At 40.9% G+C, this 144,179-nt stretch overlaps 1 protein-coding gene across 5 annotated transcripts; it reads left to right on the top strand.

Moving 5' to 3' along the window:
- The first annotated feature begins 29,277 nt into the window (after positions 1–29,277).
- On the top strand, positions 29,278–135,657 carry ZNF827 (zinc finger protein 827). 5 transcript variants are annotated; one of them, XR_008732482.1, is made up of 15 exons: positions 29,278–29,733; positions 55,203–56,213; positions 61,026–61,198; positions 71,539–72,022; positions 84,060–84,293; positions 96,371–96,619; positions 97,315–97,372; positions 101,806–101,909; positions 121,819–121,956; positions 123,455–123,626; positions 125,098–125,264; positions 128,158–128,349; positions 128,441–128,618; positions 129,606–130,092; positions 131,029–131,612. XR_008732482.1 is itself a non-coding variant. In XM_055712071.1 (14 exons), exons 1-14 carry the CDS (start codon positions 29,691–29,693, stop codon positions 129,637–129,639), a joined length of 3,237 nt encoding a protein of 1,078 aa, XP_055568046.1. In that variant the 5' UTR covers positions 29,278–29,690; the 3' UTR covers positions 129,640–132,965. The 5 variants fall into 5 exon arrangements, 2 of the variants coding, with proteins under 2 accessions (XP_055568046.1, XP_027663528.2); XR_008732485.1 differs by having other exon boundaries at positions 129,606–131,375; positions 131,478–131,574; XR_008732486.1 differs by having other exon boundaries at positions 129,606–131,194; positions 131,478–131,565.
- The last annotated feature ends 8,522 nt before the right edge of the window (positions 135,658–144,179 follow it).

The raw sequence follows: 144,179 nt of genomic DNA, 5'->3' as shown, positions 1-144,179 counted from the left end.
ATGAGATAATTTTTTTCACCTAATTTCTCTGTGTTTTGTTTGTTTGTTTCTTTAACTTTTTCCCCACTGGAGAAGTATGAAAAGGCTGCTTTTCTGAATAAAAACAAATTTAAGTAGAAGAAAGTATCACTATTTTTTGTTTTCTTCAGTTATCCCTCCTGCCCAATTTTGGAAAAATAAGAGAAAGTTTTCATTTTACAGAAAGTTTACAGGAAATTATAGTGGTTTTTCTTCTGCTCCATCCACTGCTTTCCTTCCCTTTTCAATGTTTTTCACAGAAGACTCTATATGTGACATTGCACATTCTTAGGAGGTGAAATAAATGTAGAGATTAAGTGTTAGACATGTGGGAGGCTTAACAGGGGGCAACAGATGAGAGTAGAAATAGAAGAAAAGAAAATCACTGGTGGAAAGAGCTAAAGATATGACTGTTTGTTAATGCTTGACATGTCTTGGAAAGCAATTGAGACAAAAAATAATGTAGGTTAAAATTAAATGAAAATTTATGCTAAATCAAAAAAAAAAGGTATTTTTTATAAATAGACACCTCCTAGTGTAAAAACTATGCCTTTTCCTGCAGGAGGCTATGAGCTGGCCATTGGGCATTGACCAGTCCCATGCCAACTGCACCCACTTCCCCCAGAATCTAACAGAAGACAGAGATTAGACCAGCTTGGAACTGGGGAGCCTGACTTTGGAATTAACTTACTTTGTGGCTGCCTACACAGGGATCCTATCAACTATCCCCTGCAGCCTCATGGCCTTCCAGACCACCTCTGGGTGCCAAGCTCTCTGTAGCAGCTCTTGCTGTCTACCACCACAGCTGTGGGTCTCTCCCACCAGACCTCGCTGCTGGCCTGCTTGCTCTTCTCCTCCCAGGGGTTTAGGCATCTCCAGCTTCACAGCTTTAGCCTGGCTATTGCTTGCTGCCTTAATTGCGTATTCTTTGACCAGCTTCATTTCTTGACACTGCCTGAAGCAGACAGTGACGTCTAATCCTGGCCCACATTTCCAACACCTTGAGATTCATTACTTCTCACAGGGAAGTATTACTGTTACCTCCTCAGCTTTTGAAATTTTCCTTGAGCAAAGGCAAATTGTAGGTCTTGTATGCTGCACACATGCCAGCATTAAAAACAAGACTTTGTCATTAAAAGTTTAGTATTGTACAAGTTTTGATAATGAATTATAATCAGAGACAAGCAAGGTAATTATTCTGTTTGACAGTCCTGTGCAAGCCTCATTTGCAAGGTTTAGTTCAGTTGTGGGCGCCAGGTTTGAAAATTACCTCAGAATGTTGGAAAGAGTTCAGTTGACAGTAACAAAAATACCAAAAAGTTGAAAAATGGAACCTATAAAGAGAGGCTAAGAAATTTTGGCATGGTCCAGCTAGAAAAAAAAAAGCTGAAGGGAGACATAATCATTTTAAAAATAACTAAAAAGGGATGTTATAAGGAAAAGAGGGCTCAGTCTTACCATTGAAGAAGAACAGGACAAGTCCAGTCTAAACTGTAGATTTAGGAGAAATGTAGCTGGTATGTTAAGGCTAGCTCACTCTAAGGGTTGTGCCAGAGGAAAAAAACAGGTAGAAGGCTGGATGTTGGGGTAAGGACTTTGCAGTGGCAGACAGTCACCTTCTGTTTTTCAGCTGAAGTTGGCGAAGGAGGGCACCAGGAGGTTCATCTTAGGAGGGCAGGAGGAGAACAACACTCAGGCCATGAGGGATTTGGGCTGGTAGCCCAATGTTGTCCCTAGCCAGCAAAATCTAATTACCTAGTTTTCCTTCTTCTGAATCCACAGGAGGCTGAGGCAGTTTTCACCAGAGCTGGCAGGTACAGTTTGACTCTGGCCCCATTTTATGTCTGTAGAACTAGAAGAGACTGTCAAGGGAGTGCAGAAATGGTTGTCTTAGGTATGGTTGAGATGACATTTGGTATGTCTCTAGTATGAGGAGTTTAGGAGTAATGAAATCAACTGTGTTCCTTGCAGAAGAATGAAAGTAACCTACTAACCACCCTGTGTCACAGTACTGATTCTGTTCTTATATTTTCGGTGCTTTGAAGCTGCTATGGTCTGTTGGTTTGTTAAGTCACATTTACAGGTTGTCCCTAAACACTGGCTTTTACATAGCCTGCATTTTAACACTCTTTAAGTGCATATCAGTATGTTCTGTCCTCTGTGCAAACCACAGTCAAAGAAATCCCATTTCTGCAATGGCTAATGAGGTACCAGAGTGGTAAAATAAATAGAGGAAGGAATTGCATAGTGTCACAAAACTCAACCAAAGAAGTGTCACCTTCAGAGAAGCAGCAACGGAGAAATGACCTTTCACTTTATTACAGTGTGCCAAATTTGTCTGTATTTAGACAAGAACCTACGATTACTGAATATTTAAAAGTGTATACTCTTGTTCATGAGGAGGCTGAATAGAGTTGGGGGGCTTATGTCATAGAAGCATATATTATGAAAGATGTGTTTGACACACTGACAAGTACCATGACTGAAATTACCGTTGAATTATGCAATTAGATTTTATTAACTATACATATTATTAAGGATTTTTTATTACAGAGGAAAGGATGTCAGGGTCTTGGTGATAGTACTGACCTCTTGTGCTACTGGGAAAGATGTAGAAAGGCTTCCAAAAGAGCAATATAGTTCCTATTTAATATTTAAGAAAAAAGGTCAAGGAACCATTGCTGCTATTTTATTTCTCTCAAGTCCTCACCAAGAAATCACCCCATTTTAATGTGCATTGCCTTAAATTTATACATATTAGTAAAATATAAATCACTGAAACATTACATACTTTAGAATGAACTTTGCACTGTATTTATAGCAGAACTTACAAAGTGTAGTATGTGCATGTATATGAATCCTCAGAATTATGTAACTAACCTCTGGAGGTTTCTCGCTTTCATTTACTTCATTTCTGATACAAAAATTACAAAGATAAAAGAAAACCCTCCAACAGATTACTTAAGATCTTTGTAAGGATGTCATATCCACACAGCTATTTATTTATCATGCCAAAGGAAGAAAAAAAAAAAAAGGTGGCAATTTGTATTTATAATGCAGTTTTATTTAAAAATCAAATTAATAATTAAAGATAAGTAAATGAAGGTGAGCATGCAGATAACAGTTGGCTCAAGACAGGTAGGGAAAAAAACCCAAACAAGATTGCAAGCATTGGTGTAATTACAAGGTTTTCCTCTCTCCTTCTTGAAGTCCACTAGTTATGCTGCAACTTTGACAAGAAGCCTAAATGTTCCTTAAAATTTTCACTTCCTTTCCAACCTGGGAGTGACCCTTTCAGAGCAGGTGCAGCCCAGTTCCTCAAATGATAGATTGCTCAACAGCAACCATACCAGAGCTGGTCATTTATCATAACCATACCAGCTTGGCCTAGCTCATTTCAGTAGGTAGAGCAGTACAACCTTACCCTTCTTCAGCCTCTACTTCTGCAACACACAGAAAGCTATATTAAAAGCATGTTCAATTAGACCCTGGAATTAAGCCTTCAGGATTTAGGAAGTGGCAGTACCAATGCTGCAAAGCAACCTTATCTCAGTTCTTGAGCATGTATGTCTTATGATAATTTTCAATTATATGATCGTTATTTTTGCAGTGGGATGCAGCAAAGGAACACTCATATTTCAATGGAAACCAGTGGAAACTCAAGTTCAACTCTGGACAGTGGTCAGCAGCATACCAAAGTGCCCACAGGTACTCTTGCCTCTCTTTAACAAACTTCAGCCCCTACATGTCTCATCCTCTCTAAGTTGCCCCTGTCCCAATCTTGTCACTTTTCCATTCATGGCCTCCTTTCCAGTTCCTTCCGCTTAACTTTAACTCCTGAGGCTTCTCATCCTAATCCCAGCCTCTTCATCAAGCTAGACCTAATTTGCATTACGGATATGCTTTCAGTCTGCCCCATTCACTCACTTTCCACAACCAGGCATATTTCTCCCAATCCATTCCCCATCTTTCCTTGGATGTAGTTTTTGTTCTGTGTTTTAATTAGACTAATTTCTCTCCTCTACTGCATGGATTCCTACAAATCACTGATGTGACTGAGACCCTGTTTTCACTCCTGGTGTTCAGCAAGATGAGAGTGGCCATTACAAAGAATGTCCTCTTGAGCTGCTAGGTGTTGGGGCTGCACTGTGATCATATACTTCACAGTATGAGTTGTCTGGTCAGCCCTCTAAGTTCAAGTATGCAATGAGGTTGGAATTTTCTGAGGCTTTAGGTGTTTTAAGTTCCAACAGTTCTCCCTTGCAAATAATGATTTTTCTATTCCAGAGCCAGTAGATATAGAATATTTCAAAACAAAAGTCTCAAACATATTTTGTAATATATTTTTTGCAAGTCTCATTCTCAGAAAGAGCTGAATGAGGTAGTCATCTGACATGGAAAATTTCAGCTCAATCACTTAATGTTTGGTCAAGTTATAAGAAGCTGAATATAAAATAATAGAGCAGAAAGCAATGAAAAGAAGCTATTCAGGATTTGGTCTTGAATATATGCAACACCTCATTCATGAAATAATAGTGGGATAGCTGCAGCCACAATACAATCAAACTTAAAATTATAGTGGGAGAGAGTAAGTAAATAAATTCATTACACAGATTTTCACTTTAAGGACAGGGAACTACATAAAAATGGGGCACATTCTCAAAAAAGACCCTTACAAGGAGCAATCTGAAACACAAGAAACCTAATAGCACCCTAAAGGCTGTTAAAAGTTACTGTGTTAGAAGCCTAGGTAAAAATTGTGCTACAATTCAAAAAGAAAACAAAACAGTCCAAAAGTCCCCTGCATGGCTCAATATGAAAATTATGTAGACCACCAAAAGAAAAAGGAAGGCTTTTAAGAAATTGAAATCTTGCTCCAATGAGAACAGGAAAGCCCATTAAAATGGCAAGTCATTTTCAAACAAGGAATTAAGAAAGCTAAAAAGGATTTGAAGACAGCCTTGCAGAGAATGCTGAAGCTGATAGTAGAGAATTCTGTAAATACACCAAAAGCAGGAAGCCAGCTGAGGATTAGTGGGGCCACACAATGGCCAAGGTATAGAAGGGGCTGCAGCAGATGAAGGAAGCTCAATGAACTCTTTGAGGTGTTTTTTAAAGCAGGCACTGTCTGATTCCCAATTCTGACGCATTCTTTGTAGCAGATAAATCAGAAAAAATAGATCAATTTGAAGTAAGTACACAGGATGTATTGGCCCAAATAGACAAGTCAGATGTCAGTAAGTCACCAGGACTGGATAACATCCACCCAAGAGTCCTGAAGGAACTCAAATATGAAATTGCAGAACTGGTGGCTGTGATGTGTAATATAATAACAAAGAGCTACTGTGCTGGAGGGTGGGTGCATGGCCATCTACAAAATTCCATCTACAAAAGCTTCCATCTACCAAAAGGGCTCTGGCTGGGATCTTAAGAACTACAGACAGTGAGCCTTACTGTCATTTCTAGCATAATGGTAGAATACCACCTCTAATAATAATAATAAGGAAAAAGATCAGGGAGCACGTAGATAAACTTCACTTGTTGAGGAGTCAGGCTGGCCTGACTCCTGGAAATCCTGCCTCACTAGGCTGAAGTTCTTTGATAGTGACAATAAAAAATGGATTAAAAGGATATATTGGATATAATGGATTTGGATTGTCAAAATGCCTTTGCCAAGATTCCAAATAATAGAATAGAATTAGAACAGAATAGAATATAGAATAGAACAGGACAGAACAGTTCCCATTGCAAAGGGACCTGCATCATCTAGTCCAGCTGCTTAAAGTTACTAAAGAAAGTAAATTGTACTAAGATTGGAGGAAAGGACCCCGTATGAACTGAAAACTGGACGAAGGATGGGAAGGCAAGAGTAAGAATTAATGGGCATTTCTCAGGATGGAGAAGAGCCAGCAGTAAGGTCTCCCAAGAACTGGTCCTATGACCAATTTCATTTGGTGTCTTCATCCAAGAGCTGGAGAAGGGAATGAACAATGAAATCTTCAGGTTTGCAGGTGATATTAACTGATTTTGCATCACAGGTTTCAGTGTAGACAAATGTGATCTAATGAAAAATTATCTAATCCCTACCTACATGATGTTGAACTCAGAACTGAGGTGCTGAACTACTGAATTCAGGAAAGAGATCTTAGAGTCATTACTGTCACCTCTCTGAAATCATGAGCTCAAGGTGCTGTGGCAACCAAAAAAAAACCCCACCCCCCAAAAAAACCCCACCAACCAAACCGAAGCAAAGACCCCAAGGGAAGTACTGAGTACAAAAGAGAGATGACATTTTGTCACCATACAAAGCTGTGTGCACTCACATATTCAGTAGTGTGTGCAGTGCTGGTTTCCACATCTTAAGAAAGGGGCAGTGGAATTAAAGAAGATAAGAGAAGGTCAGTCAAAACGCTTGTGATGATGGAGCAACAGCCTTGCGAGGAGAGACTAAGAAAGCTGATATTCTTCAGTTTGGAGGGAAGAGTGAGGTGAAATGTGGTGAAGGTTCACAACATCGCAGACATGATGTATTAGCTAAATCTTACTAGTATCAGAAAGCTCAGAAAGGAATTAGACAACTTCATGGACAGGATGTACATAAAAGGATAATAGAATGACTATGTGGGAAGGTAATCTTTAAAATCTCTGCAACAACAATGGATGCTGGACCGGTACAAAGGAAACATATTGCCAACAGTTGCCAAATTCACATGCTTTCCCTAAATAGCTTTTCCTTCTGTTGTTATCCCCACTGCCATCTCCCTTGTGGGCCAGGCATTAGCCAAACCCCATAATGCTTCCCAGGGAGAAAAACCTGAGGGAAAAGTAAATAAAGGAGAAAAAAAGCCAAAACTGTTTGAGGATGCAAAAACAAGTCATGGTGCAACAGGAAAAAAAAAAAAAAAAGGAAGAGGTATGAGGGTCAGAGTATCAATAATATATAGATAGGAAAGTGGAGGGAAACACAGAAGAAAGCACCCAGGTGTGCTACTACTGCCTGAAGAGCTCCAGGGATGAAATAATGGAAATGGTTGCCAGAATATCCGCGCCCCCCCCCCCCCCCCCCTTCTTTTTCCTGCTGTCAGAGACATAATAACAGACTGGATGGATCATTGGTCTTACTCCAGAGGGTGTTTCTTATGTTTGAATGGTCTTTTATTGGAGGCATTCTTGGCCATCCTGGAATTCAGGGAAAAAGTTGTGATAGGTTCTACAGAGACTTACTGCATAATTTGTTTCTGTGTTAAAAAAAACAACTTTAAAGCACAGCCTCAATTTCCAACTGAAAGAAAAGTATAGGGTATTGGATAGAAGACAAGTAATACGTGGAAGAAACTGCTAAGGGAAATATTTAGGATGGATATAATAATGTAAAGCTGTAGCTCACATAAATCAGTGTTTTTTAATCCTTTCTGATTTCCAGTGTAAGTGTGTGGCAAATTTAACCTACTTAGAATAAGTTTGCTGCTTTGAATTTCCTTTTGCAGATCCCTTAGTTCTCTGTGAGTTCTGCAGACCACAGGTTGATAACCGCTATCTTGGAAGTTACCTGTTTCTAGATTCTTTCTGCAAAGTAAGAGCAAATCTGCATGAAGACCGACCAGATTATAATACTAATGATCACACCTTAGTAATATTTCTTTTGTAGAGCTGAGTAATTGTACAATGCATAGCTGACTTTGGGGCTTAAGTTTTTAGGTAGATGCTCATCTGTTTAGAAAGCAGAGGGAAGGCTCCAAATATTACATATGACCTCCCCCCATGGTGCATCTGTTCAGCTTAGACTTGCAAGACATTGGGTTGTCATCATTTGTGAAAGCGGGTCACAAACCAAAACAAAATCCTAGACAGTGAGGCCTACATGTCAGGAAGTAGGTTTGTAATTTTTGTTTCTCCAGGGCCTATTAAGGATAACTGCTTATTCTTCTTTGTGATTCCCAGGTGCTACTGTACCAAAATAATGAATGCATCTGTTTGCCTTTCTCTGTTACCAATCAAATGCCACATTGTGAAACAGATCTTCAGCTACAATAAATCAACATAGGTCCATTAAAGGTAATTTCATTTACAGGGAGTGAGAATTTGGTGCTGTATTTTGCATGTGATAAATAAATGAACTTGATTTAAAAAAACAAAATAACAAAAAACCAACCCTGTATCTTTTGCTAACAGTTATGCAAATATTTCTGATAAAATAATAGAAGATTGCTGCAGAGCACTTGGCAAAGAGAAGAATTATATAATAAATTGTCTGTAAAGCTAAATTATATGAAGACATGCCACACTATTTTACATCACCCACTTTCCCCCGACTACAGCATGTAAGCCTGATATAGTCCCGTCACATATCAGTCCTATTGAAAGACAGACAGACAGATCTGGTTAGGCTGTTTTTTCATCTTAATACCACTGCCTTATCACTTTAGAATTTTGAAATTAAAACCTTTGAAGAGAAACAATACCACACTACTAGAATAAAGCTATCCAAAACTTCATGATTCTGATTTCCATCTGCCTCAACCCTTCTGTAGTCATTTTGGCCCTGCAAAACTTTATGATGTTATTCTGGTAAATGGTAAAATCAGGTCCAGTGAGCCCATTTCCTTCTATTATACATTGAAAAGCATACGTGTGTGTGTGTGCATGTGCATGTGTATGCCTATAACCAATATAGTACAAATTTTGAATACTGAAGTCAACATTATAAACTGGGGAAGGAATTCTGCCCTTTTTTTTATCTATCCTTGCCAACTCTTCCCTTAGCTCTTTTGTCTCCTTTCTTTCCACCACTTTTATTTTTATTCTCCATGCTTATTTTTCTCCTCTTTTTTTCTTCCTCCATAGCTGTCCTGCTCTCATCCCTTAGTATTCCAGTTCTTCAGAGTTAATTTCGAAAATGGCCAATATACTCACTATTACATCTCGAATCAATTTCATTTAGGACCCAACTATGATCACCACTGAATCTGAACATTCACTTGCCTTATGGGGGCTAAGGAATACAGCACAACTCTACATCACTACAGGTATTGTAATCTGGACCTTTGTGTTTAAACAATTATTTTAAATAAGTTTCTAATTAATTCATTTATAATTTTAATTATAATTTGTGTGAGAAATTTTATGGACTGAAAATGGGTAAAACACAAAGGATGACTACTTCAGAGGACTCACAAAGGACAACTGCTTCAGAGGTTCACAGTCCTCGCCTTTGTTTCATACATCAGCATGCCCCTTTTGTAATTAAATATGTGAAATTCCTCTGAAATAACATGAGGCAGAGAGTATACCCCTGCACTGCCTGCCCAGATACACATCCTGGTAAGTGAGATAACGTGGGACTTCTGGAATACAGGGAGAGGTTTTGTAAATGCTAATAACTGAACTGCTACAATTTAGCTTCCTGAACCTTTTTTCAAAGCACATATTCTTTTATTTGACTCACCCCAAAAAGCACCTTGGTTTTACAAAAGTTTGAATGCTATTCATTGGCTGTGGGAAGTCTTGAGGCAGGCTGATACACAGAGGTTGGAACAGAACTGGCCAATCTGTGCCTCTTGAGCTGTGTGTGGCTTTCTAACTATTTAAGTACAATTCCTGTGCTGGCTGGCACAGGGACTGTGGCATAATCCCTGCTTGCAGAAGCAGTGAGTCAGCAGGAGCCTCCGAGGTCAGTATTAGTGGATTTCCCTGGCCTCTGCCCGTTTGTCTAGTTGAGCCCCATTCCTTGGGTGAACTCTGCAAGGCCGTGTCATCACCAACCTCACTGAACTGTTCCCATAGCCTCATTGCTCCAGAACAGGATAGGCTTCTTGAGGCATTCAACACAGTGAGGTTTTTGATGAGGTGTTTGTAGGGCTGAGGAGATCAGACGTTATGGGAAAAGACTGCAAAATAGTCTGATAGGTGGATATCTTTTCCTCAACCACAGTAAATTTTTTCCAAGCCATATGATCTTCAAATTACCAATACAAATGGGAATACAATTAATAGTGGTGCCATATCTTTATAGGGAGCATCACATTTTCATGCCAGGAAGGCATACCTTTTATTCTATTAAACTGAGCAAAAGTCTTCTCCTGGGCCTCATCTTCTCTGTATGGTGCCATCTTTTTAGGAATATATCATCATCAGAGTGCTTTGTCCCAGTGATGTATTACACTAATACATCTGTTGCTTTAATGATATATTAGTGTAATACCTTATCAGAGTGATGCATACCAATGATCTATTACCCAAAAGGTGGTGCCATTCAGGAATGAAAGAATTCATGGACATATTCAGTATAATTACACAGATAAAAGCCGACGTCCTGGAAGCTGCTTTCATGGAACCAAGAACGCCAGTATGAAGCTAGCCTGTTCGGTGCCATTTTCTAGTGCCATTGCACTAGATTTGTAATGCTGAGGTTGTTACATCTCTTTTAAACCTTTTAAATATACTAAGAGCAACTACCATTAACCTTGGGTCACTGTGAAGCAGACTGTATCCAGTTACATTATTTTTACTATATAGTAGTACAGTACTTACTTACCCGTAACCATATGAAACCAAGTAACATTAACCTCCAAATAGTCTGAAGAACATATCATATCTCATTATAATAATCTGGGCTTCATCCTTTGCTTGACTTTAATTATTGTCCATTCTCAAACATTTCCGATTACATGACAGTTGAACTTCAGCCTGTCATTAACTGTAGGCCTCTTTAATCTCAACCTTCATTTTCTTTACCATCACATTTTTTTCATTACTTTAGCCACTGAAAAACAGATTAACTCAGTCTGATTTACATTGCTTTGTATAGTAAGTTAATTAAACATTTCAAAACACAAAGATTGTGGCAAAAAGCAAGCTTTACTTTCTAAACTTTCACTGTAAAGAAGGGAAAAAACATAAGCCAATAATATAAAAAAATCAAAGCTCAAAACTTTTTCCCCTCTGTCTTAATTTTCTCACTAATTGTGTCCAAGCTAAATGAGAAAGAGAATTAGAACCACATTTTGGCTTGTGGTAATTTAACTGAGGTATGAGGTATTGATTTGTTTCTTTATGTTTCCTCTAAATATGTTTTACACCAAAGTATGAAGAATGTTGCTTAGTAGAACACTAAGGCCTCCAGCTTCTTTCAGTTCATCAGAGCAGGGAAAACGTGTAGGTACCTCTAGAATTTTTGCCAAATAATCCAACCCCAAACAAATAGTAACACAAATGAAGGAAAAAAAGGACAGGTGAAGTATTTATAGTATGTAAATAATGGATTTTTTCCTTCCTAAAGAGGAAATAAAGGAGGAAATAAAAAAATAACTTTCTCTTCTGTTATCTTCAGCTTCATTGCTAGTGACAGGTATCATTTTAATTTGCAGAGAGCGTTGCTAAAGCAACTTTCAGGAACATATTTAGGTAAACTGAATTCACATAAGCTGTAAATAGGGATACAGTATGATGGATGCAGAACATCCTACTCTCCACTTTCCTACTCCTCCAAGGTCAATCAGCTGACATGTGACCTTCCAGTTTGGAAACTACTGACCTGCCCCACGGGGAGATGAAGGAGCAGAAGCTGTCTTTTTAAGAGTCAGATGCAAGAAGTAAACTGCTTTCATCGGTAGAACAAGACTAAGTAGAATAGATCATGTAAGTGTTATGGAACAGCTAAAGCAGAAGGTGGCGTAACAGGTTATAGTAGAGGGCGAGGTCTGTGGCTGTGCAAATGAGGCAGCAAGATACAGATCAGTGCAGAACTTCTGGAGCAGCAAGTGGCAGTGACAGTGGCCTTTGTGGGGGCCTTTCTGTCAGAAGGCTTATCACAGTCAAACTAAGCCTTGGTTCATAAAGTCAGGGTCTGAAAGGGGGTTGCTATAGTGGCCCAGTCACCATCCTGTGAAACACTTTGTTGGATTTTTTTCTTTTTATACTGTAATCTCATTTATAATCTGGGAATTTATGGGTGGGGCTATGCTACCTGATCTCTCAGAGGTGAAAGCAGCCTGCTAGTATAGCAATGCAGGAAATAATGGCTGCAGTGAAAAGAGGGTCCTTCAGCAAGAGACAGTGACGGATTTATTTAGATCAAGTAACCTGCAAGTTACCTAACTGCACCTTAGGGGAGAGGTGGGGGTTCGGAGATGGAGGGGGAAAGCATCCTCTTTATCTAACCTAAGAAACCCTTAACCTCAGTAGGACTGATCTCTAGGGCCAGGCTAGAAATCAGTATTTTACCTAAAAGTATAATTGATCAAGTCACTGTACTAGGATATTTGCAACCTTTCCTGCTCTTCTTATCTGAGGAAACTGGTTGTTTCACTGAGTATTTACCAGGCTTCATCAGTCCTGAAAATCTACTGGATCTGGCAGCTAAAGTTTCTGTAGCGTTGGCCTCCTGGTTGTGATGGGTCTGGTATGTTCCTCGTAGAAGTCTGATCTATGACAGAAGCCTTCCAAAGCACTATTAGCAAACATGGTAACTGTTAATTTTGATAAACTGCAGGTGAGCAAACAGACCTTTGTGTAACTTGCTGTGTGTGCTGAGCGATTGGAAGGGGCAGATTTGGTATGTGGGGAGACACTAGCATGTGGGCTTCTCATACTCTGGCTCTTCTTATATACATACTTACAAAACTTATACAATAACATACACATTAACAGCTCATTATATGTCGTATATTTAGGGTCACAACAGCCTAGTAATGTAGCAGGGTGTTAGTCTTTTCTTACGAGGTGGGGATCTGCAATAGAGAAAGAGAATAAAGTGCTTAACAGTGTACAACAGCCTAGGGGACTGCAGGCAAAGTGTGTGGTCTTACCCAGCATGGCTTTAATGGCCATTCAGTCATAGGCAGCTCTTGTTTTCTACTTTAGAGGTGCAGTTTGTGGGGTCTTTGGGAACCCATCTGAATGATGCGTGACTTCAGGTTTTTGTTTTTCTGAGTTAATTTTGGCAACATCTGTTGTCCAATCTTGTTCACTGTGTGTTACACAAATGCTTTTGCTAGTGTGGTACAGAAAAGCAGGAATGATAGACAAGGTGGGTGGCAGTTTACATTTGCTCAAACTGTACTGCCACTGAATGTCAAACCGCACCATGTTACAAGGCTGTGTTAGATTCTGTGTGATGGCTTAGAACACAGCACTCCAGTTAGTTTTAAATGGCATTCCTTTTAGTTAAATGAATGATGGAATGATAATTGATTTTTGAGAGTTGGAGTTTGCCTTTGAGCTAGGATTATGTACCTACAAATTTGATGTTTTGTGTTGAACTAGTCTTTCAGTTCCCTCTGTAGTCCATGGAGAGAGAGCAAGGCTTCTCCAGAGAAATTCATCCTACCTTCCACAGGATAGGGAACAATTGCCAACTGGTACTGCTTAACTCTCTCTCTTGACAACAGGTAGCCTAGAAATCTAGGTTACATTAAATGACTGTCCCTCTATCATAGTGAAGACTAGCAGAATTTGCATTTGCTATCTACTGCCTAAAACTCCCCAAGGCTGGTATCTTCCATTAATTTCAAAAAGCTTTGAAACAAAATCTGACACTACTGCATGTCCGAAACTGTGAACAACAAAGTGGCTAGGTTAGCTGGAATTGGCTTGAGATGGGAGAACTGTGAGGTGACACACAACCTCTTGACAGTTTACCTGTCTTCCTGGTACAGGCTCCTATCTACACAGCATAGTCCCTGGCAAAAGCTTACTGTATCACCCTATGTTTTGTGTTTCTTAAAATAGAAAAAAAAAACCCCACCCTGAAACAATAAGATTGAAAATCTGAACTGGAAAATGGTAAGGCAGAAAGTGAAATCAACAGAACAAAAGCAGGGGGAGGGGGTGCCAGGGCATCAGAAATGGGTCAGCAACCACTTAATCTGGATCAGGAGCAGCTAGCAGAGTTTGTCTGACTGTGTCTTAACACCTGGACTGCAAAACACAGTGGCTGAGGGTAAGGTATATGATTAATTCTGCTGACCCTGTTATGGGAAAATTGACTTCTGGCAAAGGGATGGAAAGAGCATTTGGGGGCAATGAAGTAGCTTGAGCCTTGAAACAATTTGCTTTGGTGCATGAGAGCTAGAATCATTAGCCTCTACAGACAAAACCCCAGCTATGAGCAGATCAGTGAGGATTTTGCCATTGATTGAATTGGGATCAGGATTTCACTGTAATTACTAATTATGAAAAATGTGCAACAGTTGTGCTGCTGCTTAGAGCAAACTGTTTACTTCTGGGGGTTTTTTTGGTCAATGTTAGAAACTGGTTCCTTCCCTCTCCCAGCTTCTTAACATGGGAAGCAGGACTCATAAATCCCTGTGCTACTTGCTTTTAAAATGTGTGATTTTAAAAGTAGGATTTGGCTGATAAGGATTGATGCATTGAAGGACCATTCAAGCAAATGAATGGTGAGTGTTTCCTTCTTCAGGCCCTCAGGCACTGCTTGCTGACCTAAGTGCATTAAATAACTGCATAAAATATTTGTGGGTACTCAGGTACAGTAGAAAAACCTGATTTAAAGAAAAAAAAAAAAGGGAACTTGTAGCGGAAAAGGGTCTTTCTCTAAAATGCTGGTACTATGTCAGTGGTAATTCGAGTATTCTCATCTCATGTTGACATGACAGTGATTTCTGTTTATAGATACTTATTGGGGAGATTTTTATTTGCAGAATAGCTCTCTTCTGTTTCCATTCCAGCTGGTCTACAGAGACCTGTGATAGTCAGTAAAAGATATATAAGCCTAGAAAACAAGTTCACAGAACTGGTGGCTTCATCAGGACAATTGAAAAGAAACTGTTAAAATTTCAGATCATGCTTATTAAGAAGTCTGAGGACAAGCTGTTTTTCATTTGGGAAAAGTGTGCAAAGGACTCTTGATTTATCAGAAGTCAGTTTTCTCTAGCAGTGTTGACATAGTTGACCAGCAGAATACCTCAGATGAAGTTATGTATCTACTGGCTAGTAGGCCCATCCTCTAAAGCAGAACAGGAACATATTTGACAGGATTTCAACATCAGGACTTAATACACTCTTTCCCTAACACCCACTCCTTGGGGCGGGGGGAAGGGTGGGAAGTTGAGGTGTTCCACAAAAGGAGAGGAAAAACCATACTTTGATCAGCTGCACCTGTAAGTCTGGGTCACTGGATAAGCAGCCTGGTTGCCATCTGAGTCTGTGTTGGAATGACAGCTGGTGTGCATTGTTTTCTGGCCTGCCTGGTTTCACTCAGAAGGAAACTAACGCATGGAGGGGCAGAGAGACTGGTGAGCAGGAGAATTTCTCTGCAGTGAAGGTACAGTTTGTGACAGGCTGACAAAAAGGTAGCTTAAGACTAACAGTGCAATCCTGTTATTTTAGCTCCTTAGCATTTGTCCTATATCTTTCCTGTGTGTCTGATAGAAACATCCTGTAAAGGTTACTACTATTTCTCTCCTATGGAAATAAACTGAACGATTGAAGGGGGGGGGCAAGATACAATGAGTTACCCCACACTTCTATCTGCCCAGAACATGTTCAGGGGCTAGTGTTCAACAGTTGTTAAAAAAACCCCAAAAAATAATAAAAAGAAGTGCCCAAACCTACCCAGCCTTCTTCCCCCAAAAACTAATCCTTACTTACACCTGAGACTGCAATTAGGGAAAAAAGACTCAGCTGCTGTTCAGCTCTGGCAGCACCTAAATTTAGCTTTCTTTGTTAAAAGTTTTCCAGATTCAAATTGAGACTGAACCATAGTACACAGTTTGACCAGTGATTGTAGTTTAGCCTGATCTGAATCAAGAACATGCCTACCAGCCTCCACTGATGGAGGCAGTGCTAAGCAATTGGGCTGCTCAGAAAAGTCATTGGTTGCTACCATTTTCTTCCAGATCGAAGAAGTGGAGGAGAAGGGAAGAAGCTAAAAAAAAAAAAGAGTGGATGACACACAGTCTCATACTGCAGACCACCGGCTAATGAACTCCAGTACACAGGTAAGTTAACTTCAGTTTCTTTCTCAAGGGAACTGTTTCTGGTCCATGACTTAGTCTGTATAAATTGCACCCATATTACCTGATATTTGGCTATGTAGGATGAGGAAACTTCCTGAGGAAAATGTAAGATTTTACCAAGAGTAAAATCCATTTTCTACTGGCCCTAGGCAGCTTCTCAGCATGGGGTTTGTCACAGATCCGGTTCTGCAGCACCTACTGTCATGAGCTATGTAGGGACCTCAGCAGCCTAACCTTACTCTAGATTCTGCCCTAGAGGTAAGACTACAAAAAGGCCCTTTTTTAAATGTATTTTATATTTTTTCTGTATTTATGCATTATGTGATGCTTTTTCTCACATTCAAACATGACTGCATCAGCAATGCTATTGCTGTGATCAACTTAATAACATCAAACGAATGAGTAGAAGGTGCAGACTTGAGGAAATCACTCTCTGTTTTCAGTGGTAAAAGCAGCAATTTTCTAGATGCTCAGTAAATGAAATGGCCATCAAAAAGATAGTGAAAATGGTAGAAGTAAAGGTTAATAGCAACAACTGAAAACTTGGGTTTTGGATCCAGGATGAGTTGGTGCATTCAGAGTGCCTCCTTCATTTCCAGTATGTGTCCTCCAGTTCAGAACTTTGAAAACCCACTGGTTGAGAATTGTACTGACTTTTGCAGGCTATTGAGTTACAGTGGCATAATGAGGTAGCTGACTGTGTGCTTTTATCATCTTTGACACATTTGAAGTGAAACAAAAGTATTTTAATCTAACACATTGTACTTGCCATTTTAACAGTCTAAGAGGGTGCGCAAGAGCAGTTAGGGAAGCTCACCTGATGAGCAGCAACTTATTAAACCACAGTAATTTATCATCCAGGATTATCTATATCGTAAATTTTTGTCCAACTCTCTCTGACACTGCTGCAGAGTGTTCATTTTAGCAGCAGCTGTTTTCTGTGCTTTCCTGGTGGCAGTAACATTCACAAATACCTTGTGAAGTAAGGTCTGGGATAGAAATTGCAGTCCCAGAAAACTTTTTTGGCAGTTGAATGGTTAACAGCATTAGCATTTACACGTTTGAGTTGAATGGGTGAAATTGATAACCCCTCTAGAGTCTCATTCACAACTTCTGCATCAATAGCGAGCAGTTCCACAGCTAAACCCACATGAAAATAGCCCAAGTGAAAGCTACTGCTCAAGTCCAGTGACAGACCTTACATGATATGGGACCGTGGAAACTCTTGAGGTGGGGAGGTGGTGAGGGACAGACAACAGCTTTGGTTCACCAAGGATCTAGCAGAGTATGTGGGGAGACTTTAAAAGCGCAAGTGGACGTGCTGTGTCATTTTCTTTAAAACCTTGCTGCTCATGTTGTAGTTTTAATTAAGCAAAAGGAAAAAGCTGGCTGCAAAACAGAACATCTTTGAGCACACAGTGAGGCACAAATTGAGCCACACAAACTAACAGCCAGTTTGGGTTATTTTTAAGATGGCATTGATGAATTCTTCTAGGCTGTTGTTTGGTGTGGTTTTTTTCTCCACCTAGCTTCTGTATTAATTTACTGAAAAGCTGACATTACTACACTTTCCACAACATGGTAGCTACAGGCCTGCCTGAAATTTTGCTTTAATCATCTAAGTTTTAGTGATTCAGCATATTTAACTTTAAGAAGCAGAAATACTAACATAACAGACTGTTGCATGTATTTCCAGAGGACTTTCTCTTTTTTTGAATGATACTTTTTTTGTTTGGTTGGTTTTTTTAAACACAAAGGAAACTAAACATAAAACCACGTTAAGAATCACTCTGTATGAATCGGAGATAAAAACACAAGCCAGGAAAGCTGAAGTTAGGGCCGGAATCGCCCCACCGGCCTCTGACATCGCCACACAACGGGGCACAGCCGTAACGCCCTTGTAAACGCGCTGCCTGCAGCGCACGCTAAGGAGATGGCTGGCTGCCCCCTGCACCTCACCCAGACGCCCCCGCCCACCCGCGGCTCCGGTTCAGCTTTGCCGTCCCGGGAGGGCACACGGCGCTGCGCCTGCCGGCTGCGCTCAGCCAGCGCCCGCAACGATGCCCCGCCGCCGGCCCGCACCGGCCACCGCCCCTCGACCCCCGCCCCGCAGCGAGGCCCGCGGGCAGGGCAGGGCAGCGGCGGCCGGCAGCGCCCCGGTGCGGCCCGGCGGCCGCCCCGCCGAGCATGCCCAGAGCGCGCCCGCCGGGCAGGGCAGGGGAGCGGGCCCCGCCGCCGCCCCGCGCCTGAGGGCCAAGGCAGGAGCCCCCCACCGGGGCGGCCTGCTGCCAGGGGCTGCCGTGCCAGGAGGGCTGCCCGCAGGCCTCGGGAAGGGACCCTCAGAGCCGAAGGGGCGCTTTGGAAGGGTCGGTGCTGCGGCAGATGGGCTGTCTCTTCTCACCTGATAGCCGTTTCCTTCTGTTAAAACGTGTGAAAAAGGTGTGGGGGGTTTCAAAAGGTAGCTGCGTCTTGGGATGATTGAATGATGAGCTTGTCCTTGCTTAGTAAGATGTAAAAAAATCACTTAAATTCATGCAGGATTTTTATTCCTGCACCCATAAGTAAGTGGCTACCTTATCTTCAGTATTCTTAACCTTATCACTAGGAAACAAGTATTGGCCTGTAACCTAATCTTCCTGCATTTGTGACTTTGCCATCCTCTGTAAATTGACGCAGCCTTTCCCTCAGTAGCCTTTCTGCCTTTTGTGAAAAGTATTTCAAGTACAGGAGGTAGGATGTTGCCTGTCTTAAAGGATGGGTGAGCAAGGCCTGAAGAGTTGCCTGCCTCTTGGATGTGGGCCAAGGAAGAAGCAGCTTCATTCCAAGTGTCTGCTAGCATAGCTGCCTCAGTCTGGAGTCTGAGGAGAGTACCTTAGGACAGAGCTTTAAAGGCCCTTAAGGTTTCTTTAATATTTTTTTTCCTCCTAACTATGTGGCAAAATCACGTTACCACTTTGTATGTTAGATGGCTTTACTGTGCCAGTAAAAACCCAAGGCTTGGTTGTACAAGGAGCAGCTAAAAAGAGTAAGATGCTCAGTAGTATGGGAAGCCTCACTGGGGACAGTGTCACTGAGGTAATGGGAGACTTCAACAGAGCCTGGAGATGAGCAATTTGTCAGAGCAGGTCTGTGTGAAAAGTATAGGCAGACCAATTTTGAAAGACACTGGACAGAGAACTCTTCATAGTACAGGAAGCTGTTGAAGGCCGTGCAGTTTGGAAATGGGAAAGAGTTTGGTAAGGACAGTTGATTTTTAGCAAGAAATTAAGCTAGAAGCTTGTAATCAGATAGGATGGTTGATTAGAGGAAGAATATAAAGTTTAGGTGTTTGTGTAGGTTAGAAGAGTGTTCTGGGTCAGGATGAAGGAGAGCGATGTGCCTCAGTTGTAAAGATAAAAGGGGGAGAAACAGGGAGGGGTAGAGAACTGGATGAAGTGACAGTTCAGAGGTAACTCGGGGAAGAGAAAGGGCCCCTAAACTTCAAAGGTTTGAAAGTTAGATAGTCTCATTACATGACGGGATAACAGTTTCAGTCAGCTGAAATGTTTGAGCTGTCAAGCCAGAAACTGTTAAGACTTCCCTTGCAACTTAAAATGTCTTCATCTTTTTAGCATCTTCGGGGTGGGGTGTTGGGTGGTTTGTGGGTGATGTTTTAACTTTGTTTTTCTTTGTGTTGTATTTTGGAACCTGGAGTTTCTAGCTCCAGGTAATTTGTTGGGCTTTATTCTTTTTAATAATATATAGTCACTGAGAACATAAAGCAGGACCTTTGGCAAAATACTGTGTGCTGTGAAGATCTCTAACAATGTCAGCGATGGAGGATGACAGTCTTCATATTGTTATATCATCCAGTGATGGGTGTGATGAGCTCTCAACATTTTTAGTAAGTTGATTAAAAGCTTTGGAAGGGAGGGAAGTAGGTGGGGGTCAGACTTGACCCAGCTACCTTGATTAGCATACCCAGTTGGGCAGCGGAAATAATTATGTCTGACATGGTATCACAGCTGTGGGGACTGGAGGGTTGTATGATCATATAAACTTGATAAGCCCTGTGCAGAAGAGTTCCTGTCACATTTTCTGCATTACTGTTCTCTGCTGAGCAGACTTTTTTTTTTTTTTTTTGGTGCTGGAAGATCAGAAAGACATTCCACACTCTTTCTTCCTAATCTCAGCTCACTGCAGTACCTTCTCCAATGCTGTTTTCTCTTGGAAAGCTGCACTTGAGTACCTTCTTGGCCCTCTTCCCAATTGTTTTGCTACTCGGCTGATGATTTAAAAGCCACTAATTTTTCTTTTTTTCTCTAATGTAAATGAAAGCATCCCAGTACCTCCCTTCTGACTTGACTTGATACAGCTCTTGTAGGGTTCACGAGGCAGCCAAAATGTTTTGTTTCTGATGGCCACTGTTCTTGGAACTTTGAGGTAGAGGCCACCTAACTTAATGGTTACTGAGACCAAGGAGGCTTACTTTTTTTCTCATTAGTTGCCATTCAACACATTGGAATGAAGCAAACATCTCAAATATAATAAAGATTTCCAAGAAAACCCAACAAAACCATCTTCAATCTGGTATGCCTTGACAAGACAGCTGCCTCTCTGGACCTCTTCTCTAATAGCCATTCACTTCAACTTTTTATCTTCTGCTTGATGACCTTCACAAGACTAAGCAGGAGATCCACACCTTCTCTGGCCAGGTGGGGAACACTTAGTGGTCAGGCTCCTACAAGCTTCCATCCATTTGGCTCGTGCAAAATCCTCCCCGTGTAGGAAATATGGAAAATTTACTCCTCCCGTTTACTTTAAGAACACTTCAGCTTCTCCTCTTCCCTGCTTATCTTCTTTAATACAAGAATGTGGAGGGGTTTGTGGGGCATAATCAAAGGGAGAAGCACATTCACTCAAATGCTTTCTAGCATATTCTTTCATTTGAAAATGGACCCTCAAATTCTTCATTCATGCATTTCGAGGAGGGAAGCGTACAGAAGAGCAGCCCCCCGGCCCACAGCCCCTTCGTGTTGTTTGCTGGGTGGTGAGGTGCTCGGTCGGGGGCAGCGCGGTGCGGGGCGCGGGGCCGTTACTCCCCCTGCAGGCAGGAGCGCGCTGCGCGCCCCGGGAGCCGCCGCGACCTCCGCGCAGCGCCGTGCGCCGCGGTGGGTAACGCCGCTGGAATCGGCGAGTGGTTCTCTCTATAGCAGTATCCGTCCCAGAACCTACGTGCGAGTAAGAGTAACAAGAAGTCAAATTATATGAGCATCTCATGAATTTTACTTCCATGACATGGGAACCTTTAGGGCAAGCAGCCAGCATATGTGAGGGGATATATGGGTAAGTTGTATGCTTACTGCTAAGAGAAGAGAATTGCACAAAGAAAGCATGGGGCGCTGGTTAGCGATAAAAGCAATTAAATCTTGTGGCCACATCACCTACACATCAGGTATGTGTTGGTGGCAATGGTTTGATGGGAACAGCAGCCTTAAAATGCTATATCTAGCTTTGTTAGTGAACTACCATGGGCTGTTGTTGGAGGCAGAATGCATATCACCAGCTGAAAGGTGGAGGTAATGATGCTTTGCAAATGTCTAAGAAAAGTCTTAAGTCTAAGAAAGAAGACAGCAAACTTCCAATGCATATATTTTAGAGGGGTTAAAAATACAGGCACTCTTCTACCTGCTCTGCAGTTGTCTTATAGCTTCATTTAGTTTGTAAAATCTTCAGGGTAGGATCCACACTGAGGGAAGAAGAGTGAGGGAGTAAAACACCAACCGTGGTTTTGGAATGATTAGTCAATGTTTTCTGTTAGGAAGTAGCTCATAAACCAGTAGGAATTTTTCAAATATTTAGACATTAAAGAATTCTGGATATTGTCAGTGAAGAGTCCTGGTGGCTAAAAAAGCAGAGTAGAATATTTGTATTCTGTAAACTACTCCCATAAAATTAGACATGCACACCATGTTGAGGACACAGTAAACCCTCATGCTACAATACTTTCACAGGATCGTTTAGGTTGGAAGGGTCCTCTAGAGATCGTCTAGTCCAACCTCATTGCTCAAACAGGGTCAACTGGAGCGGGTTATTCAGGCAACCTATGCAAGTGTTTGAGCATCCTAACAGTAAAAAATTGTTTTCTTGTGTTCAGATGGAATTTTCTGGTTTGTTTTGTTGGTTTGTTTTGCAGGTTTGTTTGTTTTTCTCCAATTTGTGCCGGTTGACTCTTATCCTGTCAGTGGGTGCTGCTGAGAAGAGTCTGGCTCCTACAACTTCATTCCTGCCCATCAGACATTTGTACAAATGGATAAGATCCCCCCAGCCCAAGCCTTCTCTTCTCTGGGCTATGCGGTTAGCTCTTTCAGACTCTCCTCATATGACAGATGTTCCAGTCCCCTAATAATCTTTGTGGCCTTGTGCTGGACTTGCTCAGCAAGTCCAGATCTTTCTTGTACCAAGGAGCCCTGAATGAGGCACAGCACTCCAGATGTAGCCTCACCAGGGCTAAGCAGAGGTGTAGGATCAGCCACTTAGGCCTGCTAGCAGCAGTCTTCTGATGGCTGGCCTTCTTGGCTGCAAGGGATCTACCAGGATCCCAATGTCCTTCTTGGCAAAGCTGCTTTTCAGCTGGTAGGCACCCAGGATGTGATGGTGCCTGGGGCTATTCCTCCCTAGATGCAGGACTTTGCATTTCCTGTTTTGAACGTCATGAGATTCCTCTCTGCCCACTTCTCCCGACTGTCAAGGTAGTACTTCTGAAAGGTGGCACAACTGTCTGGTGTATCAGCCAGTCCTTCCAGTATTATATCATCTGCAAACTTGTTGAGAGTGCATTCCTCAGCTTTTTTTGTGTGGAAACATAAGCTGCTTCCCTCCAGGCATTACCTCTTCTCCTTTCTTCACATTCAGGAAGTTTTGTGCTACTCTGTGTAATTTTTCACTGTTGTTAGGCTACTTCTTATGGACAAATAATTTACTTACTGTAAACTACAAACTTGAAAACACTGGGTGGCCTTAATGTTCCTGAGAAGTAGGGACTAGAAACAGTATTTTCATCAGTGTCAGCAGGGGCTGAGGAAGCTAGACTTTATTCCTAGTATCTCAAAAGGCAAATAACCTTTTCTTCTGTGCTGCCTGGTACAATGGGGAAGTGCCAATGCAAGAAGATATTCCTTACAGGAGGGGACTGGCCACATGACTTCATGCTCAGCAGGCAGTGGTGACAGCAGGCTGACTTGTAGCCCAGACCCTTCTGCTTGCCAGTAGGTGAGGGCTGATTATTGAGGACATGCAGCATGGTGAAGCATAGCTGAATGCCACGTGAAATTCATTGCACCAGGCAGGTGAAGTCTGCTAGAAGCTTGATCTCCACATACTCCTCCTCTCCCTTACCTTTATGAGTTTCGTTTCCCTGGCAATGTAAAATCTCAGCAACACCATGTTTTGTTGTGTCCCAATTGCCCTTCTATTCTAACTTACCCTTCTCTAAGATGTTAAAGTATTGTGAAGAGGGCATAGTTGGCATCAGTACTGCTAACACCTGCTTCTGTGCCTGCCTTCTTCCTGCTGTATTTCTGGTAAGGTGCTATGTCAGAGAGATGAGTTGGGAAAATGCACAGTCCTAGATGGTAGATGAGCTCCTTGGGATCCTGTAGTTCTTCTGGTCCAAAGCAGTTTCAAGTAGTACTCTAGTGTTTTAACAGAAAACTAGCTAGTTAATTGAGAAACCAGAATTGATTTCCCTGAGGAATTTGCCACCTCGCTGGTGCAGCAGAGACTCTGCCTCTCAACGTGTATGTAACAAGGTGTTTAAGAACTTAGACACACTTTCATTTAGCAGACAGCTGTGGCTTAAAATGCTATTGCCTTGCTACTTTACTAAACTGAAAGACTTCACAGTGAAGCAGATGAGGAGGCCAAATGTATTCTGTTTTGCCAGTTTGGGGGCAGAAGCAGTTAACTTCTCCAGGAGGACAGTAATGTCTTAAACCTTGGCAGATGTTTGCTAATGAGTATGTGCCTAAACCTTCAATTAACCAGTGACTAACAAAATGTTAAGCGGAAGCAAAATGATGGAGGGACTGCTCTGGGTCTTACTCTGATTTAACTTAAATCAGTCTTAGGATGGGGTAAAGTTACTGATTTCAGTGCATTGAAATGGATAATGGAAAATGGTGCAAAAAGGTCAGGATGGGAGCAGATATTTATCCTTTTTTATTTCCACATTTGTAACTGTAATAGCCCTGAGCTAAGTCTTCCAGTCCTCAGTCGACTAAACAGATTTTTTCTCATCAGTTCAGAAATTGCTTAGGATTTTATGTTGTAAAATATTAATTTATTTTTTCTATATTTAATCTGTGCTGGGTAGGATGTTGCTGGCTGAGATTTGGGGGAGAAATTTTGCCTGTCAAGTATCTGTAGACTTGAGTCTAATAGTCATAGGCTCAAGTGAGTGTTTTTTCAAAACGTGCTTATGGAAAAGGGATGTGAAAGAGATGGTATAGTGAATTACAGAACTGAAAAGCCAGCTGCACATACGGTAAGATAAGAATCACAGGACATCCTTGGTAAACCTGAAAAAACATCCCATAGGATTTGAGTAGTGACAAAAAGATGTGGACTCTAATGTATTTCCTCTCCAGACCTGTAGACAGTGCATTTCTGGCCTACAATATCTAGGATTATATATCAGCATGGGTTTAAGGCTAGCAGCCTTTTTAATTGAAATTAGCAGCTATATCACCTTTCCTAGGTAGTACACTGTGCTAACAGTGGGAAGATACAAACATCATGGTTCTTCTGAGGAAGTATTAACGTGTTAAATTTGCATTTCAACTAGAAGCATCTTGTCTTTAAATTACTATAAAATGATTATGGCTAGTTTGTTTGCCAGGATTTAGACAAGGTTCTTAGAAAAGCAGTTGTGGTTTAGCTAAGAGATGCAGGATATATTGAACTCCTGTTTCTTGATGCCTTTGCACTCTGAGGCTGCAAGATTGTATTGGAGTTCACAAGAATCTTGGTCTTGAAGAATATTCCCGATTCAATCTGCTCTCTGTTCACAAGCATGGCATAGGCAGCTAAAGAGTTGGGAGAGCACTGCCAGTGATTTGCAAAAGAAGTTCTCATCTAGGTTGCTGGGTAGTTCACTGACTGTGGTCATTTCATTTTCCTTTCATTTTAAGAAGGAAGAGGTTAAGGACTTTGGGGAAGGAGAACTTGGTTGCCTTTTACAAAAGCTAAAGCCTGTCTGTCATTTAGGATCCACTAGTTGTGCAACTCCACCTCCCACTTTCTAATTGTTATCTGTCCCAAGATAATAATTGTCAGATAGTAATGACTTCTGATCATTGTTTATTGGCCTTTGTGAAACTGGTTGGTCGCTTTGCCAGTCACTAACTTGTCGTTATTTATTTATATTACAAATCCATTACTTAATGTTATATGCTTACAGAGCATTTGCAAACATGGATGGAGGTATCCATGAGCTTTTATCCTATGGATTTGTTCATCCCCTTGTATCTGCCTCTTAAATGCTTTAGAACAAAGATAAGTTTGTATTCAAAACTTGTTTACATGATTGATTCATAGTTACTGCTGAGCATAGAGGTATTGACATCCATTAAAATAGAAAAGAGGAGTTTAGGCCATTAAGGGTATCCCTCCAAGAGATGTGAGAAGGAGAGCATAATTTTGATGAAAAAGTGTGCCTTGTATTAGATACTGAAGATACAGAGGCTATAGGCAAGTGTCTTCTATGTTCAACAGAAAACTAATCTGAAGATAGTACCATTAAAGAGAGCCCATGGAGCCTGAGTAGCTCTTCTCTGTGTGCTCACAGGCACACAGCTGACCTGACCATCATTTTGGTAGGCTGTATTTAAGCAGAGGTGGCCTAATAACGTAGTTTGGTTTGATGCCCAAGAACTGGTTAAAATGGTCCTGTTTGTCCACTCAGTATGCTTTTTTTAAAAAAATCTGAGCCTGGGAACGGAACTCTTTAAAATTTCAAAGAATAGTGCAAGGATGTCAGCTAATTTTTAAGTTTCTGTTTAGCAACCTTTTCAAGTATTTGCTACATTACATAAAGATAGTTTGGATGCTAGACATCCTGCAAAGGTTTTAAGAATGTTACATCATTTATTACTGTGTAAAATCTTATTTACTCAACTTGTTTCATTTTTCTCATGTGTAAGTGAAAAAAATATTTACTTTGTTCAAAAGCAGTTTCTGAGGCTGAACTTAATTCATATGTGTAACTAGGTTTGGTGTTTGGAAGGTGCCATACAATCATTACTTATTAATAGCGAGACCTGCAGAAGCAATGCATTATTTATATTATGTTATCTCTGGAAGACCCGCAACTATTTTCTTGTGTTTGGACTAGAAATGTTCAAAAGTATGGTCAGCTGACTTCATTCTTTTTTGTACTATACCATGAAACATATAATGGAAGATTATTTAAAAAATGGCATTATACCCTTAGTCATCTTCCTTAAACCAATCTATAAAAACATGTAAAGTTAGGGCTGATGTGTCTTTGATTTTGATGTGATGGCTGGATACGATCTGCTGATGAGGACAGTATGTGGAGTAATGCAATTAGTCAGGATAGGTATGAGGAATCAAGTTCTTCCCATATAGTGCGTTTTCAGGCGTGAGATTAGAAACTTTTCAAAACCACAGTATATAAAGTTTCTCCCTGGTAATTCATTCAGCCATTGGGATTTCTTTCACTGCAGAAAAGGCTTAAGTCTTGGCCCACTAAACTCTTAGGCAAACTGTTGGGATGTCTATCTAAGCCAAGGTCACCCTCGGAGAGATTTAGTGCTGCTCTATTGCTTGCCAGTCCCCATGGCCTTTTCAAAGAGCTGTGTTCCTGTAGTGTCTTTGCTGCAGCCACCTCAACTCCCCTAAAGACGGTTTCAAATGATGGAGGGGGGAAAAAACGACACAGCATGTTGTAAATTAATGCTGACAGTGTCAACATTAATTTATGCCAGAAATGCATGAGGAATAGAGGGTGGAAAGAATGATGATGCAGAACACTATTTCCTACAACCCATTCTCCTGGAGCACCTGAAGGAGGGCTGCCACAGCAGCGGTGGATCAGAGCACAGAGCCAGTATTCTTTCCCTTTCTGAAGTGGCTACTTTGCGGCCACCTGCACAGATAGGATCATTCTGACAGGCAGAAAGCTACTGCTCACAAAGCTGGCTTAGTTCAACACAATTGCCATTAAACCGTATTTAAAAAATAATTAAGGGGTTTAGCACTGCAACTCTTACTAGGGAACGAAGTTCTGTTGCTAGTCCCAGGCATGCCAAAAATTGAGGTTTGTGAGCAACAGTAGAGAATGCCTCTGATACTTTTGTTTATAGTTATTAATGCTATACAAATCTCTAAACCCAACATAATCTGGAGAACTCAAGGAAAAGGCTGGACCTAAATATACTGAGGGAATTCTGACTCTAGTCTTCTTGATCATCAGTAAGAGTAAGCTGTTTGGATACATCTCCACCCCCAAAAATCTCCAGCCCTGTTTCTGTCCATTATACGCTTTGATTTTTACTTCTGGATTAAACGTAAGTAAACCTCTCCATGAAAATGAATTATTTTACCTGTGTTGTGAGATGATAGACTAGCTGAAGTCAGAGGGAGTCTGTCTCAGCAGAAGTGTACTTTGTACACATGGTTTTAAAACTCAGACTTGCACATGCATGCTTGTGAACCTGAGATTCTCATATATGTAATCTTTTAAATCTTATTTATGATTTTTGCACACATCCCCTCCCCCCCTAAAATATAGTCGTGGCTGTAAAATGGTTATCATATTATTTGAAAACATTGTAACTTGAGGTGATTAATAGTATAAGTTGACTCTTTTAAAGATTTTAGGTTGTAAATCTGCAGTTTTGTGTTTTCCTAGACAGTTGGTTTTTTTGGTTTTGTGATTGTTTTTTTTTTAAAGTATTTTGAAGTTAGGATAAAAAATTATGTGATAAAATGATCAGCCAGGCTGTCAAAAGCAAAAAAAAAAAAAAAAAATTCTAACAGGTATACATGCTAGAATAATGCATTTTTTTATTATTGCAACATCTGACTGATGATTTAGATTATGTATTCTGCTAAGTTCAAAGTTTCCTTACACAAAGAGAGAGCTATATGAAACAACCATGCTTCAAACCATTTTACTTCAATTGTAATAACAGGTTTTAGAGTTTAAATCATTAACAACCTCTGTGTGAACTTTTATCCAAATGACTGCAAGTCACAAAGAGAGCACTTCTCTCTCACGAAGTACCTTTTGTGCTTTAGTGAGACCCAATCCCTCTTTTTCTTTTTTTCCCCCACCTTCATGTCTGTCTTTGAAGAAAGATGTGTGATTTGTGAAGTAATGGAAGTGTGTATCAGTTAATGAAAACTGCTATCCTGGCTTCATAATGCACGCCAGAATTGCTTCAGGATAAAGCTTCATATACCTGCATTACAGCAGGAAAAAAGTAAATTTCAGAAGTCCAGATTGCTGTGTGCACTGTAGAAGTATCATGTAGCAGTTAAATCAACCATTAGGGGTGACCTAATCTTGATTTCCTCCCCCCTTCCACACACACACACACTTCTCAAGGAGTTGTGATGTTCATACTGCTTGCATTCTTTCCACTTTTTAAAACCTACGCTAGAAATTGTCAGAACCTGGTACTGAAACAGCCTATCCACATCCTGACTTGCCCACCTTCCCTTCTGGCTTATTTTGTACACTGAATCTGACAGGAGGGAGTTGTGTATGACCACCCTCGCCCCCCCATACTGAAGTTCAGTTCCAGTAAGCCCCCCGGCCCCTGTGCTTTGTGAAGAAATAGCTGAACACATGCAAGAAATTCTATGGGGTTAGCTTTGCGCTGCTGGTACAATTTATCTTTTCTTTCTAACACAGGATGACAAAACGTCTTAATTTAAAAAAAAAAAAAGCTTCTTGTTATTATTTTCTTTCCCACCAGAAATAAGGCAGTTACGCTGCGAATGGTCGAGACAACACCCCCACCCCCCTTTTTTTTTTTAAGAGCGAATTAGGAGCGGGTGCAGGACTGGGGCAGCGCATCCTCCGCCCGCACCCCGCCGGCGCGCAGCGGGGGCACCTTCCCCTTTGCTCTGCCCGGCCGCGCGTGTGTGTGTGCGTGTGTGCGCGTGTGCCCGTGCCCGCCCGCCGGGGTGTGTGTGTGTGCCCGTGTCCCTGCCTGCCTCCCGCCGCCTGCCTGCCTGCCGCCCGCGGGCGAGCCGTGAGCGCCGCCGCCCTTTGATCCCGCCGTTAGTGTTAGTTAGGGGCCGGGAGGCGCGCGGGGCGCAGCCCTCGGCACCGCCGCGCCAGCCCTCGCCCCGGCACGGCGCCCGGCGCCCGCCCGCCCGCCGGGAACACATCCCCGGCCGCTGAGGGATACTGCGACCGGGGACAAGCCAGGTGCACGACCGGGTTGGGGGGGGGGGGGAGGGGGGGGGGAGAGAGAGGAAAAAGAAAGAGGGGGAGAGGGAGCCCTTCGCGGTGGCTCCGGGAAAGCTGGCTTCAGCCCCCTTTACCCCGGCGAAGAGGGAAAACCCGCCCCGGTTAGCAGCTCCCCCGGGGGGCCCGGCTTTGTGCCTGTCTGTGCCCCCCCCCTCCCGGTCTTATTTGATCTCCCGTTAAACCAAGGAGGAGAATGTGAAAAAAGGGGGAAAATGCCCAGGAGGAAGCAGGAGCAGCCCAAGCGCCTCTCTTCACGTAAGTGCCCCCTCTTTTTGCCATTTTCTCCTTCCTCCTCTCCCCGTCTCCTTCCCCTCTGCAGCCGCCTCCGTCGTTTCGTGCATTAGTTTAGGGTTACAGAGGTGAAACTGACAAAGACACAGCCTGGGTTATTCCCTTTTAGGTCTGAGCTAAGGCAGCCATGTTGGTGATGAACAGCCTTGTGCCCTTTTAATTTTTCCTCTCTCTCCTTTCCCCCCTTCTTTCTTCGCGTCTCTCGCCCTTTCCTCCCTCTCCCTCCCCTCGCCCGTGATTGTGCATTTGTGTTGGGGGGGCGGTGTGGGGGGGGGGGGGGCGGTGTGGGTTTCTCTTTGGGGCCGGAGGGGGGGGGTGTCTGTTTTATTGGGGTGGGGAGGGGGGCTAGCACCGGAGGGGAGGGCGGCGAGAGGGGAAGCGGCTGCTGGCGTCTTGTGCGGAACCAGCCGAGAGGTCCGTCCCCGGCTAAAGGTTGCGGCGGGGCTGGGCGGCCCGGGAGCGGGGGGAGGCGGGCAGCAGCCGCGGCGGGGGCCGGCAGCGGCGGGGGCGCCCCACACCGACCCCACGGCCACCCCGCAGGGGGCTGGGGCCGCCGGCGGCGGCGGGGGAGGGGGCGGCGGGGAGGCAGACCGTGGCAGGCGAGGTCCCTGCAGAGCAGGGAGAGGCGGCGGCGGGCTCCGGGCTCCTCCTGGCCGCAGTGAAATGAAGGGTCAGGCGAGCCAGGCGAGACTCGGGCTTCGGCGGCGCTGCCCCAGACGAGAGCAGCAGAGCACAGGGCTAAAGTGCATCCCGATCCTCCGCCTGCGGGCACCCCGTGCGCACACGCACACATCCCCTGACACAGCTCACCCTGCCCTGCTCCTTCGCGCTCCCTCCCCCCTCCCTGCCTATTTTCTCCCCTCTTTGCAAAACAGTTAACTTTTCTCCCGCTCGCCCCCCCGCCCCCCCCCCCCCCCCCCTTGTATTAAGTGCGAGGCAGCTGTTGAGAGGGAGGCGGAGGGGAGGGGTAGGGACCTAAAAATACCCTGCCCCTGCTTGGCCCCAGGGTTGGTTTAAGGAGAGCGGGGGGTGGATGGAGGGGTCATTTGTCTGCCTCCGGCACATCTGCTCCGAGCGTGCCTGCAGCCCCTCCGCGCTGGGCTCGGGGCAGGGCGAGAGCTGAGCCGCCGGTGCCGGAGCCGTGCTCGGTCACCGGGAGTTCACCAGGGCAGCCCCGGCCTCTGCCCCCGCGGGGGGGGGGGGGGGGGGGGGGGGACACCACCGCTGCAGGCGGAGCGCAGCCCGGCTCCCCCCCCGCTCCGCTATGCGGGCGAAGGGGCTGAGGCAGCGCTCCCCCCCGCCCTTCCAGCACCGCCACACGGGCCGGGGATGGGGGGACGGCGCGGGGGGGCGGCACTTGCAGACCCGCAGATATTTCTCTCTCCTTTTCCTTTCCGCCGGAGTCAAGGGCCTGAGTTGCGGTGGGGTTTGGGGGGGGGTGTGTGTGTGTCGATGGTGGGTTTTTTGGTTTGTTTTTTGCCCGCCTTCCCCCCCCCCCCCCCTTCCCCTTTCCTTTGCTCTCGCCGTTTGCCCCCGCTCAGCCCTTTCGCAGTCCGCCCGCTAGAGGAGACGAGCCGGCCGCCCCGGCGCTCCTTCCCCGCGCAGGGCGCCGGCCGGGGCGGCTGGCACAGGGAAGGCGGCGGGAGCGCGGCGGCCGCCTCTGCAGCGCCCCGGCCCCGGCGCGGCGGGCGGGGGCAGGGGCCAAGCCCGGGCGCGCAGGGCCTTGCGTGGCCGTGGAGGGGCGCTTCGGGGCGGGAGGGGGGGCGAGCGCCGCCGCCCCGGTTTGGCAGGAGCCCTGCGGGAGCGGGGAGGCGAAAAGGGGCTGGCGGGGCGGGAGGAGGCGGTGGGGCGGGCGCTGCGGCCGGCCCGGCGGCTGACCTTGCCCTCGCCCCCGCCCCGGTGCGGCTGCCCTCCGCCTGCCTCTCGGGCTGACATCAAACCTGGGTTCCATTTTAGCTCGGTCGGGCGTGCCGCTCCGGGCTGGGCTCCGGGGGCTCGGCTCCGGGGGCTCGGCTCCGGCGCCGGGCTCCCGCCTGCCCCTGCCTCCGGGTTGCGGCCGAGGCTCCCCTCGGCCCCGACCTCCTGACCGCCCGCGCCGGGGGAAGTCACGGCTTCTCCTGGGCCAAGGAACAATTGCCTTCATTGTGCAAATGGAGTTGTGCATGTGCTGGTGGGGGGTGTTGTTTTGGGGTTTTTTGTTTGTTTGGTTTTCGTGGGTTTTTTTTCTTTTTTTTTTTTCCTTTTTTTTTTTTTTAATTTTTAAACGCACGGCCTAATTTGCAGTTCTTTTGGATAATTTTTAAGTTCAATTCATGGGATTGTTTTTCCCTGATGTGCAAAACATGCACATGCTATATGTCCCACACGAATGCTACTTTTTAATGGGATTTGTTTATTTTAATTTCTTGTACAACTAGATTGCACTAGATCAAAAAAGCTATTATTTGACAACAATAATATATTAAATAATTCAGGAAGAATTGCAGGAATAGTGTTCTAGTCTGCAGTCCTGCAGATTCAGAAAATGCCTTGGAATCCATTGTATTCAGTGTACAAACGCTATAAATAGTGATTTGGATTTTTTTTAGCGACATGTTGCTTTAATGGGTACTCAGTATCAAATACATTTTTATTCTACGGTTCTTGCTGATTTTAGCAGTACGTTTCTTAGAGGCACAGTGTGTGTATTTTTTTTTTTTGTATTAATGATGGCAGAAGAATGTAAAGTGCACCATACGCAACTGGGAAGAAGATGGCTAATACTGTATTCACCTTTAACTCTGCCCTGTTGTGGGTATGGCGCTGTGCTTTGCCCCTAAGTTACACTACAGGTTGCTGCTGGTGCCTGGATGCTCTCCAGTACACCTAAATGATGTAGCATCTTCCTGAACCACCCTGTGATATTTTGGATTCTGTTGCAATTGTTTGGGAAATAAGTAGCAAGATGTTGATATACAGAATCATTTACCAGTGTTACATTGTAACTGAGCAAACTTAAGTTAGTCTGGCAAGTCCCGTGGAGCCTAGCATAGCTTAGGCAGGAAGCTGTGTTCTCAGGATCACTAGGCCTTAATTAGTTTCTTCTAAATTGTTACATACCCTGAAACACACCTGAAGAACACTGTCATGCTATTTGACGCAACAGTATGCAGCTGCTGCTTGGCACCCTGATTTTATACTTCTGTTTGTTGACTTCATTGGATAAGCCCTAGTGTAAATTTAGAGATCATTTCAGAAGAGAAGACTGTGCCACCAAAATGCATGCTGTGGTGAAGAAGTTATTTGTCCAAGAGTTTGCTAGAGATATATCAGGCTGTTGCAACACTTCAGTTTCAAGGGAGTTGCTAGATACTGATACTTCAGCGACTGAAGAAAGAAAGGCTTGATATTATTAGATGCAACAATACTGTGTTTTGGTGGCATCTGCTTAAAAGGGCAGAGCTAAGGTTGAGCTTTTAGTCGTTGGATTTGTTTACAACATAATATGGTTTGGAAGGGTCCTTTGGAGGTCCACTGGCCTGGCCCCCTGCTCAAAACAGGATGAACTTCAGGACTGAGTCAGATGGATGGGCCCTTGAGACTCCAGCGTTAACATGTATTGTAAATGGAGTTTCTGTGTAAAGAAGTTAGGTTTTGAGAACTGTTTAGCACAGATGTCAGTAGAATGTCTTCTTTCACACTTGGTGAAATACAAGAGAAAGTGCGTTCTTTTAAATTTAAGATATGAGTGAATGAGGAAAGGCCTTCAGGAGTTCCTGGATAGACAGTGGGTAATCCATATCCAGACTAAATACTGTGGCAGTGTAGACTCAGTTTACGATGACAGAGTTAGGTCCATAAGTTAAAAAATTGGCCAGTGCACATGTGACTTATGACTACTTTTGGATGTGACTGACTCAGACAAATCAATTCATTTTCACTGGAATGTTTAAAGGAATTTTGCTAATTCCTTAGCGTGTGTGTGTGTTAGGGGTTTTTTTCCCCCTTCCAGCTACTTAAAAATTTCATTTTTTTCCCTCATCTATTCAGTTATCATCAGAATCTTTAAAAATACATGTATAAATACAGTTTTACTCTGTTTTTCTTCTTGTTGTTGCCTTACTTTCTATCCCACTTCACACTATTATTTTCTTTTCTGAGAATTCCTGAAAGTCTGTTTCCTCTGAACTGCACAAATGTGACTTGGAAGAGTTCAGCCTGAAAAGTAAAGGTTTTGGGGAGTTTTGAGGCATTTAAATAGAAGTTTAAAACTTAGACCACTGCATTGCCTTAAGTGTAGCAATCAATACTACTTGGGGTTTGATTCTGTCTCAGAGGCTTGTAAGCAATGCAGTTTGTGAATGAATGCCACAATACCATTTATACAAAGCTTGCATTTGTTATAGAGTATCAGGCAGAATTAGATGCTACACTGAGAAGTTTGAACTACTACCGCTTTCTGAAGAATGTGTTTAATGCAGGACAAACTGCAGTGGTTTTTTCTGTTGGATTTATTTTGTTAAAGGAGATGCAGAATTGATAGAATATTAGTTTCAGTATCAAAAACTAGATATGTGATAATGAGGAGGGCGTAACTCTTCTTGCTTTCATGGTCAGGTATAGGGTTAGAAATTCCAGATACTGTGTTGGCATGTTTAGCTGTTTCTATACAGTAAAAAAACCAAACCACACACCAACAAAAAACCACCACCACAAAAAAAAAAATCACCCTTAAACTTTGTGACTCTTTTTATTATTTTGGGTTTTATTGCTGGATTATATCATCAGAGTGTAAAGAAAATAATGTCAAACAGGTAAATTAACAGTGATTCAGAGCTTCCTTCTTTTTTTTTATTTTTGCAGCTTGCTTCATTTGATACTTTCTGATAGGAAGACAGGATGTGTTGGATGGTTTTTCCAAAAATTTTCCCAATGTTAGAAAGCCCTTTACTATCATTTGGTATTGAAGAGTTGCCTTCAAGACAAAAGGCTTTTGCCAGGAACAGGAATCTTTCTCTTTTAGTAGAGTTTATTACCTTACTAGCAGACATTGCATGTACAAGGGGAAGCTTTTAACATATTTTCTATTTACTATTTTTAACCTCTTACCACTGCAGGGATCATGATATAGCTCACTGTAGACAAGAGGATCCACGTAGGGAAAATGACTATTCTTAGTATGATTAGGTTAATAATTTCATTGCTATCATCATGGTTGTCCTGGTGGTTCTGTAATGTACTCTCAAACGAACAGCAGCCTTTTGGTGGATGGAGTAACATCCACATTATTCCACCTGAAAACACTGTTCTTATTTTGTCCCTCTCATGATAGTGAGTCCTCGTAGGCTTTTCAGAGACACCTTCTCCCTTGCTGGGGATTCTCACTGACATGTAAAGTCTCTGTCTCTTTAATATTCCAAACCCCCTTATATAGACTAAGTCACTTGTATAAAATCATTTAATGATCAACGTCTAAAGCTATTCAACGGTAGGCTAAGTCTTAGTGTTGTCTGGTAGTACAAAATATGAATAAATCACAATGGGGTATAAATTGGACTACTGAAGAGTCAGTGTTGTGCTCATTAAGCTATTTAAGTCTTTAGGATCTTATGAATTAGATTTTAGAGGGGGTGGGGGTACAAAAGAATATAGAGCAAACCCACAAACTTTTTAGCTGGCCAAACAGGAAAACCTGCAGGTAGAGCAATGGAATGGGTAATGTGAGAACATGCAGACAGAATGCATTTTTACTTTTAAATTTTAAAATGGATGAAGAAAGAGTATGATTTAATCTTTGTAACAGAGTAGTTGTTGTCTTTTTCATATGTAAGAAGGCAGGAGGAGGAGGAATTAAGTTTGGGGAAGAAAAAAAAAGAAAAGCCAGGAGGAGCTGGCTGTTCAAAGTGAAGTATTAGTAATTTCCTATAATTTAATCAGACCAGATCCCAGAGCAAGATAATGAGAGCATGACCTACAAAAGAGGACTTTTTGGAAGTTAAAAGGATTTCTAACATGTAGCTTCACAAGGCATGTGATTTGTCATGAAGCACCATATAGAGAGGACTTTTTTTTTTTTTTCTTTCAAATTGCTAAGAAATCATAATACAGGCATTAGTTCAGATGGTTAGGGAGAGCTAATGTGGCTTGTGCCTGGAATCCTGTTACTGTTACAGCTGTTAAAGTACTCCAGGGTCGTGCTTGAAGAGTGTATCTTCTAAAGAATATTTTGTCCTGGTTTGTAGTATACCATTTTTTGTTGGTTAGTTTGCCTGCAGGATGTATGGAGGCTGAAGTATTGTGTGTTTTACAAAAAAATAATATGCAAAAAATCTGGACCACAAAGTAGCTAGCAGTATGTAATAGAATCCAGTTTTCAAGGGGGTTGGGGGAATTCTCTTCCTCTCTCTTTCTGCCCCCCCAAAGTAAAACTTTATTTTTATTCTACTTAAAAAAAAATATTTTCTATGAAGAATAATAAATTATATGGGCTGATATAGGCTTGAAGAATAATAAGTGATATTGGGTTGAATGAAAAAAAAACCCACAACCTTCAGAAAGGTGGATAATATCCCTTTCTTTAAGCATTATTATTTTTTTTAATGTAGGTAAATAATAAAAACTGTGACTTGACCCATACTTCAGTTGAAACGATCAATGCCTCAGGGTGCAGTCAGCATTGGTTCTACACATATACACTGCATTGTGGCTACTTTAACGAAGGATTCAGCAACATGTATCCATAAGCTCACATGAGAGCTTGTCTTTCAGTTTTTCTTTTTTACAGACTAACTTAGGGTCACAATTATGGAAGGCTATGGTCCCAAAGACAATTTCTCTTTTCCTCACACACCTTCAGTAGCGTTTACAGGCTGGTATACTCTTTGGTCTAGACTCCAAATATTTTGACTGTTCGGTCTGAACCTGTTGGCTTAGTAGTTAGTTATTCCTTAAAGTTTCTCCTGCCTTTCAAGGGATTTCCTGCTTGTGGTGTAATTACACTGAGTAGTAGAATCCCAAGTTAAGCCTAACAGTAAGACAAGCCTGTTCCGTTTTGCAAGTGAAGAATTTGCACAGCACCCAAGTTTCATTAATTTGGAATCATGAAAGAGTTACGAGGGACATTTTTTCAGAGGCGTGCAGTAAGGAGAGAAAAACTGGACTGCAGAAATAGTCCTTTCCTTCATTCTTTTCAGTCCTTTCCTTCATTCTTTAGGCAGCAGAGATGGAAGCTAGGGGGAAAGAATGACTAGTACTGATGGTACAGTAGACCAAGAGAGAGAAGTTTTTATACAAGACTGATGATTTAGCTGCTGTTTAGAACAAATTGTGTTAAAAATGAAAGGGTTACCAAGTGGTCTTGTAATGAATAGTTTAATCAGCCATTTCAGAAAGTGAAATTAAGTTCCAAACATCTGCACTGTTTGGTTTCTTTTATATGGGACGCTCTCTCACTAGGGCAGAAATAACATTTTTTAAGCAACTCAAAGCGAGCTATTGTCATCATCCCTTTGAATTCTGCGTGGTCCTACCTCTAGGGATTCCTTTCCTCAAGGAAGGTTTATAGCTCTGCTGGCCCTCATCTGGGGTTTGCTGCTTGGATGTGTTTTTCCTCTGTTGGGGAGCTTTCTATGCAGGTACGAAGAATTCTTCCCTGCATGTTCTTAAGTTTTTTTCTGAAAGATTCTGTAAGGAAGGAGATTTGGCACAAGCTTACTTTAAAATTACAACTTCCTATTTTAAGTGAAAGTTTTGGACGTATCCTGAATCTTGGTGCCTGTTAGAATTTGTAAGATGCTGTATCGGGGCAAAAAGGAGAATTCTGGTAAATTCTTAAAAATAAATGGCAAGTAGCTTTTAGAAAAACACAGTAAAAAAAATCAATGGCTTTAACAAGTATGTATTTAGCTTAATGAGTGATCCCCATGTGTGACTTCATTAATGAACACAGATGCTTTGGAAGATACTTCTAGACTTCACTTTGACTTGTGTAGTAGTACAAATAATTACTTATCAAAAAAAAATAAAAATAAACCACCCTCAAAAGTTAAGATAAGAACAGATCTTCAGATAATCATGTAGTGAAAAGTAGGTAAGGAATAGAGGTGGTGGCAGGCAAGCGGATTTAGATAGCAGTTGGTGGTCGTGGCTGTTTGTTTGCTTACTTTCCTGAAGCACAGCCAGAGTCTCTCCCCTTATAGACCACTGTGCCAAATCAAGACCTGGCAACTAATGACTAAGGATGCGTTTCTTTATCTGTGTTTGGAGCAGAACTTCCCCTTATCTACCTCTATATTTCTAGCACTTTGAGTCCATGAAGAGCCCTTCTCAGGTACCAGTGTAAGCGTAACAGCCTAGAGCTGCTCTAATTTCTGCTGTCTCTAGGCTCTCACCCTGCTCCTTGTTCTGGAAAGGAAGGGCTGACATAATCCTTTTGTCAATTCTGCATTGCCAAAGGGAGTTCTTTGTACAGCGAATAACTCTGAAGGGAGCTCTTCTGCCCACCTTGAGGTACTTTTACATTGCCCATAAGGTCTAAATAGACTTCACCATAATTGCTTATATTGTCTTCCTGCACAGTGCTGGGCCACGTTGAGATAACAAAGCAAGCTCTAAATAAGCTACCTTGTGTACAGGAGGCAGTTATCACAGCAGTCTACCCAGGTTAATTCAGCTATAATACTTGTGGGTATACTCAAACTGGCTCAGATATCACTACATAGCATTGCGTTATTTAGTATAGACATAATCTCATGAGAATCAGAGTTGTTGTCTTTGAAAGCATTTACTGGCCTGCATAAAAAGTGTTGGTAAAGCCCAGAGTTTTCAGCCAGGAAATGCACTTTGGAAAAATAAAATCAAATCCTACTGCCATTGGCACACTTTGTTTGTTCAGCAGAAAAGCCAGCAATGGACATGAACACAAAACTTCCTCTTAGTGTCTAGCTATTTCTCTGCATCTGGATTTTAGGTGAATTTTTAGGCAGAATGTAGAAATAGGTTGCTGCCATTTATGCTGTGTCTGTGCCCTAAGTAGCCATAGCATTAGTTTCTTGTACCAGGAGCTTGGCACAGAATCCTAAATCTCTTTAAAATAAGATAAGGTTTGAGGAATGTCCACTTTTTATTCAGTACTTGCACATTAATTATATGACCTCTGACTTTCCTCAAGGTTGAAAGCTGAGGCAGTGCCTTAAGCAGTGTGTCTAGGAGAGAGGAGTGCCTGTTCCACATGGAAAGGTCTGCTTCTGTGTGTTCACCTACCACTACGAGTAGCTTCCTAATCCTCTCTCATTTGGCTTTGCTTGTTAACCCCAAGCAATCCTCTCAGGGACAGAGAAAGCTGCTGTCTTTGGTAGCAAACACAGCATGACAAAACAAACACTTCTTGAAGCTTCCCTTAGATGCGTTACTGTAATATCGTCCTTGTGGGAGAAATTAGAAACACAGAGAATATAATTTGCCATGTTTTAATCTGACTTTGGGAGAGAAAAAAAATACATTATAGGGAACTAGATTCCTGTGACACAGGAAGGAATAATTTCAGTATCTGAAACCTAAACCTTTTGTTTCTGAACCAGTCGGGAAGCTAATGTGCATAAAGCACCTCAGGTGAGTAACAGGGCATGGTAAATCAAGAGCACATTATTTACCAAAAATAGAACAGGAGAAGCTGCATGTAGCAAAAATAAATAGAAAGTAGTAAAAAACAAAGGAGACCTTTGTTAAAGCAGGTATGTTGGTCTGATGTCACTTGCTATGGTTGAATATTGTCCCACATAAGGTTTGTGAGCTCTTCCCTTCACTTTGTGACCCCTTGATAGAGGTTGTAAACACAGTTGGGATAATTAAAGGCACCGTAGCGGCTTGATCTGAGGCTTCCTATGTTTTGTTTATTGCATCCTACAAACTAAGGCAACAGGAATTTCTGGTTGATTTTGTGGTTTCTTTTGCTTTATTGATCACTGGAACAACCTTCATAAATGTGTTCTAAAGTGGCAATTCCATATATTTTAAGTCTTTTTCTATGAGTCAATGTTTTGAGTGGTTAGTGTTGGGTTTTCTCTTTCTGTATGTTAATAAAAGGGAAAGTTCACAGTATTTGCTGTCACTACCTTTCCAACTTCAATATTTAGAATAATTTAAGGTGATTTCACTGAGTTCCACTTGACATTATTTTTAAACCAGGACTTAATGTTTATTGTCATCAATGGGCCAATTTTGCAGCCATCCTCGGATCTCCCTTGTGCTGCTAGGGTGATGCAAATATTATGGAAGCTGCCTTGGCCTTCCCAGACAGGGATTCTCATTGCATGGGGATTCTAGGAGAGAAATAATACTGTTGTTTAATACATCTTCATATCACTGCAACTTAGAATAGACTCTGCATCAGAAATGGAAAGGGTCAGAGATGAAGCCACAGCTGGAATGCACTTGGATCTACTTCTTGCTAGTTAACAGCCATTTCCAGCTGCTATTGATAAGCCGGTCTCCAGGCTGAGTCTACATTAGAAAACGCAAGGGAGAACCGGAGCACTGTAAAGGTTCATGCTGTGTTCTTCCTTTGCCAAGCACTCATATCACACAGGAGAGAACATGTAAACTGAACGGAAGTTCTGGATTATTTGAATATGTAGCGGTAGTGATTCGTCTGAGTGAAGTGAACCAAATTGCTTTTGCCAGAATGCCACTGGGGCTATTGGGAAGTTGAGATGTCTTATTTGTGCTCAGAGAAGGAAATAATGAGTTGACCAAAAAAGTCAATGTAAGCATAAGTCAGAATGTACAACAGTACATCATATCATCAAGGCAGGCAAATGAAGCCACTTCTTTGACAGGTTTTCAAACTCCTCCAGTGTGTCCTTTATATGAAAAACAGCCAGCCAGCCTCCTGCAGCAATAAAGAGATAGAGACACGGAGGGAGAAGCTGTGTTCTTCCTTCCTTCCTTAGAAGCTAGCTGGGCTAACTTTGTGCTCAGGAGATGAAAACCTCTCTTTGGCAAGGAAGAATTTTTCTTTTACTATTTTACTGGTGCTGTAAGTTATAATTGTTCCTTGGAACAGTTTTTGTGTGCGAGAGTTCTAGATTGCAATGGCAGAGCTATTGAGTTGTATGATATTTGTGGAGGTGTTTGGAGGCTTGGCAGGACAGTTTACAGACATGAAATCTCCCAGCTTTTTTGGGTTCTTTTTTCCTGTGGTTCAACAGGAACTTCTCTTCAGAGATTCTTCACACCTATTGGGAGAGCTTCGCACAGCTTTTTTTCCAGCTTTAATCATTGTGTAGTGCTACTATACTGAAGACTAGTTTTCTTCCTTTTTCTCCAAAACCACTTGTGATATAATCACTGCTTTTATCACTGATAATTCTTCTCTTTTTTCACTCTTTGCCAGTCAATATTTGTGGTAATTTTTCTGACCAGCTGGAGAAAATAATTAGGAAAGGTAGGAAAGTAGAGTAATACCTGTTTTTCATTTTGGTGACATCACTGCTTTATCAGTGTCACTCCCTGAAGACTACTGGCAGTTTCAGAAGTTGATAGAATGAGAAGTTATTTGGAACTGGTTCAAGAGAAGACACAGCATGTCTTTAATCCATTGGAGAGAAGAGGAAAAGTGAAGGTTGCCATTTTATCCTCAACGTTGTTGGCCTGGCTTGGGAAATTAGAGCCGGTACATCAGAAATGCCATGTTCTTCTGTAGGATTTCTGATTACCCTTTCAGCTGAATGTCTCCGGGACTTCTGTTTTCTACAGTAGTGATTAGACATCAGAAAGTGCTCTCAAGGATTAACTTGTGCATGAGGGAAACAAGGAAATATTGTTTCTATCTCCTTTGTTATATTTGTATAGTGCATAGGAGTACAAGCCAGGAAGTCAGCCTGCTGTCTTAGGCACGTGTGATCCAACAAAAGATAGTTTCGGCCTGAAAAAGAGCCTATATTCTGATTAGATGTCCTGTAGGAAAGATGGACTTGGCAGTTTCTCAGGGAAACCAAGGTAACAGTGGTTGAGGTTGTGCATCTGTAGTGCAGTTGTCCCTTGGAAGAACAGAGGTAAGTGCGGAAAGAGATGGAAAACATGCTTCTTGAAATGACTAGATATGTTCTGGATGTTGCTGTACGTTTTTACAGTGCTGCTGAAACCTTCTTAAGAGCTTTCCTCGAGTACTGATGCTATGTTGGGCTTACATTAGTCTGCCCCTGTACAAACCTTGGTGGGAGTTCTCTGCTTCTCAGTTCCAAAGTTTGACTATACCTTTGAAGAGATACAGGAAACCAGGTCTATTGCACAGTCTTTCGTATTTAATAATTTCTGTGTGTAGAGGAAGCATGATGATACATCATTATCCTTTTGGTTTCAGCTTCTGTGTCATCAGTCAGGTATTTTCTGGAAATCCTTTGCTATTACCAGTGAGAGAAGTATGGAAAGGGAGATCTTACCTGAGATCATGTGCATCGACCATGCCATAGATTTAATGTTCCATTTTGAGCCCAAACCAGCTTGCTGGCAAGGACAATGGCCACTGTGGTTTTCCCATACTCTCTTGGCATCTGTGAGGATTGGACTGTTCTTTAGATTCTCACCAGCAGTACTAAAGCATCTGTGCTTTGAAGATGAAGTAAGTAACTGCAGTGCTTCAGTAATATTTGCTTATCTTATCTTATTCTGTATGTTATTTTTTTCTATTTTATAGGAGTTGGGGGAGTGTGTGGCTTGGGGAGGAAGGTGGTTTGGACTTGATAGGAGAAGCTGAGGGTAGACTGGGAACTTCAGGCCCAGCGTATATGCTTGGCCATGCAGGTGGTATCGATGGAGAGAGAGCAGGTGCTCTTGCTGTGGCATTCAGGTAGGCTGAGGGAGCACTGAGAGTCATGCATGGAGTAGGAGTAAACATGGAGACAGCATCCTCAAATAGTGACAGCAAGGGAGCTTTATCTTCTGGAGTTATCACTTTGGTGTTTAGAAACCTTTTTTAAATAAGCCTGCTGTAATCTTGTTTATAGTAATTAAGGATTTGCTAGTAATTTAAATAGTTGGTTTTGGCAACATACAGACTGTCTTCTCATAGGTACTGGTAATGTAAGCATGAAAACATTTACACAAGAATAAAAGTCAAGGAAGCAGGTAATTGACTGATTTATCAACCTTAGCAGACAATTTTTTCTGATACATCGTGGTAGCTATAGTAAATTTACTCTGGATTGCTTAAGGGCATGATCCTATACAGTGTGTGCAACACATGAGGGCAACTTCTTGAAATGAATGGATGAAGGAGGAAGTAATCAGCCAATGTGGTTTTGGTGCCTTGGTTAGCCTTTTGGTCAATGCTTTGTCCCCTAGGAAAGTTTGGAATTGCCCTGCATAGCACAGCTCACAGTATAGGTGATTTATGGCATTTTCCTGGAGCTTTTAGATCAATTGTAGTGTTTCAGGTAATATAAGAACTTTTTGTAAACTTATGGCTGTTCCCAGGCCATAACGCTAAATTGCAGTTGTGATCAGGGAGTTATTTATTTTAATTGCAAATTGTTTGTATGCAACAATGTAGCATGTTTGAACACTTTTCTCACTTTAGTCAGTCCCTTTTGCCAGCTGAATTGACACTTGCAACTTCTCATCCGCTTCCTTTCCGAGTGTAAGGGTGACTAAAATCATGTTTCTGTGGTGACCCTGTCAGTTTTAAATGGCTGGCCACACTAAAATGAGTTGTGTGTGTTGAGGGTAAATCAGTGTTACAATAATCTATAGCATAAACAGATCACTTTATTCTTGGCTGCTGTAAATTGTGAGGAACATGTGAGGATTCTTGTGCCTACTTTTTACTGTTGGGATTGTGACTGTGGCTTGCAGTGCATTTTTGGCAATTAAGATGCTTTTTTTTCTCAGTAAAGAATTGAGACAGTTATCACTGCAGCCAGTTCTGGGGAGGTGGCATGTCAGGTGCAGGCCTTAATTAGGATGTTAGCTGATGAAGGCACTAAGTATGAGCAGGCAGTTTATAGATGTAGCTCAAAACCAGAGAACGTAGGTAGGCAAAATAGAGAGTGGACCACCAATTTTTGTTACCAAGTTAAATAAAGATTAGAAAGCAAAGCTTTCCTGCATTTTTTGGCACCTAGATCATACAAAATGTGATGTAACAGACTGAACTATTCATGTTTAATGCCTTCAGTTTTGCGATTGAGGCTTCTTTTCTTTCAAAGTGCTTGCTATATAGAAGTGATATCATTAAGCGTGCTTCTCCCAGTTTTCTTCCGGTGTCTTCCAAAGCCTTGTGGATACCACTGACAGCCAAAAAGCAGATAATCACTTTAAAATGCCTTGAACCACCCGGTCAGCAAATAGATTCTCTAAACCTTGTCTTATGCTTAGTCTTTGTCTTGGAGACTGGTCATCACAGCACCAAAAACAATTGTAGGGTATGCAGAAGGAAATTCTGCTTGTCTTGCTTGAGCTGTTCAAGGCATAGGCTTACCTCTCTGAAAATGGAAACATTTCCTTTATTTGTGAGCCTTTTATTCCAGGTCATAGGTCAAGTTTTTGTCTAGTTCCATGATCATTCACGTGTGCCAGCCTCCTTTCTTGAAATCCATTGCTTTTTAAGGGATGAAAGGTATAAAGAACTGACGTTGGTTTTTTTCTTTTAGATATCTTAATAACATTGTATGATCTTTCCATTTTCTCAAGTAGAATTGTCCAAGTGAATAGATCTTGTCTTCCATAACACCTGAACAGAACCATATGATGATGGATTGAGAGTGCTGAGTTACTTCATTGCTTGAGCTCATAGTGATTGTAGTCTGACCATGGTTTTCCTTCCATCTCTTTTTCTTTTGTAAGTCAGGGATAATTGCAGTCTGAGATTTCATCAGAAAAAAAAAATCTGTATTTTTAAGTCTTCTACCTCAGATATACGATAGAAGACTATGACCTAGAATCCAACTACTACAAAGCAACTAGCCATTTGGAAATGAGTAACCGAGCCTCCGGTTTGCAGATAGAGGATGTTTAAGATAAGGCAGTTTTGTGTTTCTGCTTTGAATTTCCTAATAGAGACATTAGTTCTGTGTTCCAGCCATTTTTCAAAGAAGACTTCATTAATGACATGCCAAAGGAATAAAATCTCCTCTCATTCATGGAGTTAATTGTAATTCAAGGATGACTTTGAAATATTATGGATTCCTATATTGACCATTTGACATTCATGTGATTATCTTCCACAACAATTTGATCTTTAGTGGAAACTTAGTTCTCTCATTTAGGTATCTTCTGGTTGTAGCCAGCTTTTCCAAATTGTTTGCTAGAATTGTTTGGGGTTTCCTTTCTAATGAAGGCCCATGGTGGGAAATCTTGAAATATTTCCCCTCCTTTATGAAGCAGATGGAGATGAAAGGTCTTGACTCTGTATGCTAAGGATAATAGAAGTCTTGAGAATAATGTTTAACTCTTCTTATTTTTGGAGATGCCAGCATCCCTTTTTGGCATTTGATGCTTTTTACTGCATCAGCCTATTGCCATAGACATCTATCTAGAGCAAAACAAGTGAACAATGAAAGTGAATTTTGGCTAACTAGGAATAATCTTAAGGAGTTTCTAAACTTCCTTATAACTAAGAAAAAGTAGAATTTCTAATCACTGCACTGAACTTAACATGTTAAGTGAGGTCACAGTGGTAAATGTGCATTGATGTAAATGATACACGGCCACTCCAGGTAGAAGTTACAGAAGAAGGTGCAGGGAATCTCTTTGGGTTGACTTGCACGTGGACCACTTGAACCATCAACGTTTGATAAAGTTGATTCCTATTTCAAATAGAGCTGTAGGAATAATGGTTGAGCTCCCACATACTTAGTTTAGCCTCAAATTTATAATACTCTATCAGAGTCTTAATGTGATATTATAGCTAGTTTTAAAAGACCCAGGGAAGCCTGAAATTCCTGGTAAGAGATCTAGCTCAGAAGCTGCTGCTTTAAAAAGTGTTTAGTTTTATAGCAAGTAGTTTATCACATTCATTGTTTTCATCAGGCAAAAGAGGTGTACACCTTTGATATGTTAATGTACAGACTTGAAGTTTTCAGTTGGCCATATTCCTTTAGTGTCAGTCTGATCACCATCTTGTGCTTTGTGAAAGGTATGCCCAAACTCAGCTATAGGTCATTATAGGATGTTCACAAGGGCCTGTAGGAAGAACTTTCAATAAGGCTGGCTGTGGTGTTTTGCTAAGTCTCTGTTAAAGTCTTACAAGAGCAACATTGGTACCATAAAATACGTCCTGTAAGGAACATGATTTTCTATTGTTATACTGACACTTTGTGCGCTTTATGAATCTGTCATGGGGCTACTAGTCAACCTTTGCAGCATAAGCCGACCAGAAATATCCGTTTATTCTGAAAACCTCAAACACAAAAATTAACTGCCTTTGTCTATCTTCTCTCCAGGAATTTTAGGTAAGTCAGCTGATGAAAGCTTTTTGTGTAGGATGCTCTTTTGTGGCATACTAGTTGAGACATGGTCTTCAAAAATATTCTCCTCCTCTAAGGCCGTGTGTGTTCCATTTTTTCATGTGCATACCTCAAGTACTTCACCTCACTGAGCTTCAAATAGTGGCAAAATCCAGCTAGAACAAAGTAATTCTAAATTGTAGTGAGATAAATATTATACATGTATTATTATACACATATATGCGTACCTATGTATGTATATCTAACATTGTTATACATAAGTATTATGTATTAAATGTAATAGTACATATTACAATATTATCTGTATTACACTATAAGACATACTGCTCTGCCCATCTACTTTTCACAGTTGTTGATTACTGGGCCTCACTGGTAAGGTATTATTTCTGGGTCTTTAGGGCTTTTCCTCTCCCATGAAGACACTGACAATCAATTCTAGAGGAGATTTTTTTTTTTTTTTTTTTTAATTAGCATCAAAAGAGTTGATGGTGTCCAACCCAGCTGCAGATGTCCCAGATAAGGCTTCTAAAGCAGCCTGCATGATACTGACTGTGTGGCCATCCTGACTGCACAGACCAGCTCTTCTGTGAGAGGTGTAGTACATTGTTGAGATTTGGGATGGGAGGGGAGAATCCTCTGGTCTTTTTCATTGACAAGACATGATATATTTTGCACCCTAGAAGACCTCAGGAGATAGGTGGCTTAGATTGTTGACTCCTCCTTGTGCTTCCCCATTCCTGCCTCTTTCGCATCAGTTTTGTTCTGATTTCTTGGCAGAGTGAGTAGTTTTATGCCAGATGAGCAAGTTGAAATTGGCTCACCAAGCAGTCAAACAACAGAGCAAATGTAAGGGAGGGCACAGGACCACCACTTCCGTCAGTCTTGAGCTTTGAGCTTAACAGTGTCTTCTGACTGCGCTTTAAGGCAACACCTGTTTGTTTGGTGCTCAAGATCTCTGAGTCATAGTGGAAGCAACACTCCTCAAACACTGATTCCACAGCTACTAACTATAACCTCTTGCCTAGAACAGAAGAACAGTTAATCCTTCTTGGAGGCAAGATGTCCAACATCCATCGTACTAGAATTTATCTTTTGAAGAACTTGTTTTGGGGAAGATCAGACTTGTTGCTATAAGGTCCTATCTTGTGATCTTTCAATGGCCCTGATAACCTTCATCAAGTAGTGACTGCTCATCTCAGGAGAAACCATGTATTTCAGTCCTCTTAGCTAGTAAAGGAAGGGTCTTTTTGGCAGGTAATGAAACCTACTTGACACATTTATTCTGGGGCTTGTGGCTGAAAGAAAAAGGCCACTGTCTCTGTTTCTTATCTACCAAAAAATTCTTGTCCTTTGAGGGAAAGGAAATAAAGGCAGATCTGTGGTGTCTGTGACAAGCTTTTTCAGTAATCTATCCTGCTTCCCTTCTTCCTCAGAAGAGTCCATCACACCTGGATTCTGCCTTTGAGAGGAAACGGAGGTGCTGTACATGCATTTTGACCTTCTATGGTTGTCTAGCAGTTGGCTCACCTGAATGCATGGTACTTCTGCACATTCACAGTTGCCTGTGTATATGGGCAAAGCATCTTGAAGAGTTCTAGTTATTGCAAGGTAATTAACTTTCTCTAATCTTGTTAGACTTGGAGCCCTTTTTTAAAAAAACAGTATTAGAGAGATTGCTGGGTGAATATTCTGGGGGTTTCTTGTAAGTGGATTTTTTTCAAAGTCACTTTAAGTTAGGGATAAAAGTAGAGGATATATGGCTTGTCTTTAAAAGCTGTGTCTTTCCTTTCCCCTCTCCTCCTTCCCTCCAGTTAGGAAAATCATTATTTTAGAAGATGTGGAGATGAAATACCGAGTCCTACCTAGGGCTTCTTTTCCTGTCTAATTGTGTGAGTACTTTCACACATCTTAAACACAGGGGAGAAGGACAGAACAGAAGAGCTATGGCTTTTTGGCAGTTCCTTTTTGCAGCTGTGCTGCTCTCTCTAGGTCAGCCTGCAGTACAGAAATTTGGTTCAAGCACCAGCAACACTGCTAAACCATTTTGTGAAGAGGTCAAGAGTTGAATAATCATCCCGTTGATAAGTGAGCGAGCCAGAAATTCTATTCAAAGAGGACAGTGACTTCCTGTGCTGCTTACCTATTATAGGTCACAGAAATCATGAAGGGAAAATGGGGGATTGAGAGTTCTCTAGCACATGACTGTTTATGTAACTGTGACTTTTAAGTTTTATTTGCTGCTATTGGTATAATAAAAGGAGTTAAGGCAGGCATTCGTGTCTTTATTAAAATTATTTTTTTACAAGCATCCCTATTGGAAAATCAACATAGTTGCTGCTATGGGTATATAGTCTAATTGGATGTGGCTGTAGGTGCTTTTTAGTGGTGGACCCTGTGGGGTGTCAGCGGTCAGTGTGCCCAGCTTCTCAGAGGTAGTCCTACAGCACACACATCCGTGTGGCGCTGTGGGTGTGGGAACCCGTGGAAGTTGTTCAGCCCAAAGAAAGGGCTCAGCCCAAACATTCACTCTTTTTTATTTGAAATGCTTAAAACCCAGCCTGAATACAAAGCAGATAGTTTGTAGGCAGCTAGACTGAGCAGTTTATATAGGATACCACAGAATAGACTTTCCAGATATGACTGCCATTTTTAGGCCTGTGCATGTTGCTTTCTGTAGTGCCTCATGAAATCAGCAAGGGCTTATGTGAAGCTGACACCCAGAGACAGTGTGAATTAGAAAGTGATGTGATATTAGCAAGTGATCTTTTGTAATTATTTTTTACCATTGCTGAAATGATGCACTTACACAGTGTACATAGTTTACCTAAAGGTATCTACTGTATTCAGTCCTTAGCTCCTTCATTATTTTCTCCTCTGTATTATGGTCAGCACTAAATTCTGATGTGACACTCTTGTGGCTGGTAATTCTCACTGAATGTGCCATTTGCAGTTAGGACTTCAAGTTCCTTTCCTCTAATTTCATCATGGAGCTTCTCCGGTATGGCTTCTGCTTTCCTTGTTCCACTAAAACTGTTCTGCCCAGAGTGGCTAGCAACCAGTGTCTGGAAAGTTTCAAGGCTTCTGTGCCAGTGGTACTTATGGGGCTCAGCTGAAGGAAGTGAGCATCCTTCCATATTGCATTTCTAAAGGGTGTAAGTTGACTCACTGTTGCTGAGCTAAGACGGAGACATTGTGGGCCTGTGTTCTTTTCCTGGATGCACAGCCATTGGCGGTGATGGGAAGCTCCTCTTACCTGGATATGATGCTGATGGTAATAGCCATGATGGAACCTGGATTACAGCACCTGTAAAGAGAGAGTATTCTGAAATGAACTGCCACAAAAGCAAATTTTGGCTGTGGCCTGATCCCTAACGTCGTTTGAGGGTTCTGAGAAAGCAGGCAGGAGGGAGTAAGACATGAGAAGCCACCCTGGAGGCCAAATATGAGCACACCTCTTCCTTGTCCATGACTAGTTGAATGCCTTTATAATTGTCCATGCCTTCTTGGTTAATGCCTTTGTAGTTGTCCATGCCTTCTCAGTTGTCAGCTGCTGCTTCTTCTCATTCACTTGCCTTGTCTTACAAGTCTTGCTAAAAGTCACACAAGGCTAAGTTCTAGGTTGCTCAGGTGTTGTCTCTGCCTTAGTTTTGATGCATCTGCCTATTTACTTGGCCTTAAACTGATGGCTGCTCTGAGTCAGTCTGTGTTTCCTCGGAACTTATGGGTGGCTTACTGCTTCATTTAAGTTTAATGCATCTTTTTAAATTCTTTAGGTATCTTTGCAGAGCTCCTCAGTTCCATAGCGTAAACATATTACTTAATCCTAGCTCTTTCAGTAGCCCTAGGTATAGTGTTTAGTATAAGATAATACGGAGAGAATTGTTTATGGTGGGCATTAGAGATGGAATAAGATAAGCTGTTGGGACAACAAATTAGGAAGATGACCTGGGTGCCAAATAGTCAACAAATGCAACTGTAACTTTATTTAGATTGACACAAACTTGAATGATCATATCTGAAATCCTTATATAGATGAAATCATTTGATATCAAGATAATAAAAATGAGGTTTGCTCTCCTATCCCTTTAAATCCTGGTACTGTAGATTCCCAGATTTTTCTTGAAATGTAACTGCTGAGGTTAGGGTAATCTTACTTAATTCATCTCATCAGCAATTTTTCTGTATGCATTTCTTTGATATTATTTGACTTCTACCTGCTTTATATTTGTTTCAATTTTCATTCTGTAATCCCATAATTACAACTTCCTTATGTTTCATATCAATGTAGCATATGGATTTGCAATGTTTATTTTGTATTGAAGTTCTTTAATTATTACAGTGAATGATTAAAGTGAAATTTTATCCCTCTTAGTATGAAAATTCGGTCTCTTTAGGGTGGGTTCATTAGTTGTAGCCTCTTCTCAGACAGTCTCTGGTGATCCAAATGGTGTTCTTTCAACCATGTTCTCATTGTCTATGTCTGTCACTCAGTGCCACAATTTGGAGACTTCCCTTTTACATGTGCTGCACAGGCTGTTTCTAGATCTAGCCTGCTACATTCCTGTTTCTCCACTCCAAGTCCTATGAAGTGGAACTGTGGATCATTTCACACTTGCCGCTTTGAGGAATAGCATGTGTACATTATTTTGCATACAGTTAAAGTTTCCAGCATCTGAATTGGGTGGCTCAGTATATGAATCAACAAACATGTTAGTCCTTTTCAGTTTTCAGATATAAGTAGTTTGGGCAAGTTAATATTTACATTTCTATTGATATCAGGGTCAAATTCTAATCACCACTCCTAGTAAAAGGGCAGATGCTCGCAAAGTGAAATAACATACTTTGGGATCAATAAACTTTGTCTGCCAAACTGATCTCTTGAAGAGGAAAGAGAACTTTTCCATATTTGAAAACAAGCAGATGAGTGGGTGAGCAAGGGAAACTGGCGCTTCTTTGAACAGTGCTTCTGCACACATTTGGGACTTTGCCAGAGATTGTCTGCTACTGGACTACATCAGTGGCAGCAATCACCCAACAGTACCTTGGTGCCTTTTGTCATTGCTGACAAGAGCATGTAGTGCTTGTGTGAGGCTCCTGGATGTGTGTGGTGGGGCAGTCCCAGATCATGCAGGGCACCTGTAACTTCCACCAGCATCTGCCAGTGGCAAATGGTTTGGGAAGCTGTTCTCCTTCTAGAACTGCCAAGGAAATCAGGGAAGTGCTGACAGGTCTTGACCCTTGAATCATGTTGAGAAGAGGCAATGTGATGAGTGGGTACTCAGTAAAAGCTGGTGAAATTTCCAGCCAGGTCTTGTTCCAGATGAAGTCAGTGATAATTTGCCTCGAACTCTGAAGTTACCTTTTCCTGCTTTGCAACTTCCACGTTGTTTCTTACCCATGTTTAGCATTTTGGACTGTAATAGAAATGAAATGCCGGTAGCTTAGTGTTCATAAATAATTCTGCAATAACAAACTATGGTATGTTTATGGTGGAGAGAAGAAATTTAAATGTGGCATTACGTTTCTGTTCCTAGCTTTCAAGGGCTTCTCACTGGAGCTTCTTAGCTGTATTGCAAGAGAAAGGAAAAACATGTCATGCGGATCTTCTGCCACAGATGTGAAATACAGCTGAAGCTTCTTGACAGACATGGAGGTTGACTCCTGTTTCTGACAAACCTGATCTGGGTGTCCCATGAACCATAAGAGTTGTGAGGGAAGGTTTTATTTAATTCAAAATCATAAGGAAGTTGGTGGATTGGGCTGATTTCTTCTGGAGTTCTCAAGCTTGTTCAAACTCACAGGCTCACAAATCAATGGGAATTAAAGTCCTGCCTTGAAGGCTTTGGATGGCAGCTTAGCTTAGAAATGAAATTGCCAGGCTTCACCATTATGCTTCTAAACCAATTCACCACTGTTTAAAAGGATGCTTGACTGAGCACATGATAAGACACTGATGCTGCTTTTTTTGGCATTAACCTTACAGCCTGCAAATACAGTGGGCTTGATACTGCAGCAACTGAGGGAATTACTGAGAAGAGGAAAATTAGAACTGTGTCAGCAGTTAAAGGTCTGGTTTCTGGTTACAGAAAGAAACTGCACTGGTGGGGGAAAAAAATCCAGCTGGCTTTTGGGATAGAGATGCTGCAAAGGAAATTTGCCCTTTGTCATGGAGACTGCTTGGAGATTTGAGCATCTGAGTGGTTACAGGTAGACTAATAACAGGAGGGGGAGCTCTCACTGCATTACCCAAAGAGACGGGAACTTCTGGACTTGGTTGCAAGCCTTTAAATGAAGAATACTGCACTTCTGCGGCTCCCTGTCAATAAAATGTCGTGACTGCTCTTCATATAGGCAAGACCAATGGAGAGTGTGCATGTCTGGAAAAAGAAAGGCAATTTGTGTCCTGTCCCTATTTCTTCTTCTATTGCTACCTTATTTTTTTTGGTTCTGTGCATAATATAGTTGAGCTGTGTTACTTTCAAAGAAAGCTGTATTGCAGTTCTGCCACAGCAGATGTAGTTCCTTTCCCTGCATCCTTACCATCAACTTCGAATACTAGCGTCCTGTTCCTCAGCTACTGTGAGTGTTCCCTGAGATGTCAGCTTTAGAGAGGAGGGATACATAGTGGAAATATATGTGGGACATAACTTTTATGGTTAGAGCAAAAACTGGTTCAGGTGAGAATGAAGACTCCATTTCCAGTGCAAGTAGGATGAACAAGATTGAGAGATTTGTAAAACAGTGTTGTTTAACTGGTGTTTTAAAGGCCAGTTACAACTAGGAAACATATCAACATTAAGAAATTGAGGTACATGGCAAGGAACAGAGAAGTTTGGGGGTTTAGTAAGCTGGAGATTTCTCTAAAACAGAAACCCACTTCCTTTTGTAACCATTTACACTTAAATATCTCTCAAACTGTAATTTTTGGATGACATGCTGACTGAAGGGCAATGCAATTCTCGCTCCCTATTTATGGATGGGGAGCAGACACTCAGAGAGAGAGTAGGATTTGGGGGGTGGGGTGTGGGAGGAGGGGTTGTTTAACACAAAGAGATGTCAACAGACATATGGATGTAAGTGGTAGGATGCAGGCTAGCTGTGGCTCAGGAGCTGTATTGTGGTGTCAACTCTAGGCTGTGTCCCAGAGGGTGTTCACTGCTCTTGGTGTATTGGTTTGGGCAAAATGCCAGCAAGACGCTTTGTTGGCTTCCAATCTAGAACTTGCTTGCATCTGGGATGAGTGGACGGATCTCTCATCTGAGTGCACCCAACTGTACAGATATGCCTCAAGTTACTTTTTAATGTTCAAGGGTGAAAAGGGAATACATTCAGTTCTCCTTTAACCTGCGTAAGTGCTGGTTCAACTGATAAGCACCTATCTTCTTTATTTGAATGTGCATGGTATTGGCCTTTATGCACATGTTATTGTTAATAACTGTGTCTATGATGTTAACTTTGATAACGTAAAAATAATTCTAGGTAAGTGCTTTGGGTTTTGCTTGGCTTTTGTTTGTTTTGAATAGGAAAGATGAAAGATGCTAGCCCTCTTCTGCTTGAATTACTAATCTAAGGTAGCTGAGTGGTTTTACTGTGGGCTCTTAAAACATTGGTGAATTCTTTTCTGAAGGGTTTTGAGTAAAAGGAACTTACTGTGACAGACTATTCCTCATATTCTGTACAACATTAAAGAAATAAATCTTTGCTTTCAGTGTATGTTGGTATCTCTACACTCATGATACATTTGGCTGTGTTTTTCCTCCTTAAATTCATTGGATCAAAGCAATAATATAAATCTAAGTTTTTATTCATCAACTTCTCTCCAGGTTTTGTAATTTGCTGGAATTAAATAGGGAACCTGGGAATAATACATTATTATAGATACAATACATATCATGCAGCCTTATTTCCAGAATGTCAGTGGAGGGTTATATTAAATCCTTTTGTTTTGCTGTAGTATGATTACAAAGATTCTTTTGTAGCTTGGGACATGGAGTCTAAAAGCAAGAAATGTGAGAGGTATCTGTCAAGTGAAGATAACATGACCTTAATTTGAGCATTGCTGCTGCTGTTAACTACGTTCTGGTTGGTCAGCAAGATCTGCAAAAAAAGTCTTGGTCATGTCTGTATGACTCTGAATACCTATCAGGAAGAAGAGCAATGCAGGGTCACAGTGCTTTAAACACTGTAAGTTAGGTCTCGGGAGAGACTAAGACGTGTTGCAGTTACTGGAGAGGAGAAAACATAACTAACTGCATTGAGAACAACACTTTTTTTTTTTTTCCTGCTGAACTAAGTTCAATTTAGGATGGTCTTTAAAACTTTAACGAAGAGTGACAAGCAAATGACAAGCTAGTAGTGTCTATATAAGAAGAAAAAAACCCCAAAGTTTAGTGCTGTGTGTATATTCCTTTCCCAAATAGCTGGAGAGATGAGAGCTTTAGCCTGCATTAATGTATTAGTCGTTTCAGCTGTTCAGGAATGAATTGTGTATTATTGGTGCAAATTTTATTTTATTTTAGATAGGGGTTACTGCAGGACTGGGCTGAGATTTGAAGTGACTGGAAGAAACTACTTTGAGTAGCTACCCACCTGACTGAATTTTGAAGCATGCCTGTGCTAGCTGTACAAAGACACAAGTATCCAGTAATTTTTGGGCCTGTTAAATCTCTGCTCTACACTACAGAGTTTGTAATATTTTGCAGGTGTACAGACTATACCAATAATGAAATATTTTCAATATATGAACATGTGTTATGTATATTTCTATTGTTGCAGTTTTAGCTGTTTTAGTTATGCTGAAAGATGACAGGCCTGTCATGATTTTGTCTTCAAAGAAAGACTGACTTATGCTCCAAAAACTCTTTCCTGGTCGTTCAATCCAGGCTGATGCCAAGTCTGTGCACTTTAGAGAGATGTTAGGTGACTGTTCAGGAGGGTCTCACAGATTTACACAAATTTGGGAATAATACTGTTGTTCTTGGTTCCACACAGATGGTACCAGACAGGAAGAAGTGGAAGGTGAACTTAGTGAAGAAGAACGCTGGTTTGGAAATTCTTCAGAAACTCCTTCAGAAGCATCATATGGAGAAGTCCAGGAGAACTTTAAGTTGTCTCTTGAGGACAGAATCCAAGAGCAGTCCACTTCCCCAGATACTTCTTTGGGAAGTGCGACTCCTAGCAGCAACACAGCAGAGCTGGGATCCATTGAAAGTGAGGCGCAAAGAGACACATTACAGAGCAAAGAGCACCTTTCTCCTGATGTGTCATCTCTGTGTGAAGAAGAACCTCCTGGTCCAAATAAGCCACTGAGTAGTAACCTGAGGCGGCTGCTGGAGGCTGGCTCCCTCAAGCTGGATGCTGCTGTTACAGTCAATGGCAGAGTCGAGTCCCCTGTAAATCTTGGCTCAAACCTCTCCTTCTCTCCACCTGCTCATCATGCCCAGCAGCTAAGTGTTCTTGCCAGAAAGCTTGCTGAGAAACAGGAACAAAGTGACCAATACAATGCAGGTAGTCACTTTATATGGAATCAAGGTAAGTGGTTGCCAAACTCAACCGCTACCTGTGGTTTGTCCCCTGATTCAGCTATCCTGAAACTGAAAGCTGCAGCCAATGCCGTTCTGCAGGACAAATCTCTCTCAAGGACTGAAGACACTATAAGGTTTGAATCCTTTTCCTCACCTTTTAGTTCTCAGTCAGCCAGCTCCACGTTAGCAGCTTTATCTAAGAAAGTGAGTGAAAGAAGCATGACTCCTGGGCAGGAGCACCCACCTCCGGCTAGTTCTTTCCTTTCTCTGGCTTCCATGACCTCTTCAGCTGCCCTTCTCAAGGAAGTTGCTGCAAGGGCTGCAGGCACCCTGTTGGCTGAGAAAAAGAAATCGCTGGTTGCTGAGGATCCCCTGCAGCTTTCAGAGATGAAGCAAGAGAAAGCAACTCCACCACAGTCTTTGGAATTATTGTTACTTCCAGTCCCTAAGGGAAGAGCATCCAAACCCACTAGTACAGGTATGGGTAAAGTTTAAGTCACTAAGTAGAATGTATTTGTTTTGCTACAGGCTTATATAACATCTCTTCAATGGATCCGGATTTGGTTTGATTCCATGTGTTATGTGAATAAGAAATAGGTACTTTAGGTAAATAATAGAAAAGCTTCTTAAAATACCACTTGAAGACCAAACCATCACAACTGTTTCCATATTTGAAAGATATGGGTGTGTACAGTTCAGTGCTTTTTTTTTTTTTTGTTCCATACAATGATATTTCCCCCTCTTACCAAGTTCAGAATAAGTCCACAAAAAATATTTAATGGAGAAGATCAAACAATCTCTGTTAGGAAGCTCACAGTATCAGTGAGCCTGTACAAAACTAGTGCTTTTGAAATATTGGACAAGGGAGAATTCTCCTTCCTGCTGTCTCTGTCACAAATAGACTTTTGTATAATCGCTTACTACCCTGTCCTAATTTACTAGAGTATGTTATTATGTTGTCACTTTTCATTAAATTTTTTTGCAGCAGTTTGGTATTTTACAATCCTTTGTCATTAAAAAAAAAAAAAGTGAACTGAATTTCTCTAATTTCCTCAACAAGAGCCATTTTACACTTCTGACTTCCCTCCACCAGTTCCAGCTGTTGGCAGTCAGGGAATCAGGCTTATAGGGAATAAGAAGAAATAGTCTTGGTAACAAAAGCTTTCAAAAGCAGGCAAGCCATGCAGGGAAATTTAAATGATCCATCTTCAAAATAAGGAAAAATAAGGTTTCTTTCATCTATTTCTATACAAAGTTCTCATCATGGATTCTTATTTCTGGTAGAACGTACAGCTTCAGGTGTTGTCAGTGTTCTCCCTTGAGTGGCATTCTGATGCAGAGGGGAAGGACATGTCAGCTATCCTCACAATACACACAAAGTCTTTCAGTATATTAGAGCTGAGTTTTTACATTAGTTTTTGAGTATTTTATCAGGAATAGTAGCTTGACTGTACAGGTGTAGCAAGCCAGTGTACAGATATGAAGCCTGACATGTTGTATAATTGCACTGCTGTCTTTCTGACCTAACCTTTTTGTTTAGGGATATTATGAGGTCTGATCTGTCCCTGTGCAGCTTTTGGTAAAAGCTCATAGGGTAGAAGCTATTAGATGGACAGCAATACTCATTCCTCCCTTGGAGGAGGAGGGAGAGGGATGTGATGAGATGCAGCCAGTAGCAGTTTTTTTGCTCTGAGTTACATGTGTTCTACAAATGCTTTGCTGGTGTGTTTTGCAAAGGCAATTAAAGTGGCAAACAATTCTTGGCATGTGTCTGGCCTAAGGTTTTCATTAGTTCAGATAAAGTCCTTTTTGGAGAAGCATAAGCTAAACCAAAAAAAAGGTCCTTTTGTTTGGGAAAGGAGTACCCACACTGGTTATGCCAGTGTGACTGTGGGCATTAATTTAATCTAACTTTCCCCGTGAAGACTGGCTTTCACATAAGAAAAGCAGCAATGTATAGAAAAGGAGTAAGATTAAAATTTATTTGAAGTTATTAGTTTATTTTCTGCTAGAGGAAAAGCTGTTCACATCATAAGTTTTTACTGGGGAAAGGTTGTAGTAAAGTCCAGGTTCTGTGTTTTACCAACAAACTGGGGATTTTTCTGTGTAGCTTGTACTAGGGGAGTGCTCTGTACCAGCGTGAGAGTGTGCTGGTAATACTGGCACTTTATAAACTAGCTCTCATGCAGCAAATTTCTAGCAACTATTCTCTTTGCTGAAGGCTCAAGCATAGTGTGCTGCTAAAAGATAACAATGGGGGCCGACTGCCTCAGGTCCTTGGTAACCAAGGAACAAGTATTCATTTTTTATAATATATGAGACTAGTATCCCAAGAGGAAGGGTGTTTCCTTTCAGTTTATACGCACTGGGCCAATGCCAGTTGGCATCCAAATAAACTTTATAGTGTAATGTTCATAACAAAAGTTACTTTAAGTCCATTTTCTGATATACTATTAAGCTTTATTATTATTTATTTATTATTAACTGACTGAAAATAAAAAGCAAGCTGTTGGTTAGCATATCTGGATGTTGATTATGGAAAGCCAGACTCCTTGGTTCCTTCAGCCATGGAGAAAAGCAGCTTACAAAAACAGGTCACTGTTTAGTGACCTTTGATTGAAGACTTCACTTTTGTAAAAGTTGAGTAGGGCAGCTGAGTGTGTATATTTGCCATGAAAATAAATGTCACACATTCCTGATTCCTTTTGCACATACAACCTTATGGCACTAAAAGCAAAAAGCAGTATTTCATTTGATAATGTTTTGTCTTTTTATGTCTGTGTGATTGCTCCTTGAGTCATGGGTTTTTTTCTGTCTTGTTCCTGGAGAGAGACACATTTTCCCAGTAGGCGCAGCTTGAGAAGTGGGGTGTTTTATTTCCCCTCTCATACTTTGAACTTTTAAAGACACTGGTGAGTTTACTTTATTGTTAGGAATCTGATTCACCCACCAACAACATCTAGCTTTGGTTATGAGATCAATACTCTGTGAGATTAATTAGATGTCGACAAGTAAGGAACAGCAAAGATGGAGTCTATTTAAAGAGGAATAAGTTAATAACAAGAGTATGCCTCAGCTCTTTTGTCCACCATGCTGAACTATTTGCTCAGAATTATTTCAGGCAAGAAGCTGGAGCCATGGCTTATCTGAACAGTCACCTCTGAAACTGCATGTCAGGTTTGGTGGACCTAATCATTACTTGCATAGGTTATAGTAAAGTGATACAGAGAAGATTAACTTTTCTAGCAATCTGTTAATAATGCCAGTTTTATACAGAGCTCATGTGTTTGGAATGAAATTTAGAAGGAAGCCTGGAATCTCTGTTAAGCTTCTGATGTCGTTTTTGAAAGCGTGTGGTGGCAGACCCTTCTTTTACTGACTAAATGCTTGTTTGGTGTAACTTTTTTGCCTGTGATGCTTGCAGTTTTGTTCCTGGAGCTTCTTTGGGAAACACTGGCTGATTCCTTGCTGAAGTCGCTCTTTCCAACTAATTGACATCATGTGACATAAAATAGACATCAATATAAATGAAGGAAAGCTGAAGCCCATGATTTTGTGGGCTGAGGTTTATGTAGTATAGTAAAGAGCTAACATGTTTCAGCTTTGGAGAGCGCTGACAAATTCCTGTGTACCATTCATTGTCATTGTTACTGGTGAAGTCACATGCATTCAGTCCAGTTCTTTGCATATTTTTTAATGTGCTAAATTACTGTTGATCCATCTTGTTTGCAGATTTATTTTTAATGGGGCAGAAAACGGGTAATAGCTTGGTTACATGTTACTTTTCTGGATCCTTTGTGATGATAACCAGAGACTGGAGAAAAGCTGTGATAGAAGGAAAAGAAATGATATGTAAAAATACTACCAGTATTTTTTTTCTGTGGTTTATCTTTCTCCTGCCTTTTGTGAAGAAGTAAGTAAAGATATTTAAAAACTGGAACACAAGCAAATAGAGCGTCTTAGAGGTACAGAGGGGAACAATTCGATAATACATATAATACATTAAGTGTGATAGAATATTTCACAAGGAGAATTTCTGAACTTGCAGAAGTGCATGCTTTGACAATGTGTCCTTTTTTGTACTTACAAAATGACTACATAATCAGTTGAATTACGGTGGTTTTGTTTCCTATCTAATAACAAGAAATATATTTTAGGATATGACAAATATTTCTGGAGGTTTTTATCATTTAGTTCCTCATCAAGGGAATTTGATGTTTGCTATATCCTTATCAGTAGGAAATACCTGATAATAATGAGATTAAATATTCTGAGAATTTCTAAGTAGCAGGATGCACATTGCTGAGGTCTGGATATTTGAAAATAGTCTGTCTTTTACAGTGAGGAGGAAGGCTTCCAGTTTCACAGTAACACTAGGCCTGTCTTTATAATAAGCAGAAGAAATCCTGGTGAGAGGATGGATGGATGGATGGATGGTTAGTTGTTTAAAGTCAGCAGCAAGGAATTTCTCTTTTCTTCACCCTTATGATGATTCCACGCTCAGCAGACTAACCATATTTGCTTGATAAATGCATCAAATCCTTTTCTTTTCTTAGGTGAATTGGGCAGTAAAGCAGAATGCAAACATTTAGGAAGGCAGTAGATTTAAAGCCCTGGCAGCTAGAGGAGCAGAAGGAAATCCATGACCCAAAGACCCCTGATGGCTGAAGTTGCAGCAGCATCTGCTTAAGCCATAACTAAACAGTTTCAGCAGCAGGGGTTCTGAAGTCATTCACTTCTGGAGTTAAATATATCTGATACACAATACTAGCATGCTTTTCAGTTAAGCTGTGGATTGTTCTATGCTTTATATCCTGCTTCTCTGCTTGCTAACTATCAGAATACAGGACCAACAGATACAGGAAATGTATCATTTTTTCAACAGTTTAGCTTATTTTCCATACCCTGCTACAACTGGCCTTTGATAGGAAATGAAGCTGTGAAGTGATGATTATGAGAGACATCCATCTCAGTTCAGTTAAATTATGAGGAACATTAGAACCAGGTGAGATAGAGTACCATCCCCTACTGATTAGCCAAAGGATGTTTGGGACATTAACCTTTATAAATTATGGTGACCTTTCTCAAAGGGAGAATAACTAGATTAAGGGGAAAAGGGATATGCAGAGGGGAGGAACTGAAATTTCTGGTACATGTTGTTTAACTGATGTGTCTCTTTGCAGATTAAATTCTAGCACTGAAAAATGGTATCTTGAGTGTGTTTACAAGGGGAAAGTATTCAACAACTAGCTATAAAGGATCCTCTCTTTTTCTTCCCTCTTCTGCAAAGCTTCAGAAGAAGAAGGAGGAAAACCTTTCCAGTGTCCGATCTGTGGTTTGGTTATCAAGAGGAAGAGTTACTGGAAACGGCACATGGTGATTCATACAGGTTTAAAAAGTCATCAGTGTCCACTCTGTCCATTTCGCTGTGCACGCAAGGACAATCTCAAATCACACATGAAGGTAAGGGAAGTGTCTACTGACAACCAAAACACTTTAATCATCAATCAGAAAATGATAGTATAACAAACCTATTTACTTGCAAGAACAAAATTTCCTTAGTTGTACTACCAGTGATGCCTCTATTTAAATAAAGAGACCGTAAAAAGAGAAAGAAGAAGCTTTTTTCCCTTTGCTTCCTTTTCCATTTTATACAATGTGGAAACTACCTTGGGTTGTGTCAACTTAATGCAGCACAAGCTGTCTGTGACTGGTCTAGTTCTAGACCTGGAACCACCAAAGCAGGGATGTTAGCTGAGATGTGACATCATGCAAACACAGCAGTGCTGCTTTTCAGGGTGCCAGCTAGTGTCACTGCATCACACTAAGTGGGCATACCAACGTGGCCAGCACTAGCAGGGGATGTCTCCATTAATTTCTGCAGATAGGCCTGCAGTTTTAACTCTTCTTGCTTTAGTTTTTAACTGCAGCACCTCAGCGGTGAAGCATCCAAACCAAAATGAATGACACATTATACTGTAATGTTTCATTTTCAAGTGTTTCCATTAAGTTTAAAGTGTGCTTTTAACTCACCCTAAGTTTTAGGCTCAAATTGAAGATGACCTTTTGAAGGAAGCAACATCTGTGTTGATACAGAAAAATATATGAATGTAAAGAAACTCTTTGCTTAGCTAAAGTGCTACATGGTTACATCATACAAAGTGCCTGGTTTTGCAAGCTGTAGAACATACTTGAAGTAAAAATGGTACCTGTCCCATTAGCCCATGGATGAAGAAGCTGAAGTGCAAAAAGTTTCCCTTGTTAATGCAGTTGAGTTTTATAATAACAGTGAAATATTTGATTATAGTTAGTATTTTGTCTATTTTAGACAGATGTGTGTAAGAGTACCAGACTGGTGTGGAGGGGGACAGAATGCCTGTTCAGCTTTTATGTGTGCTATTGCAGAATTGGAGATCGCTAGACAAGAGTCTAACATTGCTTCTTATACCCAAGTAGCTATTTGCTTCACTGTAAATGATTCAGATGATTCCACTGATCACAACAGCAGATCTTGCTGTATTTCAGGTCTTTGCTAGGTCTGAAATCATCCCCTTAAAGTCTGAAGGCTCATCCCTTAATGCTCCTACTGTGGATCAATGCGCTATTCCCAGGCATCCTTGGTGTATCATGCTAATCCTTATCAGGTACAAGTAGGTTTGGTGTATATGGCTCCCGCTTTTAAGATTTGGTGTTCCATGTTGACTGCGGGGCACAGATTGCCATTTCCAAGCAGAAGATGAGTACAAAGAATTGGAACACAGCATGCTAAGAATGGTTTTTAGTTTTCAGTTGTTGACAGCCTGCACAGAAGCATGCATCACCTAAAAACTTGCTATTCCTTGGCGAAGACCTGTTGTCATCCCCTGCTTTGTAAAGGACATCCCTATTATTCCCTGCAGAAATTCTTGCTGTCTGCTTTTTTTGCTTTTTTTTTGGAAGAATTATTTGCAGGTTGAGGGCCTATCTCTTCCTTTTTGGCATGGTGATTTCCATAGGTGGCCACAGGTAGGATATTGGAGAAAATTAGGGACTTTTTCACTGTCTCTGTGTGCTATCAGGCTGATGGTTATCTGAAGCCATTGTGCTCTTTTTTGCTCCTCACTTAACATAAACCCCTTCCTTAACTGAGCCCATGTAATCTCAAAAACAGACTCCTTGTACAAACGTAATATGTAGTGTTAATTATTTGGTAATATACTAATTATTATCAAGTAATGCTCATTTAGACATCACTGAGATCAGAGTCAGGCCCAGAGCTGCTTGACACAGTGTAAGAGATTGCAGCCTCCTTTAGCCTATGGAGATAAGATTTGATGTCTCCCCAGTCAATGCAGCCCAGTCATGCAGGTCATGATGGACTTGGTTGGTAGCGTTTGCTGGTAAAGCTGCTGCCTATTTAAGATGAAGGCAATTGTCTTACAAAATTAGATGGCCAGTATTTGGTCTTTTGCCCTTGTTATAGTCTTATGGACAGATGTAAAGAATCACAAGCATGAGAATCTGAAAGATAACGTTTTACCTTAATTTCAATGGGTTTCATATATTTTTCTCAATTGAGTAAGCCATATGTAAGAATACTTTCTATCACATAAAATTGAAGCAGGTGAATAAGGGGGTGTGTTAGTCATGTGTCCAACAGTATCAGACATAATCAGAATTCCCTTTCGTGAAAGTATAAATTGATAACAAGATTAAAAATAAAAACCATCAGATTTCTAATTATAGAAAAGTGCTGCTTTTAAATCTGTGTGTAAGTAAGTATGAGATTATAATAACTGACACATACACAAGCCAACAGTGTTCGAATTGGAATGAATATACATCAGAAATGATACTGCACAGCTGGGACTTACTTAGGATGCAGCATTCTGGTTATGCCAGTTGGATGTTTCAGTTCTCTTCATTGTCCTAGGATCCTTTGGGAGCTACCTGGCCATATCTGCTTCCTGGTGGGCAACCCACGTAGGTAGAGCTGCTCTAGCTCTCCACCCCTCTCTTACTCCCTGTGAGTCAGCTGTGGCTACAGGTGAAGACATGTCTTTTAAAGCTAAAAATGCTACTCAAAATTAGGGTACTAGGCTGGTGTCTGTCATTCATTATAAACCAATTTTTATTCTAGGATATTATCACAAGCCAAGCTTTTTTCCTTTTATGCTGCTGGTGCTCTTTGGTTTTCATGTTTTAAGTTCTATTGGTAAGGATCACAGACAAAACCTGTTGGGGTGTTTTGTCCAGCTGCAGTCCTCAAAATCTAATAGTGTTGCCTTTTTTCCTCCTAGGCAGCATAGCTGTGAGCTGAAGCACCTCCTCTTTTTTTTTCTCTAGGTTCTTGTACACATTTTCCATTGAAACTGGTCATTTAGAGAATTAATTTCCATGACTGGTTTGTGTGTGTCCATATGGATCTTCCTTATTGTGTGTATCTTTAGGTTAATGAATAATAACTATATAATACAAATAATGTGTAATTTTATGGTAATTATAACATGTCAAACTGATTGACCCAGAACGCAACATTGCCAGCATTTTTGGTGTCTTGTCCTCCCCTGCTAGATAAAATCTTTAGAGAGCTGGATTAATTCCAGCCCTGACCCATATTCAGATCTACATGTGCTACCCACCATGTTGATGAAGCATTCTTCCAGTAAGGGCACTTTGCCAGGACCGACTCACAACTGGAGGCAAGGAAGTGAAAGGCAAGAAGGGAAGCAGAAGGAAAGTTTCCACACAGGCACACAATGAACAAGGGAGGCTGAGTAGACTGCCTTTTAAGGCACGCAGTGTTATCTATAATTGTTACATTGCGTTTAGATTTCACAGTGGTAGGCACCTTATAAAAATCCTAAAATAGACACAGTATGGAGTTTTATTATTCTGGTTTGGAGACAAATTATAGTACATGCATAACCACAAGTTTTGGCCCTTATTCCCAGGACTCTGGGGGTACCATTTCAGGACTTTATTCTGGTATCATAGCTTGGTTTCCAAGGGTGCTGAGAATACTGAAAATGAAGCTGGACAAAATGAATGGGTAACTGAGACAGGTGTCCTGTCCAAGCAGGCAGCAAGGGTTGTGCCTGAGTCCTTCTCTGTGTTTATCTAAACATACATTCAGTTGGAATATGTTGGTTTCTTCTTGAGCGGGAGAGTCTCTTACGTACTACTTCTGCAGAAAGCAACAGAAAGGGGTGGTATAATCCAGTAAGATGTATTCAGGCTTTCCTATTTTTCCTGCTAGGGAGGTAGGGATTGAATTTACCTCGGAGCAATACCACAAGCATCAGTCAGATATGGCCAATTGGTGTCTTTGGATCATGCACATATATTCCTCAGCAATCGGTGGACGGCTAGGCTGTGAGATCATACAGATATGTTCCAAGAAAGCAACAGGATATTAGCCTGAGCGCTTGGAAGGGGGAATGAGGAAGAGGAGCATATGGCCAAAAATAATATCTATAAATGTTCCTTGTGCTGCTATATAGACATAAGGCAGAAATGGGTGAGCCAGCTTTTCTAGCAGTGGAAAAGTTTGGCATTGTGAACACATGCTGAAGCATGATGGTATGACAGAAAATGAGGAAAGGGAAGATTAAGCTTAGCAGAAAAGTTAGATGCAATGGCAGACAGGTCATGTGATGGGCAACCATAGGATCTTCCTGCTTCTATTGCTTACGAAGAGCAACCATGTAGCGAGATCTCAGGGTAATGTTCCTCTGTAATATGAAGAGTGTTATAATCAGCCTCCTGATTAGGGAGAGGCTATTAATTACGTGACAGTGGGAATAAAGAAGGGGCTTGAAGAATGTAGCCTGGTGCTTGCTACCTCTTACGATTTGCTTTTCCCTCTTTCTTCCTCAGCTAGGGTCAGACAACAGAATAAGCATTCCTAATCCGTTTTGGTGAAGTACAAGACAGGTTATTTTAAAGCATCTTCACCATATTGGGAGAAGGAGGTTGACTGTATTTTATGGGAGGGGTTTTTATTTAGTTTGGTTTAAGCTAACCCTTAAGAGCCCTGGGAGGCACCTGTGATTCCATTCTCTCTTCTCAGCGGAGGGGAGGTAATGCAAACTTGCACAGCTTTTCAACAAGTGAAATCTGTACCCTGCATCTAAAGACAGGTACCACAAGTGACTTCAAGTATCTGCCTTTTAATCTTGTCACTTTTCGCATATGAGACAAGGATAATAAGGGCTATGCATTGATACCTTAAATCTTAAAGAAAAAAGAAAAAAATATTTTTTTTGGAACACTAGTCCAGTCCAGCCCTGCAGAGAGGCTTTTTTTCCTCTTTGCTTTCAAGCAAAGCAAGGAAATAGTTTCAAAAAGAAAATACTATATAAATAATGTATGTATCCTGAGGGTGAGGATCATATCAAAACTAGCACTGTAGCACTAAACTTTTGAAAGTGCAGTATTTTAAAAATGAGGGAACTTGTAAGAAAAGAGCATGGAATAAAAAAGCAAAGGGCACAAAATAGGTGCAAAATGGAGACTTCTCAAGTGTGCTCAAATGCAGTTGCAGAAGAAGGCATTTTACTTAGAGATTTAAAAAACAACAACAAAACAAAACAAAAGCCACATCAAACCAAAACCCAGAAATTAGTGGCTACACAGGTTTGACACAGGTATGCCTAAGTGGCCAGGTTGTAGTAGTGGTTGATTGTAGTAGTTGCTTAAACAGATGCCCCTCATGGAAATGTTAATCTACTTGAAAGTTGGTGAGAAAAATAAAACCTACAGTAGGCAAAGAAAAAAGTGATAATTAGGTCATAGAAAGTAAGTAAAGAGTGAGTAGCCAGAGGCAAATTAGCAGTGAATGGATTCAGCCCTCTAACCCTCTTATGTTCTGATTTTGCTTAGGGATGAAGTTTCTCAGAAAAAAAACACAAACAAAACGAACAACTTTCCTCTTATTCTGAGTGTTTAAAAAATAATAGCAAAAAACCCCTGCTAAGCCCCACAAAAGAAAGGTGAATGCCAGTCCTTCCTTTCCTGTGCCTCATAACTGGAAGGAAGAGTCTGTGCAAAGCATTACCCCAACTTTAAGGGAGGGGAAAAGAAAAGACCTACCTTAACAGTACTACAAAATTGCAGGACGTACCTGTATCACTGTTGCCCTCACCCTACTCTCCATTGTATCCTGTTAGGTGAGATCACGTGTATTTGTAACTGTGGTACATCTGTATGGGCCAGTGTGTACTTCCCATGACTTAAATTTCCTGGTAAATAAGCAGAGATGTTACTTTTAAGTATGAAATGTTGATTTAAGAAACTGATTATGATACCAGAAATGTTAGTATGTCAATACAAAACATAACAGAAAAAAAATGCAATGATACAAATTATGTGGTATGATAGGGACGTGTGGTTTCTGTAAAAGAAAATCATGTGTTCTTCGACTAAGATGTTTTGAGCATGTCAGGAAAATCATGGACTTAAGAATCAGTTTAAATTTATTTGGTCTTTAAAAAAGCCTTTGGCAAAGCTTCTCACTGAGAAGCTGCCAAATAAATTAAGCAATGTGATGTACTATGGCACATTAGAAATTCACCAAGAGACAGTAAAACAAAGGGTAGGATGGAATTAGCAATTTTAAGCATGACAAAAGGCTAACAGAGGAGTGTTCCATTACTAAGGGTAGAATTGTGTATGTTTTAGCAAATACAATCTGCACAAAATGATGACTGTACGTAAGAAAATTGTAGATGATACAACCTTATGTGCGTGAATTGAGATTAGAAAAGGCAAAGCTTGAAAGGGAATAAAAAGACGCTGGCTGACAGGTAAACAAGGGGGCAAATGAAGTTATTGTTGACAAATGCAAGGTACTGCACTTTGGAAACAGGAGTCTAATAATAATAAAGCACCTGGCTGTCTGATATAATGAACTGTAACTACTCAGGGAAAATATCTGGGTATCATTGAAGACAGTTAAATGAAAACCTTTACTTGGCATGTGCAGCAGTGATTAAAAAGTACAATTAGATACTTGAATGTCTGTAGAATAAAACAGTGATAATACTGAAAATATTACAATGCTTTTATTAACATATGGTATGCTGCCAGTTATGATAGTCACTTCTGGTCACTGCATCAAAAAAGGTGTATCAGAAATAGAAGGGATTTTAAAAGCTGGCAATGAAAATGATTAGTGGGATGGCAAGAACTCCCTTTGAAGAAAGAAGCTGTAAAGAATGGGACTGCCAGATATAGAAAGGAGGTGTGATCAAAATAATGTATGTGATAGAGAACATAAATTGAATGGCCTCTTTTTTTCTTTCTTGTAATGTAAGAATGAGGAGGCAGTAAGAGAAACTGAAAGAAACAAGTAAAAAAATAAATAAATTTGACCAATAGATAATTTGTATGCAAGTCCTCAAACTAGGCCTAAGGTTTGTAAGTATTATGTAGTTCTATTGAAAATTATTGTGTACGTCATATCAAGCACACACTGAAAAGAAACTGTAGAACCACAAAATACTATGAGACTGGGAAGACTGTATGGTTAAGAGAAAGGTGTTACAAGCACTTTGCACAGTCAAGGAGAACATCCACAGTTAAATGAAATAACTCAGAAGGCAGAAGTCCTTAGTGTTTCTGACATAAGTCAAACAGTAATTTTGTAAGATTTTGAAAGAACCGTTCGGTATGAGCAGGTTATGTGCTGTGTTTGGTTGCAGCATAATTCAGAGACCTGAATCTGGCAGCAGCTGGGCTCAGACTAGGACTTTGGAGAAAACTGGTTAGCTGTCCTCTTATCTCTTCCTGCCTGTGGTTCCTGCAGGAACATCCTAGCAGAGTCTGAAGAGGGCATCTGCCAGTTTCGGTAGCATTAGCACAGTGTAAGAGCCATTCTCTGTCTCATGGAGGGAGAAGGCAGCTTTTTGGACTGCAACATTGCATGATCTGGATTTACCCTGTGGCTTTCTGTGTAGCTCTACAGGGTTTCTTGTTTCTTATTCTGTGCAAATAGTTGCTGCCTTGACTTTCCCTCCAAACATCATAGAATGGCAATTCTTGGCCCTTTTAGCTGCTGTCAAGTGAGAAAACAAGGGATAGTTTTCCCTTTAAAGGGACTTTAATTCTTAGCTTCTATTTCTAATAGTGTTCAAATTTTAAAATAAATATTATTATTTATTTATGTGAATTAAAAAAATATTAATAATCTTGTGGTGAAACTGGACCCAGGATTTTGGGGGGGCTAAGTACTAGGCTTGATGTTGTTTCATATGGATTTTTTGTAGGTCTAAAATTCTTCTTTTCAAAACTGTAAATATTTGGGTTTGAATTCTATCATTTCTTGGTTGCAAGTTATAAGTGTACTTTATTTTGTGAGAAATCTATTGGTGATTCTGCTATTGTCTTTGGGCAGGAGAAGAATCCAAATCAGGTGAATCACACCACACACACCCCTTCTCATCCATTCTCAAAAGATATTACAGGGGTGGCAGTATCTCTTCTGGGGAGAGAAGGGTTCACACACAGACTTTGCCACCTGACTGCAGCAGTGACAGCCTTCAGAAGGCATCGTATTGATGATTGTGATAAGGGGCTTCTAGAAGAGATGGTTAAATATGTAGGCAGGGAAGTGTTGATTGAAGGGGATCCTGGAGAGAAACCCTGGCACACAGAATCTCGGTGGGTGTAAGAGATAAAGTTGCCATGGTGAGAGTGCTTGCTACCATTAGTACATCTCAGTGCTCTTCATGAAGAAGAGTGCTTACATACTGCTGTGCTCACAGACCATCCTGTTTCCAGTAACGTAGACAGGCAATCTGGTTGGCATTTTTGTTGTAACCTCTTAATATTTAGAATTTATTGGGCTGCTATTCTTCTGCAAGCAACAATGCTTTAAAACTGTCTTAGGTTAGCATTAGCTTCTAATGTTTTTTGTCATCAGGTGCAATTATAAGATTCCAGGATTGCTTTGTCTGCAAATATCATATTTATATGATACTGAGAATGTCATTCTGTAAAGCAGCCGAGCAAGAGAAATTCTTTCTTGCTATCTGTTTGTTTAGTAACTGATCTCCAGAACCCTTGAAGAATGACTGAATGAGAAGTTATACAGCACTAATGAAATGAGTCTTCACTGAATGCAAAATGAACTAAAAGAGGGACATCTCCCATCTTCACATTTTAGCAGACCTGAATTCAGGTCCTGTGTATGTAGAGCTGGGAATGCTGATATGAGCTTGTGACTGAATTCCTCTTACTATATAGAAAACTAATCAGACCAAATCTACAATCATGGGAAACCCCAACCTGAATTTTGACAGAGCTGTGTTTGGGAAATGCCACTGTTATCCTAGAGCTTTGCAGTGTCTGCACCAGGACTCTCAGGATCTAGATCTCAGCTCTGCAGGAAACTGGAAAGTGCTGAAAGCCTTAGCTAAATCTAGTTTTTCCAGGCTCCCTGGTGTAGAGCTGAGCTTTGATTAGAGCTGGAGCTCTCAGGGCTTTTGGACTCCCAGGCTGTAGCAGTGAGCCTTGGATCCCTAGCACAGCTGACTGCTTCTGAGCCAAGCCCAGGGAGCAGGGGGTAGAATGCCACTCAGTAGGGTAGGGGAGTCACACCTCGTTTGCCAAGAGTTCATCAAACCTCTCCATGTTTCAGGTGAAATGTTTTGTGTTCAACAAATTGCCTTTTTCCAACAAAAATCTGTCTCACTGAAATGTTTCCAACCAACTCGAGTCACAAGTGAAAGTGAATGTGTGGAGCTCAGTCTGGTTCCAGTTTGTCCTGATCACATGTTCATCAATTAGTAAGGAGCAAATGTATGTATTTGCCAGTCTTTCTACAGGGAGTAGCCTGGGGTGTGCTACTGTCAGGATTTAAAAATCATTTGTGAAGCTACAGCAAAATATTTTTCAATATATCTGTCACTATTATGCTAAGCTCAATTATTCCTCCTCTTTCACAAGTATTGTGTTAAACAAGAAATTGTATAGTTATAAGTATAGAGTTCATATTAATGAATGTTTCTGTTCAAATAATTGTAAACCATTAGATATGGATGGATAGGTAGAGTTCTTTTTTTAAAAGTAATCAGAATCGGGCCTGAACATGCTAGGCGTTGTAGTCATACTGGACCATACCATCTCTATGAGAAAGAGCCTGCAGGCAAAATACGAGAGTACAGTAACTATGATCATTAATTCACTGATGAAATAGAATAAATGGCAACACCATCTCTCATGTTTGTATTTTATTGTAATGGAACTGTTTATTTTCTGGTAGAATTAATTTGCAACAAGCTGTTTCAATAGTGCCTTGGTATTGCCAGGTGCTGTGTTTTTACTCTAATGATACTTGAATCAATGCAGTTTGGTGTTTTGCTGGGTTGCTCTAAACAATTGTTATTTATGAGGTTGCACAGAATGATGATGCTTAGTAGATCATGTAATAGATGGGGTGTGTGTGTGTGCTTGTTTTTTTAATCAAGCAAGCTACTAGTTATAGCTTGGAAGTCTTTTTATGCACTGGCAGGTCATCAGGATCTGGTTGTAAGGACTGTTTGATCCAAAGCAGGCTTCATTATTTCCATGATGTAGAAACTGATTTTCCTGATACTTCTTTTTTCTGTAGTTGAGTCTGATGTTTATGTTCTTTGACTTATGTGTGAAAGAATCTGACTGCCCTTAGTGTCTGACCTCTTTCCAAGTGGTCAGAATGAAGAGTTCACTCATTAGTTAACATTTTTTTTAAAACGGTGTGAGAAGTGTGGAGTTGGAATTTCTATAATGCTGGTAGACTGTTTTGCTTAATACGTGCTTTTGTCTTTCACTTCCTCAACCAGGTTCATCAGCACCAAGACAGGGGTGAGACCTTTCAATGCCAGCTATGCCCTTTTACCTCCTCCCGCCACTTCAGCCTGAAACTCCATATGCGTTGCCATCAACATTTCCTCAGGACAGAATCCAAAGTGAAGGAGGAAATACCAGAAACTGATGTGAAGGGGTCACCACAGCTAAATAGTGACTCCTGCCCAGGACCACAGAGGGAAGGAGGTGGACCTGACCTTACGGGATCAGCATCTGTATCTAAAACACCTGATGCAGCTGGGCAGCCTAGTGGAGGCATTCCACCTTTACTAGTGAAAGAAGAGCCCAAAGATGACAATGGCATTTCAGCTGCACCTTTTGCTCTTAGCACTGTTGACAGAGCCCCCAACAACACAAAGCTGAAAGACTCCTCTGACTTTGTGGCCAGTACAGCATCAGCCCTATTCAACCAAGACATCTCTGTCAAGATGGCATCAGATTTTCTTATGAAGCTGTCAGGTAATTGAACAGCAAGCAGCAGCTGCTCCTTTCTGGGCTAAGAAATGTTTTGCTTTGGGTTTGCTAAGTCATGGAATTGCAGGGAGAAAAGCGTTGCAACTTCCTTAACTTGTCATTTCTTGTTTGTTTTGATAAGGAGAGGTGCACGATGGAGGGAAGAGAGGAAATGGTGAGAGAAGAGAGGGATTTTGCTGTTTAATTGCTGTAATTGGGAGTGAGAACCTTTTCTGCAGGCTTTCATGTTCATTGACAATTACTTTGGCAAATCCCATTTGGTGTTTTTTTTCAGGTATGCTGAATACCTGTAGTTCTGGTTTGAAATCACTGAGGGTCACAAGAGCATAGCAAGTTAGACAATTCAGTTCTTAAGTTCTCTGCCTTAACTCTTCTATTAAATAGGACCAATAAAGTATTGGTCACCTTCCTTTCAGAGTAGTATTTGAGGTCCAACTAGTAGATACATGTGAAGTATGAATGTTACTGCATTTCTTGATTATTAACACTTAAAAAAAGGTAGTCCTGGAGATTCATGAACAGCTTTTGAATTGTTTTACTATTTTAATGGAAATCCATATCTAATGCAAAGCATGTGTGTGTTGTGATTTCTTTCATTGTGAGATTGTTGCTGTAAGAATGGTATTTGTATGTGAGACTGAAGCAGATGATGTGTTTAGGGTGAATCTATTATATTTTATGTGCTTTTCTATTGAGTTGACTGAACGCTTCAGAATTGTGGACGTGCTGAAGGAATGTTGTATACTAAATGTTTTCAAAATTGACCTTAATTTTTAAAGATAAAGAAGCCAGGAAAAATTTCACTTAAGAAACTTCTGTTTCACAAGGACTTGGCAGTTCCTATGGCAAGTTTTAGACTTTGGAGATAGTGCATACTCTTTTCAAAAGAGAATAATTGGTCACCTTTTTCCTTTAAATGGAATGTAAGTTGCATTTTAGCAAATTTTATTGTCAGTTAAACTAAGGAATTAGCTCTATCCTAATGCCATTGCCTCAGTGTAACCACAGCCATTTATTTTGAAAAGGCTTGTGGTCCCCGTCTGCCCAGGCTTTTATACCTCTGGGATTGCAGTTCTGTGGGGAGTCAAGTAGAATGGGTAAAGGCAAGAAGTCATGTCTGAGGGTTCATGGAGCCAACCAGTTAAACGGAAGAGAACTGAGGGCAAGCAGGAGATGAAATGGGCTGGCATAAATGGTTTGCTGTGTGGGCTGGAAGAAGCCACAGAAATCTCCTCTTTTAAAAATAATCTGTTGATACAAGTTGTTATTATGCTCAATGAAAAAATGAACAACATTGAAGGTTGAGTCTGTTTTGATTTGCTTGTACTTTTTTTAAATTGAGTTTCAAATTTGGACTCAATATGAAATCCATTTTTTTTATGTTGCCTGACAGCTGTCCCATACGTGTTGTCATTCTGATGTCTATCTTAAATTTGCGTTGCTGCGATCTAAGTGGCTCTACACATCAACTGTACTGACCCATAGATGGTAGCGCTCAGGATGGCTGCATGTAGCAGAATGAGAGCAGAAAGCAGGAGGTGGGGAAAGACTGAAAGCTGAAAAAACAAATAACATTTTGATGTGTTGTTTTCATGTAGCAGTTGATGGGGAACTGTTTATAGTTTGGCAGACGGTCATGTTGTCAATGTCTAATCTATTGGCATCAGAAAAAGGATACAAATGTACATTATTCATGCAAAAGGCCTATGCAGTTATTTTATGGTGACTTACTAAAGGTCTTGAAACCTGACTTGTATGCACTGTTACCTAGCAACATGTTATAAAGTCACTGGGGGAGTGAGATGTATCTGTAATTTTGTATGTGTGCATATTTGGATGAAAATGTGCTGCCAGTCACCAAGTTTACTACACAAGAAAGGCAATGTTAGAAGGAAAGGAATTTCTTTTCTCCTGAGATTTATATCGTGTTATATACATTTAGCTCATGCTTTCCTCCATACACCGTGCATAAATTTAGAGTAGAAGTAGTTCTCTTTTAGCAAGTTGGCTAAGTATTAGCTGCGTTTTTTGACTGCTTGCTGTGCTGAACCCAGTTCCTTTGAGTGATTTCTTTATTATGACACTCTCGTTAGGCCCATTGGAACTTCAATTATTGGCCCTACCTTTTCAAGGATATAAATCTTTTGACATCTCAAATTGTATATGCCAATTGTAACAGCCAACACAGATTTGTTGAGACCAAATTATGTCAAAATAATCTAATTTTCTTCTCTGATGGGCCTTGTGGCTAAGAAAGAAGCAATAGATAGATATATAGACTTAGAATTTGGCATTTATTCTTATTGAATATTGATGGTTTAAATGAACATTTATTTTTGCTTGCCAATGTTTATTGCTCGTCTTCTTCTTGGTTGGTATCAGTTTGTATGCCTCCAGTTTCATAGTAGACCTCAGAGCCTGTTGGTTTTCACTTCTGTGCAGTTTCAGCCTTTTGTTTTTCCATGTGTGGAACTCAAAGAAGTGCTTCAGACCTAAGAGTTATAGTGTCCAAAGTTTAACTGGTGCACCTAGGGTGAAAGGTGGTACAAAATTGGTGGTTATTAACTATTATGAATTTGAAAATGGAATCTTAATAAGCATGTTATATAATCTGGGCTCTCAGCATTATTTCTCATTGTGCAGTGCAGTACCTTTCTAGTCTAGATGAAGTGGATATCAGATGGTTGGAAAAGAGTACATTGAAAGTAGTTCACAGTCAAAAGAGAAGAGTTGCAGTCAAAGGAGATCTGTAAAAAATGTGCAAATGTTCAACAAACAGTTGCACAAATACAAACCCAGGAACAACTAGCTGTATACAGAGAGAAATGGCCTCAAGGAAGGGGGAAACAATCCTGCTGTTCTCAGTTTTGCTGAAGTCCAAGATTTTGGCACTATAGTTTATGAAGAGTGTGGACAGTTGGAAAGACTTTGAAGGAGGAGAGCAGCAGAAATGACCAGAGGTTTAGAAAACATGTCCAGTGAGGATGGATAAAAGGGGTGAGGTTGTGAAGGCTATACAGAAGACTAAGGTGAGTCATTAATAAGTGTTTAATGCATTAAAAGGTTTGCCTTGGGGAGAAGGAAATAAACTCTGGTTGTTCATTGTAATTAGGCCAAAAAATAACAGGTTTATATTGCTGTAGGGTTTAAGTTGGCATTAGGAAAACCTTTCCAAAAGTTGGGGTCGTTAAACCTCTATGATAGTATGGCTGGAGAGATTGTGGCATCTCTGCCACCGGACAATTTTAAAAACGGATTAGATAACTACCTGTCAGATGTGGTTGTTCACATATTAGACAGTAGGATGGACTAGATCTGTCTATCTCAGTCAGTGAACCATAGGACATGAGAAGCAGTTGAAAGAAATTTCAGCTGAACAAAAACAAGCAGCCAGCTGTAAAGAAGCAAAGTGGGGAAAAAATTTATAGGTGTTCAAAGTTAGACCTGATTTTGGCTGGGCCAGGCATGAATTGTGATGACGCTGCTCAAAGTGGCCTCTGAATTTTTTCAGAAAGGCTTAGGGAGGCCTTAGATTTAAAAAGGATGAGAAATACTGGTATGGGTGACTTTTTGAGATCCATTCAGCCCTAATTCTGTGCCATTGCTTGCCAGAAAGATTTTTAGTTACATGTTTTATGAAATAAAGCATAACACAAATCGCCCAATATAAATCTAAAAATAAGAACAAATCTTGATTTTTTTTCCAGATTCCATTCTCTAGACCCTAGTTTAAGGTAGGAGATGCTTTTAAATTCATAAGAAATTCAAAAGGATTCTCCAAAATGCTATTTAAATTTGGAAAGGGCTATTGTTTGTAAAGTTAGTTAGCAGATGTCTCTTTAACATATAAACAGAAGAATATTTAAGCATTGGCATGTTTTTACCTTCAGATCTTCCCCCTCCTACTTCAGTAGGACTGTTTGTATGCTTCAAGTTGCAGAGTACTTTGCTGGATCTGTGCTTTGCCAGAATGTTTTCTTCCCCCAGTCCTTTATTTTTGCTTTGAAACTTTATAACTGCATTCATATCTTAATTTGCAGAGTATTTGCTTTTCCTGTTTCAGTGGCAGACATTATACAATGCATCTTTTTAAATACTAATGGCCTTCCACCCACTTCTAAGGCTTGCTTTCTTTTGTAATAAAACCCGAATTTCACAGTGGTCCAAATTACAATGGCTGGTGTTACTCTAGTGAAGTTATTACTGTGGCTGTGTTATGTGCTGCAGTTACTTTTCATAACATTCGAAAATAAATTAATCCCATCAAAATGAATGGGATTCTTGCACTATTGATCTCAAAGGAATTCTGCGCAGGAACAGTAATTGTAAAGTGTAATTCAGTGCTGGCCTCTCTCCCCTACCTCTCTGTGTTCACCAAGTGCATTACTCTAGAAAGCATCTCTTCATCTTGTGACAGTGTATATTACCACGTGTGCCCTGCTTCTGCAGTTCTTTTTATGTCCCCCAAGTTACTTGCATGGAAAAACTTTAAAATAGAGAGGAGGAATGAAAGAGAATGTACTGAGGGTTTGGGGCTGGCCATGTTAAATAAATGAGAAACTATGTTTCTCCCAGTTGAAGTCCTATCTGTTGTCACTATCACATGAGGAGTCAAATCTTTGTTTTGGAAAATAATGCCACCATGGGATTCTGGTGACTGTCCAAAGTACTTGGACTTTGCATTCATGTTTTATTAGCTGATTCCATTAATGGAATAATGACATAGTAAATCATCAGACAGCTACATACAAAATATTAGTAGATAAGCTAAGTAATCACTTAGATTATTTGTTCTGTTTGGCTCTTGAAAATTACTACACTCCTTAAAGGTAACACAAGTAATTTGAAATGTTTTAGCATTTGCCATTGACAGTACTAAACTGACTGGCTTTAAGTCTTCAAACAGCTATTTTTAATAAAATAAAAGCATGTCCAATTAAATTGTCATAATTGATGTATTTGTATAGCAAGTTCCAAAGAAAAGACCATGCTGCCTATATTTAGGATTCATTGCTTATGCAGAATGTAAAATTTCAATTAGAAGATGTAAATGCACAGGACTAGCAATTATTGAGCCATATCCTTAGTTTTCAAATACTGTGAATTCCGTAGTGCTTCTGTCGGTGTAAATACCCTGATGTCATCAAGATCTCCATTTGAAGTGTCTATCTAGATTCACGTTTTCGTAATTTCGTTATAGACCTTTAATTTAAAATAAAACTGAAAAGGGGCAATAGCATGGCTAATTAAAACCTGGGCAAATAAAAGCCTGTACTAATCTTTGCCACTGATTTATCACCACCCTTACAATCTTTTTTCAGCAATTGCTAGTCTTACATCCACAATTATCTGACATCCTTAAAATCATATCCATCATGTTTTAAACCTTGAAAGAATATGGAGAATTTAGCAAGATAAAACAGTGTAGACTCTGTTTTAATTCAGTCATTTAAAATGCAAGATAACAAACTGCTTTTTTGTGTACTCAACCCAATACAACTTAAAAGAAGACATGAATACGATTCTGGACCAGCTCTCTGCTTACTATTTAGCTTTAATACTTGCATGAACGCTTACATTTGGAGTATAAGACTAGACTAGACTGATGGCTCTTTTGCGTCCCTGATTACACCATTACTCTGGGCAGAAGTCCTAGCTCATGAGCCTTCTCTCACATCTGTCCAAAATGGGAATTGAACACATTGGTAGTTCAATCATCTCTGATTGTTTGTTTTGGTTTTTGTTTTCTTAAACAAATACAGAGGTCAGTCTGGTCCTGTTTCTGTTCCTTTGTAGAGAGAAGAAATTTCTATACTGCAAACAATTATTTCCTATCAGCAGCAAATTTCCCTTTGCTCCTCTCACTCTCCTCCCCCTCTTTGCTCCAGCTTCCCCAGAGTTTTACCTATGCTGTTGTTTTGATTTTTACCCTGAAAGGAGAAGATGGTCTTGGGAGACAGTGCAACCTTGTTTAGCAGGTGGGACTTTGGCTGTATAACAGACATCTTGGGGTGTGTGTGGATGTATGGTCCTACAGGTGCCCTAGTAATTTGCCTAATTCCTCCATTTCACTTGAACTGGAACATTGTGATTTTTGAGAGAACAGTGGCAGGACTGTGCTGTGTCTCATTTTGCTTGACTACAGCTCCTTAAAAGCAAAGCGGCTTTAGAGACGATCAGGATAGTTAGCTGGACTTTTCTTAACCTCTGCTTACACACTTTTAATGTACTTCAGCAAGATGGTTTGGAAGCCCTCATATTTTAAGTGATCTTTGGAAGCCCACTGGTGGCAAGTCTTGGCATCATCATGCTTTTCATGATTGTATATCCTGCCATTCCACTGCTTTGATAAAAAAGAAACATTTCAATTCTGAGCACCCTTGAGTCATAGGTAGCTTTTTACGTTGATAGTTCCCATCCTCTTCCTTGTAGCCCTATAGGTTGGTTTATTTGGTTGAGGGCAGGGTAGAGGACTTTGAAAATGAGATGTAATTGAGTTAGCACTCCCAGGAGGGTTAGGTAACATGAGGTGCTCTGGGACAGATTAATACTCCAGGGCAGAAGGCGCTAAAAAAAACCTGAGACACCAGCTAGACTGTCCTGCCAGAACAACAGTATTTCTCCTTTTGGGCCACTTACAGTGTAGACAGCTTCTGTGTTTTATAAGTTGGACATAATTTATCAGACCAATTGGATTTTAATCTGGAGATTCTCCGATAGGTTCCAGTGGCATAGATTTTTCTTGCAAGCAATTAGCTCACCAGTGGTGGCTTCTGCGGTGTTTGTACCCCTTACTTAGCTCTTGAATGTCACCAGATTCAAGCCATTGTCGCTGTGCAGGACACCAACACCTACCTGCACGTTTCAATTACTAGAGCGAAAACAGTGGATGACTCAATGCATACCCTTCACTGACCGCAGCTGCCTTCAGGACGATGAAGCTCAGTGTTGGGGAAACGTGTCTTCCAAATACTGTAGAACTGATCTGGCAAAGGTCCTTGGTTTCTTTTAACTACGCCAGCTCACAACTTACCACCTGGAATGGAAGGCTCCCTGTGTCATTCAGGTGCTCTTGCTCCAGTAGGACCTGGATAAAACACTGTCCATTCTTCCTTAGGTAAAAGTCATACTAGGGTTCTCTTACCGTGGTGGCTCTGAGGAGAATCGCAAGGAGGTTCTCCTGCAAGATCTCAAGGACACCAGTTCAATTTGCAGTGCCTTTTTGGAATGTGTCCTTACTTTCCCTTTTTCCTTCAGCCTTGACTGGCTTGCTCTTTCTCATCTTTGAAGCTGTAGTCAGGTATCACTTGTAAAATAATAAGATGGTGCAGCGGTGTACTGCAGCATTTTCAGCACAGTTCCTTTTGACTCAAACTCTGTAGATGCTTTTTCTTATGGCCTGTTTCATGGCAGCATTTTTGTGGTGGATTCTTTTTTCTTTCTCACGTTCTTTGCTCATGAAGATGGAATGGTGACCAACTCCTTGCAGATGGTGACTTGTAACATTGAGCTTGGTTTGAAGCAATCGGCCCATTTTTCCTTTTTTAATTATAAACATTATGAGCATTTGGAAAACCTTGTAAGTGGACTGGTGCAGTTAGCAGCTTCTATCAGAGTGTTTCAGATTAGTGGCAGATGCCCAAAGCTTTTCTTGTGGCATTTGGCAGCTTGAGGAAAGTGTTATAACTTTCATCATCTACTTTCACCAAATGGATCAAATGATTCCAGTTGCCAGAAAGATAAAAATCAGCAGTCTGGAATCTTCTTTGATATGTTTTGTTGGGTTTTTTTCTGGATATGGAATGGAACAAATGGAGAATTATCAACCCTGCTTGAGAGACTGCTGCCTGTTGGTTGCGTTTGCTGGGTGGGTTTTTGTGTTGTTTGTTTGGGTTTTTTTCTTTGCTGTATATTTCAAAATTTATTTGCTGGGGGTTTTTTTTGATTCAGTCTGCAGGCAACACATCCTTCAGTCTGTTCTCATTGCAGTTCAGAATGAATGTAAATTAAATATAAATTAAGTATATGTATGTTTATCTATTTTTGTATGTAGATAGATGTTATTCCTTCTGGGGACTAATAATTTGTTGTTCAAGTAGACTGTGATAGATGTCAACACCATCTTTTTAATCCTTGTCTAGTTATAATTTTTCAAAGATTCTTCAATCATAGGTTTTAAAAACTGGTCTCAGTCAACTTTTTTTTCACCTTATTTGAAAAGTTATTTCTTACATCTGTTTATTGTTCTCCCTAATATGACTAGTGGACACGTCATTGTTGCTATTTCCCATGTGTTAGCAATTTTACCCATGATTGTGGATCCAAAATGGGACAGAGGCAAGAGTGATGAGGATTATTTTTGGGTGGTTTTTTTTTCCCCCTGTAGTTTTAATGCATGCATCTGATAGACTGGACAGCCTCCTCTTTTTTTTAATTCGTCCTTCTATTTAGGCTAAATTTATACTGGTATCTGCTTTACTATATTTCAATAAAAAGTGAAAGCCCTATTAATTGAAGCAGTAGGGTTAAAACTGACCCAGTAGTTGTCTGATTTTAATTGGTTTTGTTTTCTAGGGGAAGAAAATGAAGATAAATAACTCTTCCATTTTTGTGATATGCCTACAATTAAAATGTTTGATTTTTTGAAAGTATGGTTGGTTCAAAGGATGTGCTGTCTGTTAAAGAAAGAAAACTTTAATTAATATATTAATTCTATCTCCTGTCCAAAGCAAAGCAGCTAGAGTAGGCAGAACCAGCAACATAGGTAAGAACAGTAGTCTGGGTTTCTTTTCTGCTTGATGTAATACCGCCAAATGCATGTCTTCAGGACTTCCTCTGGATTGTGGGACCCCAACCATGTTTTATATTTCTCATAGGTGATGTCTTGTAGACACACAGGGACAAACTGAGTATACTGATCTCATGAAGAGCTTGTTTAGATTATGTCTGATGTTGTGCTCATGGATTTGTTCTCAACATAGTTTTGGCATTGTTATCCCATGTGGCAGCTCTGAAGTGTGAGGGAGCAATGGCTTATAGCAGCATGTGCTGTCACAGTAGGAGAGTTAATGTGTGAGGTAGGGAAAGAAAGGGAAAGTGAGACATAAGAAAGAAGGGAAACTTGACGGATACCCTGTTCAACTCATTCTGGATGTGTCGCTGTCATGAAGCTATTTAAACTCTGATGTGACCTACCTTGCATTTTTAGTTCTCTGAGCTATTAGAACTTGGCTTCATCTCAGTAGAGTTTGAGAATATCCTGAGATGAAGAGCACAGAGGTGCTGCTTAACACCTGCCCTTGGATTAGGTCAAATTGACTGCTGAGTTTTGGCATGGTGATAAAAGCGTTTAATAAATGCTAATTTCTTCTAAAAGCACCCCTTTTGATCCTCCTCTTTGTGGTAGGGGAATCCATAAGGCATCTCCCACTGCATACTGTAGCGTCTGACTCTGAAAAAAGTTCATAGTTTGACTGTGATATTACATGGATTCTGTTACAGTGCTTCTATTTGTTTATCGATGTTCTTACATTGTTCTTTATCTGGTTTATCATGGACCATGGTGTATGGTAGCAAGCTTACACTGATCTGTGTATGTGAGTTTAATATCACTCTATCTTAAATGGTAAAAGTGTATGCTGGACCTTGTTGATAGTGCTTCTTCTACCTGGTTCATTTTCTGCCCTCGTTCATCGGCAGAAACATAGCTGGCTTCACAGCTTAATGATTGTTTTCAGTGGATCATCTTTACCTCTTCACTCAGACTCATGTTTCCTTTATTTTCTGGGACAATTTGAATTAATACCTTCTTGAAATTAATAAATAAGAAAGATTATTTTAATTATTTATTTATTCTCCTCCAGGTTCTCTGAAAGTTCAGGCAGAATGTTCTGTATCAGTTGTACTCAGCTCCTGGTGAAAGTATTTTTCATATCAGTAGCAGCTAGAGCGGCATGTTTTAAAAGAGAAGGAATGTAGAAGGTAGTGTGGCATAGAAGGTATGGGCTTTTTTTATGGTTTTTTTTTTTGGCTGACCATTCATCACCTCAGGTCAAACCTCAGAATAGACTGAGGTAGAAAGATGTAGACCTGGATAAAGAAGACAGATGGAAGTTTTTTTCAAAGTACCTTGGTAAAGTTAAGATTGGTTTGAGAGCCTTAACCTGTATTTTGATGAATTAAAACATGCTTTAATGTTTCATTTTTCTGCTTTTACTCTTTTTTGTAAAAAGGAAAAAGCAACTCCTGATACTTATAAAAGTGCTTATAGGTCATATTAAAAATTACACATATAAGCTAATTTAATTTCTGAAGTAGTGAAAAGCACCAATGTGTATGTACATGCTGCTTATGTGTACACTGTTTATACCACTTGCTTTAATCTTGTTCTTTGGTAATGGCTTGCCAACCAATAAGAAAGGAGAAAAATCAAACAACCCTGGAATATAAACTGAAAAGATGCAAGTATTGTGTTACAGGGTAATGTAGTAACTTTAAAAAATAAAAAGAAAACCACAAACCAGTGGACTGTGTGAAAATGAACAAAGCTCAAAGTAGCAAATGGAAACATCTGTGGTAAAGATGACAGTTGTACCCTGTATTTTAGGGCTGAAGTCTCTGGGAGATGGTGAGCTCACAGTGGGATGCAGGAATTCACATTCTTTAGGAGTCAGATTTTGAGGGAATTGCTGAGGAGAATATCTGTTGTCAACATTGTTTTTAGCATTGTTATCCTGGGTGGCAGCTCTGAAGTGTGAGGGAGCAATGGCTCCCTGTGATGTGCCGGTTCCTTGGCTTTTCCTGTTTGTGTAATGGGTTTGTAAAGCAGTTCTCTGCAGCAGGCAAGGCACATCAGCTTCTAATGCTGATTCTTATGCATGATTCTTATGGGGTCCGAATGAGATTTGACAGAGCTCATCTGCAAGAGTCATGAGGGTAGGCAGGGGATTGTCATGTGGAAGGAGGAAAATATGTAGGAGAGGTAGTGAGGTAAATGGTGAGGGAGCTCAGAAAGATAACTAAATGGGGACAAGGCTCTATCTTTCATATTTGTGGAGACAGAGGTTTAGAGAGGTAAGAAAGATGTAAACTCATCAAAGTTTAGGGCACTGAACGAGTCATCTGCTGTGTGTTACTGGGAATTTAAAGTGAAATTTTGAACAAGAAAAAGCCGCTAAGAGACAGGGAAGGAACTGTGTCTTACTGGACCAACCTAAAAAATTACAAGAAGAGCTGCTGAAAAATAGTTTGTCGTGTAGTCTGCCTGTGGAATTATATTGCTTGGGGTTTGGAAGTGTTGTTTAAGAGGTGTTCTTGGTTTTATCCCTTCAGCCAAATGCAGTGCCAAGGATCTACTGCTGTCAAGGGGTATTGGAAAGACCATTCAAGAACAGCATTTTTCAGTGCGTAAATTTTAAGCAGCCCCAAGGTCACTGTACCCTTCTCTGAGGCTGTGCAGCTGCTTACATGGAGTATTTGAAAGGATTATTTTAAACTTTCTTTTTTATGGGTGTTGAACCTGAAATGGTGTCTTCTGAAAATACCAACTTTTAGGACCTAAGAATTTGCTGTCTTATCCCTTTTACTCCCTTCTTAGTTTCCTCTTTCTAGTCTTCATCTCTTGCTTCTTTTCCATGCTCAAAGAACTCAGTATGTAGTACCCACGGCTTTGCCAAATTTGCCCTTACGTGAAATGATGTTTTAAACTTCTGTCGAGCCTATAGAAGACCTACAAACCAATGATCAGGGTAATGCTCTTAGGAGGAGTAGAGGCAAAAACATAAGAGAAGGACGGTTTCGTGAGCTCTGGTACATGCAGGTTTTGTGTTTCAAAACTGTCCCTTTGTACAAAAGATGGAGAAGTTTGTTTACTTCTTGAAGCATCTTTGAATGCTGTTTGACATGCTCACTTTCAGTACCTGCTCTAACATTTCTTGGGTTATGGTTTCTTCCTGTTACTAGCTGCTCTGTGATTATATATTACATACCTCATTAAGTCTCACTTCTTTCCTTCTCTTGACAGCTGCAAATCAAAAAGAGCCCTTGACTCCTAAATTTAAAGTGAAAGAGGAGCCTAAGGATGAAGAAGCTGCAAGTTCAGCCTTGTCTCAGTCCAGCTATGTGTTCAGCCACGAATCCGAAGCCTCAGCTCCAAACATCCCTGAGGAGAAACTCAAGCCACCGGAAGTGCAGGCAAATGTGATGAGGCAGGACATGTCAGTCAAGGCAGCATCTGAGCTCCTCATGAAGCTCTCAGGTAGATATTTAATAATATTAAACTTTTTTTTTTTTTTTTTTTTTTTTTTTTTGTGTGTCTGCTAGCAAGGTTACCTTGCAGAGGGAATGTTTAGCTTTAGTAGCAAGTGAAGGAACAATTGAAAAGGTCTGTCTGCACAGGTTCATATATGTAATACATCTCAGTTTGGTCTGTTGCCATAGTATCTAATTGTCTGTGCTCTGGTTTTCAAATTAATGACTGTAGGATAAGTCAAAAGAAATGATGCCTTAAAGCTTTTAGATGTTGTCATTTTTAAAATCTACCAGACTATGTTAATACCGATTTATTGATGTGTCACTTCATTAACATCATAAGAAAGTGTGTCTGTACTGAACTACACCTGATACAACTTTAGAAATGACGACTTTTAAAACCTTTTATTTTTTCTGACAGTATCACAAAATTATAGGATACGCTATTAAACAAATAATGTAAACTGTGTCAACTTTCTGCTGTTAGGGAGATCACTTGAACTCGCCCACATTGGCTTAGTGATACATCCTTCTGCCAGAGAAGTAGACAGTGTGCATGTGTATACACATATGTACTGTTACTACTGGAGGGAGTCAAATAAAAATGTAGGTTCTGCTAATTATTCTTTGCCTGTCAGAATTAGGGTTTAACTTTAAGGGAAAGTAAAAGGGTTGAATTCTCCCTGCTGGGAACAGTTTGAGTGACGAAAAGGCTTTGAACTTTATTTAATGGACTTCAGTTTTTAGGACCAAGGCGTGAAAGTAAGTCTGAGTTTTGTACTTCCACGCCTGAAGTGAATCATTTCATTTTTAAGTCTTCTCCAAAACTGGACAAGACTTCTTTTTTTAAGTATGCCAAAGTCACACAAGAGGTGCCATTTGAAATGCTTAGAAGTCTATTAACTTCTGAAATTCCTGCCAGACTATCTGAAATTATTTGGCTTGATTGGATACTGTCAAAATTGAATTTGAGCTCAAATTTCTACTTCAAAGACTTCAACTGGCTGGGATCTCTCCCATAAATTCTAACGTGTAATTGATTTCTTTTCATACCTGCACAGTTTAATTTGCAGAAGAATTTGAATTATTGTTTTGCAAGCCTTCCATGTTAATGGTGCAAAAAGTGCTTCCCAGGTACAAGAGTTGATCAGAGAAGTTTTCCAGTTTTTCACAGGCTCCCAAATACTAAACATTTGGTTATTGATATAGTGCACTGTTGCTGCTGGTAACTGATACAAGTATGGTGTTCTAGTAACAGAACTTTACAGCCTAGTGAATATTAACCCGTGACTTTATTTTTCTTGGTGCATATAAATGGATATAGCTATTTTCATAAAGAAAAAGCTCTGTAACTTAATGATTTCTCATGTACTTCAGAAACACTAGGGTTATTGTTTGTGAATCTTGAGTTCAGCACCAGCAGTCTGTGTTTAAATAGTTTTATTGAAGACTATTATATTAGAATATTTGTGCCTTAAGTATCTGTTTATACGAGTAAAATCTGGTATGTATAAAATCTTGGTCAAGTCTTCAGTCACTGTTGTTGGGAATTACCAGTCTTTGAAGGCTGTAGTAAGAAATACACTAGTTTAACATTTCCCTTGTGACTCCTAGTGATTGAGCAGTTTTTGCTGGTAGTGGTCTTTTTGGTTAATCTGTACATTAGAAAGCAAAGAATTACTCTAGGATTTACTTAGCCAGAATTGCTGCAGTTGGTATTCCTGAATCAGCCAGTGGGTGGGGTTATACCAAGTTTATCACATAGGCTATTTTCAACTTGCACTTTTCTGGTTTATCAACTAAGGCAGAAACTATAAAGGAGAAAAACACAAAGGTACAGTTTAATGTAGGACAAATATAGGAGGAATATCAAAGTTCAGTAGCCTCTAGTGTTTTTGAATGTTTACTTTATCTGGTAGAATACTCTGAGATCACTATTGACTTCCCAACTTACCTTAAGCAATTCTGCGCTCTGGTTTTGGTGATTTAGAACTTAAACAGTTAAGCCACTTATTCAGAATAAAGTAAAAAGAAGACCAAACTTGCTCCTTTTTTCCTAGTACTGAAAGGAGAAGAAAAAAAAAAAAAAGGAAAGGGATGAGTAGTCTGGATGTTGTACCGTCTGAGGGAAATCTTCAGTCAAGTGCCCTTATTAGATTTGATATATTATATAATTGGGTTTAAGTCAGGTCCTTCCGGGCTCTATATATTCTTGGTAAAGACTGAATGGATTACATCCTCACTTCCCCGCCCCCCCCCCCCCCCAACCCCTTACTTCTGTGTAATACTAATTACCAAAACCTGTACTGCATACAAATTCAGCAAGGGATTTCCGACATAATAATATTTTGCTTTTTGCATTCTTGACATACATGCTTCTGTTATTCCCCGAGCAATAATATTGCTGATTGTTGCAGCTCATGGGAACCTCTTGGGATTTAGGCCTAGACCTTGCTGTCTCCTTTCATGTGAAGGATACACTGGTTTATATTTTTCACTGGGAAATCTCTTTTCCCAAATGGAGATGCTGTGTTGCTAGCTCTTAGCTGAGCCTGTATAGTGTAGCAGAAGGCCTTTCCATCTCTGCAGCCTAGCTTGCACTGGTGCATACTGAGAGACTTACTGCAAATCACCAGCCCTTATAATGGAGGGACTTCTCAGCCACTCAGAAACTAAACCTAGGAAAATTAGAAGAATAAATATATTTTACTGTAGTAGAGCATTAACATTTACTAGTTGTCATGGTAAAGACAGATGTACAAAACCAAGAGAAAATCACATGCAGCTGTCTATTTTAGTTCTGCTGTGCAAGGTGTGCTCTTTTCTCACTAGGTTAAAAAGTTGTCAGGACACTTGCATGCTTTTAGCAGCACTCACCCAGTCTTGAAGATAAGGCCCTTACCTTGCATATTACTTTGGTGGAGCTGGACCTTACCTGGAGATGCTAAGCCCTTTTATACCATTTTTTTTCTCCACTGTGTTCCACTTGGATTCAGATCTTCCACCTCTCAGTACACAAACTTGATACCTAGTCACTTGATACCTAGTTGTACTTGTTCCAGAGAATTATTCAAGCTAAGAAGCTCAATGTCTCTTGGGTACATTTAGGTGGAACCCATTTCCATCCAGACAGTCAAAACAAAACTTCCTAACAAGTGATCTGCTATTTAAAAATAAATGAAACTCCCATTTGGAAGAAATGGTCTTTGGGGGTTAATGGGCAAAGTTCAAGCATCAGTGCAGACTTTCAACCTACATTTTACGGAACTCAAAATGACTATCATGATTTATATGAATGTACAAAGGTGAGTTGTGAATTCTGTCCATTACTAAGACTTGACTGAAACAAGGTCCAACGGTAAGCAAACAGATTTGAGGAGATAATGGAGTGGGCCAGATCACTCTCATCTCTGTCTGGAAGGGTGCCATACGTGCAAGATTTTAAATTCCTGTTAAATATTGCATGGAATTACTTGTAAGAAGTAGAAGTAATATTCCAAATACACCTGTACCAGTTTTCTACATTCTTACTAGTTCTTTTTCATGGAAAAGCTAATTTCATTCTCAAATTGTTTAATTAAGTGTGCACCCAGTGATCCCTGGTCAGTTTTACACACTCAGTCTTGTAAATTGAAAGGTAGGTTTCAGAGGAGACTGAAATTTAAAATAAATGTTTGCATTTACATGCTAATTTTTGAATCTAAACTCTCATTTTCTACCGACATAGTCATGCTGCTAATATGTTTGGGGCATGTATTATCTTTCAGAAGTGTACAGTGTTTTGCCGCCTTGTCCAACAATGAATACATAGCTGGAGGTGTATAAAATCTATTCCAGATACTAGCATTTTAAAAGTAGTGTTTTACCCTGGTGCCTTGAACTATGACATTAATATGTCCCTGTCTTTCCTAGAAATGTTGTCTGAATCACGTTTGCCTTTATTTCAGCTATATCTTATTTGTGAAATGTAGTCATTTTGCATTTCAGTAGTAACTCAGGTTGTTTTCCCTCTCTCTTTTTTCAGTGGATTGATTCCCCTTGTATTGCGCATATCCTTGTTATGACTAGCAAATGCATGACCTTTGTACTATTTGGTTCCTTTGGATTTTTTTTACTTCAATCCTCAGGTCACAGTGCTTCTTGTAATACGCCGATTCCCCAGTACCAGCAATGTATCATAATTTAGGGTTATCAGCAGATGCAATTAGTGCATACTTACTTTTTGTGCCAAGGTCATGAAGTAAAATGTTGCATACAATTGATTCCAAAAGCATTCTTGATCAACTCCATTTATTATCACCTAATTACATGACAATTTCTCTTCCAGCACAGCTGGTTATTACAGGGTTTGGGGTTTTTTTTTCCTTTTTTGATTAAGTCTTTATCCACTTGAAAATGTTGATACTAATTTCCTATTTCATACCTTGTAGTTAATTTTTTTGACACTGTATCTTACATTTTAACTGATGCCACATGGATTACAACTTCTATTTAAAAAGAGGAGGAAAAGGAAAAGAAGAATTATAGTAGAATTCTAGCATAAGATGAAGGCCAGAATACCTCAGTGCTACTCCTATTCCAAAAACGGCACATCGTGCATTAGGGAACGGCGAGAGGAAGGGCTATCTGAGAAGGCTTTAAATTACCTCATACCAAAACCAGTCCAGTCACAACAGCATAGACTTCCAGAGGAACTGAATAACAGTATCAGTTAAAAAAGTTTGCTAACTAGGAGTGCTATCTGTGTGTGTGTGGCTGGACAGCTGTTGTCAGATTTACCTCATTTTAAGGCTGGGGTGGCTTTAGGTTTGGCTGTCATCAGCAGTGTGAATTGACAACAAAAACAAGTCCATGGTTAGTAAGCTATTATTCTTGGCAGTCACAAAATATTTTCAGGGGTTGTGTTAGCAGACTTTTTAGTTTATTGTTACTATGGTGAAGAAAAAGTACATTACTACGTTCTTTGAGTGAGGTGGGGGACAGAGAAACTAACCTTCCTACATATTTTTTTTTTCGTAACATCATGGACTGTTCTGGGAAGAGCTTGTATGGATCCAGGCTGCTGTCGTTGCAGGTTGCTGTTGTCAGGACCTCATAAGAGTCTCTGTACCTAGATTGCAGGGGAGCTGTCAAGTTCTTTCATCCCTGCTTAAAGAGCCTTGATAATGGGCAGAGGAGTGAAAATACAGGGAAGTCTTTTGTTCCTTGGTCTCTAAATAGCTCATTAGAAAGCTCTGGGCAGCAGCAGGTGCTTCTGTAGAAGCTCAGGAAAGTAAGTGGGGAAGTGTAGGACTCAAAATAAGACTCTCTTGAAGGGAACTGAAGAGATAGCAAGCCATGGCAAGTCACATAACCAGATTAAATCCTGCTATTAGCCAAGTGGTTTTTGTTTTTTTAACCATCAGAAATGTGAAATTGATTGTGAATGGATAGAGTGAAGCTGTGATTTAATTACATATAGAAAAAGATACAAACTTCTAGATAGCTAGATTTACTATTGCAATGTGTCAGCTTCCAGATTTGGAAAAAAAGAAATCTTGAGGAAAAAAAAGACTCTGAGACTCATCTGCCAATGCTGTACTACGTGAAGTTCCTGTCAGGCCATAGTATGTTCATTCAGTTTAATAAGCTTTTCCATGACATCTGCAAAGTAACATAATCCAAAAGAACTCAACTAGTAATGGATTTGTAGCTACTGATAGTTTTTACCATGTTTCAAGACAACACTTAATGTCTAAACCCAGAAGCAGTGGAAATGTAAAAAAATTCTGCCCATTCACAGAGAAATATAGGGTGGGGATTATAGAAGTCTGCAAAGTCTTTTTCAATTATAGATCTTAAAAAACCCTCACAAAACAACAAAAATCACGGAAAAACAAGTACCTTACAACAGAGCCTAGCTTTTAGTTCAGTTGATGCTATACTGTACCTTTAAGTTATTGCAGATCACCTTTTTCCTTTTTTCCATGTCAGGGTGATCTTGACATTTAATGAAAACCATGTTAATTTAAAAGATTAGGAAATCTGCAATAATAAGAAGTCATAATGCCTGTGGCTCAAATGTGTTTCTTTTGGTGTTCTGGATTTATTTTATTTTATTTTATTTAGGAATTGTCACCAAAGATTTTAAACAACCCCGATCCTTTGCTTTACCGCTGTTCCTTGATGATATTCAGCCAGGTGGGAGTTGCCACAGAGCTATGGAAAGTGGGCAGTGTCAAGTTTTTTCCGCGTGTCAGGGCCTTGTGGATGCACAATATTTGCAGAGGGGCCTCTTGCAGTCCCCCTTGCCTTTAGAGAGCCAGCTTGTAAAGACAGGAGAACTGGAGTCAGGCTCTCTGCAAAGGTACAGCTTGCTGCAGAAATGCTAGACTAGAATTTTCTTGAACTGGGAGACTTACATGGACTTACATGGAATATATTGTAAAATAACAATTCCCTGCACGTGTAGACTTTTTATCAAATTCTTCTTGATCTGTTTTGAGGGATTGGCTGTGTTCTGCAAGTAGGGTCTTTCAGGTAAGCATGATAATCCTACCATTTAAAAGGAGGGAGTAGCAGATGTGTATCATAACTCAAATTAGTCTATTGCTTTAATTTGCTCTTTTTTTCTGTTGTTGGTGTTTGCATTTTTATGAAACTAAACCTGTAGTTGCAAAATTCTGTAACATGGGAGTTCAGATGTTCCACTACAACAAATATAAGCCATTTTATGATTTATTTTTTTTTTACGTGCAGGATCCTGTTACATTGATTCAAGGCCCATTGACATTGTCTTATATAAAACAGCAGTTTGAAAAAAATACTAGCAAAATAAAGCATCAAGCACAGGGCCCTAGGGAACATCAGATGTTACTTGTTGTGTCTGTAGCAGAACCTTCAGGGCTTGCCAACTGTTCACTACCTCTGAGATTTTATTTAAGCTGTTTTAGGGCATGTTTATTTCTAGCAAATCAAAACAATTAGCATAACAAAATGCCTGATTCTCCATACTGAAAGCTTTTGAAGTCAGTACAAGTTGACCCACTAGTTAGCCCTGTCTACTTGATTGTGAAAACTAGTGCATGAGTCCAATTTATGAGACATATGGGAAAGGCTTTATTTTCTATGTTGATTCATAAAGTTGATCTGTAAAGCTGATGGGCATTTCAGCAAATATGAGCAACTTAGAATTTTAGTTGCAGGATGAAGTTTTAAATAAAATGGTGGTAAGAAGTTTGAGTAATTTAACAAGAATTCATTTGATTTCAGCAATGGAAGGTCACTGGACAGTTACTGTATCAGAAAAGCAGTATATTTACTACATGACTTACACTTTTTATTAAATCTATGCACTTGATTTTGACTTTCATCTCAAATAAAGTGAAAAGTAGACTGTGCTCTATTAGAAGAGCGTGTTCAGTGTGTCCCCTCTAGAGCAGGCAAGTGCTTCATAAAATCATAGAATGGTTTGGCTTGGAAGGGACCTTTAAAGGTCACCTAGTCCAACCCCCCAGCAATGAGCAGGGACATCTTCAACTAGATCAGGTTGCTCAGAGCCCGGTCTAACTTGACCTTGAATGTTTCCAGGGATGGGGCATTTACCACTGATCTGTGCAACCTGTTCCAGTGTGTCACCACCCTCATTGTAAAATATTTCTGCCTTATGTCTAGTCTAAGTCTGCCCTCTTTCAGTTTAGAACCATTACCCTTTGTCCTATTACAACAGGCCCTGCTAAAAGTTTGTCCTCATCTTTCTTACAAGCCCTCTTTAAGTGCTGGAAGGCCGCTATAAGGTTCTTCCTGGAGCTTTCTCTTCTCCAGGCTGAGCAATTCTCAACTCTCTCAGCCTTTCTTCATAAGACAGGTGTTCCAGCCCTCTGAACATTTTTGTGTCTCTCCTCTGGACCCGCTCCAACAGGTCCTTTAGTTCCTTTGAGGAATTCCATTGGTGTTTCCCCCTCATCTCCTGTTACCTCAGGACCCCCTGGCTCACCTTGGTAAGACCTGAAGTGTGCTGCAGGGTAGCCAGCATGTCTCACAGAAACGGGCTGAGGGCCCTCACTGGCACCCCGTCTTGGCAATCTCTGTCCTAGGCTGTAGAGAGGCATTGTCTAAGATTAAATTACACTCTTAGTGTTACACCTTCTGGAGGTGACACTGTCAGTCCTTCAGGGCTGAATGCTGTACCCTGTGCTTTTAGGTAGCATGAGTATTGTTCTTCTGTAATGTTTGGGGTTTTTTTTTTTAGCAAGTGCCACTACTTTGCAGTTCCTTGAACTTGTGAATGCCAGAGAACCTGAAAGCTGTGGAAGAAACTGCTTTCTCCTGGAACAAGCCTGTCCGATGCTGCATTTTTCATATCTGATGTGGAAAATTGTCTCACTTGATGTGAACAGAATGTAATTGAGGCTTTTATAGATCAGCTGATTAAAAGTTATACTGCCCTGTAAAGAAAAAAACAGTATCTCTGTGGCTTGATGATAGTACATCTGTGTATGCAATAATTTTCTTTTGTTTTGTTAAGCTGTTTCCATATCACAAAGTTAACAGCAGGAAAAGGCGTATTAGGTGATTTAGTTCATTTTCTGCCAGATGAGCAATGTTCACTGCTGTGCTGTTGTTCTGAGCTTCATCCAGATTAGTTTGGAATGAAGAGCAGCCCTAACTTTGTGTTCTGATATGTTGCAGTTTATTTAACCTAGCTCACCTACTGAAGGAGAAATGAAAAATTGAAAAAAACCTAAAGCTATTATGATTTTAATTATTTGAACTAGGAGACCTTTTGGTGTACCAGTCCTTCCTTGACTTGAAAAACTTCAGCTATGCTATGACCATGTGAGATACCTACGTAAGGAAATAAGGGATATCACCTTACTCCACAAATGAATAGTTTGTAGCACAGAAAGGAAAATAAATCTTCAAGAAATTACAGTTTGACTGCTGGTATGGTGAGATGGCTGTGGGTACAACCTTAACTGCTTTAACTGCTGTCTTTTACCAGCCCAAGATCTGTTACAGATGGGTTGTGTGTCTGTGGTTGCTGCTCATGGGACACACTTGACTGTGTTTCCCTGTCGTTACCTCTTGTAAAATTATTATAGGGACCTTCCTTCAGTCTTCTGTGTGTGTTTGCTTTTGGCAGTCGGAGTATGACAGGATTCACATTTGCAGGGACATTCTGTCAGATCATAGGGTGCAGCTGTGGTGATAAAGGTCAAAGGAAATGATCAAATATGTAAATTTAGTTAGGACAATTTGCCTGCCAGCTGATTGTGAGGGAGAGAAGGTCATCGGTATTGCTTGACTCTTGCCTTAGTTGGGGTCATATCAGTCTGTCTGATTCAAAAGCATCTGCTGGACAGGGAATTAAACTGTGTGGAGCAGGAACAGAAATAGAAAGAATATTTTAAAAGCAGAGAGAGCAGCAAAGGTCAGCTTGACTCTGCACCTAAATTTGGCAGTTGGGTGCAGAGCTCGGTCTGTCAGACATCTGAAGAACTCATTTGTTTGCAGTTACCTGAGCTTTTGATTGACAGTGTTACCTGATGTGTTCCTTTGCTGTTCTGTGTTCACTTTCAATGCACAGCATGCTATTTTTACACTTTTCAACACAGATGCAACATTCTGTGGTTTTATAATACAAGGATAATGGAAGCTTTAAATAAAAAAAAAATTAAAAAAAATCTGCTTAACAGGACAAAAAAGGCATTATATGGTACTTCTAACTTGTCTTCAGTTGAGAAGGCACTATGAAATTTTCCAAAGTCTGAAAAGTATCTTGTAGATCATAAAGATTTTTATCAATGTTTATATATTTCTTTTAAAGTTCAAGAAATGTCATAAGAAAAGACTGAAAGCACTTCATGTAAATTGTTCCTGGAACATATCCAAGTGGCTTTTATCTTTTGGCTTTGATTTTTTATTTATTTTTATTTTAAAGAGCTGTAGGCAGCAAAGCCACTTTTTTTCCACTTAAGAACAGGAATGTGGGGAGAGGGAGAAACCAGGGGAATGAAAAAGGACTTCATGACACATACCAGTTTAATTTTAGGTGGAATGCTTATGTCTTCTTGCTAAAGGGATTCTGTTCGTCTTGGCTAGAGACTACAGGATGACACCAACCAGTTGACTAGCTTAAGGATGCTACCAGAGATGACCAAACCTCTGACATTCATTGTAATATTGGGTAATGGAAAACAAAAGGCCTGGTGGTGTTTGAAACATTCACACTTGGAATAAAATCTGTGAGGCTGACACAATCATATGTGAGTTAGAAAGGAGGAGAGCAGCAACAGATTAATTTATCAAGTGAAGTTAGTGGATCCCCCCACCCCCCATTTTTTTTCCTCTCTGACCTGAATTTAATAGAAAGTATTGTTTGTGTTTGGGCTTTTTCTTATGAACTGGTATTCATTTATTTATTTTAAACATCAGAGTCTTCCAAGTAGTAAAATTTGACAAATGGCAAAAAGAAACTTCCATGTGAGGAAACTCATTGCGCAGTGCCTCCATCTCCACCTAATGCTATCAGGATGGCCAGCCTCCATCTGTACCAGTTAGCATGCTGTCCCACAGTCACAGATCTGATCATGTTCCCCCAGTCTGGACAAGGGCCAGACTACTCTCTCAGTTCCTAATCCACTCAGCATCTAAGCTTTCTGCTTCTCTGGCTCTGTGTGCTGCAGTGTGCCTGTCCCTGACCTCTACCATGGCCTCTTGCTGGGTGCTAGGGTGGCCTTTTCCTCCTTTGGCTCATGAGCAATTCAAACTCATGCTTTCCCTTGACTCCAGCTGTGGAGGATACATAGGTGACAATTTGGGGCATGTGCTAAATATCTTGCAGTATCTTGGCTAGTACCAGAAGTATGTGTACAGGTTTAGGCAAAATTAATAAAACCCATGTACCTTGTTGTTGTTGGAATGATTCCTTACCTGGATGGCACTTCTGATATTTAACTGTGTCATGCATTTATTTATTTTCTTGATTCTCCTAGGCATATTGCCCATCTTAGGCTGCCTGTTTCTGGAGTCAGCATCCAGCCAGCAGAGGCAACACCTAGTTGGGCAGTTCTGCTATGATACCAGTGTCTTTTCAGGAGTGCTCTTGAATGAAAATCTTTACAAAAACCTCATTGTCATTCTCTGAAACTAAATTGAGAATAAATTCTACAGGTCTTTAACTTCTCTTTTCACAGCAGAAAGTCTGAATCAAAAAGGCTGTATAGGTATTTGGGGTGTGGTAGGGAAACCACCTTGGGGCCTTGATTTTGAGGTTTCAGAGCTTTTACTCTAAAGGAAAAATGATCACTTACCTTGCAGCCAAATCAGAGCATTCAGTAACACCCAGGGCATCTGAAGTGTAGAGAGTGAACTACAAATCAGGTTCTAGACTACGTTTTTGTTTGCTAGACCTAGGACACTGGAGAAGGCAGCAGGGAAGGAAGGATAGGGGCTTATGGAAACTGGTTATTAAGGTCACTGGATCTTGTAACGTATGAGGGAATATCTATGCTTGTTACAAAATCAGACTTCAGAAGAGCATGGGCCCCAGAATACTCCTCTCATCTGGAAAGCATATGCAGATATAACAAACTGGTTCTTCACGTAGTTGTCTCCATAAAAGAGAAAGTGCAGGAGAGGAGCAGATGAGGTTTTCTCCCCCACCCCTAGCCCCATACCAATACTTCTGACTGTCTGTGCTGTTACTTCTGCTGATAAAGAGTAATTTAGAGTTTGTAAGAGGTCTTCCGTGCCCACCTTTGGAGAGCTGGTGTGTAGTTGCAAGTTCTATTTAATAAAACTTCACTAACTGATGTGTGATCACCCAGTATTCAGAGAAAGTGATGTAACTCTTATATTTACAAATTTGCAACTATTTTCTGCTCTGTAGTTTGAAAAATTATTTTCAAGAGATTGCCTTCTATTTATAACCCCCAGGAGAATACCGTAGCAGTCAGCTGCTCACTTCCCTTACCATTTGCAGTGATATGGTATACAAATTATAACTTTGTAATTGTGATTCCTGCTTTGAGTACTCTGAAAAATCGTAGCCTAATTAAATAACTGTGATGGTTGTTTATTTTTTTCAATACATATTTGCAGCTGAGAGTTACAAGGATACCCAGATGGTAAAGATAAAGGAAGAACCAATGGAAGTTGACATTCATGATTCGCAGGCTTCAGTGTCACCCAGCCAACCCAGCCAAAATGTTGGCTACAGCACTTTATTAGGGCGAGACATTAGTGAACACATACAGAAGACACCAGAAGGTCGTGTGCTCCCAGAAAGAAATCTATTCAGCCAAGATATATCGGTGAAGATGGCATCTGAGCTGCTCTTCCAGTTATCAGGTAAAAGCAGTGGAAATAGTTGATAGTTGAATTTAAAGAACAAAAAGAGATTGTGTATAAACTGTTAAAGTGCTATGAAAGTGTGAAATTGCTAAGGCTGAAAAATAATAGGAGTTAGAGCCCTTCTACCCTCACATTTGGAACACAAAAGCTTTACCAAACATCCTGCATAGTTAGCATATGCTTTAGAGCACTGTGACAGTCAGGTCAGGTTCACAATATTTGAACTGAATTGGAAAAGCCGGAGTTCAACTCTCGTGTTTTTGAAGGCTAATTAAATAATTTGTGCCAATGGGTTGATCCAGGCCTTGGAGTATAGGGGAACTTATAGTTACTGGCATTAAGTGGCCAGTGGCTGCAGCATGCTGTGCTCCTGGGGCTGCAATGTCCATTTCTCTTGACAAAGAAGGTGAACCTCAGCTATTACATAAAGACAACGATATCAGAACTGTGTTTAATGAATGCTTGTATTGCACACTTTACACGGAGCACTAACACTGAAATATGAACCTCAAAAAATTTGTTGGGTGTTAGTTTAAATAGTCATGCCCATTTGCTAATCATGCTGTAATTTACCCCAAATTACTCCATATTACATGTCAGAAAGCACTAAAATAGTTCTGCTGAATAAAACCTGATAGGGGAAATGTGATATATGCTAATCACAAAAAAACCCCATGTATATTCCTCTGCAGAAAAGGTGAGCAAAGAGCACAACCACAATAAAGATAATGCCCTCAGAACGACAGCCAGGTAAGTACAGTCCATTGTTATCTACAAAGCTGTAGCGTAAATGGCATTGCTTCATTTTGCCTTGTGAACTCAAACGTGTCTGCCTCCTGCAAATGTGACCAGATATTACAAGTGTAAGATATTTTCATGAGTAACTAACCCATATCTGAAAAATTACACCTATAGATCTGATTGCTTAGAGTTCATGAGACAAAAGGCCTTTGGGCCAAAATGACTGTTCTCTGATGATGTATTCACACATCATTTTAAGAATTTTTTTCTACAAAAACTGAAATGTAAAAGAAACTGTACATAGTACATGCGGTGCTTGGGGGAAGAACAGGCTGACAACTGGATTTTAAGAAGTGGACCAATGTAAGAAGAGGTGATTTTGATTCAGTGTTCTGTCAAACTTGGGTTTCTTTAATAAATTTTCAGTTTAGTATTTCTATCATCTCAATGCCTTCTAGAGGTGAATTTTTAAGTCAGACTGAGATAATGCTAATGAAACATTTAGTCTCATTAGTACAATGAATGAAATTATCCAGGAATTAAAAATATGATCCAGTTACAGCATGTGCTGTTAGAGATACGCACTTTACAGTACTGTGGCTGAGAACAAGCCCACAAGTTGTTTACATACATATGACCCCCCTATGGGGGCTCTTCAAAGCTCTTCCATAATAAGTGGTAGCTAGACTTGGTAAAACCTTAGGAGCCCGTGGTGAGGGGAAGGTAAGAATTGGCAAGGGTACATTTATTTCCTACCTGAAAGTTCCCTGATCGGTGTGGATGGGTTGGAGACTGAGCACACTGAAGTGACAGAGATTTCCTTCAAAGACAGAGTAAAACCTTCTGTGATTCTGCAGCCCCTTCTGCAGAAGTTCCCAGCATGTTCAGTGCCTGCTAGCTAAGACAGCTTTGCCCAGACAGAAAATGAAAAGCATTTCATTTGCAGAAGAGGAGATCTCTAAAGTATGTTGTTCTTAAATTCCTAGGCCTATCCCATTCATTCATGGTAACTGTAATAAGTAAATAATTTGTTTTTAATAAACTGACCAGCTCAGTAAATGTACATTAGGGACCTTTTGGTGTTACAAGTTGAAAGATAATTAAATTCAGCTTTTAACTTCTGGCTACTGTGAATGCTTCCCATGTTTGCTAGTTTGGGAATTTGTGGGATATGCAGCCTGCATAGCCTTCCTGTGACTACTTTAAAAGCATAAGCCTGAGAGATACATATGGAGATAAATGCACATGTATTGCCCAACTACTCATTAACCATCCAGCGAGCACAGCAGGGAGGGGGTGACAAACAGTCAGTTGAAAATAGATTTCAGTGTTCTCATGACGTTACCGGCAGGACTGGCGTGAGAATCCAGAGCTACTTTTGGATCTATCAAAGATACTCAAACTGGAAAAGTTGAGGCCAGTTCAAAGATAACTTCCCCTTCTTCTGGCTGCCAACTTTTAAGAGGATAGGACAATTGGCCGTTGTCAAAGTTGCAGTGAGTTTTACTGAGAAGTCCTGATAATGACTGCTACCCATCAGGGCATGAAATGCTGAGTGCCTGGTTCAGTTCTTCCGGGTGCTTTTCTTATCTTACCTCTCTATCAACAGAAGAAGACATGAATGAGAAGAGCTTCTTAAGGGGAAGTGAGTCAGTCTACTAAATCCTGCGAGTTCGAACAGATTGACTTGAAAGAACCTTGCAAAAAAAACCCCACCCAAAACCAAACAAACAGCTGGAAGTCTTTACTGGTAAGGGTATGATGCCTTCTCAAAAATAGAATGTGATGGAGCAGCCAGTGGAGGATAGAGGCACTCAGACTGCATTAAGAAAACGTGTGGTGTTGCAGTTTGGCTCACCAGCCTACATCTGGAGCACTGACAGAAAGGCATTTGAATCACAATTGTTATGTGAAGTTTGCCGACAGCTGCAGAGAGCCAAGGTGAGGTCAGTATTGTCCACCTGTGAGTAGCTGGGGAGCAAAGACATTAAGCTGTGTCATTGGTGAGAATTTTAAATCAGCAAAGCCCAGCAAGGTGGGGTACGCAGGCACTTTTTGCTGTCTTATTCCATATTAACATTTCTAACTGTCGCGTATCTGTTGCCATTTCTCCTGTGAGTATTCCTGGACTTTTATACTTCCATATGACTTTGCTTAAGTAGCTGAAACTGGCAAGGATTCCTCACAGTTCAATGGCTGAGTGAGATGGTACAGCCTGCCATCTGTGATATGAAGACAAAAAGTGGAGAAGCAAATGATCTGGAAGTGAGTACGCCAACATAAGATGCCAAGATAAGTTTCTTTCATCTAGAGAACTGTGTAGCCATAAAACTGGAGAAAGTGCAGCCAGAAAAAAAAAATAATCCTAAAGCTTTATCTTCATCAGAAGGGGCTTTGCACGGCGATTGAGAACAATTTATGTAATTTCTTACTATGAAGCAGGAGCTCCTCCCTCCATACTTTGCACTGGAAACTGGAGGATGCATCTGCTGAAATAAAAATATTAATAGGGCCAACACTGAAGAGACTCAGCTGCCATTCTAGAGGAAGGCAGAAAAAAAGGTATCCAAGGATGGTTCTGTAATTCACTGGAGGATGATGACGGAGAGGGGAATCCTTGGGACACAATACAATGCAGTCTTCAACAGCAGCCTGCTCATGATAGATGGCCTAGCCTGAAATAGATAAGCTCTGCATCATCCATTTTGCTTAGAACCAGCAATAAGCAGTGTTCCAGTGACTGAATCTAAGGCACAAGCAGGAAGGCCAATGTGGAAACCAGAGCGGATTACAAGATTTTGAAGAGTTTCAACAGTAATAAAACTTTTTTTATTGGTGTTTTTCTTTCAAATCGTTATTAAACCAGTGAGAGGAATGTTGCAATAAACGATGCCATATTTTTATACAGCGTCAGTCTGTTTTATATTATGTCACCCCTGAGTGGAAATGTGAGTCTTGGAAAAAGTTGTTTTGCACATGTGGGCCAGAGCTGGTTTGCTTTATCCTGATTGCTTGTTTTCTTGAGCATTACACATTGTTCAGCCACCTGCATACATTGAACTGTTCAGGTTTGAGGCAGCTTCATGCCTTACCCTTCAGCACAACTGAATGTTGACAGTGTTTAAGGTTATGTTCAAACTTCTGTAGAAATACCAAAATATGCCATTAACTGTCACATATGGAACAGCACAAAATGAATAATGGCCAAAAAACTTGGTGAGAAGCTAAATGATTACCAAAAGTGTTACCAGTGTCTCAGTGGAGAACACCTTGTTCACTCTCTGCAGAAAAACTGTATGAGGGAACACGTACACAACTGCTGTTGTTTAGACTGACACGCTGGGTATCTGGACTGGTAGGGTCAACTTGGTTGGTGCTGCTGGCACGTACTTTCTGGGTATGGACTACCCACTGTGCAAGGCTTTGTGAGATCTCATGGTATATTCTTTATCCTGAAAAGGTTCTTGGATTTTATCACTGAATAAGAACAGGCTGCAGAAACGAGCTGGTCTCCCGTTCTGCACCTTTGAAACACGTACTACCAGTCTGTTAAGGATTCTCAATATGAGAGAGATCAGATTTAATGTAATTCTCATTTGGTTTGTAAGAAATCAATAGTTTGCATGCAAATGGAATACACCACCTTAGAAAAGTTTTCCAATGAAGACTGTCCTTTTCCATTTTGAATTTTTTTATGTACCTCTTACTGATAACTGTGTTGTAGACAAGGAATTCTTGTTTCTGTTACGATCTTTAATTAAGCAGAAAACAAAGTATGTTGGCAGAAATGCCAATTCACTATTGAAATTGACTTTTTACTACCTATTAATTAAAACCAAAGCATGACTTTTTGGAGTCAAGTAGCTGATAATTTTTGCACTTAATAAATACTCTTTGAGAAGTAGCCATTCATTAGCTTATATGAATTGTTTCCTGCTTTAAAAATCGAATTCCTGGAGTTAATTGCAGTCATGAAATTCCATGTCAAAAGAGAACTATTTAGCATCTTAACCTACATTTTGAAAAAGTTTAGTTTAAAAACCAATTACAATATACCTTATTATTAAATAATAATATTTTCCACCTTTCCTGATTGTCCTTTCCAGATGTGACAGTAGAATATGATTTTTTAAAGTATCAATATTAATGATCCATATAGTATTGTGATATAGCAAATCTGAGATGTTGAAATGTACTTTAAAGCCATTTGGGAAGAAGGACTTCAGTTTTCACTCTGAGATGCAGTTTTACCAAAGTATGTCTCTTGTGCACACCTTGTCTTATGGTCTGCATATCTTTCAACATGAATTCTGTAAATGAAATAGGGTTTTTAACAAGATGGTATTTGTTACAATGTTAAGATGATAGGGTCAAAACTCATATTTACTTCTTCCATTAACTGCTATTTTGTTTACAAAAAGACATCTTATTTTTTCCTATAGCCCTTTCTTTTCTGAAGACACATTTAGACAATCACCATTCACTTCCAACTCAAAAGATCTCCTGCCTAATGAAACTACTCTTCATGGAAGGACATCTGCACCAGGTCAGATACCTTTCTATTTCATTACTTCCCATTAATATATCTGTTTAAAATTTTCTTACTGACTCCGCCACCTGACAAATGCTCTTAAAATGTAGTTTGCTTTGTGAAAAGGCAGCTATCTCTCCATCACAGTAAGTGCTTATTAAGAAGGGAAAGAAAAAAGTTAAATATTACTGAAGCATTTGTATTAATAGCTTTTAAACTACTGTTTCTGTGAATTGTACAAGAGTGCTTAACAGATAGAACTCAGCAGTATTAACAGAGGTGTGTTTTTCTCTGCATGTCTCTCCCATATGTAAAGGAACTTTACTGATGTCAGATTAATATCTGCTATTTTCCTGTTACTGGCCATTTCCATCTCTCGGGGTACAGATGAAATGTTTGCAGTACGTGTATCGGAGTGGAGTAGTTGAGCTGGCTTGGCAATACAATTTTCCTGCCTTTAACAGTAACTAAGTAATTTAGAAATCCTTTTGGAAGGATGCAGAGTTCTTATACTGAAAGGCCTCAGCATCTGTGGGTACACTTGCACAGACCTTCTGAACTACTTGATAGGTATTTGATGTCCAGATGTAGCTTGGGTTATATTCTGCGTTAAAATAAAAAAAAAAAGGCATGTAACAATACTGTTAAAAGGCACTGAACATGTGCAAAAACTTGATACGTGCCTTTACTGTCCTACTGCAAAATAACTCACTTGCTAGTTCACTGCTATCTGTTCTTAAATTAATAGCTCTTGGGTTCTAAAGGTCAGTAATTACACAGCCAGCTGTAGGGGGGGGTTATTCACCTTTTCTTAGCAATCAATAAAGTTTTGGGTACGTTACTGCTAATTTTCAGCTATAGACTGTCATTTAATTTACAACTTAACAGACCCTTCATTCTTTTTAATGCTTGAGTAGTCATTTGACAGCTTGTGAAGTGGCAGATAAGGGTAAGAGCTAGATGTTGTCTAAGGTTAATATGCATAGCAGGAAGAAGAAGAAAATTTGCAGCGTAAGGACAAGGGTCTTTAGGCTAGCCTCAGCCACACTTCTGCAAGCAAGTAGTGGATTTTGTAACTCTGAGCAAGGAGAACAAGATCAGGTGTGGTGCTTTAAAGTATTAAAATGTAAACCAGGTTAGCACTTCAGTCCTGGCTTTTGACCTTGGCATAACATGGAATATTCATATACCCAGATGAAAGATGAGAACTCTCAGACTCCTCAGGCAGTCCTCAGTACCTCAGAGGACATGGCCTCTAGCAGCAATACTCTTACATCATACCTAGATTAATATATAAGAATTTTAATTCTCTGTAAGGCCTCATTTTAAGTGAGGCCACTAGAACTATAGACGGGTTTTGGTGACATGTTTCATCTTCTGCTTAAAAGATGTAAAGTATCTAGTTGGTTAGGACATCCTGGAGTGTTACGATGGCTTCTGAGGATCTGGGATTTGTATGTTCATGCTGCCCCGTATTCTGCCTTATGGAATAAGTATTATTTTGATAGGTCTGTGTGTTGTAATACATATTGTTCTGTGGTTATAAGACTCTGATATGTAATAGCAGCACGTACACTGAAATAAAAAATGTTGGTGTCTGCTTCAATTTTATTTTTGGAACAACCCTATCATTCAAAATAGGTTGATTTTTCTCAGCTTCATAATAAATTCTTGGACCTGAAGCACAACTTCACAGTAGCACCAGGAATGTGATTTAAATTTTTAATCCATTACAAATGTGATATTCATGTAAAAGAACAGCAGAATACCCACAGGTAGATTTCCTGCTAGTTTCAGCCTTGTGAGAAGAAATAGTCTATGTAGTGCTATGGATAGCTCAGAAGAAACTTCATCCCTGCAGAGAGTAGCATAAAGGAACAGTAACAAACCAATGTAAAGGTCAACAGGATGTAACAGAAAATGGTGTGGAAATGTGTACGTGGTGTCCCATGGATAAATGGTATTTATGCTTTCACTTGAGATTTGTTTTGGGTTACTTCATCCTCGAAACAGGATAGTAAGAAGTAGAAAAGAACAGCATAAGAAAATGACAGGAAATTCCCAGTCCAGTCTCATCTTCAAGAGATCAACTAAAATCCAAGCAGATGAACTGCTAATGGTCAAGAGTGTTCATTAAGCAGTGCCAATATCCAAAAATGTGATTACGTGCCACTGCCACCACAGTTAGCAGGGTCTGATTGATGGACAGGCATGGGGTCTGAGCTGCTGCTCTGTGCTGGCTCTCTGCAACCAGGCTTGACTCAGGCAGACAAAGTGGCATGAGGATGCCTTCACTGCCAGTTGGTTTGGGTGGCCTTGGTGGAACCCGATGTACATAGTGCTTCTTTCCAAAAGAACACCAATATGGGCTGTTGTATCCCCAGACTCCTGCCAACTTTCTGTCTGCAAGGCTTCTTGGCACCCTAGCTGCAGAAGAATTGGGAAGAGTGACAGGAACATAGGACAGTAAGATACCTCATGTGTCAAATTCAATTCTTTTCTATAATAGGTAACCACATTATGTAATCTCATTCGTTAACAAGATTTATCTTAAACCTGTCATCCTTATTATTTGTATGAGGACACTGTTTGAGAAACTCACCCCTTTGAAGGGCTGAGACCACTCTCTTTTCACCCCGGATTTATTCACAGCAAGTTCTACTTCTGTTGTTTCACCAATGCTGTTCTTCATCTTTGATAATTCTTCCTTGTGATGTTCACCATCTAAATGTGCCACCTTACATCCCCCCAATTCTGTCTTCATTTTGGGAAAGTAAGCCAGTTAACATCTCTTAGTCTCTTTTAGTGTGATAAGGTTTCCATTTCCTGACCAATATCGTAGCCTTTTTCTGCTTCTGTTCAGGGAGATCAATTTCTGCAAATACAAGTAGTCAGAACTATATATGCTATTTTACAGGTCTTACCAATGAGTTTTTCAGCAGCATGCAATGTTCCAATATATATATATTGGAAATACACATATATTGTCTCTCCTGATTAATCACTATCTTTGTAACTACAGCATGATGATGACTCTCAGTTCATTTACTAATCAAATAGTAACATGTTTTTGCTTTTCCTTTACAATTTCAGCTAATGATTTCAGCATGCAACAGAAATTCTTGTTCCTACTTTCTAGACCATCTGACCTTGTAATTTCAATTGTTTCACTTGTTACTCTAGCTTTCAAGATAATTTTTTTAATACTCTGAAATTTCTGCATATGGATGATATTGCTTTCATTAATGCAGTGCTGGGATTTTTTTTTGTGTTGAAGGTATTAAAGATGATTAAGTAACGGTTGATCCAAAGTTCAGTCCTTGAGACTTCAGCTTAGTGGCCTCCTCAGCACAAAACACTTCTCCTCATAGCCAGTTTATAAGAAAATTGCAAGATCAGGTATTTAAGAGGAAGAACATTTTGTAGGATATCAAGTATGTAAGTTCTCTAAGGAGCATGAAATAATTAGGAAAGATGTATTAAAAATGTGTGAGAGCGGTGCACTTGATTGGGGCATTAATTGGGGGAAAAAAAACCCAAACCAAAACTAAATAATGACATAGTGATGGATTTGGTCTGAAATAAAGGTGAAGGAATCCTGATCAGCAGCAGTACCACAGGCAGAAGAGGTTCTCATGTAGCAGCTTTTAAGTCTGGTACCCAAGGAAATAACAATGAAATCGCCAACAGCAATCAGAAGGGGACACAACAGCCCTGCACAAGTCATGGTAACTCCCTGGTAAATCTGTGGTGAATTAATATTCTGAGAAGGGAAGAAAATAATTTCCTATAGTATGTAGTTCAAAAGTGTTGGATAGATTTGGGGAACTATTTCCCTTCCTTTTTTAAGGTATTTTGTGCATTAATAACCACACCAAGTTAATTGTAGTTACATTACACTTTTTGTTATCTATTACAAATAGTCCAACTAAGCTCATTTACTGAAAAATGGAAATAAAATAAAACAGTATTGATGTCCACATCAAACACACTTCACTCAAAAATTACCATAGCATCAAAGTCATATCTAAGACAAAGTCATATCCAAAACAATAATTTCGGCTTTCCCCCATAAGAATAGCAAAATGACCTTTTTTGGCCTAGCAAAAGGTAGGGAGAAGAAATAAAAAATTTCATTTCAAACAGTCACTTTAAAAGTGCATTTTTGTCTTCTGTTTTGTAAGACTCTTCTTTTGACAGAACAGAGTTTTATGTCAGACTATGTAGTTCAGTCCAGATCACTAGATAAATTAAAAACTTGATATTATGCTCGTGTTCCTGACCCTCAGCCAATCTTTAATGTGTTTTAATAGTTTTCCACTATCTCACTGACTCATTCTGTAAATCAAACTTGCCTTCATGAAACGCAGATGAGTGATATCCACTGTTCCTCTTCTGGTCAGTTCATTAATATCGGTGAAGACCTCAGCCATGGGGTTTTGGGAGTATTTTTTCTACATGCGTATCTGTGTGTAGTATAATAATAGTTCATTATTTTTCCTCCTGTTCACTAAGGACCTGGTATTCTCCTTCATTTACATTGACAGTGTCAAATACTGAAACACTTTTATCTGTAGAGGATTAAGTTTAAAAAAAGATAAAAATCCATCTTTTTGTGAAAATTTACTACTTCCTGCAAAACTGTGATTTTGATTGTGATAAGTGAAATTTTACATGGCTAAAATAGACCTTTGGAACTGGAGGATGTAGGGTTTGGGGAGTTGTACTCCGTGAATAGCCCTGGCTTTTTAAATTTTGTCCATTGGTGCCAGAGCTAAATTTACCGGTGTTACTTATTTCAGTGAAATAAAGCAAATAAAGCTTCTGCCCTCAAGTACCTTTTCGAAAATGCATCAGAAAATGCATTTCGAAAATGCAATCCTGTCACTGTGTCTCTACACCCTTTACTGACCTGTAAGGTGACAGGCAGGCCATGCTTCCTCTCCAGAAGTGTCCAGAAGCCAATGTTGAATCAGTAGTGTGATACTTAGTTCAGTAGAAAACTCGAAACATAGTGCAAAAATTTTGGGTCTTGGTACCATTAGTAGTATTTTTATTGACAACGAAATCAGTGGCATTTCCCATATTTATGTTTATCAAACTAAGGTAATATTTGTAACAGATTCTTGTATCTTTGGAACTACAGAACTATTCAGGAGACGTACATGTTTGTTCTGTTACTGTTCATACGCCCTCCTTCGAATTCTTCTCTTTAAAGCAGTAATTCCACTGTAACTTTAATATACTTGAATAGGAAAATCTGCCGGCTCCCTGGGCCTCATCTTTGCACGTTCTCCAACACAACAGTACCAACATTTGTGTGGCCACATTTTAAACCAGATCAGGGGAAGCAGTGAACTAATTTTATTTTATTTTTTTCCTAATAGTTTGTAGGAATGTTGGGATGTGAGTAGGCTAAAGGCAAGGCTGTATCTTTCGGCCATGTGAAATTTCAGCATTTGTGTGAGACTGATGTGGCTGTAGCCACACATAATTTGGTTTACTTTCTTCTGTGACTGCAGTTGAAAAATACCTCCTGATGGTTTAGAGTTTTAACTTGGAACCTGATAAATGATCAAGCTGTTCATGTTGCACAGATACCACACACTTCAGTATGAAGTATTTTGCATGTGTCTTCTCCTTCCCAATCTGTTTTTAAAGACACTTTAAGGTCAATACACCTCTTGATGTTGTAATTTTGTATGGCTTAAAGCATCTTAAAGCATCTGGTCCAACCTGCAGATGTGCTCATTCATATATACTTTTTTCCGGCAGTATTTCTGCTTGATTCTGATCTCCTGTGCTCCACAGCAAACTAAACATCTGCAACCAGCTCTGAATTGTGGGGCATCACTAGGTTAGTTAAGAAAGTCAGGACCTTAATAAATTGAATATGAGGTTAGAGTAAATCCAACTATAGTTTCTGTTTCTTCACAAGTTGCCAGTGACAATTTTCCTTCTTTCCTCTTTCAGCCTGCTGCCAGACTTGCTACTTTTAACGTACCTTACACTGACCCTGAGACTGCTGTTACTGCACTGCAGAAATGCAGGGACACCTTGAGGGTTTGATTTCTGTGTAGGGGACTGTTGGCACTCTTGTCACCCTGGAAAATGTCCTTAGGCCTTAAGGGACTGTGAAAGCACAAGCCCCGAGGATTTCTGCTAAACTGATCAGCGATGAAATGTTGGCATTTAAATTGCCCTTTTATAGCTTCCCAGCTATGTACCCATGGAGTTAATTAGAACAATTCACACCTTACTGTGGTTGTTGTTTGCTTACACCTGCCAAAACCCCTTCAACTTCACATTGTGGGTAATCCTCTGTTTACTTTAGGAAGACTTTCTTCACAGTCCTAAATGCTAGAAAGCTGGGATTTAAGAGCACAGTTACAAGCAACTGATTTCTAATTCATTCAGGACACCAGAACCTGTGGATTATTATTTTTGAGAGAGTTTCAGAATGGTTGATATAGGAAGTCTAGTTCCACCCCCTTCCTCAGAGCAGAGTCAAGCTTGTTGCTGAAGACTTCGTCCAGTCAGGTTTTGACTATCTTCAGGGATGGAGAGTCTCTGGGCAACCTGCGCCAGTGCCAGACCACACTCAACAGTAAAAAAAGCATTTTCTTATATTTAAATGGAATTTCCTGCGTGTTAATTTGTTCCCTTGCCTCCTCTCTGTTGGGCATCACTGAAAAGACACTGGTTTCATCTCGTTCCTGCCCCCATCAGGTATTTATGCAGATTGGAAAGATCCCATCAAGCCTTCTCTTCTCCAGGCTGAACAGTCCTAGCTCTCTCAGCCTCTCCTTCTATGAAGCTCCACTCCCTTAATTATGTTTGTGGGACTTCAGACTTCTTTAAAAGTCTAAAATAATATTTCAAGATCCTGGCAGCTTTTCTGTCCCTGTGGTGGAACAGCAATTTTTATTGCCAATATAGATGCCGACGGAGTGCATGTGCATGTGAATTGACTTTTATATACTGCATTTTCCCCGTCCCTCCACTTTATCCCATTATTAGCGTGTTTGGTCATTTTATTTTCTTTCAGTTTTGGTCGGAGTTATGAGCTCTGCCCACCCAGGACATTAGATAACCCCTTCAGTTTCTTGATGATGAGAGTGCCTGACCCCTATTGGCTTCCGGGCAGGGTAGAAAAGCGTAGTGGCACTTAATTCAGCACGCAAGGCATGCTCCATCAGGAACTTGGTCCTGTTCATTTCTATTTTAGTATTTCTGTGGAATGTGCTTGTTGAAAGCAGAGCTGGAGGTGGGTGCCACACTGCTGTAACTGCTGCCTGGAGAACTCAATGGTAGGTACTCACTAAGCCCTGCAGTGTCTGGTTCTCTTGGTCCTTAAAAACACCCATTTAATTTTATTCCTCTTCTGATACCTGTCTGGGGTAGGATTCAACCAGATACTCTTCTTTTTGTGTATGTGTATGCATGTGTGTGCATATGTGTTTGTGTAAAAATCCATGCAGATGCATGAAAAAGAATACTGGAGAGATCCCTCTGACAAATCCAACCTGTATGACAGCTTCATAGATGGTTGGAAAATTTCTGTGACAGAGTGGCAGATTGATTTGAGTAACTGATTTTAGTTCCTTAACTCCAACGTGCATTTTTCTTTCATTCTTCACACAAAAAGAATGTCTTTTGGGTACACATTGACTGGTTTACACTCTGTCTTTGCACTCTCTAGAAGGCTAAGGACTGTAAGTCACCGTGGTTGCTCTCTGAAGTCTGATAACAAGAGACGGATAGCTGGCAAGTGGTGGGAAGTGATTCTAGGAAGGAGAGTGAGTTGGACAGCTATAGAAGTGGGCTGTGCTTGGCATAGTTCTCCAAACCAAGGCAGACATTGAGAATTTGTTCAACATAATTCAGTGCTAAACTGTGTGACAGTGGCTCTGGCTCTAGGATGGTTTTTATCTATTGCATCCTGTCTTCAGATTCCCATGATTGTCTGCCTGGATGCAGCCTTCTTTCGTTACACACCCAGCTGCCTTGACAACCACTTTGCACTACGGTCATCAAGTGGAGGGTTCCAAATTTCTGATTCATTTAATGGGATCGTGACCAACACAGTTGCAACCGATTACAGCATCACATTTCCCTTGCAGCTTTTTCTGGGTCTGTTGCCAAACAGGTTTGCATCTAGTGCATGTGTGTTGCAGATCTGTGATAGAGTAATAGCGACTGTTCTGAGCAGCCACGCAGTCTTCATAACTAACCAAGTCCCTCTCAGAACTGAAAATATTATTCTGCAGAACAGACCATTTCAAATCAGCAAATCGCCTTTTGCTCAAACATGCATGGTGCATTCTTTGGCTAAAGTAGGACAAGTGAAACGTGCAGCATGTGCATAGTTGTACATGTTTTAATTTTTCTCAACAAGCTGTATTTATCGGCCATTCCCACAGCAACTAAGGTGAATGTGATCAGATCCTTCTGAAGCACACATGAAACTCCTGCTGAATCAGCCAGTCCCCCTCTCAATACAACACATCCTAAATAGCAGGACTTTGCATGAATTGTTATGGGCACACAGAGTTCACTTCTTTTCCTTGTGAAGTTACTGCACTAATTATTTTGTCAATTATTTACAGGACCTTTGAGATGAAAGGTGTTAATTAAAATAGACAAACAGAAAGCTACACATTCAGGCTCATGTCTAGTGGCTGTCCTGAAAAGACACCACCTGACAATTTGTGATCCTTGTTTTATGATGGGCTACCTTTATACAGAGTAACTTTTTTCCCCTCTAATACTGTGCAGTCTTTTCATAGAGGCAAAAATATTTATTTTTATTTCATTTCCCTTTTATGTTTGTTCCTCCTAGAGTAGGATCAACCTCATGGTAAAAGACAGAAGAACAAAGTAACTTCGCTCAGAATTAACTCAAACTAGACCCCATTCATTAAACGCAGCAAACCAAAAGCTGTTAAGAAATGTCATCAACATCAAAATCCAAAGCAAAATGACCAAAGGTAACTGTTTGATCCCACATGGAAACCCAAAACTTAGCAACTGGGTTTTATACTTTTTCAAACAGGGCAGGTTTTGGCATCTCTTAGCATTATTTTTTTTTATATATGTCTTCGGAGTCTCATAGTTACTCAACAGCAAGTGATTTTTTAAAAAACTAAAATAATTGTCACTATCAGTATTTTAAAATAAATGCGTAGCACAAGTGGAGGTCAAATTTGAGAAGGGCTTCCTGAGCAATTGCACTCATCCAAAGTACAGGATGAGATGTGGGATTTTATCTACCTTGTCTTCTGCTGGCAAGTGAATTCAGGACAACACAAGGCTGTCCAGCAAGTTCTTGGGACCTGTGTTTTGATGCAGGTGATGGAAAGCAGCTCGGTGAAGAATGACCATGAAGTGATAGAATATGTTTTTCGGGAAAGGAAGAAGGGAAAACAGCCAAATAACAGCAGTTGACTTCAAGAAGGACAACTGTAACCAAATAGGAGATTTGTATGGAAAGAAGCCTAACAATAGCTGTTACCAGTCCTTAAAGAGACTTGACCTCTTGAGTTGAGTGAGGCTTTTGGCACTGCTTCCTACCACATGCTCATAGTAAGCAGGGAAACCGAGAGTAGGTCTACCTGTAATTAAGTGGTTAAGTGTAGCTGTAAAACCCCAAGGACCATGTGTGGTTCTGCAGGGGTCTGTGCTTGCTCTGGCATTAATTAGTTCTTTTATTAATGTTGTGGATGATGGAAGAGAAAGCGTGTTTATTGCATGTCCTGGTGACCATGCATGGACATGCTGTAAGCACTTCAGAGGACAAAATTAAGAGTTCAGTCTTATCTGGAGGAACTGAAGAAAATGTCTGGAAAATGGTAACCAGTTCAGTGAGGACAAAATTCTGTGTCTGGAGTGGAGGGATGAATGCCCAGGCAGTGCAGCTTAAGGGGGGGATCTGGATTAGTCCTGGTCAGATATTATGTAGAGCTGACATTGTATGCATTGAAGAAAGGGCAAACAGCCAGCTGAGATATTGGGAATGTTGTCTGTAAGGCACACGTGGCAATTCTGCTCTACAGCTGGAGCCCTAAATTCCGTTTTGGCCTCTGTAATCCAAAAGCAATGTGGAGGACAGTGGTGATCAGAGGTTTAGAAAACATGAGCTGTGCATAAAAGTTGAAGAATTCATGTTTATTTAGTTTGGAGGAGAAAAGAGGGGAGACAAGATAATGATATTCAAATATGTAAAATGACAGATTTGAGAGAAAAAGAATAAACCTCGCCTATGTTCACATGAGCAGAATAGGGAATGACAGGCTTAAATGACAGCAGAGGAGATTTAAGCTAAGCACCAAGTAAAACTTTCTAGCAGTGGGATGGTTTTGCACTGGCACAACTGTCACAGGAGGCTGTGGAACCTCTCTCACAGGAGGGTTTTTTAAAAAGTTAGACAAGCACCTCTTGGGACTGACAGGTATGTTTGGTGTGCCTCTGGGTGAGAGAGATGATGGCCTCCTGAGGTCCCTTCCAGCTCTTATTCTGTGATATAAACGCCGTAGCAAAGCTATAGTGTTGATAAAATAACCTCTTGAAGGAGACCTGGTAGATGAGGCATTTGGTTTATAAATACTCAGCATGGTGTGGTTTAGACTCTGCATCTTACTCGATATTTTCATATCCTCCTTTGCCTCTCTTAATATCGGAATCTTTTGTGAAAGTGAACATCAACCCTGAGTCAGACTGTTTCCTGAATATGAATTTTTTCCAAATACAAGCTCAACATGAAACAGAAAGATAGGTTTTAAAACTACTTTTCTCACACTCCAAAGAGAATTGGAACACATCATTCCTGACATCTCTTTTTAGAGTTACCTTGGGACTCACCAGTCCTCACCTATCTTATCTTGGACAAGGTTGTCTTCTATAATATTTGTCTGCCTAAGAGTAAATTAAATGCAAAATTCATCAGGCTGCTTGCACAGTTAATATTAAAAAAGAGACCACTGCTTAAAAATAGTCTAAGCAAAGCTGAAGAGGGGTTCTTTTTTCTTCTACAGGATGATTTCAGTCTGGGTACACGTTTGCCCTGCTGGTTGCTGGGTGTTTTAGTTGAGTTTGGGGCAGTTGTGGTGCTGACTAGTGCCCTGCAAATGCAACCTGAGCAGAAGACAGATGGGAGAGCAATGCAGAAGGAAGAGAGGATGGTTTGCAGGTAGATGCATGCGGTTGTGATGACAGAGAGCAAGGAGAGAGGTACATCTTTAGAAGAGTGAGTTTCTGTACAAGGAAATGGCAGATTCGCTGCTTATCACTTGGTGAATCTCCAATAAAAGCAGTAAGAACGTTTTCTTTTACAGCAGCCACTTACTGTGAAGGGTGGTGCCCTTCCCTGTCAGCTTACTGAAACATGGAAAGGTGGATCTGGCCGAATGTTCCCAGTTGCTTTCATCTAGTTTTGACTCTTTTGTGTTAAGTCAGTCAGCTCAGGAAGAGGGATTCCGTCAGGCTTTATTTTGCATTCTCCCACTGAGGTTGCTGGTCACTAGCTTACAGTTTCTCTAGTGTACAGCAGCATTTGCTTCACTAAAAAGGATGCAGAAGGCTGAAAAGAAAAATGTAGTCTAAAGGCCGATTTGTCTTTAATTTGTATCAGAATTCTGGATGGGGAGTACTACTGTTAGCCTCTGCAAAGTGCCCTAGATGTGTCATTACCTTCTCTCTATGAAAGAAAAAACCCTATTTCAGGTGGACTTGCAAGTAGAAACTGGCATAGTGACAAAAACAAAAGAAAAAAAGGAAAATTTATACACACACCATAATGGTCCTTAGGAAGTGTGTCTTAAGCAGAAATGTAGGAAAGAAATTAAAAGGGTAGCAACATATCAGCATTGTGGAAATTAATTTGTTGTGGTTTAAAAATAACAATATGAACAAATCATAGTTTCATAAATTCATAGGAGCTCAGTGTTGTAAAACCCAAACTGAACGTTACAAGCAGTGTAAATGGTTGAGCTAAATGTGAGAGCCACCTGCTTGGCAGTGAATTAGAGGCAGCTTATGTAAATTCATTATGGCACACCTTACGGTTATCCTGAAGGTATTTACAGGAGGATATTCCAGCCTTATATTGAAATAAAATATATTGTACATATATAAAGATAACAGAGAGCATAGTATCAGGTTTTTCTCTGACAACAGATGCAGAACTTAACTTTTATTTGCAATAGCTATTATTTCTAAACAAGTAAAAAAAGTGAAGTTACGATGATGGAGCTCTTTCCTACTAAAAGGACTGATTGATTATTCACTTGGCTGACAAAGATCAGGTAAGCTTTTAAAAACACTTTGGGGGGAGCGGATTTGTTGGTGCTTCCTTCCTATCCCTTTCTTGCAATGTCTCAACTCCGTCAGTGAAAAAAATTAACCCGTTTCCATCTGGGCCATATTGCATTACTTCATCTATAGTCACGAAACCCAACTGACCTTCTTCACTGTGGTTGTCATGTGAATGACTGAGGAAATCACTGTGCAGCGAGCTACAGGGGCTTTTCCAGGACTCCTCCTCTCTGGCCAGTAAATTCACAGCTCAGGGCCTTACTTTGCTATATGTCAGGAATTTTATATTGTTCTATTCTTTCTTATTGTGTAAGGAATGAAGTTACCACCGAGACAATCCTGTTCATGCTTTATGCTAAAGCAGTACAGTGGGTAATACAAGTTGGGGAGAATAGAGGGTGTTGTCCAGTGTTATCCTCAACTTGATGTCACAGTGTAAATGTTGTAAAAATAATTTTCAAGAAATGACTGCAATGTTATTGCAGCTTTAGGGTTCCTTAAAAATCTACAACTCCAGCCATCTTGCACAGAATTTACATAGGCTGATTTAAGTTTTGAACTGGGGATTTTCTCTCTTGGATGTTTCTTACATTTTGAGCTTAATACAGACACTAAAAGCAAGTTTAAAGGCTTTATAATGCAGATGAAGGTTATCTTGGTGTTTACTCAGAAGTCTTGGGTTTTGAGTGAAGTTAAAATAGGTGTTAAGTTTTGATACAAAGGTGCAAGGTTGGGATTTGCCTTGTGTTTTGAAGTCAGTGTGTCCCTTCCTTGTCTTTGCCCTGACTCAGGTTTTGCTTTTCTCACCCAGCTTCTGACTCTCCTTTTTTGAGCAATGGGCTCAGTCTTGGCAGTGAAGTGAGCTTCACTGTTTTGCCCATGTTCCTCTATGGAGGCACCTTTAAAGTTCATCTTTTATTTGTTTTTATTCTTTTCACAAACCTGAACATCTTTATCATTTCTCGGTGACCTTTTTGAGTGTTGTTGCCTATCATTGCATACTTGGAGAACTTCCCACACAATACTAATGTTTCTTTTTGTGGGTTATTCAAGCTCTTTATTGAAATATTTCCAGCTTTCATGGTTGATGTTTTTAGACAGAGCAACTTAAGCACCATGCTACTGATACCTAAAATCACTTGGGTTATATTTTCTTCCATGTCAAGGATTTTAAATGATCATAACATTACTGCTTTTTACCATACTCTGTAGTAATATTAGATATTGGCAAAAGTATTTGAGAAAAAAATTAAGAGCATTAGTTGGCAAAGCTTTTATTTAGCAAGGAGACTTTCTCTGCTTCCTCTGTGCTCTGTTGTTCTGTCATTCAGACTGTCTATTTGATAAAGTGCAGTTTTTCAGGACATAAGAAACCAAAAGTACATGCCCCCTTCACAAGTGGAACTTGGGTTCTGTTATTTGAGCGTTAATTAATCTTTTTTAAAAAAATTATTACAGCATTATTAAATCCCTTCTAATAACTTCTCATACCAGACACATGTTGTGACTGAGAGCATGGCTACGTAGACCTTTCCTTTGTTCATGCTTCAAACATGCTAGCTTGGGCACAGGGCTCTGCTTACAGTCCTTTTACAGGACTTGGGTTTGTCTGAACAGATGTCCCGGAATTGATATTAGAGGGGATAGCACTGACTGCTTTTAATAGCTGCAAAAAGGCATTAAAAAAACACCACAAAGGGGTCAGGCAAAAAGAGCCTCAAAGGTCAGCTTGCAATTTCAGCTGAGCTTGAGTTTATCTTACTTCTTTTTATTTTTGTGAGGAATATAGAAAATTTTTATGGCTAAAAAGCAGTGGCTTGTCACTGCCTAATAGTGAATGAGTCTGCTCTCAGTAAAAGATACATCCTAAAATAAGACCGGACAGGTTGCCGTGATGCTGGCAGTGACAAATGAAGACTGCAGGACCACTCAGGATCACAGATACCTTGGGTAAGTCACAAGACCTATCTTATTTGGGAACTACAGTATCTAGAAGGATTCCACCGTTTATTTTAACTGACTTACTAGAAATAAGAATTCTGGTGCTACAGATAAAACCTTTGTGAAAGTAAGTTAGGAAGGGAGTAAGATATATAGTATTTGGAGCACTGCAATTTCATAGAGTCAATGTATTTTTGAGCTTGTGAGCTTTTCGCAGGCTTTTGGCAAACAAGCTTGCAGCAAAGCCTTAATCACATATTTCACAAATACGTTCTCATATTGTGAAAAAGGAGTTCTCAATTTTTAGATACAGGGTGCTTGCCAGAGCTGATAGATGAACATGTAAGTGGAAGGCTCCAAAGCATTAAAATGTATCTTAGATGATGGGGACACTCCAGAAAGTAGGAAGACATTATAATAACATAGATGAATGCAGACAGAAGCGGGGGGGGGGGGGGGGGGTGTGGGGGTGGGAACTTGACCAACTGACTTTCTAAAGCAGTGTTTGCAGGATTGCCTGACCTGAATACCTTGTTTCTGAACAGATCGTTTCTTGAACTTTTTTGCTTTTAGACATAACAAAATAGAGATAACCTCACAAATGGAATAATCTTTTATGACATTCATATAGAGCTGCATACAGTATATTTACCTCTTGGGTAAATATACTTGGTTGCAAAAGGACAGGCTAGCGGCAGCCCACTTCAGGCTGTAAATCTGATGACTGTTTAATGTCCCAAGTCTTTCTGAGCAAAGGGAGGTGCCTTGCTGTGGGATGTCTGCACTACTAGTGGTGTTCATCCTCTTGCCATAAGCTCACACAAACCTGGTTACCTCATTCATTTTCTGGTTTGGTGGAATTTTTTTAGATGCATTCTCCCATGGGAGCTTCCTTCTGCATCTTGTATTCTTTGCATCAAGTTTTATCCCCTGGAATATGAGGGAGGTACTGCAAACATTCTTTCCACCTTTTTCTACATCAGCTATCCTCTACCTTTACCCAGTTCACCTCCTGTTCTAAGTTTGGACACCCCTCCTTCTTAGCTCTCAGCCTGACACCGGGTGGCTGTTCTGTCATCAGATCCTCTAGACATCTAACTTCATCGCATCTGGCTTGCAAGCAGGAGCAATTGAAAATAGTCTAACACCACTCTCTGTTTTCTGCCTTCACAGGATTTCTGTTCATTTCATTTTCAAAATTACTTACCTAATTTCTTCTTGACCATCTGTGTCGTGTCAAACTGTCTAAATAACCCAATGTATAAATATGACACACACTTCCAGAAGAATGGAGATAATAAATTTTGACCTTCCTTGTTAAGGCTCATCAGCACCTCTCACTTCCACCCCTGTAAGGAATACTTATTGCAAAGGACAATCTATTTAATTTGTATTTGTAGGATTCTCTGTGACCATAAGGATTTGCCCTTGTGGATTTTGTTGCTTCCAAGGTCTATGGAGGTCTGAAGATGAAACAGAGAAGCAGCTGTTTAAGTGAGTTTATAGGATGTGAGAGCAGTCAGTAAATCAGCAAAGGTTATAAACACGAATTATTTTCTTTGAATGACACTTTGGCATGCTTTTTGTTTGTTTTCTTAGCTTTGTCTTTTTCAGTTAAATAGTGGTTTAATTCTTTCAGTTATTAGTAGAAAGATATAAAGGTAAGCATGGTATTGAACAACAGATTAAAACATAATGTAGTATAAACCACCATGAAGCAGTAATGGAAAAATGTGTAAGCTAGGTAAAAAAAAAAAAGTTATCAGAGTACCACATGTCAGAGTCCACAGCCAGTCCCGGAGGAACTTTTTGTGCATGACAGCTACTAGCAGTCACAAGGCTGATGTGGTGACTCTGGGCAGTTACTCATGTATTCAGGTCACACTCTTCTCTTCTTCAGTTACAGCTTCAACCAGATATACAGTATCCTCTCTAAACATTTCTTGACAAAAGTTAGGCTGAAGGCTTTTTAGAAGGGGTGGTTAAAGCACTTTCCATGTTGATATTACCAGTTTGAGAATGAGAGAAAAAAAATTAATCGCTAAATGTGAAAACTGAGAATACATACATGTTCAGAATTATGCCCGACAGCTTAGGAAAGGGGTAAATAGTAACTGTCTCAAGCTGCTGCGCTTTGTTTGCCAGGAATTAATCTATTTGGAGGGGCAAGAGGAGGACAAAATATTTGTGCAGTTGATGTCCACTTTATTCTCACCTCAGGGGAAATACAGATGGTGACGGTCCCAGCAGTTTCTAACCCCAGCCTGGATGATCAGCTTTACACAGCTACTTGTTATGACGTTGACTTGGGGTTAGTAGGGAAATGACACCAGGTGACACAGAAGGGCAGGAAAGGTGTCCCTAAAGATATATTTCACTAATTTTCATGGAGAATTAAGTTTTACGTTTGCATAGAATTTTTAGCTCTTAAGACTTCTATGCTAAATGATTTCAAAATAAGTTTATAACTAGCCTGTGATAGACTGAGTCTTAATCTATTAGCTTTTAATGATGTACTGGAGAACTTAGAGGCTTTCCATTTTACTAAGCTTATTTGGTTTTAAACTCCAGAACCCACACAGAAATGCGGTCTATTACTTAATAATTTCAATATTATTTTGTCATGTATGCTAACATAGAAGTTTTGGAATTTAGTGTGGAGTATTTGTTTAAAGCAGAAGTCTTATATCAAGTCTTTTTTTTTTTTTTTTTTCTTCTTCTTAATTTTAGTATAAGGATGTCATAGTGAAAGATGGATTTCTATGGGACATCTCTCACAATGGTGATTTATTACTTAACATTAGATGGTCTCAGTCCAACTTCTTCCTGGCCATTGTGTAAAGTGTTCTTAAAGGATAACGGTGCTGACTGTCTTGGTAGCACGCTTTGGGATACGCAGAGAACACCGTGCACAAACCAATATTACAGTCTCAGAGTCGCTGGACTCGTACTCACTTTGCAGAAAACACCATTCCCTGGCATTCCTTAGAGACAGAGCCCAAAGATTGAATGTGGATGTTGACTCACCTGATTCTTCAGGTCACGGGCGAGGTCAGTTGCTGGGTATATTCTGGGAAGATTTCTGGACCAGGGACGCAGACAAAGCTGGCCAGAGGGTAAGGTGGGTGGACGTAGGTAGTTTCCCTAGGGGTTGAGAAGTCTCTCAGAAGGTGCTGAGGGTCGTTGCATCAGAGACCAGCTCTGGTTTGCCACTGAACAAGGTAAGAAGCTTGCTGAATAGAAAAAGCTCTTCGCTACACAGAAAAGACTCAGCTGAAAGAGAAGAAAGAAGCACTGTAGTTAGGACTCCAGGAATAAATCTTTAAATAGAAGTACTTTCGAAACACCTGTGGTACCCTCTTCTGCATCAATGAAAGATACGCAGCTGCTTTGCAAGGGGCTGGCTTTCACCAGGTCAATATAATCAGAAAGCTGATATTTTTCCAGCTTCCCATGAGCTTCCCAGAACTGATAGCTATAAATTCACCATAGGGAAAGGGATATCATATTTCTTCTTAAGAGATAAAAGAAGGCTGATGACTAATGCTGAAGTGAATTGTTAAGAGACTTATTTACTTAATTGGGCCTGCTTGTTTGGTATGTGTCACAATTAATTCATTTTTGTTGTGACCGTATTGAAGCAACCTACACCCTTGTGACCTTCTCTTACAATTATTACCATATTCCTCTTTTGAAGCACTGTTTTGATGATGTACTCAAAAAGCTCTGCTAAAACATCTGTAGCATTAGTAGAGAGTCAGATTTTTCCATTGTTTTGAACTCAAAGATAGTAACACTGAAAGAATCATTCTTTATTGAAGTTCTTGGAGGCTGTGGGTCACTTACAGCCCTAGGGTATGGGGGGTCTTCCTTTTTAATTTCACAAAATTACTATTTTGAGTAGGCAGAACTTGTTCTCTAACTAGAAATTCTTTTAAGAAAAATGCGTCGTTGGGTGGTAGCACTCAGAGGCGCCTTGTAATTCCTCTGGTGTGCTGAATACTGTACATATTACAGGGTCACAGGAGAAAGTAAGCAGCTGAAAAGGGGCTGGCAAGTATGACCATTCCTAAACTTGCTGAGATTGCTAGGTGGAATCTCTGCCCCAAATAAGGCATTTTTTTTATTATTGCTTGAATTAGCTACAGTATTTGACAGCTTTTTGCCTAAACCCCAATGGAGCCGTCTGGACACCTACCTGTGAAGGAGAGACCCTTTCAGACATGGCGGTCAGATTTGCAGTGGTAAGTGACTCTGTCAGTGGGGGGCTGCCTGTACAACGGGGGTTTTTATTCCTCAGTGCTCGATCGGATGAAGACTTTGCTGAATGCTAGCCTCCATGATAGTAACATACACTCAATAACCATTTTTGTACTCCTGTCCTCGGCTCCTTTCCCCTGTTTACCTGAAAATCCCAGCCAAATGGTTTTCCTCCGTCACGGTATGCACACAGGCACTGGTGGCACTAGTTCTGGGCAGCAGTCCCAGAGGCGGTGTTCGTTTGGAGGAAGGCGCTCTGCGTGCTGCATCTTTCATTCCAGTGAAAACAGAAGATCTTTTACCAGAAGTAAGTTTTAAACCAAGCCCCCTCAACACTGGTTATTGTATTTGGAAAGCTGCTGAGTGCGCTTCCAGTTTTGTGCACCTCTTACAACAGCGGTGCCTTCTCCTCAGGGAACAGGACCCTTGTGGAGAGTATTTCTTTACACAGGGCTTGCCGATACTGTTTCTCTTGAGCTGAGTAGTACTACTGCTATCCCCAGTCTCCATCGGCTGTCTGCTCCCTTCTGTCCAGATCAAAACTGGCCATGCTTTTAACTTCTTGAAGTACCATGTACCTTTTTTCCTCTTCCTTATTCCCAGTCCTTTTCTCTCTACTTCCGTACAGAGTGCCTTCATGTCTGTGTTTTATGCTGCGGGGAGTTTCTCTTTTGTATGGCAGACTCTCTCAGTTCTCAAAACAATTAAACCCACTTTTTTAAAGATAACGGCTTGCTCTGGGTCTCAGGTTTTTCAGTGGGTAGCCCCGTAAGCTGCTGGGGATTGTAATGCCTGAGGACAGCAGGTGCTGGGTAGAGCTTATCCCAGATGCCAGCCACTCACTGGCGTGCTGCGTCCTCTTGGTTTAACGTTTGTCTGAGCAATCTTCTGTTCTCCTTCAATGTATTAGTGCTCATGTAGCAAAAATTCCTGTGTCAGTAGAAAAGAAAAGGTTTGGAAATCTTCCTTCAGCCGTGATAATAATAATAATCCAGTATAAAACAGACCACCATCTCAGACCAGGCCTTATTCATGCACCACGCAAAGCTGGGTGATTGAAAAAGCCAAAGGAACGGTCTCTCCACAAAAAGAGAATTAGAGGTTAATGCTTTGCCTTGCTCACTCTTGACTTTCTTTACATAATTTGGTTTAACTCCTTGACTATGTCTATGTCTAGAACACTTTGATAAGTGTTCTGCTTTAGAGTACGTATGAAAGATGCTGTATGAAAGATTAATTTCCTTTCCTATCATTGGAGTTTCCTTTCCACATGAACTCATGTGCCAGATCACACAGCATGCAGCCGAGAGGTTGCATTTTATGTGACACCTACAGGACTCTCTTAATGAAATCTGCAAGTCTTCAGAGTTCTTAAACTGTTACTTTCTTGTTTATATGTTTTTTGGCATAGAAACAGAAAAGCTGGGGCTGGAGGTGGGAAATGGATTGCCCTCTTGGAAATTTAATGACCAGCTCTTTCCCTGTGACGTGTGTGGAAAAGTGTTTGGTCGACAGCAGACTCTGTCCCGGCATCTCTCACTGCACACAGGTAAGCCAATTGCTTGTTACAGCACTGAGGAAATCTGTGTGCTTGTCATGGTTTGTTTAAGTGGAGGGGGAAGAAGGTAAGCAGAAGAGTGTGTGAGCCATCCTCAGCTCCTTGCACTTAGAGCAGAGCCAAGCACGGAAACAGGAAAGAATGTCAGACTGGTGTTCAGGGAGTTAACTAACTTCTGGTTCCTTTACAGCCTACTTGTAATTTATTTTTACAAAATGTGTAATTTCAAGTTTGTCCAGTTTCTGGTAGACCAGCCTGTAGATACCAACCGGTTAACTAAGCCTGTGAATGGAGTTCTGAAGAGAAGGCACAGCCTTTCTTACACTCCCCTGATAAGCTTTTTAAACGTCACTAACAACACAAGATTTGGCCTTGGTGTTTCAGATCTGGTAAAACTGAAAGGATTGAATATCTGTCATTCAGCTTTGCTCTCATCATCCAGTTCTGAGAGGAACAGGGGCTGTTCTACCCCATACCAACTTAAAGTGAACCAGCTTCAAATCAACTGAGACTAACAGTTTTTATATAGAAGATACACCTTGTCAGCCTGCTGAGGTGCACTGCACGAAATAACACTTGAAAGCAAGAATTTCTGATGCAGTGCTGAAAAATATTGTTGGTATAATGCCAGTGTATGTTGTACCATCTAGTAAAGCCATGCTGAAAAGGCTCAAAATGCTCTGATCTGTGGTGGTGTGGGGTTTTCCTACTCCTCAGCTGCTCTACTGAATGCCTTTCCCTTAACACTTGTACCGTTATATTTCAGATTTAGAGCAGCTCCTCAGAGGGAAAGGTTGTAAAAGCTGATGTAATGTTTGGTTATTTTAATCAACTCTTTGCAAAATAAAGCCAGGCATGTACAAAAATGTGCTGCCAGGATTTAGAAATGTTTAATTTAAAACAAAATCATTTTTACTTTAAGTTGTTTTAAGTTGTGTAGCATCAGAAATGTGTGACGAATTTCTTTAATTTCTTCAACTGTTCTCTGAGTGAGGTTTTTTCCTTAGTTTGTGTTCGGAACTGGCCTAATGATACAGCATTCCCTTTCCTCCCCATCGTCAGATTTTAATACAAAATCATCAACCATCAACTCTCTGCAAGTGTGATCACATGGGCAACCTCAAGAATAACTGGGCCCAAAACTCAAGTCAAGGAAGTAGTTGTAGATTATTGACCTGTTTCTCTCCTGGCTCTGCTGCAGCTCTCAGAGTAGCAGTTACCCCAGTTTTCCAGTTTATAAAGTTTTATATTATCTGACTACAAATGGTAGAGCAAGTTAAAACTACCCCTAAACTACCTCCAACTTAGTTTCTTTCTGAGTAATTGCTGTGAGCTCCTTTAAGTTTCCAAAATGTCGAGCTTCCAAGGTACCTCATTCTGAAAGCTGCTGAGAGAAACCCAAAGGAATGCATACTTGCTTATTGGCAGCTTTAAAAATAGCTTGCTTCAAAATGAAGTATACATTTAAGGTTTCCTGTTTCATTTTCAGAAGAAAGAAAATACAAATGCCACTTGTGCCCCTATGCTGCTAAGTGCCGTGCTAATCTGAACCAGCACCTGACCGTCCATTCTGTGAAGCTGGTGAGTACAGACACTGAGGACATTGTCAGTGCTGTCACTTCTGAAGGCAGCGATGGAAAGAAGCACCCTTATTACTACAGGTGAGGACCCAGACAAGGGCTGTGCACCAGGCACTGGAATCTGAATGTCTTATCTGCCTGCTAAGGACGTGTTACAGAACCACCCTTCTGGTGTTGCAGGGTGGAACTGCCATGAAAGTATTTGCCTTGCCCTATCTGACTTAAGCTAAGCAGCAAAACCCAGCTAGCTGCCTCATGCTGTTTGACTTGGCTAGCCGTTGGGAAAAGCTCTGGTGTTTGGTGTGGGGTTGTTTTTTTAAAATGGCTTTGTGAGGCAGCTGGGCTCTTAGAAGCCTCTCTACCTTTTTATGCAGTGTTCATTTCAGTTTTGTGTTTGAAAACATCCCATCATGTAGAGAGATTCACAGCAAATCTAAAGCGCTGTGCTTCCAGTTGCCTCCGACAGCTCCGTTGTTTTCAGCCAAATCTATGAAATCAAATAGTGAAGTGTAATAAGAATTGTTATATCGATGTAAGTTTCCTCCATTTGCTAGGGGTATATACATTCAGTGAACAACATGATCAAAGAAGGAAAACCTTTAGGAGAATCTACCTGAAAAATTAAAAGGAATTCCCCAGATAAAATGGTTATTTGGACATTCTCCTTGTCGTATGCACTGCTGTGCGCTCTGCAAACTGATATGCACTCTAGTGGCCAAGCAGATTAGCAAATCACTCTTAGTTTTATTCAAAGTGTCAAGAGCAGATTTAATTACAAAATCATAGAAGTAAGAAATAAATGAGACCTGCTGGATTAGATTATCTAGTCCATCCTCCTGGGAAAGCAAAATAGTGCCCTAGAGTATACGCCTTTTAAAATGTTTTTGGCTTGTTTTAAATGTTAATGGCCTAATCAAAGCAAGAGGAGGGACTCTGTAAAGAAAGTTAAATTAAAGGGCCCTTTCCATTGCCTCTCAATATCACTCTGTTTATGCACTGGCTGTGAAATCTGTATCGCTGCTAATTATTTGCATAGCTGATGACTGCTGTTTTGCAGTCAAGCATAAGAAATGTTTGAAGCCATTTTTACTTGCTTACACTGAAACTGCCAGGCAGTTTTGCACAAGATCCCAGTTTGGCATGGGAACCATTCCAGGGCTTGAAAATAACTCCTGGAGTGTGCAGCAAGCTCTCCGTTTGTCAGTGTATCAGCCGTACTAAACATCTTGGCAAAGCTGCAATGCCTTTTATTGCCCAAAGGAATCAGCTAGGTGATGCGCAGCATCTGGAATCTGTAGTTTTTAATTAACTTTATGATTATTTAGCATCATTATAGCATGTACGGGATTGTTGCATTGTGCCTGCCCTTAATCACATTGGCATGGCCACCAGTTCAAAGGCAGTTCAGCAGACAAAAGTGAACACGCAACAGTGAGGAAGAGAAGAAATCTGTGTAGTGAGTTTTTCTTGCAAATTCAGGGAAAGGCAATACGCTTATGTTTGTGGTTTGTCTATTAATGTTTCTTACTCTTGAATTCCCTTCTGCCTGCAGCTGTCACGTGTGTGGGTTTGAGACGGAGATGAATGTCCAGTTTGTCAGTCATATGTCCCTCCATGTGGATAAAGAGCAGTGGATGTTCTCCATTTGCTGCACAGCATGTGACTTCGTCACTATGGAAGAGGCAGATATGAAGGCTCATGTCAACAGCAAGCACACAGGTGATGATCCCTCTCTCCCAGCTGCAACGATCTCTCTCTTCCTTGCTTTTTAGGTGCAACCTTCACACTTCCCATTAGCACTCTACTTTCACTGAAATGCTTGCTAATTAAGGCCTGATCTCTCAAAGTTGAAGTGAACTGGACTCCAGCCAGGCAAATAATCTGGTAGTGCAGATCAATTTTCAAGCTTAGCAAAATAAATGAAGGACTGCTTGGTCCTCCTCCTTCCTATTTTCCCCTTATCCCCCAAATACCCTCCCCTCTTGAAGTCAGCATACTTTGTTTTTTTCTGACTGGTTTACTGTTTCATCAAAACCCTGGCTTGACTTTAGCACTGATAAGGTGACTTTGAGTGCTAATTGTGCATACCTGGCTATAAGTTTGAAATACACAGTACGTTGAGCTTTGCTCTTCAGTATGTTTGCCTCCACAGGCTATCAGTTTGGAATTTCACGCTGATGTTTAGTTGACACTGTGATTCAGCAATACCATAAAAGTAATTTTATATTAAATAACTGAACAAGTCATGTGTTCTCTCCCTGGTCCTGTTCACTTAATAGCCAAAGATAAGAGCAATAGCAGTTTTCAAACAAGTGCCATATGCTTAGTCCGACTAATGAAGTCTGGCATAATTTAAAGAGAAGAAAATGAGAATCCTAATTAATTTCTCTTATAACACCAGAAGCATTTTGCTGCCACAAACTACTAACAATTGTGTTGACAATACTGAACCTGAACTGCATCCAGCACAATTTTTCCATTGCTAAATTGCTTTTCCTGTCCTACCAGGAATAAAATTGGGAAAACAGGGAGGGGCGAAGGAGGGTAAAGGAGAAGAAGAATACAGTTGTTTGTGCTCATAGATAGAGAAGTTAAATGTAACTACAGAAATACAAACTACTGGAAAGTTCTCAAGGGATTTTATGCCAGCGTAACTCTCAGCACTACTCCACATTATCTGAGGTGTTTGCATCTAATTGCACTTCAGTCAAGGCAAATGAGCCACGTGAAAAGCTTGCACCGGAGCTGAAAACTGAGGTGTACTCTACTATATCTTCCTATTGTGGCTGCTACTTGTCTTTTAAAGACAAAAATACCCCTTGTTCTTCCTTCACCCTGTTAAACTAAGCCGTTCAGCTGGTGATTCAGCCAAATGCTTACACATATGGCAAATACAGAGAGTAAAAAATAGAATGGATCTTCTGGGTCGCTTGACTCCAGTCCCTTATCCTGTGATGTTACCAAGTCATAAAAGGCCTGTTTGTAAGGATGTTGGTGTATGTCTTCAAACAAGTGTAATTGTTTTAAACCAACTACTTCTACAGCCAGGCAGCTGCAGCTTTTCCTGTATTAAAGATTAGGGACCTTTTTAAAATCTCCAGCCTGTCTTACTGACAGTCAGAATACGCATACATTGTTCTTGTGCCAGAACTGTCCTTTATCTGAAACAGCAACCCACCTCTTGCTCCCTCCACCTTTCTTCCCTCCTTCCACTGTATTTATTCCCTTAGTGTATTTGTGAGAACAACCCTCTCCCCTCTACACGTACGTTGAGCCTCTTCTTATACAAAACATAGTTTTCCCACTGTACCAATCCCTTACTGCATATGTTCTTGCTAGAACCCCTGCTCTTGACATATGCAATCACCGCTGTACATGGTGAAATGAAATAAGTAGTGGTGGCAGTGTAAAACAGCAGCAGCTACTGGGAATAGCTCACACAATAACATTCTGTGCTCATATTCACCTTCCTTGAAGGCTCCCACACACCGTGATTGCTCATATTCATCCCATGTTCTGCTCAAATTCCTCTTTTGTTTTCCTTGACTGTTTCCAACTTAAGCGCTCCTCATTCGTAGCAAAAATTCTTGTTACTGGCCTTTCAGGTCATAACCTTTCAGTCTGTACTATTAAATTTCATTCCATTTCTATTACTCTGGTCCCCAAGGTCAGTGAATCTTTCTGTATGATATTCTAGTCATCCTCCCGATTGACAGCTTCAGTCATCAGGTTAGCGCACCCCTACGTTTTTACCTTAGGCTTAAAGGTGCTGCTCCTCAGTTTAAAGCTAGGCACACAGGTCCCGGTATCTGCAGAGGCCTTGATCAGGGCCTTTATCACACAGAGAATATGCAGTTTTAGTAAAGTTTCTTGTAATGATTTGCCCATCCTTGCTTCATTGGCTCACGGCAGTTCTCATACGAGAACTCTCACTCTTGTTCATTTCTAGTGTGTGACAGAGTTTGGGATTTGAATTTCACACATTTATTGCACACATAAGGAAACTCTAATGGGCTTCAGCTTTAGATCCCGTTAAACAACGTCTTTTTAAATCAATTACCTTCAATAAGTTCCTAATAAAAATGGTAAGTTTTGAGACTACGCTGTCACCTCTTACAGTCATTCCTGAGGGTGCTCCTCAGTACAATGAGTGAGATTATTGCCCTTCCTGCCAATTTTACCACCAGAAAGGTGGGGGAACTTTAGCCTGGACCAGCAGGCACTTTTGGTTTCCGCAACCCAAACCTACAGAAGCTCTGTTTCCTTTTTAAGTGACAAGTTCTTAATTATTTTTGAACCCTGAGCTAATCAAGGTGTTTTCTTGGGATTTTTTCAGCCTGGGAATGAGGTACAGCTGCACGCTTACTTCCTGCTGCCGTTACAGACACACACAATTCTAGGATAAACTGAGAGATGTACTGTTGTAAATACTAGTAAAAAGGAAGGAGGTGCAACTATGATTTCTCAACAGATCAATTAATTTCAGACTTGTTCATAAGCATGTTTTAATTAAATTTGAATACAGGTATTTTTTCCTGAAATCTAAACCAGGATCATTGAGATTCCATCTAATCTGCTGTACTAGTTATTGCTGTTTAATCCTGTTTTTCAGCTGAAGAGAGGAAGACACCCAGTGAATCTAACAGTCCATCTTCATCTTCGCTGTCAGCACTAAGCGACTCCGCCAACAGCAAAGAAGATGCAGATATAACCCCAAAAAACAAGGGTTCAAACAACCTGCTAGTCATTTCTGTAGTGCCTGGTACTCAGACCTCAGTGAACACTGAAGAGAAGTCAGAGAAAGGTATGACGCTTAAATAAATACAGACTGTGACCTTCTACGCAGTCGATCTAGCCACGATGTAAGGAATATGTTTTCCTGTTTTATTTTTCAGGCTTTGAATGTGTTTTCTGTAACTTTGTCTGCAAAACAAAAAATATGTTTGAGCGCCATCTGCAAATCCACCTGATCACACGGATGTTCGAGTGTGATGTGTGCCACAAGTTCATGAAGACACCTGAACAATTACTGGAGCACAAGAAATGCCACACAGTCCCCACCGGTGGGCTCAAGTAAGGAAAGCAAGTACACAAACTTTTACTGTGTTAAGTACCTCTAATACTGTAGGGGTAGGACAAAAGGAAGTCAATTAGAAAGGGTTAGTTAAATGTCTGATAATCCAGATTTGGGGCTTCCCTCTATTTAGATGACTCAAGCCCAGTCCTTTAGTGTAGGCTTGCATCATGATAGCAGACCAGTAAAACCTGGCAGCAATTGTAGTATCCACTGGTTTTAGAGCTGTAACAAACTATGATCCTTTCCCTTTTCAAGTCAAATAGGAGGCACTATGTGATAGGTCCTACAGGGAATAAGGCAGCACTACACAGAGGTGCTGGCAAACTAAGAGGGGGTTTTCTCAAGGCATCAGAGCAAAGGAGAGCACACAGCACAGGCTCTGGTCTGCACCTGGCTCAAAGAAACTTAAACCCTGTACAGTCCCTGCAACTAGGTATGACATTATAAAAGTTATAACCTTTGTAGACTCTAATGCAAAGTCAGTCCCCTTCAAGAATTAGTAACTTCAGTGCTTTCTGCTTTGGTTTGCACACCCCAGAACGATCACTTGTATAAACTGGCATGTAATGAGTAATACACTCTTTTAAGGAAAAAGCCCTTTGGCTTTGGCTAAGGTGGTGTCCTTTAAGGTCTGTTGGTGCAGAGCAGTGTTTCTAGAGAATGAACAAGCCCTTCTGTCAAAGTTGGACCCCTGAGGGAAGGAGTGACTGCTGGGGCCATATGCTTGCTCTCTGTGGGCGGGCAATGTGACATTATGCAAGATGTACGTACATCCCTGGTCTCTGTTTGTTCCAGCTGCTGCAGGAAAAGAGGCTGGAACCACTTTGAGCCTCGCTAGGGTTCAGCACAGGACTCCTGCTTCTGTTGCTCTTGCTAAGCAAACTAGTGTTTTCAGTGACAAGCACACCATGTTTAACGTTATCACGAGCAGCATTATCAGATAGTTTGCACTGCAGTTTTTTAAAACTGGTTCTGTTTGCCAGGCAGCGTCTGGTCTCCAGCTCAGTAGTTCCATGAACTGGCATCTGTGGTCACTTGAGATGCGACGACTGAATCTGGGAAGAAGACCAGACTGAGACACAAGTAGTGTGCCAGAACGACGGGATGTCTGTCTTGGACGTACAGACTGAGTTGTCTAACACATTTGGGTTTAAGCTGCACAGAATCTGTTCTATTTACCAAGGAAAAACCATGACCTATGACTCAGGCCTTCCTGACAGAATAGCTTTCTCAGTCTGCATAAGTTATTCCTGTTCAACTCAAGTAATAATTAGGCACCTTGAAAGCTGCACCTAAGAAAAAGCTCTGATTTATCTTTTTTTTAAGGCATCCAGAAAAGCCTGAAGATATCTAAGTAAATTGTATTTTTCTGTTTCCTGTTTGCTGTGGGGGAAGAGAAAAAAACATGATTCCTCCAGCTCCAGGTCAAAACTTGAGATTCTGATCCAAAGAGCACCCAGCCCGGGAGAGGTATGTGTGCACAGACAGCCGAGTCCTCTGTTGCGATAGAGCTAATCACGTTAGTGGCCTCAGTGCCAGGCTCCCTCTCTGGATCAGAGTACTTGATGAGCATCAGTAAAAGTGTCTGGATGTTTTAGTATCCGCTTGTCCTCCTGTATTACTCACTGTGCTCAAAAGTCTCGTCATTAGCAGGTATACTAACGTTAAACCTGTATGTGCAACCAGTTGTAGCAAGGGAAAACGCACAGGGAGAGAAAGGCTCTCTGCTTAGAAATTATCTGAAAGCTGGAACACAATCGGCAGACCTGCTAAACGGTGAACGCAGGTCAGTGGCACGTGGAGACGTCTGTAAGGCAGTGGCCACGTGCCTTGGTCGTATCTGTTTGTCTAGACCCGCTCTTTTAGCTGCCCGGTTCCATCCGGAAGGGAGTGTGCTTTGCTTCATGCAGCAGAGGTTGCTGGCACGTAGCTGTCCTCACCAGCTTCCTCTCAGCTACATAAAAGCAAAAGCGGGTGTGTTTTGGGGTTGTTAGTGGCCAGGCTTGTTCAGCTCAGGCTTCCTTCCAAGCTTTCACGATTCCCTCCTCCAGCCTTCTCAGCCCTTTCAGGTCCAGGAACCGGGGGTGAGGGCCTTTGCCATGTCCACCCCGGTCCGGACGCTTGCCGCTGTGAGTAAGCGGAGCCCACATCCTGTTCCCACACAGGAACAATTCCTGCTGCGGCAGAGGCGGCTGTAGGCAAACGCTGCCAAACACACGCCCCCTTGGAGCATGGCTAGCTCATCTCCCAGAAACGGGAATCCCTACAAATCTTCCTAACACTGGCTTTCAGCTGCTGCTAGCAGGATACCCAGCAAGCTTGTTGTTCAGGGTCACATAAAAGGAATTTCCTAAGCTTTTGCTGTACATGTGGTATTACAAGTTTATTCCATCTTTACTTAAACAGCTGTTTCATACTCAACTGTAAACACTCACTTTAAACTACTTCTTAATGGAAAAAATGGCCAAAGCGACTTCGTGCAAACACTAGGAATGTCGTTACACAAAGTACCTGTGAATCAGTCACCCACTCTGCACTACCCAGCCTGCTTTGCAGAATCTTCCCCGTCAAGGTAAGCCAGAAGATTACAGAGATGCTCCTTCAGAGGGAATCAGTGTTTTCCTAGGAATGCGTGAGCTCTACTGCCACTAAATGGGCAACCCTCCTCTAAGTAGAGACGTGTCAAGGTGAACCAAGTATTCGACAGAGGCTTCACAGGGAGAACTAAGTGCCTTTTTCTCCTCTTTAAGTAGGTGAGAGAGGGGTTGAATGACAGGGTTAAACCAGGTCTGCGGGTCTTCCAGCCGAGTGACTTCTCTTTCCTCTGTCCCTGCCTTTCCTTGCTGTGTTACCAGGTGCCCGTTCTGCATCTACTCCACTAACCGCCCCGCAGCAATGGAGTGCCACCTGAAGACTCACTACAAGATGGAGTACAAGTGCCGGATCTGCCAGACAGTGAAAGCGAATCAGCTGGAGCTGGAGATGCACATCCGAGAACACCGCCTTGGCAACCATTACAAGTGTGACCAGTGTGGCTACCTGTCCAAGACCGCCAACAAGCTGATCGAACATGTGCGTGTCCACACCGGTGAGCGCCCTTTTCACTGTGACCAGTGCAGCTACAGCTGCAAACGCAAAGACAATCTCAACTTGCACAAGAAACTGAAGCATGCTCCACGCCAGACTTTCAGCTGCGATGAGTGCCTGTTCAAGACTACCCACCCTTTTGTCTTCAGCCGCCATGTGAAGAAGCACCAGAACGGGGACTGCTCCGAAGAGGAGAAGAAGGGCCAGTATTCAACCTCCAAGGAAGCCAGTCCGCTCCTACCCGTGAACAGCTCCAGAAACCTCCTGTCACCCCTCTCAGTTATGTCTGCCTCCCAGGCTCTGCAAACAGTGGCTATGTCGGCTGCACACGGCGGCGGGGCAGAGCCAAACTTGGCAGTGAAAGCCTTGGCCATCAACGGCACTTCCCTGTGCTTTGATAAATACTGGAACTCAGAGTTTGCCCATCTTATTCCTTTAACAATGTTTTTCCCAAAAAACCACTACGATCTCACATTCCATCCACCCAGACCTCAGACTGCACCGGGAGGTGCCTCTTCACCTAAACACTCCTTCCTTGCCTACCTTGGACTAACAGAAAGGGCAGAAACTGTCTGAGGGCAGTTACATTCTGTACCAAAAATACCCCAACAAACCCAGCAGGTATACATTGCTGCAACACGTAGACCGAAGAAGTAACGAACACTTGTACTATATCATTAGTAAGGTTTAGAAAATGGCTCTGTGTGTATACTTATTGCATTGACATGAAAGCTGCTTTATTAAATCTTCAAGAGGTGACCTACTGCATACTTCTACCTTCAGAGGCATGTTCCCAGTACTCTTATCTAAGAAACTATTTTGTCTTGTTAAGCTGAAAAAGAGTGTCCTTAACGGCAATCAGCACTTGTAAGATTACATATTGATGCATTTTATTTTTGGGCTTTGTGTGCGTGCGGGTGCGTGAAAGAGAGTCTGCCTGTAGCGTGCCATGACATTGCTTTTGCACATCCCTTGTATTGGCTTATTTAATTATTATTCCTTTCCCTTTTTCACACATTTGCTCCCTCCTTTCCCTCCATCTCCCTCTGAACTTTAGAGCTGTGGAAGGAGTAACGCTTGGTTCAGGGTGGACCGGTGTATTATTTCAGTGCTGTTTGCAGCTTCCTTTAATTGTTTGATGCCTTGCACTCAGTTGTCAAGGTTTGAGGATTTGGGGTAGAACTGATGAGGAAAAGGTTGCTTTCAGCACTGCAGGATGAGAGTATGACAATGAGAAGCGTGTGTATGTACACACACACACACACACACACACACATGCAGTGTGTGCAGTCTACACACCCACGCAGCAGGCCCAAGGCTTAACTGTTACACAGGTGTAACAAACACCTGCATCTGGGCCATAGCATACATCTTTTGTTTTAAAAGGGCATATATATATATATACACACACACACACTTTTTTTTATATATATATATACTGTATTATGCAGCGGTTACCTTTTAGTTTGCAGGAACAACTTGTGTAACTAGAATGCTATGGTGGAAAAAAAAAATCCGACAAGGGGATTAAAAAAAGGGTATGGATAAATTCTGGGTATAAATACTCAGACTAAAAAAAAAAAAAAGGCAGTTTTGCACAGTGCTTTAGTCTTGCACTAGTTTGTTTCTCACTTGCAAAAAAAAAAAAAAGAAAAAAAACAAACTGTGGGCTGAAGGTAAGATGACTGTTTATTTGAAAAGGTACTAGTAACTTCTTTGAACTAGAAAGCTATAAAAAGATGCTGTTTGAACCATACAGTTCTCTTTTATACCCTCAGTATTTAAATTGTACTTGCAAATTCTACAGTCCTATTGATAACCTCCATGTTATTAGTAATACTTTATTCCTTTTTGTTAATGGCGGATAGAGCATACACTGCTAGGAAGCTAACTTTATACTTATTTAACGCTCCTACTTGTGGTCATTAAAATGACATGTTATATGTAGCACTTTATTGCAGGAAGAAGCAAAAGCGGATTGGTTGTGTAACCTTTGTTAATCTCAAAATGCCAAGAGTGATCTTAATTTAAGAGAAGCTAACTGACTGTTAATTGCATTGTGTTTCTTAGATGATGTAATATCCAGGAAGAAAGATCAGGAGTAAAAGTACTCTGCATTAAAATTGGAAGTATAAAATATGAAACATTTCAAAATTATCATTGACTTACAGGAATGCTTTCTTACTGGATTGTTTTCCACAGTGTCTCTTCAATTCGGATCTTGCTGTCTTTCACCAGGTATTAGAAATGTCTGACCTAGTTTTTGTCAGTCCCCTCTCTGTCCCTTGGCCAAGCCACTGTAGGAGGTGCCCTGAGTCACATCTAACTTACTATCCACCCACCATCATGCTATCCTGAAGGAGCAACTTCTGCAGGTTGTTGGGAGGTGGGGGGATCCGACCGGCCAGTTGGAGCCAAGCCCTTGTGAGTGACAGCACTAAAGCAACACCCAGGTCAGGAAGGCATTTCTGGTCCACAAGGGCTCTTCGCCATATGCACAACTAGAAACATAACTCAGTCTTCATTAGTTCTTAAATGAAGCTTGTGTAGAAATACTTTTTTGATGCAAAACCTGCATCATTGAACATAGTTGCAGATTCCTACATTTGTTCTGCACTGAGATGGCCAAACATTCTCCACTGTCATGACCAAACTCTTCCTGTTCGTGTTGGGGGATGATATCCTAATCTGTGCACTCCTGTTAACATACTGGAAGCTATTTACAAGGGGGAAATATCCAAAACAGTAGCAGGTTCTCATTGCAAATTATTAATTGACAGAGAAGTCCCACCATTTTGTTTACATTCCAGCAGACAGTTTTGGTTCTAATGGGCATGTGGCAGTTCTGTCTGTCTATGCAGTAAAGAAAAGCCATCTGTTCCAAAGTATGTAGAAACCTTTGTAAACAACCTACGTAACTCAGGGCCCTGTTTGCCATGCTTTACTCCGTCAGAACTCCGGGTAACACCACCACACACACCCCCTGCCTGGAGTACAGACAAAATAGGAAATGCTGTATTAGCAAATACTCAAAGCATAAAGAATTGAGTATCCCAACAGCATGAAATACGCAATCTGCATCCACAAACTGTATCGGTTCTTTAAAATAGACTCAATGCATATATCTCCGACCCCACCATAGATGAGCAAACACTCCCAAATTAAAAAGCTTGTTTTTCAGACCGACAGGTAAAGCACAGCTGTCTAAGGAGGAAGAAATAGGAATATTAGTAGGACACTATGTAAGCCAAATGGCAGTTTAAATAGGGCTGGAACTTCCAAGGATGAGCTGTCAGCATGCGAACGCCATGTGTTCGACGACGTTCCACTGTACCAGTATCTGACATAGTAATGTTTAATGTACCTGGGAAATTTATTTAGCACTTTGGAAAGGATAAACTAATTCTTTCTGGCAAGTTATAGAAGTTTTCTCTGTAAGGAAAGGTGTGTTAGGAGGTTTTTATTTTTTTAAGAAAAAAATACAGTATTTATCAGAGCTCATGCATATTAAGATGATTGGTTTGCAGTTCAAGGCTAAAGAAAGGAATGTTCTCCAGAGGTTTCCCAGACTGACTAATGACCAACAGTTCTGATAAATTCCGCCCCCCCTCCCCCCTCAAAGGTAATTTCATACTGGTTTTCACTATGCATTCTTTAATGAAAGCTAGCATGTTTTTCCATTTGGTAATTCAGTTAAAGTTCTCAGCAGTTTTTTTCTTTCTCCTGTCTTTTTTTTTTTTTAACTTGTATTTTTTTCAAATATCATTCTGTCAAGGTTTGTGTACATTAATAAAAATTTGTATTGTATAAAGCTTTTTGCATTATAAGGCTGTACAGGGTCATTTTGACAGTAACTGGTATATTTCTTTGCATCTTATGTTGCATTGCCAATTTCTAGTGTATCCAGTTTGGAAGTACAATATACTCTAATTAAAAAGGTTGGCTATATTCTTGTTTCTTTTTGGTTTTCCTTCCTCTCTTTATTTTTTACCTTAAATATATTTAGGCTTGATTTGGAGGGACAGCAAAAGAGTTCTCCAACAAGATGAGAAGATAGAAACTAAAAAGGGAAGATGTTATCAATGGTTGAAATGGAAAAGGAAAGCTCTGGTTATTACTGCTGATGAAAAAATATAGCAAATGCTCCTAGGATGGCTGCAGGACTTCTCTCTGTGGGCTCTGGACAGGTACCACCCCTCCAGGGCAATTCTGCAAGGGGGATAACGCCTCTTCTGAGGGGTCTGCTCAGTTGTGAGGATGGTGGAGCGCCCTGGCCCTACTCTCCTCAGCCCTGCAGGTCAAAACTCAGACCCTTAAGCAGTAGTTTGATGAACCTGACCTTGCCTGACAGCAGCCCCAATGAAATCAGGTGAACTTGTAAAAAGGAGTTACACAGTGAGTAAAGGAACATCGTGCATTAAGAGATTCTAATGGAAATCTATGTTTTTAAATTGTAAAAATACCATGTACGCATTTTGTCAGCATTTTAGAAAAAGCTATTGTTTTTCACCAAAGATTAATGAAATAATTAAAATGCACAGAGGAGGCTAAAGATGGATAGCCTAAGAGCAGACAGATTTCCAAGAAGCAAAGATATTATTGGTTCCACTCAACAAGAAAAGATACTTAACATCCTAAAAAGAAGTTGGAGTATTTAAACACTAGCCAAGAAAAAAAAAATCCGGGTATTCATTAGATGAAAATTATCCTCAGATAAATTAATGTTAACATTAAATACAGCTGGATTGCCCTGTGCCCTCAGTTAGACAGTGTTAAGGTCTAATCAACTGAAAAATAGTTATGGTTATTTCTGCTGGGGTATGGACACTTAATTTTCAGAGCCTTTGTCAGTACCTTGTTGAAGTACATGGTGCTCTTAACAGCTCGTGTGTTGAACCCACTACTCCTTTCGCCGGTGACTAGTTAGGTGAAGGGAAGGCAGCCTGAGCTTTGCCATAGGGTTGGTAAGTCATGTTCAAGAAGATGTGGTCTTCCTCTCCTCTGGCACAGTATCTGTAATGGAAAATACACAGTGATCGTCTGTGTGGTGGGGTTTTGGGTTGGTTTTTTGGTTTGGTTTTTTTTGCCAGACACAAATAGTTATCCTAGCAATTAAAAGACAGTCATGCAAATATTCTAATTTGAACGGTATTTCAGAGGTTGATCTACCAAGCCCTGATTATTTCTTGATGGTTTTAAAACAGACCTCTGCTGCGTAAATTGCTTCAGTTCTGTTGTAAATTATTATAAGCATTCGCTTAATTGAGGTAACGGTTTAAGATGTAGGTTCAAATGTTCAGTCAAAACAAGCAGAGACAGTGCAGAGGGTGAGCCGAAGAGCACCTTGGCTGGCAAAGTGGCCGTGGCTGCCTCTGCACGAGGAAGAAGCACTGTGCCCTATTTCACAGCGCTGCAATGGCCCTAGGAGGGGGCTGAGCAGAGGGCTGAAGTATCCCACCCGCGTAAGCAGTCAGCTAGCAGTTAAGAGCAAGTCTTGTAGCAGCTCCAGACCTGGAGTCTTACTCTAAGCTTTTGTCTAAAAGCTCAGACTCAATGTCAACTGAAGGACCAACCATCCTCCTGTACTCCCCTCTCTAGCTTTACCAAAACCGTATGTCTGACAGCAGAACCCCATGCGTACCCATGTAGGCGTATTACTGCCACATGCTGATGTGTGATAAAGAGCCACTGTCCTTTGCAGCAGGCGGCCGTAACACGCTAATTGTAGACCTGCACAATTTTAGCCAATTAACTCAACCTTCCCTAACCTGTCCTTTCCCTAATCTGTCTTTTCTGACACGTACACCAATACACAGGTGTGGTGATGGAAAACATCTCGGTTTGTGTATTGACCCTCAGGACAGCAAGAACTGCCCTGCTCTCATTGCGCATGTGCCATATATGTTAAAAAAAAAATTACCTTAAAAGTGGACATTTCTTCAAGCAGAATTATTCTTATACTCCTACACCCGCCACAGTGATCATGAGCCCAGCAGAACAAGGCCTTGGGAAAAAACCCAACCCTGAAGTTTTCTGTAATACTTGACTGTAGAGTGACATTCTTCTGCAGGGTATGGCATCATTTATGGAGAGCCAAGTTTTAAAATACAAGTTTTATGCGTTAGAAATTTATCAGTCCTGCTCCTAACAAACAGGCGTCTGCATTATATCATCCACCCTTCTATCTGTTGCTAATTGGCCTCCTTGTTGACAAGTCTCAGCAGCAAGGTTAAGTACTGGCTGTAAAAGCAATCTAGCCTCTTGCCCGAGGGGGTCAGAGCTCAGGCAGACCGTGCAGGAGCCCGCACAGCCTCTTCTCTGCTATATATTTTCTGGGAGCTAATAAAACACCAGCGCAATCACTCCTACCCGGAGGTCTGCCAACCGCTACAACGTCTGCGGAGCTGCACTGAGCGGTATGTCAGCTTCTCATCGCAGAGGCACTCAAGCAGTCCGCACGGGAAAAGGCATCATCTTTTGCGTCGAAGTTTTGCAGACTACCAGTGAAGCAGCTAAAACTTCCAGAAGCGACAGCCAACCTTGGGTGCGGGGTAGCCGAGGCCCAACTGCCCAGCAGGAGCCCCTGGAGAAGGGATGGGGCTGTGCTTAGTGCCCCGAGTTCGATGCCCACTGAAAGGGGAGTGTCTTCAAGGTGATTCATCTTGATCTAACAAATCCACTAGCTGCTTTTTAAAATCTTGGCCAAAAAATCCCGGTGGGAGGCCACAGGGATCAACCAGCTGCCTGTTTCCCAGGAGCGTGCACCAGCTGGTGTACGGCACCGCTGGCATCGAGCCCAGCGGGGCAGCTCAGATGTCGCACGTGTCATGGCAAATCCAGGCGCGGTTAACAGGTTACATCAGAGCCAAAGACCAGAACTTGGATAGTGGGCTTGTGGCACAGTGCTCGGGAACACGCTGCTGTGTGCACTAGGAAGCCATCCAGTTGCTAGGTACCAGGCAGTGCATCAGAAGTGCAGCTGTTGTGCTTTCACATGTGCACAACAGCTGTCTGACCAGCGCAGCAGTGGCTATATCTACATGTACGACTCTCTTAAGTATCCACCATCTTAAAAAGGAAAAGGGGTAGGGGGGTGAGGGGGGAAGAAAGAAAAGGAAAAAAAAGGTAATTCAGAGCTGGAGCTGAGTAGTAGCAGGGGTGGAGGACGGGGACACACATGAACTCAAAATGTGTTATTAAGTTAAAAAAAACAAAAAAAAAAAACCAATGAAGGAAAAAACCCAACACACACGCACCCACTTCCAAATAAAAACCCAACAACTGTACAGCAGAAGAGCACAAAGTGACACTCTGGCACTGCTTTGCAGCCTTGTGAAGCCTCTCTGACCTGCTTCCCTACCTTTAAGATGGGTAGGGAGGGCATTCCAGGCTAGGAGGTGGGTTTGCTTTGTTTTGTTTTGTTTTTCAGTTGCTCCATTTCCCTCCCCCTCAACTGTAATTAAAACGCAACATATGGCACAACCCTGAAAAAACCCTCACAAAACCAACAGGTTTTCCAATTTAGGCAATAGTCAATGAAAAGAGGCTTTGAGTTCCTGTACTGTCCTCTGTTGTTTGCATGTAGTTCTGCTCTACTTTCCTTTTCAAATCTCTACATTCTATCACATACCTTTTTTTTTCTCCAGCGCTTCTCAGACAGCATTTCACTGGAACTGCAGACTTTGGATTGTTACTGTTCCGGAAGGTGCCTGTTTAAATAGAGAACAGAAACACGGTCTCTACCACTGGGCCCCTAGACCTTCGTGCCAGTGTTCGCAGCGCAGCCTCCTGTGATCAAACCCCAAACCAGGCCCCGCTTTCTGGCCGGGCGACAAAATAGCAAATACTTTGTTGGTTCTGTCCCTGTTACTGCATGTTCATTCACATGCCAGGACTGAAGAATTTGCTTTTTAACAGATTCAACAGGAAGCCAGTTGGGAGGGTCAAAGCTCGTAATTGATGTGCTCACGCGTAGCAGAGTAGGACTTCAGACCCTATTTATGCATAACTGCGGGAATGACTACGAGCACGCTCTCCCCAGCTTGCTCTCGCTGCCTCCTTAAGCATTTTGCCCCAGATAACCATGTGAGCCCGGTCTAGCCCCTACTCAGGAAAGGCTGGCTTCTCTCTGCCCGAACACCCACAACAGCAGCACTACCACTGCAATGCCCAACACCGACTCATTTGCCAAAAACGGCAGACCTAAGGGCTGGAGCACAGCCCTGCCCGGCCAGCAGTGCTGGGGTGCTGTGCAGCGTCACGCACACATGGTTTGTCTGGGTACTGACAGCGAGTGTTGCTTGAGGAGAAAGCAAAAAAGTCATTTGGCTTCCTTGTAGGACTAACTTTGTTAAAACTATGTGGGTAGATTAATGCAGAACTTCTTGCTAGAACCAGAAAAATAAATTATGATAAACTATAAATGTCTTTTATTTCTTGTATTGCAGGGATGAATGCTTTCCTGATACCCAGACTTTCCAGTACACAGTGTGCAACTGCGTTCCATTACAGTCAGAGGCACTAGTTATTTTAGCAAGAAAATCATAGTGGTTTTTTGTCCAGAAATTGAGAAAAAAAGTTTAAAAGGCACAGGAATATAAGTAAAGGTAAACAGTTGCAGGAGTGCCGTCTCCATATGATTCTGAAATAATATGCATACATTGGTGGCTGTCACGCATGCCAGTGACACTTTTAAGACATACCAGAATAGCTCTAGCTGCAGGTGTTATCAGAGCAATGCCTGTTTGCACTCTGAATATTTAGTAAGCAAGCACTAAGACTTCATGGCTTTATACCTAGCTACCTATTTTAGCAGGACTGCGCACCTAGAACTTAAAGGAAAGGTCTAAATATAATGTTAATGTGATTTAAAAGTACATACTGCATCTTTTAAATTGACATTTCGATTAAAAATAAGTAAGATCCAGTTGTTTAGTGACACTGCGACTAAGATTGCATTTTTACCAGTCAAGTTTCATTCTTATTCGGTGACAGACTTCTCTTAAGATAGACAGAGTCAGGAAGAACAGTTCTCCAGTCACTCAAACCAGGAATATATAATTAAGGGTGCACTTAATCACTTCCCAAAATTGGGAAATCACATCTTATGGATAAACACATTTACAATAGACATGTTTCATGATAAACACATTGTTACTTTCCTGTGGCTCGTCATTAAAGTGAGTAATGGTGTAATAAAATTTCATTCACATGTGATTTTAACAGGAAAACAACGCCATGTGCGCTGCAACAGGTTATTATGTACATCTACGCGTGCATACCTGCCATCTCTAAAGCTCTCCCAAGTACTTCTTCAGCTTGGTTTCGGCAGCTCTGCTGCACGGCAGTGAGCCCATCGGCACGTACAGGTTTGGCAGTGCTCAGCTGCGGGGGCATGGTCGCAGCACGCCCCACACATCACCTACTGGCCCAACGCTCGTTTGGTGCTGAGCTCCAGCTGCTTGGCAGGCGTGCTGCAGTCATGGTAGCGTCTGTACCTGGAACGGCACCCCTTCCACGGCATTCCCAGTGTGCTGTCCCGGCTCAACTGATGTAACAAGGAATTAAACCGGGAAAAAAAAGAATCCACTCATGTTTTCTTCTAAACTCTGTTTAATTAACCAAGGTCCCTTCGGTGCTGCCATAGTAAATCACACCTGACATACTCCTAACGCGACTGCCCAAGACGTGAGTACTTAGATACAGAGGCAGAGCTGACCTGCTGCCACCAAACCGGGTCCTTTCTTTAAACCTATTTGTATCTCCGGCACCGCGTTGTTCCCCAAGTTACATGTAACGACACTATGTAAAAAAGCACTTTCTTTGCTGCTGTGACACACTAAATACCCGCTCACTACTTACACTGCAAAGCAGCCCCTGAGTAGTCTTCCCCAAGCACTGCTATGGCCCGCAGCAGGCCCCTGAGCTGGACAGAGTCCCACGCTGCTCTCGCCACAAGCAGGGGCCACTTTGTACTGGTGACCATTGTGTCACCCTCCTCTGGCCCTCTCCGCTGACATGAAAAGCTCATTCTGCTCACGGCTCACGCCCATACGTGGTAAAAGGACTGACCCTGCCAGACTGGCCCACTCATTCCTCAGTTCCAGCCAGTGTCCTGCTTCAGGGTAAATGCAACTGGCCAATGCTGCAGAAAGAAGAATTACACAACAACAACAACAAAAAAATAGCCAGAAGTTGGGATCGCTCAGAGGTTTCTTCCAGTGGAATGTTTTCCTGTCAGACAAGTTTTAAAAGAAGTTTCTTGTGGAGAATTGTGGCTCCTGGCAGTGAACGCCACTGGCCATGTTCTGACCCGCTGCCTCCGGATCTGTAAATCCTTTACAAAGAGGCTCTCCCGAGCATTCTTTAGAAACTGGATGTTTTCCATCAGGATTTTTGGTTCTGTCACTCTGACAGCCAGTTCCTCAACTTTTACATTTGCCATTGGCAGCACAAGTCATGTGAGTAATGCCGTTGGTTTTTTGTCACCTGATCAGTAGCTTGGTGAGATCCAGGCTCTTATCTGGTGGTAAAGACCAAGAATCCTCCACCTTTCAGGAGCCAAAATGAAATGGGTGGGTGGTTTTTTTCTGTAATTCAGAAAATTTGTTTCCTGTGCAATCTTTTTTAGACTAGACTAGGGCTAGACTAACAGACGAACTGAGACACCTAACTTACTTTTAATAACCAAATAAAGCAGATCACCAAAATCATCACTGGCAGCGAAAGCAAGGCCAGGACTCTGAAGTCTCTCATGTGAACGTTCCCTAGCTGCCAAAAGCTTGCATGGTTCAAAGCTCGCTCTTGGCACTGCCAAATGACCAGGGACTACCTCCTCCCAAGTCATCTGTTGGTTTGTGACAGGCCAAAAATTCAAAGAAATCCCACAGCTCTGTAGCTCTTTCTAGAAACCCCAAAAAGAAAGGCAATTTACCTCTCCTCTGAGATCTGCTGTCTTTACTTAATGTTGACATTGAATTTACAGCGTAAACACTGAAAGCCAGAGAACTTCCACCCCAGCAGTACTCACAGCAGTGCACGTACTTGGCTCCTCTCACTCTATCCTTGCAGAGGGTGGCCCACTCGTCGGAACGAGTTGCAGCGTCGTAACGTATTATTTATCCTTATTCTACAGTAAGATTGCAAAGTCCCTTCAATCTTCTCATCACAGGCCCAGTGACGCAAGGGGTCTTTCTGAAGACTGCTTTCCTGTTAACATAAAAGGAAAAATCACCTGCAAACACCCCATAACACAACACATATTGTCATTCAAGTGAAATCTGAAAACTTACGCCATCCCAAGGAAGCACTCGGCTTGAATTCTGACGGGAGCCTTGCTCCCCCTCTCCTTCCTGGCAATAAATAGCACAGCCAACAAAGAAAGCAACCTTCAAGGAAAGATCCCTTCCCACCTATTCAAAGGTCTTTGAAAGATCTCCTGGGAAGGTGGGAGAAAACAGAGAAACCTCCCACCCACGGCCACAGCCCGCAGGCAGCTGCTCCGTACTCTGAGGCTGCAGGGAAGAAAGCCTCAGCCTTTCCAGACCCAGCAGGCACTCTGGGGCGCTGGGAAGGCACGGCCCGTGAGAGGGCAGCGGCCTGTCCACACACCGTCCATTTGCCCGCGCTGCTACATCTCACCGTGCTCCTGACAGTAACCACCGTTTCTTTTACCGATGGACAATCCAGCACGTGCCAGACCCCCCCGGTCGGCAGGTCACTGAAGGGAGGACCTAAGGCTTGGGTGGCAACACCTGAGGTTGGCAATACAGCCCTCCAGGAACGCAGGGGCAGGAGGCCAAGGCTCTAACCAAGGAGCTGCAGGAAGGCCCGAAACCAACACTTTGTCACCGGCGGGCCCCAGGTGGCTGTGCTCCGAGCGAGCCTGCGGGTTACCCTGGACAGGAGAGGTGCCAGGAAAGAGATTCATGCAGCTTAACTTGCTCTTTGGGGGGGATGCATCCACCATCGCTCACAGGCTGGCCCTGAAACAAAACAACTGTTTTTTCTTAATTTATAAGGCATGGAAGTTAACCTTGAGGTACTTCCACAGTTCAAAACGTGGCTCTTTTTTCCCTGTTCACGATCAAACAGTACAGTGTAATTCAAACCCACGTCCTGGCAAGGTGAACCGCAGCCAGCCATACCAGCTGCTCAGGGCACCCGCTTCCAATGATCTACCCTCTTTCCTGCTCAAATAATGTCAGAAGATTAAGTCACCTGACTTAAGTAATTACCCATCCTCAACCCCTGGCTGCACATGTTTCCTTGCCTGTGTTGCCACTATATCACATGTCCCTTCAACTATACAAGATTTCTTTTACAGAAAATGTGAAATAATGCAAACACACTAAATACCACAGTGCACTGACTTTTTTTGAACACTTTAGATACAGTATTTTCTGTACCACAGTGCACTGACTTTTTTTGAACACTTTAGATACAGTATTTTCTGTACCACAGTGCACTGA

The sequence above is a fragment of the Falco cherrug genome, chromosome 1 (assembly GCF_023634085.1).
Source record: "Falco cherrug isolate bFalChe1 chromosome 1, bFalChe1.pri, whole genome shotgun sequence".
Lineage (NCBI taxonomy): Eukaryota > Metazoa > Chordata > Aves > Falconiformes > Falconidae > Falco > Falco cherrug.
Note: the sequence above shows the minus strand (reverse complement) of the source record. Positions and strands in the feature narration are given on the sequence as shown.

Coding starts and splice junctions, on each gene's coding strand:
- ZNF827 (XM_027807727.2), top strand. CDS start 29,691: ATGCCCAGGAGGAAGCAGGAGCAGCCCAAGCGCCTCTCTTCAC. Junction 56,214..61,025: donor ATCCAAACCCACTAGTACAG/GTATGGGTAAAG, acceptor TCTTCTGCAAAG/CTTCAGAAGAAGAAGGAGGA. Junction 101,910..121,818: donor TGGAAGGACATCTGCACCAG/GTCAGATACCTT, acceptor TTTTTGGCATAG/AAACAGAAAAGCTGGGGCTG.